At 35.6% G+C, this 132,840-nt stretch overlaps 1 protein-coding gene and 1 non-coding gene across 5 annotated transcripts; one reads left to right on the top strand and one right to left on the bottom strand.

The window, feature by feature from the left end:
* The first annotated feature begins 26,754 nt into the window (after window positions 1–26,754).
* On the top strand, window positions 26,755–129,005 carry RIC1 (RIC1 homolog, RAB6A GEF complex partner 1). 4 transcript variants are annotated; one of them, XM_031449756.2, is made up of 26 exons: window positions 26,755–27,165; window positions 54,970–55,077; window positions 64,452–64,531; window positions 80,231–80,338; window positions 84,411–84,553; window positions 84,890–85,026; window positions 90,191–90,282; window positions 96,160–96,248; window positions 99,762–99,906; window positions 100,564–100,612; window positions 102,226–102,378; window positions 104,018–104,221; window positions 108,821–108,859; window positions 109,156–109,266; window positions 110,113–110,202; window positions 110,815–110,975; window positions 112,079–112,214; window positions 116,618–116,734; window positions 117,312–118,040; window positions 119,572–119,730; window positions 119,818–119,954; window positions 121,554–121,840; window positions 122,757–122,891; window positions 125,113–125,290; window positions 125,440–125,628; window positions 126,432–129,005. In XM_031449756.2, the coding sequence occupies exons 1-26, from the start codon at window positions 27,022–27,024 to the stop codon at window positions 126,718–126,720; spliced, it is 4,209 nt and encodes a 1,402-aa protein (XP_031305616.1). In that variant the 5' UTR covers window positions 26,755–27,021; the 3' UTR covers window positions 126,721–129,005. The 4 variants fall into 4 exon arrangements, with proteins under 4 accessions (XP_031305616.1, XP_010991728.2, XP_010991727.1 ...); XM_010993426.3 differs by having other exon boundaries at window positions 26,756–27,165; window positions 84,893–85,026; window positions 122,700–122,891; XM_010993425.3 differs by having other exon boundaries at window positions 26,756–27,165; window positions 122,700–122,891.
* TRNAD-AUC (transfer RNA aspartic acid (anticodon AUC)) lies at window positions 111,594–111,666 on the bottom strand. Its single transcript has one exon. It is a non-coding gene; the product is annotated as a tRNA-Asp (tRNA).
* Window positions 129,006–132,840: the final 3,835 nt, after the last annotated feature.

Raw genomic sequence — 132,840 nt, 5'->3', positions numbered from 1 at the left:
TTGGATATTTTTCTCTTCTCCATTGTTCTTTTCTTTCTGTCATCCCCATTTCTCCTTCAGTGAAATTACGTTACAGTCTGTTCTCTGTCGTGAGGAGTTATGAGATGGGCTACCAGTGGGGCTCTGGGTGGTTGGCTAAAGTAAGCATTCCTTGGGAATTCCCAGAAATCTCTGGGGAGAAGTCAGAGACTGGCCTTCTTGCAGTTGCATGAGCAGGTGAATCTCAGAGTTATTAGGGCATTATTTAGAGGTGTGATTCTTTGAAGGCTGGACACCTCTGTTACACATTTGTCCTTGTGGGTGGCTTGAAGGAGCTTTACAAAGTGACTGGGCACAGTCCCATGATAGCAACCCACTGGGCACATTTTCCAAGAGCATCAAGCCAGAGCAGCTCACTCTCCCCTAACTCAAATAATATTAAGAATGCAAGTTACTTCACATACTGGGGTACCAATGTCCTGAATAGGGTAGAGATTGCCAATCCAAGGCTATATCCTTCTATTCCTCTCTTTTCCTTCCTCACCTACTATCCATGCTTCCCCCAAGTTCCCTCCTGGGTCCTGTTGTCCAAGGGAAAGCAAAGAAGAAATGAACAAGTATGGAAATCTGCTTTGCTAAACACCATATGGGCTGTTCTGCGTAAGTTATTTCACTTAACGTCTTACGACAGTTTGGCGAGATAGGTAAAATTATCCCCTTTTTCTGATAAGAAATGGAAGCCGAGTGTCCTTTGTTCAAAGTAACACAACCAGCAAGTAGGTAACAGTCTTGGGGTCCAAAGTCAGGTTTTTGTAACTACAAAATTCTTTACACCAACCACGAAGACAATGTATATTAGGAGCAAAACATAATTAAGAAGAAAAACATACTGGGAGAAATGCTTACTGTTTCCAAGCAAACATAAGTAATTGCCTATCAGTAGACGCTGACCTTGGGTTGTAACTGACACCCAGGCTGCAGAAGCCCAGGTTCAGACACTTCCTCTCCATTTAGAAAACCTCCACGAAGGATAATGAAAGATAAAAGTCAGTTTCAGGCAGATTGTGGCAAAACTGACCAAACTTTCTCAGGTATTAAGAGTAAAGGGGCCATTAAAAAAAAAAAAAAAAAAAGAGTAAAGGGGTCATATCTATCCGTCCTGGGGAAATCAAACAGTGGCTTAGAAAGTTAATATAAATCTGTTGTGTCAAACACAACTTGTTTTATACATCTGGCCCCAAAAGTTTAAGCTTAAAAAATATCCCCTACTCATACGAAATCATGATGGCCTATAAAGACGCATCTGTGGTCCACAGTTTGATCATTCACAGCCCTCTTGGAGAGCACTGGCCGCACAGGCCCTTGCAGACCAGTAACGGTTGGTGGGTGGGCACAGGTGCGCAGAGCACAGTGGCAAGCCGGATGCTGCTTCACTTTCAGTTACAACAGCCTTACCGTGCGTTGCTTCTAAGATGAATCTAACCATTTCAACCTCACGATGGTCTCCAGGAATCAAATAATTGCGAATTATTTCTTTCCTCTTTCTCTCTCTTTTTTATTTTTAACTCTAGCAACCTGTGGGCCTGCTTTAAAGCAATCTTTAGTTACCACAGACTTTCTGAAGGAAATGAGAGACATATTCTTTCTGATGATTGCTGTATGACTCTGAGTAAGACTGTTATTTTTAGCATTTCAAGGATTAAAGTTGCCTCTGGCAGCACAAGGGAAGAATTTTGATGTTTACATGTTTCTTCCCCTGCTTTTCCCCTTTTCTGATCCTGCACCCACACAAAGAGAGAACACATAAGCAGAGCCCCTTACTCATAGAAAGCATCTAAACTGGTGTTTTCATAGTCTTATTGTAGAATCTGATTTAAAAACCAAACCAGACACCACCGTACCACCCCCTATACCTTGCCTTTGTCATCCCTGTTTTGTGGTAACATGATTTTCTATACAGAATGATTACCCTATTACCCTAAGGGGTTTTATGATGAATTCCCAGAAAGAGTTTGGGAGAAAAGTGTTATTTCTCTCTTGCTTCCCCTCCCCCAAAGGTCCCTTTTGTGCCCCTCAAACTCTTCAACCTAATCTTTTTTTGCGGGGAAATTAGTCAGTGGCTCATAGGGATATACCCCAGCTCTGACCTCAGTGTCTTACCAAAACCAGAGCCAGTCCTTCACTCAGTCAAGTCCAATAATGATCTTCCATAGATGCTGAAGCCCCAATTGAACCTAGATGTTCTTCCCCCTTTGGATTCCCCTGGGAGAAAAAGAATCAGGGAAGCCACAGGCAGAGGGTTGAGTAGAGAAGAGAAACCCCAGAGCCTTCCAGCTTCAACTGTTTCTGCTCTCCTGTGAGCCACCTGGGGCTAGAGAGGGAGAAGATATAGCACTCCAAAGACAGTGGCTTTTGGAGACCTGGGGAAGGGATCTTTTGGGAGATCTAAGAGTGTGCAGAAAGCCCTGCAGTTACTAGGAAAATGTAGATATCAGTGCCCGACAAACAGTTTGTGCTCAGTATATACACTAAGTAATTGAATGAACAGGCAAAAGGGAAGAAGCAGAAGAGAAGAGTGGGGAGCAGAGCTGGGTACAGATGCCGTTCACCTTCCTTTCTTCCTGGGATCCTTTTTAGGATTGTTTTTGTTTTTTCCAGTGGCTCTGGGATGATGCCCCAACACCATGCAGGCTTCTTCATCATTGTATCTTTCCAACCATTCCAATTGCTAGACTGTTGGTTCTACACCTCCCAAGTGAAGGCTCAAGATAAGCCAGCCTGGATAGTAAGAAAAAAAAGAGAAAAGGTAAGGGCAAGCAGAGGAATCTGCCTTCTCCTCCTTCTGTTTTAATTTGCTGGTGGTTATGGGAAAGTCACTTTCCTCACACCTCTGTTTTCCTTAACTGTGGACTACAGTCATAGTCCCTGAGGCACCCTGAATGTAAATCTATTGATGGTAGATTTGTGAAAGCATAAGGAAAACTTATTATATTAGCTTATTATAATGCAGGTTCAGATTCAGTAGGTCTGGGACGGAGTCCAAGTTTCTACACTTCTAGCAAGTTGCCCAATAACGCCAAAGCTGCCCTATGGAGAAGTATAGTACCTTGAATAGCAAGGACCTAGACCATTGCTATAGTGTCTTCCAGCTTCAATTCTTGCCAAGTATCTCCCACCCTCATCCCCCCACTCGGCACTCCACCATCATCCATGACTCACAGAGCCTCAAGTGGGTTGCTTTTCAAATCTGTGTGGCTTTGTACGTCTTCCCTCTGCCCTTCACCCTCCCTCACTGGATGAGCTCCTTCATCTCTCAACTCACTTGTAACCTCTTCCATGAAACTTCCCCTGGATCTGGCCCTTTCTTCTCTGTGCTCATCACACTGTACTATACCATGCTGTTTCCATGTCCAGGGCTATTGTGTAGGGTTGCTCAGGTTATGCCCTACACAAGGGTCCCTGGTCAAGGAGGCAAGAGGGGGCTGAAATCCATCCTGTTCTCCACTTGCCACATTGGGGCCCTGGTGCAGAGCTGCCTCCACCAGGAGGAAGGGATGACTTTTACTAAATTACACAAAGATGCCATGTAGACTGACTTTCTGTCTTTTCTACCAGATGTGAGGTCCCTGAGGAAGGAATCAAGTCTCGTACATTTTTATGTTTTTATCTCTTAGCATGTTGCAAGTCTCAATTGTGTTCAATGAAATATTTGTTGAATGGACAAATGATGATAGAAAGGAGGGAAGAACTACTAGTGGAGCAATTTGCAGATAATAATTTCACTCAGTTTAAAGGTAAATCAATCTGAATTGTAAGCAGGAAGTCTGAGATTTGCTAATGTGCTATTAAAAAGGCAAGGTCTTCAGAGCCCATTTTACCAAAAGGATTATCATAGGTATTAGTGAAGAGAGATGTAAAGACTGCAGTCAGCACCTTTAGACAATTCATCAGAACCAGCAAAGAAAAAGGCTGCCCAGAATCAATACCAAACTGTCATGTTTTTTTCAGACACAAGGGAAGATGGAGGTTTTGAGGATATTATTTACTCATAAGATTTCAAGGCTACTGAAAACAGCAGCTTCTATTGCAAAAATGTCCTGAGAACAAGACGAGGTGATGACAAAGCCATGTATTTACCTAGAGGGGCTGAAGTCAGAAACAAAACAGAAAATATGTTGGACTGTGAAAATGAGGTTCTGACGACTGCTAAGGGCCTGGTCTTTGTTGAGAAAGGCACAGCCTAGATGAAGAAGTGTCTTGATGTAATCTTTTAAATGGGGTTCTTTTGATCTGCTTTGTAAGATTTCCTCACTTGTCCCCATGAGTGTCTCTTTGACAAGACTGCAAGTTCCCAGAAGTTGGGACAAAGACTTAGACACCTTTTATCTTTCTGGCAGTGTGTGATATTCCATGAAATGAAGTAGGTACTGGATTTGCAGGGAGTTTACAGCTGTCATTGATAAAATAAGGAAGTGCAAAGTGCTAATAACCCTCAGCCAAAATGTCTAGAATTTCACTTCAGGACTGAGAAAGAGATTCCTTTGATAAATATCCTGATACCTTGCAAAAGCCCTGGACTTTGCCTTCTTATATCATCTTGTTCTCATTAAAGCCAGTTTCTGAAGATGCAGCTGTGGTTCTGCAGTAAGGGGAACTGAGAATCTTGAATACTGTATGCTATCATGTGACTTCAGCATAAAATGTTATTCAAAACAAAACCTGAATTATACACACACACACACACACACGTACACACAAAGGAAAGCAGGTTACCCTTTTCCAAATTTTCATTCATATCTTACCAACATTTAATCCCAGATTTCCATCACCTCAGAGCCAGCGCAACAAACAACTGAAAAGCATTTTAGAGTGTTTGGGGTCAGGTCTTTTCATCTAAGGGACTTTCTGGTCTACTTACCGAGGAGCAGATTTGAAAATAAGGGTGATAAGGAGTCATTATCAAAAAGAATAGAGATGAGGTTTTTCTGATACATCACCATCATGAGACTTACCACTGATAACTGCCGGGAACTCGTGGACTATGCTAGAGTCAAGAATTTGGTAATTGCAAAGTTTCCTCTTTTTAAGGCCATGTAAAGTGCTGACTTTATATACTTATTCCCTGGGTCATTTCTAGAAGGAGGGCAGGCTAATTAATTTTTTAAATAAGAAAATAGGCCAAACAGCAAAAGTTAATTTTTAAAAGCATTCAGTTATTTTAAAATTCATTCTTATTCTAGAAAAATTTTGAAAGCAAAAGGAATGTCCAAAAAAAAAAAAAAAAAGATCCCTCCAAATGCCACCAACTAGCACAACCTTACTAGTGTCTTACTGTAGCCTTTCAAGTCATAGAGAAAATCAAAAACTGAGTCCATAAGTTTACTAGGTGAACCAAATGCAGGCTATGCTCTTACACTCTGAGGATCAGTGGAATCATGCAAGTAAATTAATCTGGAAATCTTATATGTCAAATTCTAAAATTAAGGAAATATGTGAATATTGATCATATCTTTCAATGGATGGTAGTGCAGATTTCCTGATCTGTCACATGATTTTTTTTTTTTTAACCAAACAGGAAAGGTTTTAACATCCTTCTTTGCTGTTTCTACATCTTGGAGAAAGACTAAAAGCACCTTCCTAGATACTGATTGGCACATACAGAAAAACTCCATCCAGGAAAGTTAGAGAAATCCCAGAATGTTATTTATCCAGCAATTCAGATGTATCCTTTGAAAAAGATTGACTCTGGAAATTTCATTACTTAGAATGTCACTTATAAGACATTTCTTCTGAGTGCCCGTAACATTTTTACTTCTTACATAGTTCTTTTTCTCTTGGCTTCTTTATGGGTTCTCAGAAGAAATCCTAACTGATCTAACTCCTTTTGATACTATAAAGTGGCTGCTAAATTTCTTACTCTGTGATATGGAATTGCTTTGAAGCTGAGTTCTGAAGCTTCAAACTTCAAACTGATTTAAGCGCCAAAAATGTCTGAGTCAATGTGCAGCTTGGCATGTAAAATAACAGCAACAGCAACAACCACAAAGTTCTGACTGGGTGTCGGGGACTGTTTTTTGTGCTTTACAACTGCTAACGCGTTTAAGCTTCATAATAAAATCCTCACAATCACCCTGTGAGCTAGATACTATTATTATCCCCATTTTACATATGAGGAACAGAAAGCAATTTGCCCAAAGTCACAGAGCCATTAAGTAGCAAAGCTGTGACAGGTACCCGCTGTCTGTCTCAGAGTCCATACCTCTAGTCACTATACTTGATTGTCTCATCGAGCAAATCTACTTTCCCCAGTTGACCAATTACATTCACTCTTTCTAGCCACTCTCCTCCAACATTATACCCATTTGAGTAACTGAATGCCAGTTCAACAAATCTGCATTCTCTAACAGCCCCTTTTCCCAAGGTCCCCAGGAGAGGCTGGCTATTTGCTGCTGAAGCCTGTTCACTCCCTATCCGAAGGGGCTTAGTGGAGACTCAACACTCTGTGTTACTGGGGGGAGGAAGGTAAGTTTTCTTGTTCATTTAGCATGAAGAGTCCCTTAAACTGAGAGGTTTCCCTCCCCCTCCCTCCGCTGCCGCCAGCTACAGGTGAGAAGGTCTCCTGGGTATCAGTGTCACATGATTAATAAAGACAGGCCATGTGCTCCCAAAGAAGGCAACGACTTCTTGCCTCAGCTTTTCTGCTAACTGCAGACTTCATCTACAGGAAGAGTTCAAGGAAATGAGCAGGAATTATACAAACTTTTGCTAGTCAGTGACTTACATAAACCTTACCAGCTTTCATGTTCTCAGCTGGAAGTGCAACCAACATGATTAAAGTAAAGAAAGAAACCCTCAAGTTATCATATTAACAATTCTGTTCTTTGGATGAGACAACACAAAACCTTGGGATGGTAGAGCTGGAACTTAGTTCAACATCATCCCCCACATTGTACAGATAAGGAAACTGAGATCTATAGGGGACTTGTGGCGTGCTCATGATAACACACTAATTAGTGACTTTAAAAAATATATATTTCCTTTTTGGTTTATTTTCTTAAAAAAAAAAAAGAAATTAATTAGCCAACCTGGCCTTCTAGAAATTGCTCATGGCACAAGGATTATGACGTAAATTCAGCATTTTATTGCCTTACACAGAGGAAACTGCGATTATTGCCCCTAATCTCAAAATGGGTCATTCTAGGCCCTAGGACTTAGGTATTGGTATGAAAATAGAGAAGTGCCTGGTCTTTGGTCTTTTAGCTTCTGTGCCTCTCACTATCCATGGCTGGCTGGTCCTTGAGCATCTATTGGGCCTTTTTGCTCTTGGCAGGATCCAGAGATAGTCCCACAGATGTCCTCTCTTTTGATCACAAGACTGCCCCAAGGGATTCTTGCCATTGCTCTTGGGGCCAGAGTGCTCAGGCCAGGCCACCACAGCATCCCCGCATGCCTCCCCCACCGGAGGTCTCATTCTCTTTGGGGTACTGTGCAGAAGTGCCATTGGATCCCCAACTCTAATAGAACCTAATGCAAATCTTTCTCCCAATTCCCTATCCATGCCAGTCTCATGGCATTCTCCCTTCTCCTTAGGGTCAGGCCACTTCCTTTCCCCTTCCCTCTAAAACTCCGTTTTTTGCCATACCAGAGACTTTCTGTAGCAAGGGTTATAATTCATCCCTGAGACTAGGAAGCCCTGACCTCTAAGACACAAAGCCTGGATTTATACTTTCTTTATTTCAGGAGGAGCCTAGAACAGAAAACAAGATCCCTGATATCCTAAACCAATTATTTTGTAACTGTACGTTTAATGCCTGACTCTCTTTCCAGATTATACATTTCATGAATGGAGGATGAGGGTTAGGTTCAGGTTAGAGTGAGATTTAGGGTCCTTCTGTCTTTTCACTTTTGCCTCCCGTGGGCCAGCTCAAGGCCTGGTAAATGATGGTCGTTCAATACATATCTTTAGAGGGAAGAAAGGGAGAGAGCAGGGAAGAGAGAGAGAGAAGAAGGAAGGAGAGAGGAAGGCTGACTGCCATGTCCATTGAAATAACAAGAGTCTGATTTAAGGTAGTTTCAGAGGAACTAGAGAGAAGGGGATGAGAGTGAGGAAACAATTTACAGGGTTTGATAACAAATTTCCCATGAAATATGTGAAAGATTGCCGTCAGGGATGATTCTGAGATTTTTTTAAATTGTCTTACCTAAATGTGAAGTGAGACTGTGAGAGAAAGATTTGGTTGGTTTCGTTGGTAAAGAGTGGAGGTTGGTGGCGGGCTTGTGAAAGGTGAGTCTACTTTGGAAACTGTAAGTTATCCCGGGACGGTGTCCAGCAGGCAGATAAATCTGTGGCCTCACTGTTTTTAAGTACATGTGAACAGGAAAACCAAAGGCAAATTGTGAGGTAGGCAGTTATCTCTAAAAAGTCCCTTCTCTTTTAGGACCCATTTCAGGCCCCCAGTGTCCAATTTTTTTTGCCTGTCTTTCTTTGTCTACATCTGTTCTTAAGAAACGATCTAATAATCTCAGTTTAAAAAATGAACTATTGACAAGACACAGTGAGCTCACTCTCTCAGGTCATATTAGAATGCTAATATGGGAGCACAGCCTCAAACCAAAGGAATAGTAATAACACCACCAATAAGAGCCAGTGCTCATGTGGCTCTTAGTATGAGTACCAAGCACTGTGTCCTCTTGGCAACACCATGAAGTAGGAATCATTTTGGAGATGAGAAAACTTGAGACACTGAGAGGCTAAATGACTTGTCCAAGGTCACACTTCTTATTAGTAATGAAGCAGGAAACTTACCCTGGTCTTGCAGCTCTAGAATCCATTCCTGTAACTACTACCCTGAGAATGAAAGTGTAAGGGTGGAAATTTAAGAAAAGTGGAAAGGCATTTTGTTGGGGAAGCTTAGCAAGATTCATATCCCATTGTGCAATCACTGCAGTTTCACCCTACAAACTGAGGACTCTCATGACATGGGTTCTGCCAAGAATTAACCTTAAGCAATGTACTTAGCCTCTTTCAATTTCATTTTCCTTGTAGATAAAATAAGGAGAAATGACTCATGTGAAATGTTATTCTTTATAGCTTCGTTTGTAATACCAGATAACTGGAAACAACCTAAATGTCTATGAGACATTGACAGGAGACTGGCTAAAAAGAAATGATTATATATTCTTAAAATGGACTATAATGCAGCCATGAAAAGGAGTAAGGTAGATCTCTATGTGCTGTGACAGAGTGATTTCTAGGATATATCGTTATAGAACTGGGTATATAGTGTGCTACAGTTTAAGAAAATAAGGGTGATAGGAATGTATCTATTCCTATATGCTTATATGTGCATACATACATGAAACCTACAGAATTGGCTGCTTCAGGAGAACTGGGTGGGTAGGAACTGAGATGTGAGGAGGAAGACTGAACTGGTTAGGATACCAGCAAAAATACATATCATACTCAAAATAAATAGATTTGACCACAAGGGGGTAAAAAAGGAGTAATTGAATAGTATTTAATGAAAGAATGACTTACACAGGTGTGGACAGAGCGAAGGCACCCAATAAAGGATGGGGATGTGTGCACCCTTGGGCTAGGTACAGAGGGGAATCATTACCATGCTAGGCCCTAAGGGACAAGAGGAGTAGGTGGTTACCTGACCCCAGAGAAAGAGTTGTAGGTGTAGAAGGAGCCACTGGACAGAAACCACAGCCTTCCCTAGATGAACCCACAGCCTGGCAGGGAGGGAGCTAGGGTTTAAATAAAGAACCCTGACTCCATTCTCCTCCTGCCCTCGGATCTCTTACCAGTGCTGCCTATGGGCAAACCTACCAGAAGCCTAAGAGCCGAGGACACTGTGAAAGCACTCTTAGAGGTGAGCCTCTGGGGGCCCAAGGCAGGGTGAATGGTAGGTCTGGAGGGCAGACAGAAGATCCACCACAGAAAGTGCATGTATGGGCTTTTTACCTTGTAAATTTTGTGAATTTACTATGTGAATACATAACTTATTTGAAAATTAATCCATTTTGCACACACAGAAAAGAAATTTAAAAATAAAACATAAAATGAGGGATTAGAGCAGTCTCTCCCCCCTTCAAATTCTAGCTATTTCTTTGACTCGTGACTTTATCACCTAATCACAATCCATGGCTCCACCTAGTGTCTTAGTGATGCTTCACAGTTATGTGCACAGTCTTATTCTAGGGGAATTCTGGGGCAGACATCAATGATCTCTGCCCCAAATCACCAGAGTGTGTAAGTAGTTTTCCTTGTGAATTGTACCTACGTGGTGAATGATCTTATCCCCTAAAAGTAGAAAATAATTATTCTGAGATACAGAACATTTATTTTTTCTCTTAAAGAGACAGTGAACATTTACCTAAATTTAATTTTGAACTAAATATTTCTTCCCCCATATTTCAAACTGTTAAATAAACTTAGAGGTAAACAGCATGTGACCTAAAACAGTAAATCTTCCAAAAGCCCACTTTTGAGCTTGTCACTCCACTGTTCGTATGACCTTGATGCAGCAATTTTCAACCCTGGCTACAAAATAATATCCCCTGGGGAGTTTTAGGAAGCTCCTACTGGAGATTCTAATTTGATTGGTCTGAGGTAGGACCAACGCATTGCTTTTGTCCAAGATCCCCAGTGGGTGTAGTGGGCTGCCGGTGCTGGGAGTCCCTGCTGTAACGATTCCTTGTTGCCTATGAGGTATGTTTCCGTTCCTATTCAGGATGTGCTCCTTTCACTTTAGACAAACTAGGTTATTTGTAAGACAATTTTCCACTCTCTGTGCCTATCTCATGCTACATCCTCTACACTGCTCACGCTTTAAATATTTTGTGCCCCCTGCCTCCATCTCTCCTGCCTTAGTTCTACCACTTATTCCAGATCCTGCTTCAGGACTCCATCCTCCAAAAATTCCCCTGCCCTTCATTCCCAGATGCTTCTTCCTCCTTTGAACTCCTGAATATTTTTAAAATAACTTTTATGATCTTTTTCCATAAGAAGAAAATTAATGCAATTGCAGAGTATTATTTTTATTCATCAAATTTACAACAATCAAAAAGTCTGATAGGGTTGTCCCCTCTTATCTGTGATTTCATTTTCCGTGCTTCCAGCCACCTGTGGTCAATCCCGGCCTGAAAATATTAAGTGGAAAATTCCAGAAATAAACAATTGATAAATTTTAAATTATGCACCCTTCTGAGTGGTGTGATGAAGTCTCACGCCACCTGCTCTATCCCGCGTGAAACGTGCATCATCCCTTCATCCAGCGTATCCCGTGTAGTTACCTAGTAACCATCTGGATTATCAGGACGACTGCCATGACATCGCAGATATGCCTGTGCTCAAGTCACCTACTTTACGTAATAATGGCCCCAAAGTGCAAGAGTAGTAATGCTGGCAATTCAGAGATGCCAGAGAGAAGCTGTAAAGTCCTACCTTTAAGTGAAAAGGTGAAAATTCTTGTTAGAGAATTAAGGAAAGAAAAAATTATATGCTGAGGTTGCTAAGATCTATGGGAAGAATGAATCTTCTATCTATGAAATTGTGAAGAAGGAAAAAAAGTTCATGCTAGTTTTGCTGTCACACCTCAAACTGCAAAAGTTATGGCTACTGCACGTAATAAGTACTTAATTTAGATGGAAAAGGCATCAAATCTGTACAATGAAAAATTTTGAGAGAGAGTGAGAGAGATCACATCCACCAAACTTTTATTTTTTATTTTATCTATTTATTTATTTATTTATTTATACTTGTCAAAGTGTTTTTTTTTTTTAATTGAAGTACAGTTGGTTACAATGTGTCCATTTCTGGTATACAGCACAATGTCCCAGTCACGTGTAGATATACATATATTCATTTTCATATTCTCACATAACTTATATTACAGTATATTCTTATAATTGATTTATTTTATAACTAGTTATTGTTGTTAATCCCTTGTTGTGCCTAATTTATAAATTAAACTTTATCATAGGTATGTATGTGTAGGGAAAAAAAGCATAGTATATACAGATTCCGTTACTGTCTTCAGTTTCAAGTTTCCATTGGGGCCCTTGGAACGTGTCCCCCATGGTTGAGGGGGGACTACTATAGTCCTGTGAGGAAAATGAACACTCCCTATATGATGAGAGTGTAAATTAGTGTAATGGCTTTAAGAACAATCTGCAATACGTATCAAAATGCATTGTCTGACCCAGCAATTCTACTCCTAGGAATTTATCCTATGTACATAATTACACATGTGAGTAAAAATGCCTATAAAGTAATACTCGTTGCAGCATTGTTCGTAATAGGAAAAGATGGGAAGTAACTGAAATGGCTCATTAATAGTGGACTGGTTAAGTAAGTTATGGTACATCTATACAATGGAATGCTGAGCAGTCGAAAAAATGAGGTATATCTATAGATGCAGATATAGAGCAATTCTAAGACACACTATTAAGAAGAGAAAAAAGATCCAATACAGTGTGATAGAATGCTTCCATTGTGTTTTTTTACAAAAGAATAAATATGTATTAATCTACCCTTGCAAATGCAGTGAATATCTTTGGAAGGATACACAAGAAACTGACAATAGTGAATGACTCTAGGAAAGCAAAGTACAGGTGACAAGTCTTGGGTGAGAAAATAACAAAAAATAAATTTATAAAATTCCCCATATATTGGAAAATATTGAAACACATTTATAAATAATTTATCTGTTAAGGAAAAATGATAGTGGAAATTTAAAAATAGTAAAAATTGAATGATGATGAAAATAATACCTACCATGTCCTATAGGATACAGTTAAAGTGGTTCTTTAAGGGAAATTTATTCATTTAAATGCTCATTTTGGACAAGAGGAAAGGTTGAAAATTAATAAACTGTTTGATCAACTTCAGAAATTTTAAAAAGGACAATTAAAAAACACAAGCAAAGGAAGTAGATAATAAAGATTAAAACAGAAGTTTATGAAAGTAAACAAAGATAGAGAGAATCCATAAAATTAAAAGTTCTTCTTTTATAGACAGAGAAATCTCTGCTGAGATTGAGCAAGAGGAAAAAAAATAAAGTACAAATATGCAATATTAGGAGTGATAGGGACATAATCAAAGATAAGGTAAAGATTTTTAAAAATGTATCAATTTGTCCAAACATTTGAAAACTTAAGTAGAAATGGAAAAAAATTTCTAGAAAAATAAGCTTATCAAAACTTACTCAAAAATAAAGAACCTGAATTGTCTTATAACTACCAAAGAGACATAGTCAATATTTTGAAGTTTTCTTACAAAGGAAATATTAAGCTCAGATATTTTCACAAATGCATTATACCAGGCTTCTTGGAAGAGATCATTCCAATCTTTAAAACTGTTTCGCAGAACAGAAAAAGACTATGATACAACTCATTCTATGAGATTAATATAACCTTGATATGAAAACCAAATAAGGATAGTACAATAAAGAAACATTATGAGCCAACCTTAATCAAAAACAAAGCTACAAAATTCAAATAAAAAGCTACTAAAACAAACCCAAAGGTTTATTTTAAAAAGGTAAAACATCATTAACAAGTTGGGTTTATCCAGAAATGCAAGGATAGTTAAACATAAGAAAATATACAGATATAACTTACTACATTAGAAAATTAAAAGGGAAACAACACATGATCATCTAACAGCTACAGCAAACAATATTCCTAGGGATGAAAAAATGAGAAGTAGACCCTAAAAAATCAGGGATGAGATAAAGAAGTCCATTTACTTCTATTCAGTATTATACTGGAGTTCCTAGCAAGTGCAGTGAGATGAGAAAAAGAAATAACAAAGCACAAAGATGAGGATGAGCCACAGAAGGTAGAAGTATTAGAATGGTCTTTACTCAGAAAGATGTAATATCTACCTAGAAATGATCTACATGCAAATGACTAGTAATAGTAATTACTGTTACAGAGCTCAGCAACATGGCTGAAGACTAACACACACAGTCACAACTAAATATATTTCTAAGCACTGGCAACGAAGTTAGGAAATATAACTTTGGGATAAAATGCTGTTTACCATAACAATAACAAAATATAAGCTACAGCTAATGAAAGTTATATAGGACCTGTATGGAATAAACTCTAAAACTCTACTTGAACATAAAAGAAGACCTATCACAGAAATAACATGGCGGAAGATGTCCCATAGGAAGATTCACTATTGTAAAGTTGCCAGTTCACCCCAGTTTGGCCTATAGATTCAATGCCATCTAATTTCAAATTCCAATGGAGTTTTCCTCCCCAAACTAATAAGTGGCTTCTAAAATGGGTACAGATGAACAAAGGTAAAAATTAACAAAGACTCTCTTGAAGAATAAGATTGGAGGACTTATCCTATCAGATTAGAAGGCTTTAATTATAAAGTTATAAAAATGAAGAGTGTGGTACTGATGCTGCAACAGATAAATGGATTAATGGAATAGTACAGATTTCAGAAACAGGTCCATACATTTGTGGACAAGGTATAAAAGCACCGTGGTATTGTATATACTGTGGAAAGGAAGGACTAAATAAGTGGTGCTTGGACAATGTAGAGGAGAAAAAAAACTGTATCAGATTCTAGCTCACAGGTACATAAGAAGTCAATTCTTGATGTATTAAAGACTTGGATATGAAAGCTGATATTTTTAAACATCTAAAGAAAACATAGACTAATACCTTTATGTCTTTGGGGTACAGAAGAATTTCTTAAACAAAACACACCAGAAAAGCCTATCCAAAATTGAAAACTGAAAAGATTGACAAATCTGACTATACTAAAATTAAGAATTTCTGTTCTTCAAAAGATCCCACAAAAGAATTTGTAGACAAGCCACAAACTTATAGTAGATATTTGCAACATATATAACTAGTGGTGTGCTGGTAAATGTTTTAAAACTAGCTTTCCAAAGGAAAAAAGCCATGATTTGTAGGGTTTGATGATTACTATGGAGGAAATAATCCCACCAAGACCTGTTTCAAGCTACCAGCATGGTGTCACTAAACCCAGAGTTGGGGAGAGATGCACAAAATTGCTCTTGTGAGACTGTGGAAGCCAGCTCCGGCACACCACTGCATACAACCCGAAAAGATCTGTTTCTAGAGTATATAAAGAACTCTTTCTGTATATCAATAATTAAACATTAAAAATACCATATAAAGATTGGTAAAAGACATAAATAGTTATTTTGTAGAAGAAGAAATGTGGAGAATAGAAATATTAAAAATTCTCCACCTTCATTAGTAATCATATAAATGTTAATTAAGATTACAGTAAGAAACCATATTATACTCTTCAGGTGGGCTAAAATGAAGAGGTGTTTGCTATACTAAGCAATTGCAAATACTTAGATCAAGGGGAACTCTTAAACAATGCTGGTATGGGTATACATTGACACAACTATTCAGGAATTGAATACCCTACACTCCAGAAATATGTACTCTTAGGTATACAAAGGAATTCCTGCACAAGTGCACCAGAAAACACAAACATAAATGTTCACAGTGGCACTTTATATAATAATAATTTAAAAATCCTTCCCAAATATATCAGTCAGGGTTTGTTCAAAGAAGCAGAACCACTGTGAGAAATAAACACAATAAGGGACTTATTACAGGGATTTGACTGTATATAATTGTGGAAGCTGGTGATACTGTCTGTGTGAGGCTGTTGTCCCTGCATCTGATACCAGAGCTAAAATCCATAGGACAGAAGTTAGAATGTGAAGTGGGGGAAACAAGGATATCCTGGAACCCACAAAGATGGACTGGAATCTGCATTAATCTCTCCCCAGAAAGCCTCCTCTGGTGCCTTTTGTCATGGAGTTTAACACACACCTGACCCAAGAGCTGGAGAAACTGAAGCAGAAGATGGGAAAGGAGTTGGAAGAGCTACATGTACGGAAATAGGGCCACTGCTTCACTGCCACCTTCTGTACTGGGTACAGAATGTCTTGTCTTTTCATGTAAGTCTGTGAGGCCCAGAGAGGTAAAGTGACTTGTAATCAAGAAGCTTATTTTTAACCAATATCCTTATGCATCTGAAAATTTCTCAAGAGAGTTGATGTCAATAGTCTGGATCTGGGTACACGCTACTCCTCCTCTCCAAAGGGCATTCCTGACGCATGTACTTGTGCCTGTTGCCTCTGATGATACCACATAAGCAGGCTTAGGTCGCTCTGCAATAATAGATCTGCTTATATTATTAGTCTCCAAAAGAAGTCCTCATTCCACAGTGAATAGATGTCATCTTAGGACTGATTTCCTCCTGAATTTTTATAACATAATCTTATCTAAATTTAAACACTGCATCCAAATGTTCATTTTATTTAAATGTGAATTGCTAGCTTTGAACTAGGCCATGTTCTCAATCCTCTATCCAAATGTAGTACCGAATTATTTATGGTTACTCTGTGACTACTAATCTGTGGGGGTGGGGGGGGCGGCAGTCTTTGACGGAAGAGGGTAAGTCCCCTAACTTCATTTCTCTATTCTTGGAGACATCCAGGATGATGTTTAAATCCATTACCAAAATACAGCATTAGAAATAAAATTATTTGAGGGCGAGGATGATAAGTCTTTGCCAATTCATTTATTTTGAGCAATAATAATAATACAATAAAGTTCCAGTACTGAGAAAGAATTTGGCTAATCAAGATCAGTATCACAATATGTACCTTGAAGTGACTTTTCCTCCCTCTGTATTCCTTCTGCTACTGACTTTAGAATATAACTTAATTCACCAAAATATGATTTATGGTCCAATTGTCAGGAATGTATTGTTTTTTTTACAAAGTGAGATATATCAGTACTTTTTTCATTCCTGTTTGTCACTCTCTTTATTCTTTTTTCTAATTTATTTGATTCTATTTCTAAGATAGTTTACAACAGAATGTCCTCATAACCCAAGTTTTTATAAATATTGTACTTATTGGGTTATATTCTGATAATGGTTATTATTTAGAGACCTCAAAAGAGAGACAGGCAAACTTCCTCCTGCAAGGGAGTGATCGATCATTAAAAACCACCACTAAGCTGAGGATGAGACAGTTCCACGTACAAACAATCACAGGCTGCTTTGACTTTTTCTTCCTTCACTCCTTTGGGTCTAGACTTGAGTTAAGGTGTCTAGGTACGTGCACTTGGCTGTGGGCACCTGTCACAATCGGGATTCTCAGGGAAGCAGGCTCCCAGACAGTTTGAGTAGAGAAAGTTTGCTAGAAAGTGCTTTTAGAATCAAACCAGTCTACTGCTCTGGCTTAGGCCAATATTAAAGGAGGAAACAGCGCCCTCCACCCCAGGCCAAGGGGAAGATGAATCCAGGGGGATATAAGATCCTGCTATTCTTTTCCACTTGGGGATTCTCCTTCCAGTGTTGATTTTGGAGGACATGTGTTTGTTTTAATTAAAGAAGGCAACATTTTTATCAAGGATCTGTAAATATTAGTGGCTAAACATTTTAAATTTTTGGAATTTCAACTACAACTTTCATTATCAGTGAGCGATTTAGAAAGATACAGCATTGTACTGAAACAAATTTACCGTGTATTTATTTCAAATACTATCTTAAGGATTGAAAAAATTAGTGCTTTTTTGCTTTTTGGAAAATATGATACATTTTCTTCTCAAAGTTTCCATTTGTTTTTGTCTTTATGTGGCCTCACAGTGCTCTCCATGCCCTCTGTGTCCCTTCCCAAAATCTGTTCTTGCTGTCAGTTAGGTAGAGATGTTTAGCAACAAAGAAAAATCTAAGCAGGACCCACCCAGCTTTTATATCCTGCATGGCTGAACTTTAATGAAAGTTTGAGTTTTTCCAAAAGTCTGGTCTTTACTGACTGGGGAGGAAAAACACTTGGGAAAAAAATGCTTTGAGCATGTGAACCATGTAATTTCATTTGAACTAAGGAATTCCAAAAATACTTGCCTATTGAAAGGGCAGTTATGTTTTTGTGTTGGAACTTGTTATGGAGAAGGATAAGTACTAGTTCTTTCCTCTCTTACTTTTTCTCATAAACATAAAAAAAAGTTAGACTGTCAGAGTGGCTGGGTAGAATAATAACATGGAGAGGGTAAGTTGGGCCACGAGGTGGGCCTGGCCTAGAACCTGTGCCTTCCTTGGGAGATCTATTTATTCTTCTGGGATCAATTGAGCCCCACTCAGCTTGGGATAACCCTCTCCCCTGCTGATGATAACTCAGGCCTCCATCTGGCCAGGTCTTCAAGACTAGTTGGACTGAGACCCAGAGGTCTCGCCAGTTCTGCTCACTGACGCCAGTATAAATGCTACGCCATTGGCAAGACTGGAACTTCTGGGTTCCTGCTGGGCAAACTGGTCAAGCAGAACATTTTTAGGTCTGTCCAGTTTTATGGGATCCAGTGTTAAGGGGATCAAAATAATATTAAGGAGGGGTGGTATAGCTCAAGTGGCAGAGCACAGGCTTAGCATGCATGGGGTCCTGGGTTCAATCCCCAGGTTCAATACCTCTTTTAAAAATAAATAAATAAACCTAATTACAACACCCCCCACAAAAAAAAACTTACTTTAAGAAAAAAAAAGAATAATATTAATAACTAGCATTTTGGGGAATATGTACTATGTGCCAGTCACAATACTGGGTACTTATCCATGAATTACATTATTCAATCCCCATGACAATCCTTTGTAGAATTTTGAAGCATAGAGAAGTTTAGAATCTGGATTATGAAACCAATCAGTCTGTCTCCAGAGATTTTGATCTTCTTCCCTATTCTGTGAGCCGTGGCTTTTGATAATGGGTCTTAGTACTAGATTGGAATCTCAGATGCCAGTGTAGCAGATGTTATTGGTGCCCTACCCAGGTCTCCTTGGGGCCTTATGAACTGCCAGCAGCTGCACCACCTTGCAATGGCTTCCTCCAGTGGCTAGAGGTCTGACTGTGAGCATGGAGTCTGGGTGTGTGGAGATTCAGTGCCTTCCAGAAGCAGCCCTTAACTAATCATTGATAAGAGTCGGTGTATAAATCTCCAGTTCCCTTGCTTCTCAGGTACAATAACTCAGAGGCACGGGTTCCACACTGGTCCCAGAATTCCACCTATGGACTAAGTACCTGTTACCCATAGTACTAATGTACTTGAAAACACTCCTCTTATTGGCTGTCTTCCCTTCCTTGTCTTAATTTCCCTGCTGGCATTTCCTGATACCACCACCCAAATTAACTGTTCGCATGCGTATACCTGTCAGCTTCTGGAGGAATCAAAACTAAGACAGAGTAAAAGAAAGGTGAGATTACGAAGGGGGAGAACCCAGGTGGAGGAGGTGCTGTGCTGCATTGCTGGAAGGAGAGCACAGGGTTGCTTCCATAGGAAGCAGCCTCATAGATGGTTCCGTGTTCTTGAAGGTGACAATGTCTTTGTGAGACAAGAGAGGAAAGCGTTGGAGGATTATTGAATATTGACACACTAGATGGTTCTTTTACTGCTTGGTTGGTGGAGCTTCTTTCAGAAGTTCTCTTTTGCTCCATTATTCTCTTTTTTATTTAGATTTGTATGAAGTTTAATAAGAAGTAGGAGAACCCAGGAACTGTAACCACGGTGGAATAGTAACACAAGTAGTTCCCAATAGAACATTGAGGAAGCAATCATAAGTAAATGAAAGACAAAAAGTACATGTATAATCTTGGAGAATTTATAGTTTATCCATGGCCTGAATGTAATAATGAGATGTTACCATGTTTCCCAGTAATATAAACTGAGTTAGGCTCTTTCACTGACTTTACTACACTTTAAGGATAGTTTCTCAACTTGTGACTCTGTGGCCTTTGTTGATTAACTGGACTTCCAGTGGTGCCTAATATACTTGGAGGGACTAACATGGACATTGGGAAACTTGCTTTATTAAGGTTAATGGCATTGTAAAGTGTTAAGTGTTGTGTTCACACATTTTAATTCCTTGACTGTCTTTTATTTCATATACTCAACTTCATGCCTGCATTAACTGAGTTTTGATGTTTTTAAAATTTATTATATGGTGACTATATCGGTCTGAATAAGTTTGTTTTGAAACTTTTGCTTGGGGGTATTGGTATTAGTGCTTTTAAGATGAACAAACTTAGAAATGCCCATAATTATTTTAAGATCTGTAGATTAAGAAAGGATGATACAAATTTAAGTAGTAATTTCTTCTACTGAATACTTTAACCACAAGAGGGAACTTTATGAGCAATAACAGGATATTTTGAGATGATCTGGAGGATCTCAGCATCCGGTCCCCATTCCTTGAGTCTTACAGCTTGCCGCATTTTAGCGAAACAAAATTTTCACCTGAGATCTGGGTCACAGAGCTGGATACCCACTTGCTGCTTTTTCACAGATGTTAACAGGCAAACTGGTTTTTATCTTCTGATCATGGAAGGATGTAGACTTAATAACAAAGTATATATAGGCAGTGGTCAACTTCCTTTTCTAATCTACACACCTGGCTGATATAAACCCATGTGTTTCCTTCCACCTGGTCAAGGTAAAAACCTGGAGGGAGCTCTTGCCATCCTTGTCAATTGTCTTGTCTTTTTTACAGAGGAATCCTGAGACAGCTTCTAAGAACAATGTTCTTGCTTGGGGTTAGGGAAGCTTAGTTGAAAGAAATTGGGACACTATGCTCCCTTCCCTGGGGTCCTACAGAAAATTCCTGTCTGATGGGAAGCAACAGGCATTGCAGCACAAGGCAAGAACACAATCAAATCCTAAGGACCTTCAGAGGAAAGCAAAAGCCTGTAGTGCATTTCATTAGGCATATTTAGGATGGGACCTGGGGATGGGGAGATTCTTCTTCTGGTGACTCATGTATTGAATGATGTGGGTAGGTTAATGTTGTTAACATACTATCCAATTTTTAAAAGATTAATTTTTGATTAACTTATTGCCTTCAACATCATACCTGGGTGATGTGATTCATTCTTCCCTCTCTTCCATCCACTGCTTATTTTCAAGAATTCACATGACCTTTTGAATAAAGTATTTTCATTTTTGTTTAAAATGCAAAGGCTGTTATTCTCTAGGTGAATGTGAAAATGTTGATTTTGTTCATTTTCTTGCAGAGCAATTTTTCTGCATTAAAGATTAAGAAAAAATATTCTTAGGAATTATAAAAAATAGTTAATACATCAGCCTGACATAAATTATTATGCATATTTAGTTGGTGAGAAAATAAGTTTGTAGAAGAAGACAGTATGGAAGTTGTTAAGTATTAGGTTCTGGATTCAAGTTTTGACTCCACTATTTCCTCTATGAACTCTATGAACCATGTGCCTTTCTGAGCCTCAGTTTCTTCATCTGTAAAATAAGGATAATAATATCTACCTTATATGATTGTTAAGAGGGTGAAAATTAAATCATGTAGAGTGCTTAGAGCAGTACCTAGCACATAATGAGGGCTAAATAATTCTCAGTTGTTGTTATTATTTATTATTATTATTATTTGTGTAAAGCACCTATAACTAAGAAGTTCTTGGTGTCTAAACCAAAATATACTGCTAAGGTCATGGATTACTCTGAGCTCTTGGTTTCCAGCATTTAAAAAAGAATCTGATACGACAAGTATTATTATCTCCACTCTACAGACAAGGAACAGTTAAGCGTAGCTTAGAGGGCTAGCAGGGCAACATGAAGATGATCAGTGTGGGCCAGGTAGCCCCTAAGCATGGGCTTAACTCACTCACGATGACTGCTAAAGTTACTGTAACCCCTGGGTCTCATCTGGTCTCTACAGCAGAGTTGTTATAACTTTCAGACAGCTCTTTTATCAGAAAATCAAGAAAACTCAGATTTGCTGGAGGAGGGATCATGCTCACACCTCCTTGGAACTTGGGGCACCTGGCTTTTGACTTGTTCGCATGCTGACAGAATTAGGAGATTTAGTACAGTGATTCTAGCCAACATATAAAGAGCATACAAACAGGGGGCATGGAGCTTTTTGACTCTAATCAACTCTTTATCAACCTTATTAACATGCTTCAGAATTATCGGGGTATTTGTTTAAAATGCTAATTCTTGGGCCACACCATCAAGGAATTCTGATTCAGGAAGCCTGGGACTTGGCCAAAGAATCTGCATTTTATTTTTTATTTTTTTGTGCATGGTGGATTCTCTTTTCTTTTTTAAATTGGAGTATTGCTATACACTATTATATTAGTTACACGTTTACAATAGAGTGATTCACTATTTTTAAAGGTTATACTCCATTTATAGTTATTATAAAATATTGGTTATATTCTGTGTTGTTAAATATACGATTGTAGCTTATTTTATACATAACAGTTTGTAGGAATTTGCATTTTAAATGTACCTCCAGACAATTCTGATAAAATTTTGATAAAAATTTTCACGTAAACTGTTAAGTTTCTAGAATTGTACTCGCTTGAGGTTTATGATTCTCAAAGTTATCAGATTAAACCTAGTGGAAAACCTAAGCATAATGAAGGAGAACAGGACAGAAGCCAAAACTATTATATACCAGGATGGTTTGTTACAATTGGGTACTAAACATGACTCTAAACTTACGATAAATACAGGAATAAAGGGATAAGACAATGAATATGAACTTTTCTCCAAATTAATAAAGGGATATTTGTTTGAATATAGAGGAAAAAGGAGGAGGAAGAGGAGGTGGAGGTACTGGAGAAGGAGATGGAGGAGAAGGAAAAGAAGTGGTGGGGGAGAGAGAGGTGTCTAGTTGAAATTATGGCGAACTCTCTATTGTCTCACATTATGGGGTTAAACAATTTCTCATTCCAACCCCTATTGCTATTTTAATAAAGAATACCTACAGAAAAATCAAATTGGCATTTTTTATACTGGAAAACTTTTGGAGACATGGTCAAACAGAACAATTGTTATTGTTTGCTAATTTGCGTGGAATCAGGTCTGTTTTCAGTGATTTTTTTAATTTCTAAAAAGATCAAAGTGAAGGGAAAGAATAGTGACTCTTTTCTTGTTTTGCTTGATTAGGAACAATATGCTTCCTCATTTTATTTTCTAGTTTGTGTTCACGCTACATCCCGGAGAGTCTCATTTGCATCCATTAAGGCTTATTCGTAATAAGCCATTCTGCCTTTCTGCTTAATTAAATAATTCCAAGTAATATTTAACACTGTTTACTGTGGGGAGAATTGTGGACACGGCTGATAGGTTAGTCACATATGACCAAGAGTTCCTGAGATTTTTTAAAAAATTTAAACGTTTATACTTTTTATTATTACCAAATTTCAACCGAATGGAGAGGGAAAGTGAATAGCATAATGAATTCCCAAGTACTCATTATTTAGCTTCAAAGATTGTCAAGTCTTGGCCAACCTTGTTTCATATGTATTTTCACCTTCTCCCCTCACCCCCAGATTATCTTGAAGCAAAACCCAGACATCATATCATTTCAGCTTAGATATTATCAACATTCAGGAGGGGATAAATGATAATCAAGAGTCTAGCTCAAAAGCAAATACTTCAGTTGCACATGACAAAAGTGTAATAAAGTTGAATGTTAAAAGCATATTAAGAGTCATAAACTAAAGCTGTATCATCTTCAGTGAATATTATCATGGGCTTTTATGGAGGTACCCCCAAATTGTGAGTGGTGTGTTCAGAGCCAAATTCCAGTCCAGCTGTGAATGTGTGAAGGACACAGGGCCTACTTTTAGTTTGGTGACTCAGGCTGATTTTTCTCCTAATCCTCCTCACACTAGTCTTGGGACAGTGCCTAAAGCCACACATTACTACATTCCTCCCTTTGATTTGCCAGCACTGTAGGCCCCACTTAAAGCAGGTAAGTGGGGCCTTATCAATCATTAGCAATTTAATTCTTTTCCATAACTTTTTTCTCACTACAAAAGTAATATGAGTTCACTTTAGACAATTTGGAAAGTTAAAAAAAAAATTCCAAAACAAAAAAGAACATAAAAAGATCCCATAATCAGGGGTATTTCAGTGCATTTATGCAATATTTTAGTGCATTTCTTCTGTTTTTTTTCTAGGCACTTCTACATTTTTTTTTCATGAACATAGGATATTGTACTTACTGCCTTTAATCTGCTTTCAGTACTTTGTTTTTATTTTTGCAAAATATCCCATTGTTAGGAAGAACTATAATTAATGTCTTTTGGAGGACATTTGGATCATTTCCTCTTAGCTACAGCTTTGTGGAGTACATTCTTAAAGATAAACTCTGTACATATTAGTGCTTATTTCCTCAGAAAACCATAGGAGAGAAATAGTTGGGGCCAAGGGTATGCATATTTTAAAGATCTCTCTCTTCTTTAATGTAAAGCCAACTACCCTTTAGAAAAATTGCACCAAATTACGCTTCTACCAACAGGTCATAAATGTACCTTTGTTTCTGTATACCAACATTATGTCTTGTAATTTAAAAAAAAAAAAGCCTGTTAGTTTGATAGATGAAAACATGTAGCTATTAACTTTCACTTACAGCTTAGTCTTAGTCAGGATAGAGTTCAGTAAGTCAGACTTCAGAGTGACGGTCGTGGTATAGGGAAAGGGAGAGAAGGAAGGTCCAGGGCATAGGAATTGCTAGTGTACTTTACAAAGTAAAGCTAAACTATAATATTTGAAAGTTGGAAACTCCAGTCCATAAGGTTTCAGTCACAATGGGGGAACTCTTAAATAACGGGTTGCTGAGAGTCCGATCAGATATTTCACTTTTCCCCTCCACAGGAGAAAGGCCCAACAGGTCTCACTGCCTGGAGCAGGTACCACAGTTCAGTTCAATCCAGTCTAAAGGCCACTGGATCTGTAGATCCAGCTCTTTTCAGGTCATGTGACTCTAGGCATGTTCACCTCCCTGGTCCTGTTTTCTCATTAGGAAAGTGAGAATAACATCACACCAATATTTCCTGCCTTGAAGATTTACTGTGGAACTAAATCAAGTCATGCATTTGAAAATATTTAGTAAACCTTAAATGCTACAAAAGAGTGTGGCAGGGAAATCAGATTCTAAAGTCAGCAAGTAAAGTTAAAACTGAGTGTAATAAAAATTACTTGAAAGTTCCTTAAACTGTGCTTGGATGCAGTAAGATGCTCACATTTAGGAAGAACGTGAGTACAAAGACCCTTTGAAGGAGAGCTGGGACAAACACACTCTCAGTAAATTTGCCAGTGGAATTGGTGCAGTGTAACTTATTTTCATTTCCTCTCTTTCTGCCAAGTGCATAACTGCATCTGAGAATGTTAGATGAAAGTATGATGCAACTGTGTTATTCTACAATTTTGTATTGGCAAGTCAAGAAACCTCTCCCGGACTCTTTATTTGTCTAATGGTGCAGTTCAGCAGGATTAGGGTTTCATCCAATGTTTCCTTTGACGAATATTTTCAGAGTTCACTATTCTTACCATGTTCCAGGCTGATATGCTGTTTGTTGGTTAAAAACAAACAACAAAAAAACCCGAGGAAGGAGACACCGCCTGACCACAAGAGGCTGGTGAGTGGTGAGGCAGTTTCAACTTTGATTAAAGGAATCCTGGTTCTTTGATCACCTCCTGGGGAATGCAGTGAATGTTTAGGAAAACTACCGAGAGCTACACATTTTGTTATGAATACCAGCTACAATACTACATCTGATATGGATTAAGTTACTTTGTTCCCCTTTTTGCTGTTTATGTTGCTTTTTTATGTGAGCTAATACTTACTCAAAACCTAGGCTAACACTTAAAAAATCTTTTAATTGAAACTATAAACACGTGGGAAAACAGCGCAAAAAAAGTAGATAATGAGAAGCAACTCTTTTAATCCAGATCCCCCGTTTCCCTACTTTACACTCCATCCCTACTCCTGCCTCCGCCTATTTAGAGGTAATCTTATTCAAAGGTAATCAATGGGTCAACACTCAAAAAACGTAATTGTTAAAGGGATTCCCTAGGGTCCAAAAAGTTAAACATCGAACTACAGAATCTCTAAAGTTCATTCCAACTCTAAAATTAAGTCACTTACCCTACTGAGGGTGCAAAAGAGATAGCCTAGCCTTGTCTAACGTTACATTGGTAAAGGAGCAGATGAATGCAAACTGAATTCAGAAATATACACCACGTTTACAATTACTGAAGGACAGAAGGCAGGATTCACGAGTTTTCACTGTAGGTAGTTTATTTACGAATTGAATAAAAGCCCCACTACCACCCCCAAGGATGTAAACTCTATGAGGGCAGGAACTTCACTACTCGCTTTCGCTGCAGCCCCTTGGCACACAACAGGGGCTCAGTGTGCTAAGGACCCGACAGCCCAGCAAGGAGGCCAAGGCCTGGAGGCCAGGATGGGAACCAGAGCACGGAGCATCACGTGACTCGCCTCCCCCACACACCACCCACACCCGGCGATGCAAAGCGGAGGCCTGCCCCAGCAGAGGCCCCACCAATCCGCGAGGGAAGTCAAATTTGGCTACGCTAGGCAAGGGGCGTGTCCCACGGCCGACTTGCCTCGAAGCTGCGTCTCGCCGGCTCGGCCTACTTGCCTCCGAGTCTCAGGCGATTATCCCGCCTCCAGCAGTGACTATACGCTCTACATTGCAAGTGGGAGGTGTAGAGAAGCCTGAGCGAGGCAAAGACGCATGCGTATTGAAGTGAAGACTAAGGCGGAGCTTCAGAAAGCAGAGGGAGGGGGAGAGGAGAAGTCTCCAGTACGCGCGCGCGGGGCAGCCCTGCCCGGCCAGACCCACGCGGCGCGGCGTGGTGACGCCAGTGCGGCTCGAGGAAGGGGCGGGGCCGGGGCGGGCCTTCGCGCTCCTCCCGCCCCATCTCCGTCCCGACTTTCTCTCCCCCTCCCTCCCCCACATTAGGCCCCGTCAGCTCGGGGGTGCCTTCGTCGCTTAGTGTAGCGTCGGCCCGGCCCGGCCCGGCCCGGCCAGCAGGCAGATGCCCCGAGCTGCCGCCGCCGCCGCCGCCGACTCGGCTGGTGGCGGTGTGGGAGACCGGCGTCCGGCCCCGGGTCGCTGAGTGTGACGGACCGGGCCGGGGGCCGCCGGGCGCCGCGGCGTCGGCGGCTCGGCGCGGGCCATGTATTTCCTGAGCGGCTGGCCCAAGAGGCTGCTCTGCCCTCTGGGGAGCCCGGCCGAGGCGCCTTTCCACGTTCAGTCCGACCCCCAGAGGACTTTCTTCGCCGTGCTGGCCCGGGCCCGCCTCAGCATCTGGTACAGCCGAGTAAGTAGAGCCGCCCGCCGCCTCTCGTGGCTCCCTCCCCGGCGTCCTGGCACCGTCCCGCCCCCAACTTCCATCCTGAGTCCGGGACCCCTGCCCCTTCGCGCCAGACCCACTCGTTTTCGCCGTCGGCGTCCTCGTTGCACCTACTCGGCCGCACGAACGCCCGGGTCGGGGAACGTCCTCCGGCCAGGGCTCTGGGGTGGATGCAGTCGCTACTGTCCCAAATCCCTGCGCCTCCCTGCGTTGGACCGACGGCCGCGCACAGTGCGAACCCCGCGCGCTCCCTCGGTAGAGCCCAGACTTTCCCTCCTCGCCCTTCCCCCATTCTCTGAGGAACAAATTTGTTTAAACTTTCCACAATTAGGCATCTGGCCGCTGTTGTATTCCTAACCCTCCCTTGCTTCAAAGGCCGTTGTTTTGGTGTTGGGGAAAGCCTTTTGGGCTTTACCCAGTGGCAGACTTTACAGGTTGTAATAACTTATTTCTAACAACTACAGCCAGAGTTATTTTTTTTTTTACTAAACGTCTGATAATCCAGCTTCTCGCTTCACCCTAACATCTCTCCTCTAGAGAAAGAACTCCGCTAGTTCTTTCCTCTGCTGCAGTTGGACTCTTCTATAGAGAATTGTACGGGGGTTAGTAGGAGCGGAAGTAGAACTCAAATCTGTCCGGTCTGCTCCTGGTATTTATTAACACCTGGAAGTAATAATAAGATCTGGGAAGAGAGTGATCCTGAGTTCTGTTTTTGCTTTCTGTGAATTCTGGTTTTTTCCTTTCTTGTATCTAATTACTGAGTAGATAAAACTTCACAAGTAAGTGATGGATAGATACTTCTTATTTTCCGCGAACACTGCTTTAGGTGTGTATATAAAAGCAACAAAATATAGTGTAAAAATGCCCCCCCCCCAGGCAGCACTAATCGATGTCAGAGCGAAGTTTTTCTCAAAGTTAATTTAACCATGTGGGAAAATAGGTTGTGACCTTAGCGTTATTAGATCTATGTGAAACACCTGGCTTTAGTTAAATTAGTTACAGCTGTCAAATCTCTGTCTGACCATTTGAATGCCTGTAAGGTCCTTAGCTGTCCTCACAGCCCTGGTAAAAGTGATGGTGAGATTTAGGCGTTTCTGATATCTTCTTTATATGACTATCATAGTTAGATTTTAAGTCAGACTATTTGCTATTAGGTTTTGGCTGGTTTAATTTTTAAATATATAGCAAAATGAAATAGGGTATTATAAAAGCCAACCATGTGACTATTCTGTGTGGTGCTTGGTTGCATTTTTGACTGTGTGTTGTATATCATTTGGTTCTTAAATGAGATACTAATTTGTTTACTTTGTTTATACTGATTGAATAATCATTTGTTTGGGTGTATATAACTATTTAAGGCATATACGGAAAGAAAAATTAGAACTTGAATTTTAAATTGAACTCAGAATTTAGTACGCAGTTTCACCCTAATTTAACAAATTGTAAAGCCTGAAATTTAACTTTCCTTATCTCTATAAAGGGCACACCTAACTAAATTTTAGGTAAAACTAAACTTAATATGAGGGAAGAATAGACCAGGAGCCTGTAGGCTACTTTATTCCTCTATAAAAGAAACAAAAATATGCCTTGACTTTCTGAGGGATATTGTGAATATTAAGAATATTAGTTTTTTGCTTTTGGACTTAGATACTAAATAAATCTAAGGTACTACTGGAATGTAAAACTGCTTGTACTCTGTTCCTTGAAACTGCCACCCTGCACACAGATAGCTGCTTTCTACAGAAGTCCTGGGGCCACTTCTATTAAGATCCGGTGTGCAGAAAGTTAGATTGTATAGTATCTCTGGGTTAAGTATGTGAAGTGAAATGCGGGAATGCCTTAGAGGAGGCCCCATGGTACTGTAGGTTTAGGAATGGTTAACTTTAATCTCTGACATCACTTTGTTGCTTTAAAAATCAGGTATTGGACTAGATGGTTTTAAGGTCAATAAACTGGGTTAATGGGGAAATAGGTGCCAGATTCCAGTTTTTATTTTGATATTTTAACTTCTAAACTTACTGAAACTATGTAAGTTAAAATAGATTTAGGTCAACGCGCTTCTTTTAGAAGTGAAAACCTCTGGCTATATTGAGTAGCTATCAATTATTCCTCCATAATTTAGAGTGAATTGGTTTAAAATGTTTGCATGAGAACATGAAAGCTTTGATTTTGGAGACATTGTATATGCAAGTAATTTTATAGAATAAAGTGAATTTTAAAGATCTAAAGAAAGATTTTATGGAATTTGAGGTCTGAAAAGCAGCTTGAGGGCATTTGGAGATAAGGAGAAACATGCTCAAAGAAATGAGAGAAGATAACATATTTGCTTACTTTAAATTTTGTTAGGACTCTTAGTTAAACTCGCACAGGTGGAATGCATTTTTAAAAAGAAAAACTGTCCTTATGAGAGGAACATGCATTTAATAGTCTAAGCTTTTTTCCCTAAGATCTGAAAGAATTGCTGCCTGAAAATGTTGATGAGACATGAGACTGGAAACATTAAAATATGATTTCTAAGAATAACTTGTATACATTTTATGGGTCTTCTGGTGAGCTTTTATGTACCTCTTATAGCTACTATTATATACCCTAGGTAGCTGTTTGGAATCCCAGTGTTATAGAGTCATTTCTCTTCAGAATTCTTTCCTGACTTCAAGTTTGAGAAATGTAGTATAGTGCTGTTCAGATGTGTTTATGAACAAAAGAGTTTCTGTAGATACTCATTTTGCTTTTTGGTTTTATTTTTAATGTGAGGGTGCGACTTGTTTTCATTGTAACATGTTGATATAAATTTGTTTTCTCTACTTTGTGGATCTACTTAGGAGCTTTAAAAACTGCTTGAGTTTACAACAGGGATCATCCGTATATTTTGGAACTCAAAAAAGGGGACTCAGAAAAGATTGGGCATATATATGCTAGATTGGGGTGGCAGAGGTGCAGCTTACCCAGTGGAATAATTGATGATGTATTTCTGCCAAAGGTGTTGTAAAAGGATGAGTTTCAGCTTTGAGGATGAAGCTGCTGTTTAAAGCATGTTATGATTTATGATTGACATGGGTGTTGGATGAGATGAATTGTGTTTGTTACTGTACCAGAGAGCCTAGAATTATTCCTTCAATATACTGCTTAACTGTGAATACAGAAGTCTACATATGTGAACCACAGAATGATACTTTAGAATGCTGTAATACTAAATTAGTCTTACTCCAATTTTCAGGTCATTGATTATTTCAAATATATAAAATACCCTCGAAAGTATTTTTGAACACCTCCTGTGAAAGGATAGTATAAATAGGCAGTATATGGAAGGGATTTAAAGGGCATATTATATGTAAAAAAATTCTATCCAAAGATGTTAGTGTGTTAATATAAATGAAAATTTTGTGAGTTACCACTGCTAATAAAAAGCTGAAATAGACAAGTAGTTACTAGGCTTATGAAATAAATTGTCGAGTAACCTTGAGTCGAAACTTATGCTCTTGTTGCTGTATACTAATAATAGAAAACTGAGATAGATGTTCAAAGAATCGAGTATATGGTTAACTGTGTGACTCCAGGAAAGTAATTTAATTTGTACCTGTATGTTTCAAATGCTCCCATTTCTCACTCTTTCAGCTGTGTTCTATTAGTGCCTCCAGAGAGCCTTCCTTATAAACTCACTGCTTGGAAGTCATTTAGGGTTCACTGTTAAAAGAATGAAGTTCATACTCCGTAGTTTGATATCAGAGACACTCCCCTCTTGGAATGCTCTCTTGCCCCATCTCTGCCTATCAGAATAGTATCCAAACTTTAGCTACTGTTGAGATCCTGCTCTGTGAGTCATTCTTTATTTACCATAAGCAGAAGTATTCATTCTTTGGATGAACTACTTTTTGTATTGTAGTTTTGCACCCAAGCTTTATTTCTCCATGAGTGTAAGTTTCTGGAGGACAGAAGTTGATTTATTTATTTTTAATGAAGTGTAATTGATTTACAATTTTGTGTTAGTCTGGAAGTGATCTTATTTTGTATTATCCATAATTCTTTGCCGAAAGCAGATGCTTACTAAAGTACTTTAAAAATAAATTAATGAATTTAGTATATCTGTCCTATGCATAGCACAGAATTTTTTCAAGTTTTAATAACTGGAAGATTTCTAAATGTTGACATGCAACTAAAAAAATATGGTAGTACTAAAATACAACTTCAAATCAGAAAAACTTGTGTTGGAGAGGGTTATATAAATGAAGATAAATTAAATACTCTTATTATACACAGTCCAAATTATATTAGAATAGTAGTATATGTTATTTACAATAGCCAAGATATGGAAGTAATTAAGTATCTTTCAGTGGATGAATGGATAAAGATGATACAGTATACGTACATAATGAAATATTCAGGCACTAGAAAGGACATCTTACCATTTGCAGCAGTGTGGATGGACCTTGAGGGCATTATGCTAAGTGAAATAAGTCAGACAAAAACAATGTATGATATCACGTACATATATGGAATCTAAAAAAGTTGAATGCATAGAAACAGAAACACATAGATATGAGGGACTGGAGGATGGTGAACAAGGGGAGAAGTTGGTCAAAGAGCATAACCTTCCAGCTATTAAGTTGAATAAATTGTGTACAGCATGGTAATTGTAGTTGATAGTCCTATATTATATACTTGAAAGTTGCTGAGATGAGAGTAGATGTTTTCACTGCAAAAGAGAAATGGTAATTATGTGACATGATGCAGGTGTTAGCTAAGACTGTGGTGGTAATTATTTTACAATATATAAGTATCAAATCAACATGTGGGTCAAACTTAGACGATGTTAAATGTCAGTCATATCTCAGTAAAGCTGGGGATTGGAACACTTAATACTGTTAAGATGCCAGTGCTACTGAAAGCGATCTACAGATTCAGTGCAGTCTTAACAGTATTTTTTACAGAAATATAAATATCCGTTACAAATTGGTATGGAATCTCAATGGACTCCCCTCATCAGTCTAGGTAATTTTCTTTTTTTAAGTGAACCACCTTTTGGTTTTACTGATCTTAGTCTATTAATTTTCCGTTTTCTATTTTACCAATTTCTGCATTGATTTTTTAAAAATTACTTTCTTCAGCTTGTTTGGGTTTAATTTGCTTTAGTTCTGTTAGATTGAAAGCTTAGATTATTAATTTGAGATATTTCTTTTTTTAATATAGGCATTTTAAACTCTTAAGTTTTTTCTTTTTTTTTTTTTTCTTTGAGCAGTTTCAGGTTTACAGTAAAATTGAGAGGCAAGTACATAGATTTCCCACATACCCCCTCTCCTCACACATGCATAGCCTCCTACACTGTCAACATCAGTCATCAGAATGACACCTTTTTTCTTCCCCCAAGGATGAACCTACATTGACACATCGTAATTATGCACAGTTCATAGTTTAGTTAAGAGTTCACTCATAGTATGTATGTTCAGTGGGTTTGGGCAAATGTATAATGACATATATTCATCATTGTAATACCATACAGCATATTTTTCCTGCCCTAAAAATCCTCTGTTCTGCCCATTGATCTCCTGCCCCCTATAACTTTTGATATGTTCCAATTTTGTTTTCATTTAGTTTTTAAAATTTAACCATTTATTTGAATCATAGGTTATTTAGAAGTGTGTGGTTGGGGGAGGGTATAGCTCAAGTGGTAGAGCACATACTTAGCATGCATGACGTCCTGGGTTCAATCCCCAGTACCCCCGTTAAAATGAATAAATAAACCCAACTACCCACCCCCTAAACAAACAAACAAACAAAAATTTTTTAAAAGGTATGTAGTTTAATTTCCAAATACTTGAGTGTTTCCCAAATTCTTTGTTATTGATTTCTAACTTAATTCTTTTGTGGTTGGGGAATATACTTTGAATGGTTTTATTTTTTTAAGGTTATTAAGACCTTTTTGGGGGGTTAGCACATTGTGTAAGAGAATATTCATTTTGTACTTGTAAAGCAGATATATTCTGCAGTTTGCAGAGTTCTTTAAATGTTAAATTGGTTGGCATGATTGTTCAAGGTTTCTGTATTCTTGTTAATGTTAAGTCTAGTTCTATCAGTTATTGAAAGTAGAGATGGAAATCTCCAACTCTGTTGTTGAATTGGTTTTTTCTTTGTTTTGCCAGTTTATGCTTCATTAATTTTGGGGCTGCATTGTTAGGTTTATATACTTTTATTACTTTAAGACTACTTATGTCTTTCAATCTGAAATGTGTCTTGTATAGATAGCCTGTATTTAGATCTTGCTTTTTTGTTTTGTTGTTCAAAAATCCAGTCTGATAATTCCTGCCTTTTGATTGGAGTATTTAGTTCATTCACACGTAAATGTAATTATTGATGTGGTTGGATTTATGTTAGCTATTTTGCTATTTCTTTTCTATACCTCTCATTTTTTGAAAGTTTACCTGTTATTCCTTTAATTGCTTTGATTTCTTAATCATACTTTTTTGAGTTATTTTACTAATGGTTGCTCTAGCAATTACAAAATGCATCTTATTACAGTATACTTCAGGTTAATAACTGAATTAATTCCAGTAAAATACAGGAAATTTTTCATCCTCCTCCTTTTTACTTTCATGTTTCTAAAGTGGTGAAATATATATACATAACATAAAATCTACCACTTTAATAATTTTTAAATGTTCAATTCTGTGGCATTTGAGTATATTTGCATTTGTGCAGCCATCACCATCATCCATTTCCAAAACTTTGTTCATCTTCCCAGACTGAAGCACCATAACCCAGTAAACAGTAATTCCCCATTCCCCTTTCCTCCCAGCCCCTGTCAACCACTGTTTTACTTTCTGTCCCTATGAATTTGATTATTGTGGAAACGCAATATTTACCCTTTAGTGATATGCTTAATTCACTTAGCATGTCTTCAGGGTTCTCCATGTTATATATAGTGTGTACCAAAATTTGCTTCCTTTTTAAGGCTGAATAATATTTCGTTGTAAGTATATATTATAGTTTATCCATTCATATGTTGATGGACATGGGTTACATTCACTTTTGGGGTTGCTTTCACTTATTGTGAATAATCCTGCTGTGAACATTAGTGTGCAATTATCTATTTGAGTCTCTACTTTTGATTCTTTTGTATATATACCCCAAAGTAGAATTGCTGGATTGTATATATGGTAATTCTATGTTTAATTTTGTGAGAAATTGCTTTTTTTATTTTTGATTGCCATCGCATTCATTTTTCACAGTGGCTGCACCATTTTTCATTTCGACCAGCAATACACAAGGATTCCAGTTTTCCCACATCTTTGCCAACACTTGCTGTTTTCTGTTTTTTCCAGTGATAGCCATCCTGATAACCCTAATAACAAGTGACATTGAGTATCTTTTAATATACTTATTGGCCATTTATATATCTTCTTTGGAGAAATGTCTGTTCATATTCTTTGCCCATTTAAAAATTGAGTGATTTCTTTTTTTGTTGTTGAGTTGTGGGAGTTCTTTATATAGTATTGACCCTTGAACAACATGGGTTTGAACTGCATGGATTTACTTACGGTGGATGTTTTTTGATAGTAAATACTATAGTACTGCACTATCTGCATTTGGCTGAGAATTCTCGAATGTGGCACTGCAAATACGGAGGTCTGACTGTTAAGTTATACTCAGATTTTTGACTGTCCAGAGGTTTGGTGCCCCAATCCTTGCATTGCAAGCGTCAACTGTATTCTAAATATCAATTACTTATCATATATATGATTTGTAAATATTTTCTCCCTTTCTGTGGATTGCCATTTTACTCTGTTGATAAGTGTCCTTTGATGTCCAAAAGCTTCTAATTTTGATGAAGTCCAACTTAACTATTTTTGTTGTTGTTGTTGCCATTGCTTTTGGTGTCATGTGCAAGAAATTATTGCTAAATCCAAAGTTATGAAGTTTTTGCCCTCTTTCTTAAAGGAATTTTATAGTTTTAGCTCTTATGTTTAAGTCTGTAATCAATTTAGAGCTAATTTTTGTGTATGATGGGAGATAAGGATCAAATTTTATTTTTTCCATGGAGATACTCAGTTTTCCTGGTGTAGTTTGTTAAAGACTATCCTTTTCCTCCATTGAATGGTCTTGGCGCCCTTGTTGAAAATCATTTAGCCACATGTATTTATTCCTGGGCTTTCTGTTATATTCTGTTGTTGTATTTGTCAGTCTTTCTGCCATTGTGGTACTGTTTTGATTGCCATAGCTTTGTAATAAGTTTTGAAGTTAGAAAGTGTGAGACCTACAACTTTACTCTTTTTCAAGACTATTTTGGCTATTTGGGGTCCACATATTAATTTATATTTTTACAAAGAATGGTGTTGGAATTTTGATAGGAGTTGCATTGAATCTCTAAATTGCTTTGGGTAATATTGACACCTTATCATTGTTTTCTAAGCCATGAACACAAAATATCTTTTCATTTATAGGCATCTTTTTAATTTCAGCAACATTTTGTAGTTTTCAGCATACAAGTATTTCACTTCCTTGGTTAAGCCTGATCTTAAGAATTTTATTCCTGTGATGGTACTATATATATGGAGTGACTTTCTTAATTTTATTTTTAGATGTTTATTATTATATAGAAATGTACCAATTTTTGTGTGGTGATACTGCATCTCTCAACTGTGCTAAATCATTTATTACTTTTAACCATTTTATGTGAAATCTATAGGGTTTTCTACATAAAGCATCATATTTTCAGAGAACAGAGATAATTCTCCTTTTCCAATCTGGGTGCCTTTTTTTTAGTTTTCTTGCTAATTGCTCTGGCCTAGGACTTTCAGTACTATTTTGAATGAAGTTGTGAAAGTGAGCAAATCTTGTCTTGTTTCTGCCCTTGAGAAAAAGCTTTTCAGTTTTTCACCACTGAGTATGTTACTGACTAAGTTTTTTGTATATGGCTTTTATTACATTGAGGTAGTTTCACTCTGTTCCTAATTTACTGAATGTCTTCGGCACGAAAGGATGTTGAGTTTTGTCTCATGCTTTTTTCTGAATCAACTGAGATGGTCATGTAGTGTTTTCTTCTATTAATGTGGTGTATTACATTGATTTTTCTTGTATTGAACCATCCTTACATTCCAGGAATAAATCGCACTGGTTTATAATCTGTTTAATATGCTGCCGAATTTGGTTTGCTAGTATTTTATTGAGGATTTTTGCATATGTATTCTTCAGGGATATTGACCTGTAGTCTTTTTTCTCTTGTAGAATCTTTGTCTAGCTTTAGTATCAGGGTGATGCTAGCCTCATAGAATGAGTTAGTAAGTGATCCCTCTTCAGTTTTTTGGAAGAGTTGAGGATTGGTGTTTATTTCAAATGTTTGATAGAATTCATTTGTGAAACTGTATGGGCTTTTCTTTGTTAGGAGGTTTTTGATTACTGATTTAAACTTCTTACTAGTTATAAGTTTATTTAGATTTTTTATTTCTTCAATATTCAGTCTTGGAATTTGTCCATTTTATCTAGGTTGTCTGATTTGTTAGGACACAATTGTTCAGAGTACTCACATATAATTCTTTTTATTTTTGTGAAATCAGTACTAATGGTCCCTCTTTCATTTCTAAGTTTAGTTATTTGAGTCTTTTTTTTTTCCCTCATCTGGCTAAAGGTTCCGCAGTTTTGTTGATATTTTAGAGGAGCCAACTCTTGATTTCTTTGATTTACTCTGTTTTTTTATTCACCTTATTTCTCTCTGCTCTAATCTTTATTATTTCCTTCTTTCTTCTAACTTTGGGTTAATTTATTCTTTTTGTACTTTGGTAAGATGTGAAGTAAGATTGATTTGAGGCCTTTTTTAATGTAAGCACTTAGTTGTAAATTACCCACTTTGCACTGTTTTTGTTGCATCCTTTGTGTTTTAGTATGTTGTGTTTTTATTTTCATTTGTCTCAGGATATTTTCTGATTTCCCTTGTGTTGTTGTTTTCCATGAGTTATTTAAGAATGTGTTATTTGATTTCCATGTATTAGTGAGTTTTCTGTTTTTCCTCTTGCTGTTGATCTTTCATCACATTGTGATCAGAAAAAATATTTGGGATTGTTTCGTTCTTTTAAAGTTAATTAAAGCTTGTTTTGTGTCCTACCTCATAGTCTGTCTTGGAGAATATTCCACGTGTACTTGACAGAAATATGTATTTTTCTGTTGTGTGGAATGATTTGTGTATTTCTGTTAGGTTCAGCTAGTCTGCAGTGTCATTCAAATTCTCTACTTTTTAATTTATCTTACATCTAGTTGTTCTGTTCTCTGACACCTCCTTTGAGGTATTATTGTCATATATGTTACGTCTTTTTATGTTATGAACCCAATAGTATCGTGTATTGTATTTTTAAAAGTTCCTGTTTTATAAAGCCTGATATCTTTTACGGAAATTAGGAGGAAAGATGAAAATACATTTATTCAGTCTTTTACATTTATCCATTTTCTGTTTCTTGTGCTCTGTGTTTCTTCCTTTGGATTTGAGTTACCATTTTTGTCAGTAGTTCCCAAAAGTAAAACTACCCCCTGGTTCAGTGATTTACTAGGAAGACTCACAGTGCTCAACATATGGCCATAGTTATGACTGTGATTTATTACAACAAAAGCATATAAAGAAAATTTGCCACAGGGAAAAGGCTCATTGGGTGTATTCTGGAAGGGCCAGCTACAAGCTTCAGATAATCCTGTTGCAGTGTAGTCATATAAGATGTACCTGTTTTTTTCCCACAGATTGTGACAACATATGTGCAATGTTGTATACCAGGGAAGCTCATTATAGACCTAGTCCCCAAGATTTTTATTGGAGGCTCTCTGCCCAGCACATACCAAATTTCTCATTCTCTGAAGGAAAATAGTTGTTTCAACATTAGCCATTTGATTTGTATAAACAGTTTAGGCTAGTCAGCCACTCTAATCAGTTAAGGAATGGTGGGAACCCTCCCAAATTCAAGTTCCCAGATGCCAGCTTAGAACCAACCTTGCAGGCAGGCATTTTTTAGTACAGCAGTCTTAGACCTGTTTTGTTAACTCTTTTATGTATACCATTTAATGTCATTTCCTGTTTTTTTTCTGAGGGATTTCTCTTAGTACTTCTCATAGAACAGATTTGCTAATAACAGATTCTTTTAATCTCTTTATCTGGGAATGTCTTTACTTTGTAATTTTGAAGGATAATTTTACTGGATATAGAATTCATAGTTGATGGTTTTTCTGTTTCAGCATTTAAGTAAGTCCCTTTATTTCCTTCTTGTCTTCATTGTTTCTGACGAGAAGTTAACCATTAGTGGGGAGGATATAGCTCAAGTGACAGAGCACATTCTTAGCATGCAGAAGATCCTGGGTTCAGTTCCCAGGACCTCTAAAATAAACAGACAAATAAAACCTAATTACCACCTCCCGAAAATAGATAAAAAATTTAAGAATATATTTTAAAAAGTCAACCATTAATTGTATTTTTCTTCTCTTGTGTGTTCTTCTCTTGTCCACTTGTTTAACTCAGCTATTTTAACATCTTGTTGGTGTTACGTAGTTTGTGTTATGGGTATGTGTGTGTGTTTATCCAGCTAGGGATTTGTCAAGCATTTTGAATCTGAGGCTTAATGTCTTTCACCATACTTGCAACATTTGCACTCATTATTTCTTCAAATGTTTTTTAATCCCCTGTGCCATCTCCTGGAACTCCCCATTATACATATATTGGTGTATTTTGTGTTCTATAGATCTCTGAAGCTCTCTTCAGTCTTTTTTCTCTTTTTCTTTGATTGCTTAATTTTATTGAACTATTTTCTTGTTTTTTGATTCTTCTGCCATCTCAAATCTGTTGAGTCTATGTAATGAAGCTTTCATTTCAATTTTGTACTTTAAAACTGTAGAATTTCTAGAATTGGTCCTTTTTTTTTCATTGCTTTTACTTTTTTGAGATTCCCTGCTTGTTTAGGTATTATCATTTTCCTTTGATTATTTAAGCATGCTTTCCTTTATTCCATTTATATATATATCTCATGACTGATTTGAATTACTTGTCTGCTCTACTGGGCCCACTCACACTAAAGATAGTTTCTTTTTCCTTTAGTCTGGGTCACTGATTATATGTCTTCTATTTTTTTGATAATTGTACATTTTGGATAATTTATTGTAACAACTAGAGTTTCTAATTTTGTTTTCTGAGGGTTATTGTTGCTGATTTTTTGTTTTAGTATTGTTTTTAGTAAGTTACCTGGACTTAATCTACATATTTATCTCTCCTACAACATGCAGCCACTGACTAAGGTATTTGCTTATTTTTTTTTTATTTTTGTTTTTACCATGGCTTCCTAGGGGTTGTCTCTATGTCTGCATAGTGAGTGGTTAGATGTTTAAACATCTTGAGCCAGTAAGGCATCCATTTTTGGTTGATATGTGGGTTGGAGAGTGCAGGCAAAGTTCAGGACGTTTTAATGTCTGTTCCAGCTTTTACTTCCTGCCACACCCTTCTGGAACTTCCTTGGGAACAACCTCCCAGTGAGCTAGTGATGTATGGGGAGCTTGGCCTTTCATTGCTCTTGTCTATTCATGTTCACAGCCTCTGGAATACAGGGATGAGTGGAGAGCTTGGAACCTTCAGGTTTTTTCCTGTTTTTAAGTTCTGCCTCCCATTGAGCCAACGTTGTGTGGCAAGCTTATCTATTCCCGCTTTGACTATCTGATTTCCAGGGTTTTCTTGTTAAATTTCAGGCTTGTTGAGGGATGTGCTACTTACCCAAAGCAGGTCTGAAACTTCTGGCTAGCAGTGCCATCAGCTTTCTCTGTTTGCTTTCTAAGATATGCTCCTTTTACCAACAGTGCTTCAGGCTGTATTGCACTCTGCTCCATATCAAGACAGCATGCCTTTAGCAGCAAAGCTGCTGGTTTTTAACCAACAGCCCACGCTGGTGACGCTACTGCCTACCAGGCTTTGGTGAGGGGTTGGGTACAGTCCTGGCAAGAACATCATTTATAGCCACTTTTCTTATCTGAAATTCAGCAGGTTTTCATGAATGAAATTTTCTTAATTTGTATGCCTTTGGTGAGTTTCCAAATATAACACTTGTCCCTTGAACAACACAAGGATTAGGGGTGTCAACCTTCCATGTGGTTGAAAATCTGTGTATAATTTTAGAGTCAGCCCTCTGTATCCACGTTTCCACTGTCCGCGGGTTCAGAGAACAACAAGTCGAGACGTACTGTAGTACATATTTATTGAATAAAATCTGCGTATAAGTGGACCCATGCAGTTCAAACCTGTGGTGTTCAGGGGTCAACTGTGAAATGTTTCTTTTGACAGTTCAGTTTTACGGTGGTTTTTTGAGGGAGAGGATTTGCCAATCTCTTCACTCTGCCATTCTTGGAAGTCCTTGTGATTTAACTTTTGCTAAGCAATTTTATGTTCCCGTAAGTCTTAATGGGGTAAAATTGGTCAAATGAGCTGTTTGTGTCATAAAAGTCAGTTATAGGACATTTAGAAGAAATAATTCTTTGGTTTTTCTCTTCAAGCGCGTATAGTTGTTGATGTAATTGCTGTTTTCTTACTATTGTGAGATGGAGCTGTTTGGTTCTGTGTGTGTTTGAAGTGCTAGGAAGAGAATATATTTAAAGCCTGGTTACTTACAGTACTGTATTCAATAGTTTTTAGGTCTCATTGTCTAACATTATCACGATTGTTATCACTTCCTTTAAAAACCAGATTGATTACCATCACCTCTACTGCCATTATCAATATCAGTTGTTTTTGAAGCACAAGGATGATAAAATTTTTGTTCATTTTTGTTCACTGTCAGTCACATGCAATTTAAACCCCATCAATTTTAAAAATAAAAACCTAAAAGAACACCTACAAGCTAACAGTTATTAAGTGCGAATTGTATGTCAATCTCTAATGTTTTTTATGTACATTATTTCGTGCAATCCTTGCAGTAACTTTGGGAGATTGGTCCCTATATTCCAAATAGGAAAAGTGAGTCTCAAATAAAGTAATCGTGTGACCTAGAGGAAATTATTTAGTTAATGGCAGAGCTGAGATTCATACCCACACTTAATGCCAAAGCTGGTTTTGTGGAGATTGTCCCATGCTGTTTCTTATATAAAGTAAGAATAATAAAATATGAAACAATCAGTTTGAAAGATATATTGGTAACAACTCACTTAAATAAAACTGTATTCAAACAGTTGTATTCAGACTATTCAGATTGTTTAATAAATGCCCAGTAAATTTCAAGTATAGTGCCTAGAACCTTTTAGTACATTATATTGTTTAAGTTAAATGATACTGTTAAGTAAATTTTTGTTTTTGCATTTTAGCCATATCCTTTTTATTTTACAAATGAGGAAACTGAGGCTGAAGGGCAGATGATTGATAAGCTTGGATTTATCCACCCATTCTAATGTTGAACTGAGGGAAGATTTATGAAACTGAATTGGAAAGATGGTATATAGGAACAAGAAAAGTCTTGAAATATGGATGTATATTTCAAACTAGAAAAATGTGTATTGTTTAGTGTATGAATGTATATTTCAAACTAGAAAAATGTGTATTGTTTAGTGTATTTAAAAATGTTTACTATTTTTCTGGAATAGGAGAATTACCTAGTCTTCCTGAGTATCTTTCAGTTAACTAATTTCTATTTCTCCGAGTCCAACTTAAAAAAAAATTTAACCAATTTAAAAAAACATCTTTCTGAAGCCCTATTAGGTGGTTTTCTTTATATGGTATATAATAGTACGTAATAGTGAAGACTCCAAGCCAAATAGTACTTAAGATGAGTCTTCACTATGATACCATAATGGGCTGCTGTTGAGGTTTGTTGGTCTTCTGACCCAGAGTTGGCACTTAACTATATGCTAGGAAATGGAGGTAAATTATAGAGATTGCTTACCTTCAGCTCTATATAGAATTTGTATATAGAAATTTCCACTCTAATTTTGTCCAATTGTGTACACATATAAGACTTAACTGGAATGCTTCTCTAGAGGGACCAGTACTGGTTTTCTTAATTCATGAGATTTAAGTATTGCTTCACAATGTAAGAATACAACCAACCCCTTATTTTCCATATAAAATCTAATAAAATTTTTTTAAATGTACAGAACACCTGGATACTCACCACCTAGAATCAAGTTGTCAACATTTTCTTTATCATTTATTTGCTTGGGTGTATATGTATATATATGTGTGTGTATATTTATGGGAACTCTTTGAAAATCGTAGACATCAAGATACTTCTCTGGTACCTAACTACTTAGTGTGCATCTTCTAAAAATGACTTTCATATATATAGCCATAATATGAAAATTAGTAATTCCCTAATATCTTCTGTTAAGGAGTTTGATTTTAAAATTTCCTCAGTATTCCCCAAATTATTTACATAGCTTTTTTTCTTATTTTAAAACAGATCTACTTGAGGTTCATGCATTCCATTGGATTGTTAGATCTTAACTAGAGATTATTACCTTTTAACCTTTGATAGTCTTCCCTCCCTCTCTCACTTTCATTACATAGATTTATTTTGTTTTTAGTAGATTAGGCCACTTTTCTTGAAGACCACCCTCACACTCTGGATTTGTCTAGTTGGTAATGTTTTCCTGAATCCTCTGTATTTCTTGTAAACTAAAAGTTATGTTTAAAGGCTTGATTAGATTAAAGCTAAGCATATGAATACTCTGAATGATTTTTTATTTGCGAAATTAATTTTAAGTATGTTTCCATTTGTTAATGTAATATTGCACAGGATAAGGAATAGTAACATGGTAGGAGAGAAACAGCCTGGTTTCAAGAACTTGCAAGTGAGAATCAGATATTTCTCAAATATTAACTCATTTCACATAGGAGAGACAGAAAATAACCAAAGTTAATTGACTGTCCTCTTCCTGTACATGAAGTTGATTATCTCAGTTTAATGCCAAGAGCATTGGTGTTGAGATTGAATTATCAATCCCAATCATTAGCTTCTACCTTTAAGAAAAATTGCACTTTGGAATTCGAGGAATGTTTGAAGCATAAAGTTAATTACTCATCACTACTGACGTGGTATCAGTAGAAAAAACTGCGTGTTACCAATAGGAGTGCCCTGTGTCTGCTTTGAAAAATATCTAACAGATTGTCAACAATTAACCAGAAAACCTTTTTTGAAAATCATCTAAAACATATTAGTAATTTTTCTTTCCTTTGTAAATAGCATTCAGTATACTTAAGTGATGGCTTATTTATTAATTTACTTTTGAATTTTTTTTTTAATGCATAGTGAAGTGTTGATCTTAAGTGGATTTTGGCAGGTGTGTATACTGATATAATGACTACTCCAGTCAAGATTCAGAACATTTTTATTTACTGCACAAAGTTCCCTGAGCCCACTTCTAGTCAGTCTGCCGTTCTTCCCCTTCAGTTATTTGGTGGTTCAAGCCCTAAACTGCCAGAGTGTTGGACTGATCTTGTCATTATTGCCTTAACTGTAGCAAGAAGTGATATGTTACTAGTATCTTAAGTAGGAATTTTGAATAAATTGTCTTAGGGAGGCTGTTGGGAGTTTTGTTTTGTAGTATTTTTAATAATGTGATCCTGAGACATTAAGACAGCAATAATAATTATAGTGCTTATTGAGTGCTAAAGCACTTTGCCAAGTGCTATATTATTTATTTCATCTTTGCAGAACCTACCAGTGAAGTAGGTTCTATTATTGTGTTTATTTTAAAGATGCAGAAACTGGAGCATAGGAGAAGTTACTTTTTTCAAGCTCTCAAAGCTAGTAAATGCCAGAGCCAGTATTTGAATCTTACATTCAGACTTCAGAACCTGTATTTTTAGCCATTATATTAAATTCTCTATTAGTATTTGTGGGCTGAATAGACTTTTTTGAGCTTGCCCAGGAACCTAATCACCATTTTTAGTGAATTTTCGTACAGGAACAAAAGAACTCCAGTAATCAACTTAGAAAGTCGGGTATTGGAACAGTACTTGTTTAAAAGTTGGTGACTCCAGTTAAAAAAGTAGGCAATGAGTTTGAATAGATATTTCTCTGAAGATGATATAATATAGCCAATAAGCACATGAAAAGATGCTCAGTATGATTTAGTCATTAGGGAAATGTAAATCAACCCCAAGACACCGCTTGACATACATTGGAATAGCTACAATTAAAAGACAGTAACAAGCGTGTTGGCAAGGATGTGGAGAAATTAGAACCCTTATGGACTGCTGGTAGAAATGTAAAATAGTGCAGCCACTATGGAAAACAGTTTGGCAGTTCCTCGAAAAGTTAAACATAGTTATCATATGACATTAGCAATTCTGTTCCTAGATATATATCCCAAAGGATTGATAGCAGATGTTATAAAAGAAACTTGTGCACGAACATTTAATAGCAGCACTTTTCGAAGTACCCAAAAGGTAGAAATAACCTAAACATCCATCAACAGACGAATGGATAAACACAATCTATACAAGGGAATATTACTTAGTCATAAAAGGATCGAAGTACCGAGACATGCCACAACATGGATGAACCTTAAAAGATTATGCTAAATGAAAGAAGCCAGACATGAAAGACCATATATCATATGATTCTTTTTATATGAAATCTCCAGAATAGGCAAATCCATAGAGTCAAAAAGTAGATTATTGGTTGCTAGGAGTTGAGGGGAGGAGGGAAAGGAGACTGACTGCTAATAGGTACAGAATGTCTTGTTGGAATGATTTAAAAATGCTCTGAAATTATATAGTGGTGATGATTGCACAACTCTGTTAATACACTAAAAACCAGTGAATTAGACAATTTAAAAAGTAAAAAAATTGACTTTAAAAGTCGGTGACATTTAGTTTATCAGACTTAATATACATGTATAGCTACTTGAAAAGTGTAGAGTAGAATTTCCTGAAGGCTGGTATAAGGAACTCTTGATACTTTGTGATAATCTAGGGGAAAGATGAGTTGTTTAATCAGGTAAGCTTGGGAAATATACATAATTTATTTTTATTAAGATTTACAATGTACATCAGCCTACTAATGGTATGCTAAAGCTCTATGGTAAAGAAACCTGTTCTGCTTTTAACACAGCATTTTTGTAACTGGATTGGTCTCCACCCTTTATTTAAGTAAACAATCACCAGTTCTACAGAACCTGTATTCTACAGGTATATTTGGTGCATCCAGCATGGAAACCACTGGCCACATGTTATTAAAATTTTTAATTTATTAAGAATTAAGTAAAATAAAATCAGTTCCTTACAGTACCCACATTTCAATGCTCAGTACTCACATGTGACTAGTACGTACTGTATTGATTGCATAGTGCAGATATAAAACATTTCTCTTTTTGCAGAAAGTTTGATTAGATAGCCTTAATATAGACATACAGTAAGACATACAGTCACAGCATATTTTTATTTATTCTTGGTATCTCACTTCTCAATTATTATGGAGCATTACAAAGAGATAATGTTATAGGTTGAATCATATCCCCCCCACCAAAAGATAAGCTGAAGTCCTAACCTCCCAGTACCAGAAAGTACTTTTTATACAGAAAGATTCATGCATAACTTGAATCTGTGTTGCCATGTGTTACAAGGAGATAGGTGATGGACTTCTTTGAATGAACGTGTATTTAGAAACTTAGAGACAGGCAGCGCTGAAAGGAGTAAAATTGCCTACTGGGAAGGATTTTTTTCATAGAGTCAACAATTAATTGAGGGGCTTTAAACATGTTGATTTTTGTTATTTACAGAGTCAGAGTAGTACTTATTGACATCTGTGCAACGTGTGTGTGTGTATGTAAAACATCACTATGCTGTACACCAGAAACTAACACAACATATAAGTCAACTGTACTTCAATTAAAAAAAAAAATCTATGCAGAGTGTAAGTCACTAGAAAAGAGGTGAGACTGAAGACTGCTGGTTGTCTGCTTTACATAAAAACTTAGCAATTTCAAAAGCCTGCGTTATTGTACATTATTCTTTTGTTTCAGTATGAGTACAAGCAGAGTGTACTAGAGCAAAAACATCAGGTTTGTTATGCTTTCTGACTCCCAAATTAGAAAAGTTAATCATTTTGAGAAGTGAAAAGTTTATGAAATAAATATTGAAAAAATTAAAAATAAAAAATTAGTAAATACTAAAAAATACTATGATTTTAAATTAGGGATTAAATATTGTCACTCTGATTGACTCTTTACCTTTATTAATCCAGTAGGCAAATTATCATCATTGCTTATTGTAACAACAGAAACCTTTCTGATAAAGTCATTTTACCGATTGAATAGGTTAATGTTTCCTTTCTCATCAACATTAAAAAAACAATCTTTCAAATAAACAGGTCATATAGATCAAAGATGTCTAAATCATCAAAATTAAATATAAAGATACAGTTTACTCTAACTTGTGTCTTATATGTATGTATTTTAAGGTACTAAGCAAATTATAACCAGTTTTTGTTTTTTTCTTCTTTTTGTCCCTCCTTCTGTCATAGTTCTGGTTACTCCTTTAGGCTTTTGCAACAGATTCTGAGTAGGTCTCCCTAAGCATGTTTTTTTCCTCCCTTTAATTAGTTCTTCAAAACACTATCTAAGATAACTTGTTTTTAACTTTTAAACAGCTTTTTTGAGCTATAATTGATATAATGTAACTTGCATGTATTTATGGTGTCAATTTGATTAAGTTTGACATGTATACACTCAAACCATCACCATAATCATGATAATGAACATATCCAAGACCCCCCCAGGTGTTTCCACTTGTCTCTTTATGGTTGCTTCTCTCTCCCCTCCATCTCCAGGCAATCACTCTTTTGCTTTTTCTCACTATAGATTAGTTTGCATTTTCTCGAATTTTATATATATGAAATCATGCAGTACATAGTTGTTTTTGGTTGTGCACTTTCACTTAGCATAATTATAAAGAGGAAATTAACATTGGTACAGTATTATTAACTAAAGTACAGATGTCATTGAAATATTCCCCAGTTTTTCTATTGATGTTCCTTTTCTGTTCTAGACTACTTTCCACAATGCATATAGTTATTTCTTTTCCATTCTGTAACTACTGCTTAATTTTTTCTTGTCCTTTATGACCTTGATCCTTTTGAGGAGTACTGGTCAGTTCATTTTATAGAATCTGTCAGCCTGAGAGTATTTGATTTTCTCATGAGCAGAATGAGCTTATGTATTTTTGGCAGAAATACCACAAAAATGTTCTCAGTATCATATCAAAGAATTCATGATGTTCATATATCTTACCATTGGTGGTATTTACCTTGATCACTTGGTGTCTGCCAGCTTTCTCTACAGTAAAGTTACTGTTTTTCCCTTTGTAGTTAAAAGTAACTTGAGGAAGATACTGTGCATATCCTGCACTTTTGCTCCCTGAGTTTAGCATCCATCACTGGAACTTGTCTGCAGCTGTTATGTGGTGTTTATCTGATAATGATTCTCTTCATCCCTTTTTCCTTCAACATTTATTAATTGGAATTCCGATGTAAGAAAAAGCTGTCCTTATGCTTCCCTTTTCCTTTCAGTTACTTATGTCAGTATGTTTTTCAAATTTTGTGTTAAAATCTGATACTGTAGTATATTATTTGAATTTTTTGCCTATTTAAAAAAATTGCATTGTTTGTTTTCTTAGATTAAAAAATTCTTCATTCGTTCTGGATACAAGTCATTGATGCAGATATGTGATTTGTAAATTTTTTTTTCTAGTTTGTAGCATGTCCTTTTTTTTTATTGAAGTATAGTTGATTTATAGTGTTGTGCTTTTTTTTTAGTAGTGTCTTTTAAAGAGTAATATTTAATTTTTATAAGGACCAGTATGTCAGCTTTAATAATATTTCTTTTGTGAGCCATGATTTTATGTCTTATCTAAGAAATCTTTGCATAACTTAGGACCATGAAAGATTTTCTCCTATATTCCTGAACTTTGATGGATTAGGTTTTATATATAGGTTTGTAATGGGTGAATAAGTTAATTAAAATAGGTGAGTTAATATTTCTATATGGTGCAAAGTATAGATTGAAGTACTTTTTTCTTCATATGGCTGTCCTATTGTTCAGCACCATTTATTGAAAAGATGATCATCCCTCCGTTGAATTGACTTTGTACCTCCCACTTAACTTGTCTATTTCTGGTCTCTGTTCTGTTTCATTGATCTGTTTGTCTGTCTTGATGTCAGTACCACACTGTCTTGATTACTATAACTTCATAATAGATTTCAAAGTCAGGTAACATAAGTCCTTCAACTATATCCTTTTTAAAGGTTGTTTTGCTTTTCTAATTTCCCTTTCAGATTCAGGTTTCTCTTCTAGTTTATTAAAATAAATTCCTAACGATCTCCCCAATTATATTTTCTTCTCTTCATCCATTACAAATGCTATCCAAGGTACTTTTGTTTTGGAAACAGTAGAAGAATTTTATAGATAAGGATTCAGATTTTACATTACTACTAATTTTTAAGAAAATAACCCTATCAAGTTTCAATGTAGTATTGAAGAATATTTACCATTATTTTAAAAGTCCACCTGTGTAAGTGGATTTTCTTCATATACTTCAATTAAAACTACATGTCACAACAGACTGAATGTAAAAGTAAATCTATGAATCTGGTCATGGTCTATTTTACCACACTTTGAACAGATTTGTAAAATAGTCCACTGACTCACTATTTTCTTTTTGTTTTAGAAATACAATTACTTAACAGCATAAATAACATATTGTTAAGTAATTGTATTTCTAAAACATGAAAGGGTTTTTTCTATATTTTATTGTGATGCAAACACTTAACATGGGATCTGCCCTCTTAAATTTTTAAACATGCAATATAATATTGTTAACTATAGATACTGCCTTGTACAGCAGATCTCTAAAACTATTCATCTTGCTTCACTGAAACTTTATGCCCATTGATTGATTAGCAACTCCCCATTACCCTCCCTATCCCCAGCTCCTGGTAACCACCATTGCATGCTTTGCTTAATATGAATGAGACCATTTTAGGTACCTTATATAAGTGGAATCATATATCATTTGTCTTTTTGTGACTGACTTATTTCACTTAGTAAATGTCTTCAGGGTTTACCTATATTGATTCATATTGCAGAATTTCCTTCTTTTTTTAAAGCTGAATAATATTCTATTGTATGGATATACACACATTTTGTTTATTCATTCATCTGACAGTGGCCACTTGGGTTGTTTCCATATTTTGGTGGTTGTGAATAGTTGTGTAATGAATATGGAAGTACCAGTATATCGTCCAGATTTTTATTTCAATTCTTTGGATAAATACTCAAAGGTAGGATTGCTGGATCATGTGATAGTTCTATTTTTAATTTTTTGAGGAACCTCTTTTTTCCATATTGGGTATTCTGTATTGTATTTCCAGTGACAGTGCAGGGGTTCCAGTTTCTCCACATCTTCACCAACATTTGTCTTTTGTTTCTTTGATAATGGCCATTGTAATAGCTGTGAGGCGATATCTCATATCATGGTTTTGATTTGCATTTCCCTGATAATTAGTGACATTTAGCATTTTTCTCATACCTGTCAGCCATTTGTTTGTCTTTGGAGAAATGTCTGTTGAAGTCTTTAGCCTATTTAAAAAATCAGGGGGGTGGGAGGGATAGACTGGGAGTTCAAAATTTGTAGATATTGACAGGCATATGTAGAGTAGGTAAAAAAGATTATACTGTATAGGACAGGGAAATACAAACAAGATCTTGTGGTAGCTCACAGCGAAAAAAAATGTGACAATGAATATATGTATGTTCATATATAACTGAAAAATTATGCTATACGCTGGATTTTGACACAACATTGTAAAATTACTATAGCTCAATAAAAAATGTTTTAAAAAATCAGGTTATTGAGTTTTTCGCTATTGAGTTATAGGAGTTCCTTATATATTTTAGAAATTAACTCCTTACCAGATAATATGGTTTGCAAATATTTTCTCCCATTCTGTAGGTTGCGTTTTCACTCTATTGATTGTTTCCTTTGTTGTATAGAAGGTTTTTAATTTGATGTGGTTCCACTTGTCTATTTTTGTTTTTGTTGTATGTGCTTTTGGTGCTATTAATGAAATCATTGCTAAGACCAATGTCATATTTTCCATATGATTTCTTTTAGAAATTTCACAGTATCAGGACATACCTTTAAGTCTTCAGTTCATTTTGAATTGATTTTTGTGTATGGTGTTAGATAAAGATCCACTTTTATTCTTGTGCATTCTGGTTTTCCCAGCACAGTTTGTTAAAGCGACTATACTTTTTCCATTGTTTATACTTGGAGCCTCTGTTGAAAATCAGTTGACCATGTATGTGTGGGATTACCATGGGGCTCACAAAAATGTAGTTATAACAGTGTATTTTAAGCTAAAAACAACTTCAGTTAAATTGCATACAAATATTCAACACTTTTACTTCCCCTCCCCCATACTTTGTTACTATTGTCATAACTTATGCATATTTATGTTTTGAATCTTAATATATTTTTTAGATGTAGTTATTTTAATTCATACTTTTGCCTTTTAACTTTTACAGTAGGATAAAAAAGGGTTTACCCACCACCATTATAGTATTACAGTATTCTGTATTTGTCTATATATTTACCCTTACCAGCTAATTTTATACCTTTTTATGCTATTGTGTTGCTGCTTAGTGACCTTTCAACTTGAAGAGCTTCCTTTAGTATTTCTGGTAAGTAGGCTAGTAGTGATGAACTCCTTCAGCTTTTTGTTATTTTGGGAAAGACTTTATCTTTCTTTCCTTCTTGAAGGACAACTTGGCATTTACAGTATTCTTGGTTGGAAACTTTTTTTTTTCTTTCAGCACTTTGAATATATCATTCTACTCTCTTCTGGCCTGCAAGGTTCTGCTAAGAAATTTGCTTAAAGTCCTGTGGAGATTCCTTTATACATGACAAGTTGCTTTTCTCTTGTACTTTCAGAATTCTCTCTTTGCTTTGACTTTGGACAATTTGATTGTAATTTGTCTCATTGTGGATTTCTGAGATTCTTTTCTTTTGGGTTCTTTGGGCTTCTTGGATCTGGATATCCATTTCCTTCCCCAGATTTGGGAAATTTTTAGCCATTATGTCTTTGAATAAGGTTACTAGTCATTTCTCTTTCTCTTCTTCCATGCATATATTGGTCTACTTGTTGGTGTCTCACAGTTCCTTAGGCTTTTTTTTACTTTTTTTTTTTTTCATTTTTCTTTTGTGATTGAATGATTGCCAATGATTGTTAGACCTTTTTTTCCTTCTTTCTGCTTGATCTAGTCTTCTGTTGAACCGCTCTAGTGAATTTTTTATTTCAATTATATTCTTCACCTGCATGATTTCTGTTTTGTAGTCTGTCTACAGACACACACACACACATATTAAATATTTTCTATGTCATTGAAATTCTCACTTTGTTCATGCATTGTTCTCCTAATCTCAGTGAACAGATTTTTTTTAATGTCTTTATGATAGTTATTTTGAATTATCTGTCTAGTAAATCATATAGCTGTTTTTGTTTGGGTCTCTTTCTGGAGATATATCTTGTTTCCTTTGCAGTGTGTTTGCCTGTTTCTTCATCTTCCTTGACTCTTTGTTGGTGACTGCATTGGACAAAACAGCCTCCTCTCCAGTCCTCATGAACTGGCCTCAAATAGTAGAAGATCCCTACCAATCAACTCAGCCAGGGATTCTAATGGCCTGTGAAAACTTCGTACTAGTACATCATGCTTACTTTTTTCTTTGCAAATCCCCCTCCAGGGAGAAGCTGGAGGCTGGGTTTTTTTGTTCACTTACTCTGTGTTTAGCGAAGGGGAGGGGCTTTGGCAACTGCCTTCCCAAACCTCTGTCTCTGTTCTCACAGCTAGAATTTTCCAGGTCCTATCAGCACTGTGAGACAGGGAAGACAGAAGCCATTCTTTGAGTAGCCCCCATGAAAATCGGGGTTTTGGACACGTGGACCAACTTTTTCTTTTTCCAGGGAGGAATTGAGAGCTGGAATTTTGTTGTTCTTGTTGTTGTTGCCTCTGTGCTAAACTTCGACGAGGAGCTGTGGTGACTCCCAGTCCAAGCCACTGTCTCTGTTCTCCATCAGGTAGCTAGATTATGCTGGTTCAGACAGTGCTTTGAGACTGGCGAGATACTCGCAAGCTTGTCCTCTAGGGAGCCCATGTGAAAAGACTGGGCACTGGAAGCACAGACCACCTCTTTTCCTCTGCAGAGATTAGCTGGAGGGTTTCATCTTGAGTGTATGGCACTGTGTTGGTGGTAGGAATTTTGGCGAGAGGGTGTTCTAAATTTCCCTACCAGCTTTAATGAGTCTGATCTCGCATTCCTAGCACTTAAGTGCATTTCAGTTCACTTCTGTATTTCTCACAAAAGGGAATCTTTCTGTGAATTATTGTGAGGGAAAGAGGATCCAGGACTACTTATTCTGACATGTTGCTGATGTCAGTCCCCCCAAGGTATTTGTTTTTAACTTTTAATTGTTATTTCAAGTACAGACAACTAATGCCTAGCAGTTTTAATGTGTCTGGAGCTTTATTAGCTTCTTAGGAACTTTTGTATTTCACTTTTAGAGATTTAAAAAACCCTTTATGGGGATGACCTATGTAACTTTGGAAAATGGCATTGTAACTGGTTATTTTAAGGCTAAAGAAAAAGGAGTTGTCCATAAAAAACTATTCTATTTGATAAGTTTGTTTTATAGGGATATAGGTAGAAATTCCAAAATATACGCATATAGTAAGGTTGAACAAAGAACTAAAGTAGTTATATGATATGATAGCCAGGTTTCTCACGGTCAAGAAAAAGTTCCAAGTAAGTTCATTCTAGCCTTCCAAGGCAGAAGGCTAGAATGAACCACTTGTGCTTGATTGTAGTCACGTATGTTTCTTTTTATAAGTATATGCATAAATTGAAACAAGTATGTAGAGATACGTGTGTATATGTGGGTTACTATAGTATCATATATTTCCTATCGTGTTTGCTGAGAGGACCTAGAAGCAATGACACTCCACTAGCAATAAGCATCCTTTCAGATCTTGTTTTCTAAATACTCTTTCTAATAAAAGAGACAGGAGTCCCTGAAAAAAAAAAACAAATCACTGATTCTAGGGCAAGGGCAGGCAGAGTACGAGATGATCTTGTGGAGCTTCTTGTAGTGCCAGAAAGTGGATGCCTAGTTGTTTCAGCATCATTCGTTGAAAAGACTATCTGTTCTGCATTGTGTTGCCTTTGCTCCTTTGTTGAAGGTCAGTTAACTAGGTTTATGTGTGTCTGTTCTTAGGCTCTATTCTGTTTCACTGATCTATTTTCTATTCTTTTGCTAATACCACACTATCTTCATTACTGTATCTTTATAGTAAGTCTTGAAGTTGGACAGTACTAGTCTTTCGACTTCATTTCCTTCAATATTGAGTTGGCCATTTTGAGTCTTTCACCTCTTCATGTAAATTTTAGAATCATTTTGTCAATATCTATAAAACAATTTGCTGTGATTTTGACTGGGATTGTATTGACTCTGTAGATCAAGTTGGGAAGCATTGAACGCCTTGACAGTTTGAGTCTTTCTATCCATGAACTTGGACTGTCTCTCCACTTATTTATTCTTATTTGATTTTGTTTTTTAAAATTTGTAGTTTTCCTCACGTAGATCTTATACATATTTTGAATTTATACCTAGATATTTTTTGTTGCTATTTCCACTTGTTCTTTGCTGATTTATAGGAAAGCTATTTACTTTTGTATGTTAACGTTATATGCTGCAATCTTGCTATAATCACTTATTTCCACAAGATTTTTTGCTCATACTTTGATTTTTTTATATAGGCAATCATGTCATCTAACAACAAAGGCAGTTGTATGTCTTTCTTTTCAATCTGTATATCTTTTATTTCCTTCCCTTGTGTTATTGCATTAACTAAAATTCCCAATATGATTTTGAAAAGAAATGGCAAGAGAGCATGTCCTTACCTTTTTCCTGATTTTTATCAGGAAAGCTTCTAGTTTCTTCCAGTGAGTATGATATTAGCTATAGGTTTTTGTAGATGTCTTTGTCAGGTTGAAGAAGTTCCCATATGTTCCTAGTTTTCTGAGAGTTTTTGTCATGAATGGATGGGTGTTGGATGTTGTCATATTCTTTTTTTGCATCTGTTGATATGATTGGGTTTTTTTTTTTCCCCTTTCACCTGTTGATGCTGGATTAAATTAATTGATTTTCAAATGTTGAACCAATTTTGCAGATCTGTAATAAATCCCACATGATTGTAGTATATAATTCTTTTTATACATTGTTGGATTTGATTTGTTAATCTTTTGTTGAGAATTTTTGCATCTATGTGCATGAGAGAGATTGGTCTGCCATTTTATTTCTTACAATGCCTTTGCTGGTTTTAGTACTAGGGTGATGCTGGTCTCATAGAAAGAATTAGAAAGTATTCTCTGCTTTTATCTTCTGGAATAGACTGCAGAAAAATTTGTAATTTCTTCCTTAGGTGTTTGGTAGAATACACTGGTGAACCCATCTGGGCCTGGTACTTTCTGTTTTTGAAGGCGATTAATTATTGATTTAATTTCTTTAATAGATACAGGCTTATTCACATTGTCTTTTTTATGGTTTTTATTGTCTTTTTTATTGGACTATTTAAGCTCATGATTTAATATTGGATTGTGTTACCTTTTATTACACTTACAGAATTATTAAACTACTTTTAGAGTATTCTATGATGTTACCTTAAATTTTACTTGTATATATTTTTATGAGATATTAATAAAATAAAACTGTTTCCTTTCAGCCTAGTGTGTTAATCGTAACCTACAAGGAACCTGAAAAATCATCTTCTCAGTTTGGATCCTACAAGCAAGCTGAATGGAGGCCAGATAGTACCATGATAGCTGTGTCAGTAAGTAGATTTTCCAACTTTAATTTTTTCTTGTGAAATCATTACACTTTAAATTTGATTCTTGCAGATGAATTCCTTTCACCCTTTCACACCCATTATTATTTACCTTCTGTGATAGAAATTGCTGTACTGATTCTTCTCTTCAGGTTTCTCCTGCTGTATCTTCTTTCTTGATTCTTCTACTTCCCCCATCCCTAAATGGTGCCCATACCCTTTTCTGTTTATTCTTCGCACTTTACTGTTTTGTCCTTGAAATCTAGTCCAGATTTTTAAATCTTCCATTTATATTCACATGGTTCTCCCAGATTTATATTTTAAATTCTACTTTTTATTCCCAAGGATGTTTCACAAAAATGATAAACTTTATGTGTTTATGTCATACTAAATTCTCAAATTCATTTGGATCTGTTTGTACATTTTTCCTCTGTTCTATTAATGGGCTTAGATCTAGTTAATTTCACCTTCTCAGTTTCTATTTTGTCATTATTAACTCTTGGGCTGTCATTATCACCTAATTTGAGTTAGCAATAACGCATGGTTAACATTGAGAACCTTCTGTGTAAGTACTGTTATAACCAGATTATGTGGATCATCTCTCTCAATCTTTAAATCAACACTTTAAAGTGGATACTATTTTCCTTCATAGTAGATAAGTATACTGAGGATCTGAGAAGTTGTGTTGTCCAAGGTTGCACAGATACTGTATACTGGAGAGAAGGGCTTTAAACTAAGGTCCTTAGATTCCATTTACTGTCCTCTTAACTACTACAGTAATTTCTCTTTCTACTTTCAGTCCTCTTCCTGTTCATGCTATGTTATGTTGACTGGGTTAATCATCTGAAAATGGCTCCATAAGGTCAGAAATACTGAGTAGTTCCTCACTTCTGCAGCAGTGATTTGTGGACTGCCAACTACATACAGTATCTACTCTGCTGCCTGTTTGTGGATCATGAACTAAGAATAGTTTTATGTATTTAAATAATTGAAAAAAATCAAAGAGGAATAATATTTTTGACACTTGAAAATTATATGAAATTTAAATTTTTATTGTCCGTAAATAATGTATTCTTAGAGCATGAAAATGTAATTTACATGTCTATGGCTGCTTTCAAGCTCTGACTACGTTGAGTAGTCCTGACCATGACCATATGTGGTGCCTTATCTCTTCACTCTCCTGCTCAATGCACTGTAAATTGTAGTAAAGCATTTATAAATTCAGTGTTTCAAGCGCCATGCATATCAGTATACTGTGACATTTTGTATTATATTATTACTAGTGCAGACTGATCATGTCAAAGGAATAAAAGAAGAGAAAAATAGACTTTGAATGCCATGCTTTTAAAGCACCAAGGAGTATGGATTATTTTATTATTGAATTAGATGGCAAAATATTGTGTTTATTATGCAATGACACTATAGTGATGCCAAAAGAATCCAGTATAAGTTGGCATTACCCCACTAAGTACTCATCACAGTATTCCCAACTCACTGAAATTAATAGTCAAGAAAAATTAGAAAATTTAAAATGGGATATCTCATCCCATTAGAATATTTTCATAAAAATAAAAAATTATATGAAGGTGCAATCATTGTGAATTTACGTGGCTCTTGTGATGAATTGACAAATGTTAATACATGAGCAGTCAAGGCAGAGTGTGAAATGACCAAGAATTACTCCTCCTGAATAGCGTGTAACAACTTCAGGTGAAAGACTTTTCAAAGAAGTTGAGAAAACACTAATTCTAATTCAGTACAGCCTGGAGTAGAATTTATTGAGGTGTTTTAATTGATGGTGGTAAAAATATGGAGCAGAAAAAGGCTTAGTTGGACAAGTTTACAAAGGTTGTGCACAGGTAAGCATTTAAAACCTATGATTATTTTAAGTTTTTGTCAGAAATAAAACCTGAGTGTACTGACTTGCCCAAGTCCACAGCCATTTGCTGGCTTAGCAGTCAGTGGTAAAGATTTTTTGTGGATTTTTTGAGCACAGGTCTGAGATTGAAATTTTTTGAACTTTAAAAACCACCCTCAACCACTTATGAGACATTGAACGACTTTGGAAAATAGCTTTGCTACAGAGTTGATAGTATTTCCTAATGGATACAGTCTAAAACAATAAGCAAAACAGTACTTTTATGTGAAATTTATATGTGGTTAAGCCATTTTGATGACAAAGTTTGAATTACAAGTAATGTCAGGCTACTTTTTATACTTCAACTGCTGTCAAAAGTTAAGGAGAAGTAAGATCTCTAGTTCCAACAAAAACTAGCAATAGATATATTTTCTGAGCTCAAACCACGGCTCTAATAGCGTTTTTCGGACCTTGATGTAATTGCAGAGGAAATTTCCATATTTCAAAGTCCACTTAATTGTTCAAATGAAGAGTGCTTCCACCTAACCTTCAACTGAAAGTGATTACCATATAATGACATATTAAAAGGCACAAATAGGAGAAATCTAGTAGACTTTGTAATTGCCTACCAAGTGATGAATATATTCATTTAAAAATCATATGCTTATAGACTGATACCAGTATTTGGCAGTATTTGTCTGAAAAGACATTTTAAAATATAAAATATGTAAAATAACAAAACAGAATAGCATTGAGAGGAAGCTTTGCAATCGATTTTCATGATAGGGAATACTAACTATAAACCGCAATTAAGCAGAAAATATTATCCCCATAAAAAGAATTTCATTCTCTTTACTGGATGTGTATTGCAAAGAAAAACTACTAATTCTTAGTACTATTATATTTAGAACTTTGTAACAAGAAAATTAATGAAAGTTTTCGCTCTGTATTAATCTTTTTGTTAGTGTTGTTTTTCTGTATTATGCTTTGGCATCTTGGGGTCTTGCTGACCCTGGAGAGACTGCCCCTCCCAGGGGTAGCCAATTCCTTGAGGTATTAAAGAATTACCCACTTAAGTTCCTTTCATACGCAAACGAAGCACTTCTTAGCCTACACCCCCAACCACGTCCTTTGTGGAACTCTTTAACTCAGGCCGCTGTTCTTTTGCCCTGATTCCCCAGAACCAGATACCAGATAACTAGAAACAACCTCTACACCCCAGTAAAGTGGAAACAGTCCATTAGCTTTATTTTTAGAGCAGATGCAATTTCATATTAATTTATTAACCTTTTGCATGCACTAAATATTAGGAAAACAAAAAATTAGAAGTTATTCCTGTTCTTAAGTTGGGGAGATAAAATGCATACATACGAGAGGATAACAAAGAATTGACTATTTTGACTACTGAATATCCAGTTTTTATTTTACCTAGTTATTGCCTATAGTCTTTCTCTAGAAGTTTATGGAAATGTCATGATGAGTATAAGTTTAGCTTTTGTATTCTGGTTTATATTAAACATATTAAGTAAATGCTGACCTGATTCAGGTGATTTAAGTTAATTAATCTCTGTATGATTTAAAACATGAATTAACATTTCAGCTTACATGAATTTTAATATGATGTTATAAGTAGACGTCATGAAAAATAGACTTTGTTTTTTAGAGCAATTCTAAGTTAATAGCAAAATTGAGGGGACGATATTAATATTTCTTTTATAATCCGTGCCCCAGCACATGCTTGGCCTCCCCCATTATCAACATCCCCCATCAGAGTGATACATTTGTTACAGCTGATGAATCTGTTCTCACCATCTTTATGGTACCTTGTTGGTGTTGTATCTTGTAGGTTTGAACAAATTTATGGTGCCATATATCCACCATTATGGTATATATAGCGTAGTTTCACTGCCCCCCAAACCTTTTGTGCTTTACTTATTCATCCCTTCATTTTCCATTATAACCCCTGGCAATCACTCATCTTTTTTATTGTCCTCATAGTTTTGCTTTTTCTGGAACATCACATAGTTGGAATCATACAGTATGTAGTCTTTTCAGATTGGCTTCTTTCACTTAGTAATATACATTTAAAGTTCCTCCTTGTCTATTCATGGCTTGATAGCTTATTTCTTTTTAGCACTGAGTAATAATTCATTGTTTCGATGTACTCTAGTTTATATTCACATTCACCAACTAAAGAACATCTTGGTTGTTTCCAAATTTTAAGTTATGAATAAAGCTGGTATAAACATCCATGTGCAGATTTCATGTGGACATAAGTTTTCAGTTCTTTTGAGTAGATATTAAGAAGTATGATTGTTGGGTTATGTGGTAAGACTGTGTTTAGTTTTGTAAGAAACCACCAAACTGTCTTCCAAAGTGGCTGCACCATTTTGTATTCCCATCAGCAATGAGTAAGAGTTCCTGTTGCTTCACATCTTTAATAGTGTCATTGTTTTGAATTTTGGCCATTCTGGAAGGTGTATAGTGCTATCTCGTTTTAATTTGCATTTTCCTGATGACAGAATAATGAAACATCTTTTCATAGGTTTATTTGATATCTGTCATATCTTTGGTGAGAGGTGTCTGTTGAGGTCTTTGGCCATTTTTTAGTTGGGTTGTTTGTCTTCTTATTTTTGAGTTTTAAGAATTCTTAGTTTATTTTGGATGAAAGTCCTTATTAGATATGTCTTTTGCAAATGTTTTCTGCCAGTCTGTGGCTTGCCTTTTCATTCTTTTGACATATTTTTTTGTAGAGCAGAAGTTTTTAATTTTAATAAAGTCCAGCTTACCAGTTTAGTATTTCATTGATTGTGCTTTCAGTGTTATATCTGAAAGTCATCATCAAACCCAAGTCATGTACATTTTCTGTTACGTTATCTTCTAGAGTTTTGTAGTTTTGAAAATTGGATTTTTCAGAAGTTTTAATTTTTAAGTTACAAGGTTGATTTATGTCTGATGAAGAAAACCTGAGAAATGCAGAGAGTAACAAGAAAAAAATCAGTAATTTGACCACTCACAGATAATCAGTTTTTATTTGTGCTTATATCTTTTTCATGGATATTTGCAGATGTGCTTATACATAATAGCATGTAAATTTTGAAAGGCTACTGAAGTCTATTTGTTTTTAAATCCAAAGTGATATTAATATAAATGACTGCTAATGTCACTTGTTCATGGGGAGCACATTTGATAAATATGTGAGTTTAATACATAGTTGATTATTTAAAACATGACATTTTTTCTTTACAGGTGGCTATTACATAGCTTTTTTGACATATGAAAATTATCTCACTTCAACACTTTTTGTAACTTGATTTTGAATGTTTGCATAAGATTCTGATACAGATGAGTGGATTTTTAAGTTGATAAATACAGAAATTTTCATTATTTGCACACAAAATTAGGATCTTAATTTACACATTACTTGGCAATTTGATTTTTTTCCATTTAGTATATTATGACTATCCTTAGAGATTAATATATATACTTGTAACTTACTAATTTTAATATTTGTGCAATATTCCATAGTATGGAAGTTTCTTACTTTCTTTGCTATTCTTAATGGATGTTTGGCAACTACAAACATTGCTATAATAAACATTAATTGTATCAGTTCCTAAAGTCATTCCTAAGTGTTCTTAATATTCCTGTGTCCCTACATTTATGCCTGCATTAAATTGATGAAAAATCTTGTCATTTTAATCTCCATTTGTTTAATTTCTATTGCTGGTGAGGTTCAGCGTCTTATCATATATTTATCGGCCCTTTGCAGTTCCTCTTCTGCAGATTGCCTGTGTTTGTTCTTCTGCCTATCTGCATGTGTGGTAATGTTTGGGTGCCAGACATAATGATTTTACTTTGTTGTGTGCTGGATATTTTTCAGGCCCTGTAAGTCTTGAGCTTTATTCTTGGAAGCAGTTTTGATTTGTTCAGGTGGTGTTTTATGGTTTGTATTGCAGGTTTGGGATAGTGCTCAATCTAGAGCTAATTATTCCCACTTCTGAGATACTGCCTTTCTAGAATTATCACAGCCATGCCTGAGGACTGCCTTCCTGAGCATTCTAATCAATGCCCTTTGTGTTATGAGTCTTGCTGGTGGGACAGGCACTGTTTTCAGGGCTGTTTGAGCACCATGCACTGTTAGCTTTACTAACCCTTTTGGTGTCTTTTCTGCCTTGGTAGTGTATTCACATGCGTGTGCTTACTGGTGCTCTTCAATTCTTTCTCTGTGCAGCTCTCTTGTCACTGGCACTGTCATGTAAATTGTAACTGCCTTGTTCTTTCTGGACTCTATGCTTCATCTGCTCAACTCAGGGAGTCTGCCAGGCTCTAATTTCTCAAAAGAGTAATATCTCACCTCATTTCAATCATAGAACCTACCTCAGTTATTTCCCATATCTCAGGGATCACTGGTCTACATTGTTTGGTCAGTGTTTAGAAAACCATTGCTTCATATATTGTTTGGTTTTTGGTTTTTTGTTTCAGATGGGAGCATAAATTGACTTCAGCTTAATCTACCTTGGTGGGAAGCAGAAGTTTATCTTTGTTTTTTGTTTTTTTGGTTTTGGTTTTTTTTTTTTTTGGTGTTCTGGTAAACAATGTGATAATACTAGGAATAATAATTTTTGAAGACTACTCATGTCAAGAGATACTCATCACCTACCTATCTTCGAAAGAATGTGTTATTTGAAACTATTTCTGTCATCTCGCATTTAAATGTATTCATGTATGTGAATGTACAAAGTCTGAAAGATTACAAAAAAATGTTAGATCATTATTTCACTGGTATGATTAGGAGTGATTGATTTTATGTACTTGAACATGCATAATAAAGAAGTAAAGCTAAAATGTAAAACACCACTTACAAACTAGGGTAAAGAATTAGAAAGTGATAGTCTGTTATTTCAGCCTTATTTGAAACCTAATATGGCAGTGTATTGGGATAGAAGATACCTCTCTGGATCTTCAAATCTTTCTTAAGTTATTATAGAAAACTTTGTTATGTGTCATTGAGGTCAGTTAGATTTAATACAGTTAGATTTAAATTTCCTCCTGTTTATAGAGAATTACTGTTCTTAGTGTGTATGTCACACATCAATCATAAAATAATTTTTAAAAATTATTTTGGGGTAGCAAGTGAAAACTTCTCAAGTGCCCAAAGCAAAATACAAACAAGCAATTAATAAGAATGACAACAACATCAACTGCCACCACCACATCTAGGTCTTAACCTCTTCTTTCTAAAATACGCAATTAGCTGAGGTAGTTTACATGGTTTTCAAATCTCTGTTACTAGATTTGCAATTGAAAAAATGGTGTTAAACGTTAATATTCACAGCTCTCTGAGTATTTGTTGCATTATTAATATCCTTTTACGTTATTGTTTCTAGTTCTTTTTCATCTAAGTGGCATTAACAGAGACAAGTCTTTTCTCTGCCATCCTCTACTTAAGTAGTAGTTTCCTTCTTTTATCCTCTTAATAACCCCTATCCTTATGACCTTATAGCCCTAACCCATAGATATACAAAAGAGAGAGACATAAAAAGACTTGTCATATAAGTTGCCTACACATTGTTGGGCCTTAGTAATTAAAGCCGCATAATCCAGTAGTATGCCTTGGAGAGTGAAAAAAATATATTTAAAATATGGGATAATAACAGGAAAGAGAACTTGGAGGTTCTTTATCTTTTGGAGGTCCTTTGTCTTTTCATTAACTTAGAAAAATTAGTTTTGAGGTGTGTATGTATGTATGCCAGGAGAAGTTATTGGGATTGTTGCCTAAAGATAAAGCAATAGTTATACACTTATTTGCAGTATCTGGGGGGTAAAAAACAAAAGGCCAGCATTGCATAATAACAGATTTGATATAGTTAAATAACAGTGCTACTTTTTAAGGATGATCATTTTACTACCAAAACTTTTTAAAGTTATTCAAGGGCAGGACTGTTTATGAAATTATCAGTGATGGGTATCATTGAGCTCTGGAAATATATAGCATTTAATGTACATACAAAGCCATAGATACTTGGTAAAGATGATTGATACAGAGGTAAAGATGATTGACACAGAATACCATGATAGTAAATTGAGCCACTATTTGTAATTTCATCTAATATATTGTATATATAAAATTTCTAAATACTGGTGCAAAGTGATGCTATATTTTCACTGGAATTATAGTCTATAAGCAAAATTCAGGATATATGATTAGCATTTGATATTCTGAAATGTTAAACTTTTCACCTTAGTGACTAATATTCTAGACATTGTATGTTATTATTCTAAGTACTACACCAAATTATTTTACTTTTCTAGCCCATATAACAGTAAAGTTTACAAGTTTTAAACTATAATCTATATAGGAGTCATGAAACTGTAACTTTTGATGTGGTTTGATTTGGATCCATTTTGTTTTTGATTCCATCTTCAGATTAGAATATAAAATTGCGCATAAAGAAAAAGATGATTTTATCTGAAGAGTTTTAGCCTCTTTTCTTTTGTATCCCAATATGTTGCACTAGAATTTTGGAATACATTATGAAATATTAACATTTGTAGCTAAAATATGTAAAACCTGGCTTTGCTGAAGAAATTGAGTGTTTCCTCTGGCATTCCTTTATATGAAAAACAGAAAGCCATTACTGGAAAGAAATTTGAAACTTGGAGTAATTCTTTCAGGTTTTTTTAGTTTTACTTTGGGTAAAAGCCCTCCTGCCTCTAAAATGATAACAATTCAGTATGAATATAAAGTAGCATTGGTAAAACATTGCCATTTCACTGTTATGCATGAAAATGTTTGTTTACAAAAAGCTAAATGTAGTATTTTCTGTATTTATATAAATGTAAAGTGGTTGTTTGAGCTTCAAAGATCACAGATATGTGCCATATGTACAATGGCACTGTTTGTTTTAATACAATTTATATTTTTACAACATTTTGTTAACTTAGAGCAGACCTTCAGTTTCCAAAATTTTAACATCAACTAGTTTATTTTTGGTTTTTTCTACTGTCTCAGTGTATATTTTGTAGTAAATCAGGCTCATTAATTTTGAAATGTATAAATGTGTTATTCTGAAGTTACACTATATAAACGGTGTAGAGTCAAGATTTCCATCATACTATTACTATTTGGTGACATTTTTGCTTCAAAAACTTGGAAAAATTATTTGGCATATTATTCCAGAGTTCAAAATGTTCTGTATAGTTTTCAAAATAATAATCTATTATTAAATAATAAAATTATTTTAGAATATTAATGTTTATAATATATTATGAACTATTGATTTCAATACATATCTGTGAAGTATTTCAAATCTATAAAAACTCTTCCTCATGAGTTTATTAAACAAGATGGATTATATTAAAACAAAGTGATTTTTATTCACATAATTCAACTATAACTCTTCAAAAGAGAGTTCTTGAGAGTGAAGTGCTTTCAAAGTAAGAATATATGAAATTAAAATTTAAGGTTACAGTCATAGCTTTACCCTTTAATTCATGGTAAATAAAATTTATCTTTCAGACGGCAAATGGCTACATCTTGTTTTTTCACATTACATTGTCAAGAGGGGACAAGTACCTTTATGAACCAGTGTATCCCAAGTAAGTTTGTTTTCTTTCATGTTTTTAATGTTTGATTTGCATACTTTGTTTTCACAAAAATGTTACAGTTTGGGGTTGTCTGAAGTGCTAAGCCAGCATTTCCAAAACAGTATTTCAAAAATTACCAGGTCTTCAAACTGTTATTACTTGAATAAAGAGTTCTATAATTAAGTAAGTCTGGGAATCTTAGGTAGATACACTATATCCTTTCTTGAACACTTAGAATTACTATTTTTGTGTGTATGTATGTATATATATATATATTGATTTTGTGTGTATGTATCTATATATATATATATATAGAAGTATAGTCAGTTTACAATGTTCTGTCAGTTTCTAGTGTACAGCACAGTGTTTCAGTCATACATGAACATACATATATTCGTTTTCAAAATCTTTTTCATCATAAATTACTATAAGATATTGAATATGGTTCCCTGTGCTCTACAGCATGAACTTGTTTATCTATTCTATGTATATCAGTTAGTATCTGTAAATCTCTAAGTCCCAGTTTATCCCCTCCCACCCTCTTCCCCTCCAGTAACCACTAGTTTGTTCTCTATGTCCAGGACTCTGTTTCTGTCTTGCAAATAAGTTCATTTGTCTTCCTAAATTTTTAAGATTCCACATATAAGTGATATCATACAGTATTTTTCTTTCTCTTTCTGGCTTATTTCGCTTAGAATGACAATCTCCAGGTCCATCCATATTACTGCAAATGGCATTATTTTATTATTTTTATGGCTGAGTAGTATTACATTGTATAAATATACCACAACTTCTTTATCCAGTCATCTGTCAATGGACATTTAGGTTGTTTCCATGTCTTAGCTATTGTAAATAGTGCTGCTATGAAGACTGGGATGCATTTATCTTTTTGAATTAAGGTTTCCTCTAGATATGCACCCAGAAGTGGGATTGTTGGATCATATGGTAAGTCTATTTTTAGTCTTTTGAGGACTCTCCATACTGTTTTCCATAATGGCTGCACCGAACTACATTCCCACCAGCAGTGTAGGAGGATTCCCTTTTCTCCACAGCCTCTCCAGCATTTATCATTTGTGGACTTTTGAATGATGGCCATTTTGACAGGTGTGAGGTGATACCTCATTGTAGTTTTGATTTGCATTTGTCTGATAATTAGTGATATTGAGCATTTGTTCATGTGCCTATTGGCCATTTGTATGTCTTCCTTGGAGAATTGCTTGTTTAGGTCTTCTGCCCAGTTTTTGATGGGGTTGTTTGTTTTTTTTTTTATTATTATTAAGTCGTATGAGCTGTTCATATATTCTGGAGATTGGGTCATTGTTGGTCCCATCTTTTGCAGATATTTTCTCTCATTCCGTAGATTGTCTTTTTGTTTTGCATATGATTTCCCTTGCTGTGCAAAAGCTTATAAGTTTAATTAGGTCCCGTCTATTTATTTTTTCTATTTCTATTGCTTGGGTAGACTGCCCTAGGAGAACATTGCTGAGATTTATGTCGGATAATGTTTTGCCTATGTTTTCTTCTAACAGGTTTATAGTGTCTTGTCTTATGTTTAAGTCTTTAAGCCAGTTTGAGTTTATTTTTGTGTATGGTGTGAGGGAGTGTTCTAAATTCATTGATTTACATGCAACTGTCATTTTCCCAGCACCATTTGCTGAAGAGACTGTCTTTACTTCATTGTATGTTCTTGCCTCCTTTGTCAAAGATAAATTGACCAAAAGTTTGTGGATATATTTCTGGGCTGTCTGTTCTGTTTCCATGATTCATATGTCTGTTTTTGTACCAATATCATGCTGTTTTGATTACTGTAGCTTTGTAGTATTGTCTGAAATCTGGGGGGTTATTCTTCCAGCCTCTTTCTTTTTCTTCAGTAATGCTTTTGCAATTCTGGGTCTTCTGTGATTCCATGTATATTTTAGGATTATTTGTTCTAGTCCTGTGAAAAATGTCCTGGGTAATTTGATAGGGATGGCATAAATCTGTAGATTGCTTTGGGTAGTCTGGCCATTTTAACAATATTAATTCTTCCAATCCAAAAACATGGGATAATGAGGGGAAGGAAGAGATGAATGTCAGTAAGTTACAGGAACTTTTTCCTCTATATTTTAGTATATGCATGGAAAAAAACATGTATTCTAAACACTGGGTTACCTCTTGGTTAGAATTTGAGGGAACATGGACTTTTGGTCTTTATGTTCTGTACGTTTTGTGGGGTTTTTTGTTTTTTGTTTTCTTTTTTTTGCCTTACTTTTGAACTAAGAACATTTTATTGAAAGAACTTTTGAAATAAAGGAATATGTAATTTTAAAGCATAGTATCTTTTTAAAGAAATATCAAGCCATTTAAAGCTGGATGAAAATATAAGTGAATTATCACATTTCTAGATAGTAGGAAATAGACAAAGTTTATTAGGTATACAAGAAATTGAAGGGAAAATAGATTTCATTATACAAAAGTTTAAATTTCTGAAAATTAACAGGAGAAAAAACAACAGTAAAAGGACCAAGTAACAAACTGGAGGAAAGTTTTGCAATAAATAGGGCCACGGCTTACTGTTTTTTTATATGAAGGTGTCATAAGTTGCTGAGAAACACAAAGATTTCACAAGGTATATAGGTAAAAGCAATCTCATAAGATGAAATATAATCCATTTTAATTCTTGATTTAGACATGCTCCTGTAAATAGACAGCAATAAACAGAACCACCTGCACTTAAATTATTTTTTTATACTATTATAGGTGGATAGGGGAGGGAGGTAACATCTCTTAAAACAGTGAAGAATACTATTTTCTTTACTTCAGCTCCCTAACATGATTTACATATATTTACAGGGCTTTGGAATAGTATTTTGAAACTCACTTTTTGTTTTCCAGAGGTTTTAAAAAGTTTCTTGCCTTCTAAGACTCTGGGGACATCACTTAACTAAGTTAGTAGTCCTGACAGTTCATGAGCTTTGCTGTGTTTGACTGTGTATGTTAAGCTAGAGAACAAATAAAGAGCATTATTTTTTTGTTTTGTTATTAACTCGAATGTTCTTCTACTGTAGTGAAGATTTTGGGTTTCAGTACATGAGCTCAATAAAATGTGTATTGCCTTAGAGCAGCATGTATAGTGGTTAAAGGGGATATAGGCTTTCTTGTCAGACAGACCGGGAATTGAATATCAGTTCTGCTGCTTTTCAGCTGTATGACTTCTGTCAAGTTAATACTTCTAAAACCTCAGTGTCCTTATTTGTAGAATGAAATAACAATAGTAATTATTTAATAGGATTAAATGAGATCATGCATATTAATTGTTTAGATTAGTGCCTAGCTCATGGGAAATTTAATAATGGACAGCTGATATTATTATTAATGTATTTTTTCTTCACCTTCATTTCTAACATTTTAAGTGATTATATATAGAGAGTGATTTTATGTATTACATAAATTATGTATGTTTTGTATATATTTTATTTTTGACTTGATAATGTAGTTCTTTCAGAGTTTAACATCTAATAACTGCTGCATAAAATCAGACAAAATCTCTTATGGAAACAGCTTTGCAGAGTAGATTAGAGTCAGCCTATTATGTATTTTTGTGCTAGACTATTTTCTAGTTGAGTTCTTTAGTAAGTTTCTTACTCTGTAGAATTGTAAAATGGGAATAAAAGTATTTTCTTATTAGGTTGTTTGGAGGATTATATGAGTTCAAGCTATTAAAACTTGGAAATGATGATTCATATAAGGGTTTGACAAAGGTTTTTTAAAAATACTTAGCTTTGACATGTATCATCATCATCTGTACCATTGTAAACACTTAACGCAGTTTAAAACACGATTCTGAGAACTTTAAAACTCACTTAATCCCTGTAGCAACCCTGTTGAGGTAGTTATGTTACAATTACTATACAAACTGTAGCACAGGTAGGCCAAGTAACTCACCCACAGTCACACACTAATAAGTGGCAGAGCCAGGATCCAGATGTAAGTGTTGTAACTTCAAAAATCTGTGTATTTAACCACCAGTACTATACTGCCTCAACCGTCTTCATGCCCATCTGTGAACATCTACTATTTTGGGATTTATTTGGGGAGTTAGGGAATCAGAAAAAGGATAAATGACCTGGAGTGGTTTATAATAGTCTTGGAAGTATAGAGGCAGCATAATTGAGGCCTGTAGTTAGTCATCCTCTTCTCAGTTATTCAAACCCTATTATCTCTTGCTTCTCTAAAGCTTATGCGTTCATCACATGAATTTTTCAAGAGTATCTCAACTTCCGTATGTAATATGACAGCCTCTTAACCTCAGACTGCATATTGTTTTCCATTATGCTCCATCTTAGAACAGATCAGGTGCCCCCATAACCTTTCATAGTTTCCACATGGTATTGTTTCCAGCATCCATCGTATTGATGATGGAAGTCAGGCTTCAACAGTGGTGGCAGTCTTATTAAATGACTATTCTTGATTAATGAATTTTTCATTTCTTTCATTTTTTGTATCTTTATAAATTCCATTCTATGTTAAAATGTTCCTTCAGATTAGTTACGCAGGCTGGTGGACAGACTCATCCATTGAAAGTCATTTTGATGGCCTTTTCTTTCATGTCTTGGAACTTACAGTGAAATTAATGAAGGAAATTCTGCCAGGTATAAATCAGAAATAATTTGTGTTAAGCTTTAGAATGTGTTTGTTTATGTTTAAATATGAGTTTAGTAGATCTTGAAACTTCAAATCATATTTAATTTCATAATGAAAATAATTTCATAAACATCATTAAAAATACTTAAGAGGCCTTAAGGCCAAAGTTCTTTTTAAAGAAAAGTTATACTAAAATTCAGTCTATTTAATTATCAAATATTAAAGACATAGATATTTTCTTCTTTTATACTATAAGACATTGATGAAAGAAACTAACGACAATACAAACAGATGGAAAGATACACTGTGTTTTTGGATTGAAAGAATCAAGATTGTTAAAATGACCATACTACCCAAGGCAACCTCCAGAGTCAGTGCCATCCCTATCAAATTTCCAATGGCAGTTTTCACAGAAGTAGAACAAATAATTTTAAAATTTGTATGAAAATACAAAAGACCCCATATAGCCAAAACAATCTTGAGAAAGAAGAACAGAGCTGGAGGAATCATGCACCCTGTCTTCAGACTATACTACAAAGCTACAGTAATCCAAACAGTATGGTACTGGCACAAAACAAACACATAGATCAATGGAACAGTATGGAAAGCCCAGAAATAAACCCATAAAGTTATGGTTAATTAATCTGTGACAAAAGAAGCAAGAACATACAGTGGAGAAAAGACAGTCTCTTCAATAAGTGATGCTGGGAAAACTGGACAGCTACATCAAATTTGAACATTCTCTAACACCATATTCAAAAATAAACTCAGAATGGATTAAAGACCTAAATGTAATACCAGATACTCTAGATACTGCCTAGAGGAAAACATAGGCAGAGTACTCTTTGGCATAAATCACAGCAATATTTTTTTGGATCTGTCTCTAAGAGTGAAGGAAATAAAAGCAAACATAAGCAAATGGGAACTAATTAAACTTAAAAGTTTATGCACAGCAGAAGAAACCGTTGACAAAATGAAGACAACTTACTGAATGGGAGAAAATATTGGCAAACAATGAGATTGACAAGGAATTAATATTCAGCATATATAAAAGCAGCTCATACAACTCAACATCAAAAACACAAACAACCTGAATAAAAGATGGGCACAAGGACTGAATAGATGTTTTTCCAAAGAAGACATGCTGGTGGCCAACAGGCATATGTAAAGATTCTTAACAGCACCAATCATTAGGAAAATGCAAATCAAAACCACAGTGAGGTATCACCTCACACCTGTCAGAATGGCTCTCATCAAAAATAACACAAATAACAAATGTTGGTGAGAATGTGGTGAAAGGGGACCCTCATTTACTCTTGGTGGAATTGTAAATTGGTGCAGCTACTGTAGAAAACAGTATCGAAGTTTCTCAGAAAACTAAAAATAGAGTTACCATATGACCCAGCAATTCCATTCCTGGATATATATCTGGAAAAAAATTCAGAAACACTAATTAGGAAAGATACATGCACCCCAGTGTTCATAGCAACATTATTTACAATTGCCAAAGTATGGAAGTACCCTAAGTGTATCAACAGATGAATGAATAAAGAAGATGTGGGCACACACACAATGAAATACTACTCAGCCATAAAGAAGAATGAAAGTTTGCCATTTGTAGCAATATAGGTGGACTTGGAAGTCATCATGGTAAGTAAAATAAGTCAGAGACAAATACTGTATGATATCACTTATATATGGAATCTAAAAAGTATTAAAAAAAAATAGTGTAACAGAAAAGCAGACTCACAGATGTGGAGAACAAACTAGTGGTTACCAGTAGGGATGGGGGAGGGGCAACTAAGGAGTGGAGGAGTGGGAGATACAAACTATTGGGTGTAAGATAGGCTGCAAGGACAAGGATGTATTGTACAACATGGAGAATATATCCAATATTTTTTAATAAATGTAAATGGAATATAACTTTTAAAAATTGTGTAAAAACGAAAGTATATAAAGAGTAAAAAGGTAAATTGTGGACCTTGTCTGCTTTTTCAGATTCCAGTCTCATTTTACTCTCTAGTTAGCTTTATATCTCTTGGGTAAGTAAATACCTAGGAGTTGAATTGCTGAGTCATATCACATGTCTAGTGATTTTAGATTGGATGATGGACATTGTATTACATTGTTGAGCATCTTATTTTTATTCTTTTTCTTTAAACAATATTGAGGTTTGTTTTGGGTGGCAGTTATGTTGGAGATCTTGATCCTTTTAAAGCTTGTTTATGTGTTTTTAGGGTGTGTTCAGCCTTTACTCTAGGCTGGCTTAGCCCTTCTGAGCACTCTATTAATGTCCTGGGTCTTTAATGAGGTCTCTTTACTCTGGTCAGAACAGGACTGTCTCCCAGCCCTATATGAGCTGTACAGCTTTAAACTCTGGTAGTTATTCTTTGGTTGACGTTGTGGGGTTTCACCATATATATGCATAGCTTGGCATTCCGCAAGACCTAAGGAGAACCTCTGTAGCTTACTGAGTCTCTGTATCTCCCACCTCTCTGGTACTCTGTTCCACAAATAGCTGCTTCTGCTTCCCTGAACTTTAATTTTTTTCTTGTCAGCTTAATGAGACTGCCCTACATGGTAGTCTGGAAAGTGACTTCTACCAGAAAACCTTGTTTGTCTCCCTTCACTCAGGATTACAGTCCTGTGCTGCCTATTGTGCAGTGTCTGAATATGGTTGTTTCATATATTTTGTCTTGTTTTTTTTTGTTGTTTCTGGAAGGCTCACTTGGTACCAGTTACTCTGTTAGTATAATAATAGTGACCAACCATCTATGTGCCCATCAGTCAGCTTGAATAATTTTCAGTCTCTTTTCACTAGGGTGGTTTAGCACTTCCAAGATACTATTATTTGATCCAAAATATTTTCAATATTGAATTCTAATAAATAGTTAGGTTCACTGAAAATGGTGAAATATGAGGCATGGTGTTTTAGGAAAGAAACCATCTGAGCCTTTCCAGAACTATGAAGAATCAAAGCCTTTTGGTCCCAGAATTCACCTTGGACTGCCAGAACTTCCTGGATCAAACCTAACACATCCCAGAATCTTTTTTAAAATTTGAAAATTTGAGTTGTAAGAGAGTGGTTCTTAAAAGTTCTCATCACAAGGGAAAAAAAATTGTAACTATGAGGTGTTGATGTTAACTAATCTTACTGTGGTAATCATTTTACAATGTGTATATATATATATAAAGTCATTATGTTGTGCACCTTAAACGCATACAGTGTTCTATGTTAATTATACCTCAATACACTGGAAGGAAAAGATGTAAAAATCTGGAATGCAATTTTCTTCATTATCATTTTCAAACATTTATTGTATGCCTACAGTCATTTGTAAAATAATAGCTATCCTGGTGCTAAAAGGTATAAGATCCTAATGAAGAGAGGAATACTTAGTGTTAACGGCAGGATACAGTGGCAAATGCCAAGTGAGTGACATCCCTGAAAGTGGTAATAGCATTTCAAGGGAGAGTGCTGAGTTGTCAGAGGAAGTTTAATAGATACGGAGATTTGATCTGTACTTGGAAGGAAAGATAGGCCTTAGATAAGTTATGTGGCTAGGAAAACACTATAATTAGCCATACTTTTGAAGTTCCTGTCCTGTGTCCTTGTGCCCTCTCCCTCACTGCCAGCCCTCCTGCCCCACCAAATCCGTCAGGTTATCTGCCACATTATTATTATTTTTTTAGCTGGCACTTAAAATATTTGAGATTTCCTGCACAATAGACTTTGTTGAAATAAATGCCTGTTGAATTTAATTTCACAGATAGTTTATCACTTTGTTTAGCCCTCCAAAACGTACTTGATATAAATTAAAGACAGTTTTTTCTTTAAAGACTTCTCTGTAATTTTTATGATATGTCTTTGAGTACTGTAACTTGCTTTTATTTTTATCAACTTAATGGGAAAATACTTCATCCTGAAGGCTGTGGGAAGGGGAAGCTTAACTAGTAGCTGACCTACCCCAGAGAAGAATTCCATTTTTCATTGCCCTTCAGGAGCCTCTCATTGACATGAATGCCTTGCATTCATTAGAACGGAAGGGTAGGAAAACTTTTATAATTCATGAAAATACGTAAGTAAAACAAAAATCTTAAACTGGCTTAATTTTATTTTTCCTACTTTCTTATGATATTGGAATTGATATTACTACCTCTAATAAATATATAGCAGTTTAGAGATGTGAAGAAGAAAATGGCATTTGAAATTAGAGACACCTCAGTGTTCCATTCTGGGTTCTGTTTTTTATTGACCATGACTTTGGAAAAGCTGCTTGTTTAGCTACTTTCTATGCTTTTGTATATCTATAAAAAGAGAAAAATGAGTTAGTAGGTGAATAGTAAGTTGCAGTTGTAACTGTTGTTCGGATTGCCTTTTGAATTATCAAGCATAATCTGCTTCCTCTGGATATTTAAGTATTTATATGTATCCATAAAAGAAAGGAATTCAGGTTCACTAAATGTGGATTCACTAAATATTTAAATTCTCTTATAATCTGTTTATTTCCCTAAGGTCAGTAGTAATGTCCCCTCTTTCATTTCTGATTTTAATTAAGTTGAGTCTTCTCTCTTTTTTTCCCCTTAGGTTTTTCAATTTTATTGGTGTTTTAAAGGAACTACCTTTGCTTTACTTGATTTTCTCTGTAGTTTCTTTATTCTCTGTTTTTTGTTCATATCCACTCCAACTATTATATTATATATTACACCTTCCTTCTGCTAGTTTTGATTAAGTTTGCTCTTTTTCTAGTTCCTTTTAAAGTGTAACATTAAGTTTTGGATTTGAAATTTTTTTTTTTAATGTAATTATAAATTTTCTTCTGAGCACTGCATTCACTGCCTCCTATGATGTTATGTTTTCATCTTAGTCTCAAAGTATTTTCTAATTTCCTTTTTGTTTTTTTCTTTGACCTATTGGTTATCTAAGAGGTGGTGTTTAATTTTCATGTATTTGTGAATTTTTTAGTTTTCCCTGTTACCGATGTATTGTTTCATTCCATTGTGGTCAGAGAAGATACTTTATATGATTTCAAACTTTTTAATTTATTGAGGTATTTTTGTGGCCTAACATATGTATCCTGGAGAATGTTTCATGTACATTTGCGAAAGAGTATATTCTGCTGTTACTGGGTAGAGTATTTAATATATGTCTTAGGTCTGATTGTTTATAATGTTCAGATTCTCTCTTTCCTTACTGATCTTCTGTCTAGTTTTTCTATCCATTATTGGAACTGGGATATTGAAATACCCAACCATTACTTTTAGAACTGCTTCTCCCTTCAGTTGCCTCAGTATTTGCCTCATATATTTTGGGGCTCTATTGTTAGATGTGTACCTTTTTATAATTGTTATAACTTCTTGCTGGATTGATCCTTTTTTATCACTATATAATGTCCTTTATCTCTTGTAACAATTTTTAATTTAAAGTATTTGGTCAGATATTACTATATCTATCCAGCTCTGTCTGAGTTACTATTTGCATGGAATATCTTTATCCATCCTTTCATTTTCAAGTTACTTGTTTCTTTTGAGGTAAACTGAGTCTCTTCTAGAAAGCTTAGAAATGGAATCATATGTTTTTCAAATCTGTTCTGACAGTGTGTCTTTTAATTGGAGCGTTTAATCTATTTACATTTAAAGTAACCACTGATAAGGAGGGACTTCTGCCATTTTGCTCTTTGTTTGATCTGTGTCATCTTTCTTTGTTCCCCAGTTCCTCTGTTACTGCCTCCTTTTGTGTTTAATTTTGATTCCCTTTTCATTTCCTTTTTGTGTATATTTTAGTGATTACTTAGTGGTTACCTTGGAGATTACTTAGCATTTTACACTTACAACAACCTAGATTGAATTAATAACAACTTAGTTTAAATACCAAAATTATATATCTCCATCCTCCCCTTTCATGTTCTTATTGTCACACATTACACATTGTGTGTCCGTAATGTAGATTTATAATTATCTTTCTATGCATTAGTCTTTTAAATCATATAGTTTAAATGGTAAATATACTACTTCTGGCTCTTTATTTATCTGTGTAGTTAACCTTTACTGGTCTTTATTTTTTTGTATGGCTTTGGATTATTGTCTAGTGTTCTTTCATTTCAGCCTAACGATTCCCGTTAGTGTTTCTTGTTGTTCAGATCTACTTGTGACAAAACCCCTGAACTTTTGTTCGTCTGAAAATACCTTAACTGCTCCTTTATTTTCAGGATAGTTTTTCTGGATATCGAATTCTTAGTTCACTTTTTTTCTTTAAGCATTTGCAATGTCATTCCACTGCCACAGCCTCCACGGTTTCTGATGAGAAATTGGCTGCTAATGTTATTGAGGGTCCCTTGTATATTATGAATCACTTCTTGCAGTTTTCAATATTCTCTCTTTGTCTTTCAGTAGTTTAAATATGATGTATCTTGGTATGGGTCTTTTTTAATTTATCCTTTTGGAATTGGCTAAGCTTTCTTGGATGGTTAGATTCATGTCTTTATTAGATTTGGGACATTATTTCTTCAGATATTCTTCCTGCCCTTCTCTTGCCTTTGGGATTCCCAATATGTGTATGTTGCTGTGCATGATGGTACATCACAGTCTCTTAAGGTGTGTTCATTTTTCTTCATTCTTTTCTCTTTCTGCTCCTTAAACTATGTAGTTAGTAAAATCACTCATGAACAGTAATCACAAACTATTAATTTATTGGGTTTTACTGGGCCACAGTCTAACAACTGTCAGTTATTTGATATAGTATACAATTCACCCTTGAATAACACAGGTTTGAACTGTGCTGGTCCAATTATACACAGATTTTTTTCGGTGACACAAATAGTACTACATGACCCATGGTTGGTTGAATATGTGGATACAGAACTGGATTCGGAGGGCTGGCTATGGGACTTGAGCATCAGTGGATTTTGATATCTGTGGTGGGTCCTGGAACCAGTCCCCTCCAGATACCAAAGGACAACTGTATTATGTAAGTCAGCATAGGCTAAGTCCCTGTGGTAGAGGATAAAAACAGCACTGTGAACCAAGTGCTGGCTCTTAAAGCTTCTGCCCAGAAATGACACAAAATCACTTCCCTTTGTGTTTTATAAGCCAAAGTTACATGGCCATACTTAATTTTAACTGGTCAAGAAAGCACAGTTCTTTTATGTTCCCAAGAGTAAAGAATATAGTATTTGTCACTAGCATGAATGACAACCAGGTATGCATGTAATGTGATTGTATCTGTCTGGCTCTGAGAAGCCTCTATTGCTAAACAGAAACTATACTTCTCAATATGCTTTTATTATCTCCCTTCAGAAAGGATATGATAAAGTTGTCTGAAAAGACATTCTACTGCCAGTAGAGGCTCTTGTGCACCCTCATTAATAGTCTCCTACTTATCTGCAGACTACTCCTGCCCCTACTTCATTCCCAGTCCGTTCTTTAGTATTCGTTGTAATATTTCTTTGTGTACACAAAGGTTATTGTTAGTCTCTTGAACACTATTAGTTTTCAGTTTCTCAGCACCTGGAATTGAAGCCACGGGCTCACATGTCAGCTCCTTCACTTACTAGCTCTGTGACCATAAACAAAATTCTTAATAATAAACTGAAGCTTTAGTTTCTTTTTTTGAATAATAATGCATGTCTCAAAGGATTATAATCAGTTAGTTGAGATAGTGTGTGCAGAACATTTTGTACAAGCATACTTAGTAAATGCTCAATTTATTTCTTTTTTTCCCCCCAGGCATCTAGTTCTCTTTATAATATGGCTTTAATTTATCCTTCCAGCCTCATCTTCCATGACTCCCTTCCAAAAATCTGATGCAATACTCTCAAATTATTGTTGGCCTATAAGTAGGAATTTTTTTTATCAGAAAGTTAGATTTTTTTGTTAAATTAATTTTTTAATAGTTTACTGCATTTTAGTGTGTTTGGAGGGAGGGATGGAAACTGCTTTGAAATTTATCTATAATTGTTTAATGGAAGTCATTGAGAAGTCAGCATTTACTTAAATTTGCTATAAAATTCTTATCGTAATATTTAGCTCTAATAAATGAGAGTATTTATATAAAGGAAAATAGTTTCCAGTTTTAAGAGGTTTCCACCTTTGTCTTGAAAATCACCTACAGATCAGAAAGTTGAAATACTGTTTTCATCTTTAATAAAAGATAGAGGTATCTCTAACTCATGACCTAAAAATTGGATGAGAAAGAATAAATGACTTAGGAAGAATAGCAAGCCTGAGAGCCTAAGGTTATCTACGTGTTATTGATGAAAATCAGCTTGTTTAATCTGCAAAACCCTAGATGGCTCAGGAATTAGATGCACTATTACCACAGAAATATAGGAGTGAGCTAGGCGCCATAAACAGGGCAATTGTTTGAAAAATCTAAATAAAGAATAAGATTTCTATGTTCTCACCTCAGAGGAGATAGGAAATGTATTGTCTGATTAAACCAAAGGGATGCCAGACACACAGTAGGGCAAGGATGAGATGCTAAACTAAAGATGGGGATTAAATGAAAGTTGTTGTTGAGCAATAGGACACAGACAAGCTTTCTTCCCCTGCTTGGCTGCAGACTTCTGGCTTCCATACTTAGATATCCCAGGCAGGATTGAGGGATCTTTACTGGGGAAATTAAGCCATTCCAGATGAATGACCCACCAGGCCCTTATATTGTAAGACCTCAACAAAAATGCCAACTGACCACTACCCTGAGGTCCACCAGTTGCCAACCCAACCTGAACACAGAGTTTGTAATTCATTTTTTTCTTATTAACCTGTTAAACATGAACAAATGTTGGTAGTCAAGGATTAGCAGCCATGTTTCCAATGTAAAAGAGACACACACCATAAAAAAGGAAATTCAAAGGAAATAGACAATGCAGGGAGCAAAAACACTTTGGGGAAATGATAATTAACAATCTGAGTCAGGTATTAACTAATTATAAAAAAATAGGTGCTGTAATAAAAAGGGGAGTTGGGTGAAAATGTTCCTGGAATGAAAACTGTAGTAGCAGAAATTAAAAATTCAGTGAATGCATCGAGGGACCCTCCCAGGATATAGAACAATGGCAGAAGAAACGTCTTTTCAGATAACTATATCATAGTCTTTTTTTTTTTTTTGAAGGGACAGGTATTCAAGTGTCAAAATGAAATACAGACATTTTTGACTTGAGAGTTCTAAGTTTACTTCTCATGTACCTTTCCAGGAAGCCCCAAGAATATGTGAACCGAGGAAGAGATGGGATCTATAAAATAAAGAATTCAGCATAGGAAAGAAGCAAAGAAATCATAAAAGGATGATGACAAAGTAAATATCAGGTTGATAGCTGTGCATTAGACTTAGATAGTAGGGCAGTGGGCATAAAGAGGGATGTCTGGGTGGGGGGCAGGATGGAAATAGTAAGTTATGTAACAAGTTTGACCACACAGATTATATTAATAGTTGTTTGAGCTATTAAGGAGTATGAGAAGACTTAGGTATACATTTAAAGAAAACCAAGCAAATGAAAATATGTGGTAAAGTTAACTTTGGGAAAATTAAGAAGTTACATAAGGAAATAAATATAATTATTGAACACTACTTGACCTAGGAGTGAAAAATATTTATATATTTATCATAATGAAAATATTTTGGTATAATTAAATTGGGAGGAAAGGGGAAAAGGGAAGAAATGAGGGTATAAATTTAATAGATGATATCTAAAATTAATGATGTCAAAGCAGTGTAAACACATGGTCTACAAAATATGCAGGTAAATAGAAGATAATAGCTAAAAGAATTCAAACTGGTTGCCTTCTCACTAAACACTACTTTTGTAGTTATTTTCCTTTATCATGAGCTTTCTAGCATTATTTGACTAATTTATGTGTGTATTACTTTGAAAAATAATTTTACATTAGATATAGTGGAGAACATCTCAGGAAATTCATCACAATGCTTTGTGTGATTAGCAGTTCAGATATTCTAATAATTCTGTAAACTGATTCATGGTGTCCTTTTAAGGGCTGTCACATCAGGCAAGTGTACTAATTGAACACGAACATGTGTGGTTAAACATTAGCCAATTTAGCCATTCAGACACGTAGAAGGAATCCAGTTATTCCAGGTCATGGCAGTAGCAGAGCAGATTAGTAATAAAACAGCACCAACCTTCTATATGGTAAATAATCTAAAACTGAAAAGAAGACTTCCAAATAATTTTCTGGGCATCTAAATAATTTTCACAAAGCTAGGAACCTTGAAAGCTGTCGAACTTGTTAGACTCTTTGCATATAATTTTAATAGTGTAGACAAATTGATTTCTAGGATTGTAGGTAACTGGAAACGGAAGGATGATGTAGGCAAGCTAAATATTGCCTAGAGTAAGTGAGAGCTAATAGAGAAGAGACAGAGCTATTAAATTGCAGCACAGGCATTGAGAAACAATGGTCCAATGCCATATGGGTATAAAGATTGCAAAGCAGTTTTGTAGTCTTTTTGAGGGGCTATATGTGACAGCTTAGTTACTTTGAAATTGACCCAGCCACTCTAATGCAACCTTTTAATGCCAAGGAGTTTACAAATTTAGCCATTTTACTATTTATTACCAATATGTAAAACATCTCCTAATTCCATCCCTGAAACTGACCTTAATTCTCATACATACCTTAAGGATAGGACTCAGGAATAGGGTGTGGAATAAGTTAAGATGAGGTGAGGATTTGAATCACTTTGAACTTGCACTGTGCAATAGAATGATATATAAGTTCCATAGTTGCCCAACTCAGAAAGGGCTATCAGTCATTTTAAATAAGATGTCTGTTGCTTCCATTGAGAATTCATTTTTATTGTTACTATTTCCCCCCAGATCCTTTGCTCTTCTCCCTCTTCCCCTGCACTCCCACCTCCCCAACACAAATTACATTGGTCAAATTTATTTCTAATTGATAGATACATCTGCTGTAATGGAATTTAAGTCTGTTTTTCATTTGAGAACCTAAAGGATGAACAGCTGGTTTGTAAATTTGATTACATTACTTTATTGATTGGATACTAATCACAAAGTGAAGGAGAATTCATTGTCTGTCTCCTTAATCTTTTGTATTTGCTATTTTTTTTAGAGGAAGTCCACAAATGAAGGGGATACCCCATTTTAAGGAAGAACAGTGTGCTCCAGCATTAAATTTAGAGATGAGAAAAATACTGGATTTGCAAGCACCCATCATGAGGTACAGTACTTTGGTTAAATTAAGCATTTTATGATGACAGTGTGCAGTGTAGTTGGTTAATTACATGACCAATAAAAAAGTTGATTTTATTTCTTTTCATTGAGTTTACTAGTTTTTAGTCCTAGAAATTCTTGATTAGCCTTTATAAAAAGTGTAAAATTTTACAAGTGGTACATTATTATATTTAAATCATTATAATAAAAGCCCATAATTTGGATATATTTTTATTTGAAATTTATTTGATTTCAATAATTTTATTTCAAATTTATGTTTTTGGTAAGATCTCGACTTGTTGAGTATATAGTCTATGTTACTTAAAAAGATACTCATGTTTTTGTAAAAAAACAGTGAGGGTACTTACTCATTACTGAAAAAACTTCCTAAGTATGTTGTTGAGTAAAAAAGGAAGGTATATTCTATATAATAATTTTACTTTTTTTTTTTTAAGGGAGCTAGTCATAGTAACATATGTATTATTCTAGAAGAATGTGTAAGAAACTAGACATGAGACCCGAGTGGCTAGGGGGATGGGTTTGGGAAAAAGACTTTTTACTGGGTACTCTTATTAAATACAGATGAGGTACATAAATATATTGAATGTAATACCTATGTTTTTTAAATCTTTCTGATTCACAGTTCTTATGATAGGCTTCTTTCATCATTTCTCTTGTTGGAATACAGTACTGATACTGGAACATATTAAATCGAATTGTATGGAAGTGGCTGGCTCTTGCCTTGTTTAATCTTTTACTTCTCAGAAAAAAAAGTGCTTTTTTTGTTGCTGCTATTTGTTTAAACGTGATCATGGTTACAAAAGATTGAGTTTCAGGTTACGCTTCACTTCAGATTTTATTTGAGCACGGAGATCCTTTTTAAGAATGTAACATTTGTAAGGAATTTTGAATGTCTGGGTACAAGCATGGCTTTCTGCCTCCACCTGGTGGCAAAAACTGTATAGTTCTCAGAAATGGGATAGAAAAGGAACCTTTAAAAAAAGAATTCTTGCCATCTTGTACTAGTTTAACTTGACAGGTGCTAGTTTTTAATCTACAAATTTAGGTGATTGGAAATATCTAATGTTTCTCTCAAAACTTCAGTAAAATAATTGCATTTCAGAGCACTGTTATTATTAGCACCTGTAACACGTACCTCCTGGAAGTTTGATTGGAGAATTACTATATAATTTTAGTTGAGGGAGTAGATATGGAACTTGGGCTATTAACCAACTTCCACTATTGAAAATAAGTCAAATAAAGTTAGGGACAATTTCCCCTGCTCATATCACCTTAGAAGACACACTGCATGTGACAATTATGCTTTTGGTTATAGGTGTAAGATGGCAAGAGTACTGCCATCTTTTAATTTTTGATTGAAGAATAGGATTACTATTATGCATCTACCCTTTGTTATTAATTGAGGATAGATAATGTTTAGAAAGTAAAAAGCACTACTATAATTTATAATTAAAACTCTTAGTCTTTATTTCTGATACCACGTAATAAATACTACAGTTTATCCTCCATCCCAGCACTTAGGAAAGCCCCTTGTAACTAATACCTAATATTAGTTAGGTATTAAATGTTTTTACATATTTGAGAATTGGTCATTATATATTTCCTATTAAGAATGGTTAATCAGAAACACTGTTCTACTTTTAAGATCCTAAATTCAACAACAACAATAATAACAAACACCTCTGGGATACCAGATGGGTGTTATAAAGTCCATAGAAGTCAGTTATTGTAGATGCTCTCTAAGGATACAACTTAGGGTATATTTATGTTTACTTACACCCAGGGGTAGTTTTCAAAATACTTAAAAACCAGTATGGCATTTAAAGACATAGGGTGTCAATTATTGGCATAGGGTCCAGACATCTCCCAGGTGCCAAGAATGAATCCTTTAATTCTTAGATCTTTGTGAGAATGGGAATCCCTGGTGGGCAGGCACTTGGGTGGCTTGGAACAAGGCCTATTTACCAACCTTTATGGAAGTATTCAGTACTTTAACATTTAACATCAACCTTTATTTTAATGTTTGTTTATTTTTAATTAAATGAGGAGGATACAATGTCTTTTTGTATAGATTATCATGTTTGTCACAGTTATTTTAAAGTCATTGTTAATTCCAACATCAAGATTGTCAATGAATCTATTTACATTGGTGGATTTTTCTCTTGACTCTGGGTCACATTTTCCTGTTTATTCAAACGCCTGGTCATTTTTTATCACAGCATTGCGCATTATAATGTTGTAGAGATTCTGAATTCTGTTAAGAGGAGTGTTGAGTTTTGCCTAGCAGGCAGTTAAATTCCTGGAGGGTAACCTTGATCTTGTTCCTAACTGTCACATGCGGTGTGTCTTCTAAGGTGATATGAGCAGGGGAAATTGAGAATATAATTTGAAAAAACCTAGACTGACTACTGCTGAATGAAAATCACTAGTAAACCAATGACTACTTCACTATATTGTCTCTTGACATGTAGTAGCAGGTCTAAAGCAAAGTTTTTGTATTCTAGCCACTACATACTACACATGTATTTTATCACTAAAATATAAATTTGAAATGAAAGAGTATGTAATATTTTAAAAGGTGAACTTTTATAAACTGGGAATTTTAATTGACCAAATGTGCTCTGAAGTTCAAGACATGGAGCTGGGTAAGGACATGTTATTCTACTCTTTGTCAATATTTTTATAGTTGGAAAGAAAATACAGTTATTTCTTCATTATCTGAAATCTTTGGGGAGTCAGTCATTGAACTCAGCTTTCCAAACAAAGTTTAAGTATTAAAACATTGAAAGTGTTTTTTTTTTTCACCATTATGGATTAAAATATTTCTGAAACAGACTCTTTAACTTCTAGAGTGTGAAAGGATATTTAATAATATATAATAGAGTGTATATTATAGACACAACATTTTTTATTGTTTCTTATACTTAAATTTTTTTTTCATCCTTGGATACTCCTGAGTACTTTCTTAAATCCTTCTTACTCCCTTGGCTTTCTTGATAGCAGTTTCCACTGGTTCTCTCTTTTTTCTCTCTGTGAATATCTTTGTAGCCTCATGTATGGATTCTTTTTTCCTCTTGCCCTTCCTCTCCTTTTTTCTTTCTTCCGCTGCTCTAGGAGCTTGGCATTATTGGAGTAAGCAAAGTAAACATTTCTTGCTATTAGGTACATAATTATCAAATCTCTTTGTAAGTATCAGTAGGTGCTGAGGTCATACTACATTATTACTTTCCATTTCTTAGTCAGCTGAGAGGTCTTCTGAAAGGAGAAACTATATTTTATTCACCTTTGAATCTCCCAGAGCCCAGGCTTAAAAATTGTTTGTTGATGGATGAGCAATGTGAGACGACTCAGTGATGCCCTAGAAATACTGTAGCCTAGAACTGTGGCGTCCACTGCAGGAGCCACTAGTTAAGTGAAATGATTTAATGTAGATTATAGTTGACAGTAAATAAAATTAAAAATTTATTTCTTCTGTCACACTAGACATATTTCAGGTGGACAGTCACCACATGTGACTAGTTGCTAGTGTGTTGGGTAGTACAGATAGAGAACATTTTCATTCCTCATGAAAGTTCTGTTAGACAAGGCTGAAGGATTGTCACCTCTATATTCCATGGCTCCAGATTGTCATCCTGTCATTAGTTCTTTTTATGGTTTCTCTGCCTCTTACCTTTTTTAAAAAAATATTCATCTAATGAGTATATTTTCTTAAAATTGAAGTATAGTCAGTTTACAGTATTGTGTCAGTTTCTTGTCAGCTGTCACTTATCCTTCCATCGTCTGATTTGCTGTTTCACTATGTCTAATTTTTAAACCTAGTTCATGAAGTTTGTGACTAGATCAGACTGCAGTCTTTCATTTCTTTAAGAATTTCTGATTCTAGATTGAATTATACATAGATAAAGATACTTAATAGCTAAATTGTAGATAAATGGCAATTTTGTTAGTGGTTTCGTGATCTCTGCATTTTCTCCAGAGCAATTATACTCATATTCTTTGCTTTCCCAATACGCTGTCTTAAAAAGATTATTGATTCTAAATTGTTTACTTCCCTATAGTTTGCAGTCTGTGCTGGAAGATCTCCTAGTTGCTACTTCTGATGGACTTCTTCATCTTATTCACTGGGAAGGAATGACAAATGGAAGGAAAGCTATTAATCTTTGTACAGTACCCTTTTCAGTAGACCTGCAGTCATCCAGAGGTAGTTGCACTTTTTGCATAAGATAGAACCAGGTGTTTAATATGTGATATAATCTAGTTATATATTTTCTATGGATGAACTTTGGTTTTTCTACTTTGGAAATAATTGTGCATGGAGGGGAGGGAGGGAGGGAGGGAGAGTGAGTGTGTATGTGTGTGTGTGTGTGAGAGAGAGAGGGAGAGAGAGAAAGAGTAGGAAGTAGTAGTTTAATTGCTTAATGTTGTTAGGTCATTATTTTTGCCCTTTTAATTATCTTTACAAGATTTGCAAGCGGAAATGTGAGAGAATTTTTTACTGTGTTTATATTCATATTTCATGTACTTATTTTTTCATCAGCAGGTTCATTCCTGGGCTTTGCAGATGTGCACATTAGAGACATGGAATACTGTGCCACACTTGATGGTTTTGCTGTTGTGTTTAATGATGGTAAAGTTGGATTTATTACACCAGTATCAAGTAGATTTACTGCAGAGGTATGACTTATTTACTTTGAATGTTTATTTTTAAATTTTGCATTTATTAATTTTGGTCTTTATTAAATCTCTCCCCCACTATCCTTATTTGAGATTTTAGAAGTAGTTGTTAATAAATGTTTTAATTAAAACTTTACATATAAGTAGTATAAATAGGCAGATAATTCTGTTGACATCTTAATGAAAGATGGTAGTTCCTTTCCTTCTGCCTGCTCTCTTCATGCCCAGTTTCCATTGTCAGGCAACTACTAGTTTTGCCGTTGGTCTCCACTGCTCTGAGTGTTTCCTGTAATTTTTAGTTTTTAGGCTGTGTTTATTGACTTCCTGTTGTAGGAAGTGAACATTTACTTTGTTCTTCCCTATTCCTACCACATTCATTCGTTCTTCCCATCTTTCCAGTGTAGTATTATGGTTTAGGTTAGATTACTATTCATTGTTTATATTGTCATTGCTATGTAAACACTACTACTTTCTGAGCCATGTAGTATGTTATTATTTTTCCTTTCCTGCAGATTTTTCCTCCCACTGGGAATTTATCATTGTTTGTTCTTTACCTTTGCTTAGTTTTTATGTATTTACCACTGACTCAAGCCCAAACTATCCACTGCTGTATAAATAACTTCTCAGTTCTTTTAAACACATTTAAGTATTCTCTCTGTTTCTTGAAGAAATTTCTCTTGGAGCCTTCTGACCTGCTCTAAACTGGACTGGTTGCTGTCTATACATACCTTTAACGCTGTTGCATTTTGGGGCTGTCCATTATCATCCTGTGGGTTCCCTTTATTCCTTTATTTGTATGAGATCCTTTCAGAGTTAATGGTTACTTAATATTTGGTTAATTAATATATGAATTTGGTTGCCATAACAAAGACCCAAAATAAAAATGTGGATTCAGTGGAGGCTCTGTGGGTTTTGGTGGGTTTGACTGTCATTTTCATCTTAGGGTGAGCTAACTGGATTATTTCTTCCTTCTCTGTATCCAGTGTTTGTTGGAAAAGAGTCCTGCAGTTTTTTCTAGTTTTGTTTTTTTCCATACCTGGCTGGCAAAGTAGTCTGGAATTTGAGTTACGAAAGAGACTAAGAGGTCCAAATTCAGGATGTAAACTCCCACTTATCACTATTTTCAATGTAATCTAGAGACCGACTGGAATTTTTTCTTGTGTTTTTCTCCAAAGAAAAATGTCAGTTTTTCTGTTGAGGTGAAGGTGGGCTATTTCTTCGCTGCTGAGACTGCAGAGGTACCTGAGGCAGCCCCAGCTGCTGCTTAAACAGGTTTTGAACCAGTCCTACTGCTTTTAGGTCAGATTTTGAGAAACACTTAAATACTGAAGCCTTTTTTGTAAATTTAGCTGTTTCTCAATATCTTTACTACTAGGTGAGGATTCTCCTCTTCCATATGCTTCCCTGCTTCCAAAATTTTCTGATAGTACCTCCTCTCCCATTCTTTGTCCTTGCCAATTTATGCATTTTGAAAAAAAATCTTTTCCATTATAAAAGTTGGGATTTAAAGAGTCAGAGAAGGTAAATACTCATGTGCAGTCTGCTCTCTTTAACTAGAAAGTTCTGATTTTAATTTTTTAAGGACACATTTTTTCTACGTGGTATCAGCTTTCGTTTGACTTATTTCATGTAGCATAATTTAGCCCTCAGAGTCCATCCATGTTGTTGCAAAAGGCAAGATTTCATTCTTTTTTACGGCTGAATGATATAGTTGACCCTTGAACAACATGGATTTAAACTGCACAGGTCCACTTACACCTGGATTTTTTTTTTCCAATAAATACATACTACAGTACTCTACCATATGTGATTGGTTAAATCCACAGATGTAGAACCAAGGATATGGAGGGCAGACCATAAAGTTATACGTGGATTTTCAACTGTGCAGGGAATAGGTGCCCCTACCCTACACATTTTTCAAGGGTCAACTGTATCCTATTCTATGAATATATATGTATATATACACCACATTTTCTTTATCCATTCATCCATCAGTGGATACTAAAGTGTTTCCATATCTTGGCTATTGTAAATAATGCTGCAGTGATCCTGGAGGTGCAGATATCTTTTCAAGTTAGTATTTTCTTTCTTTTCTTTTTTTTGATAAATAACTAGAAGTGGAATTGCTAGATCATATGGTAGTTTTATTTTTACTTTTTTGAGAAACTTCTATACTGTTTTGCAACGTGGCTGCATCAATTTCCGTTCCCACCAACAGTGCACAAGTGTTCCCTTTTCTCCACATCCTTGCCAACACTTATATTGTCTTTTTGTTAATAGCCACACTTGACAGGTGTGAGGTGCTACCTCGTGGTTTTGATTTGCATTTCCCTGATGTTGAGTGATGTTGAGCATCTTTTCATCTACATTTTGGCCATGTTTGTCTTCTTTAGAGAAATGTTTATTTGGATTATCTGCCGATTTTTTCAATCAGATTTTTTTTTGCCATTAAATGTAGGAGTTCTTTATATATCTTGGATATAACCTTTTACCAGATACATGATTTGCAAATATTTTCTCCTATTTAGTAGGTTGCCTTTTCATTTTGTTGATGTATGTTTGGGATTTAAATATTTTTACTGAAAAGAAAAATATTAGAGTTGAAAGGTGATTGACTTATTTCTGAGTAGCAGCTTTTGTTAGTATTTGGTTAAAGAAAATTTTCCAGTAGATTAAGTATTTAAAAAATATTGAAAAGTTGATAGACATTATTAAATAAATTTTAAGTAGAAAATATAAATTACATAAAAACAACATATATGTATTACTATAATTGGGAAATACAGTAATTATGGCATATTTATGTTAGACACTTAAGTGCTTTATAAAAATCCTGTGTGATATTGTGTAATGCATTTAACAGATGTATTAAAATATGTCAGCTTATGCTGCTCCTCTGCTCAGAACTCTTCAGTAGGACTAGATATTTAGGACAAAACCTGCTAAGGACAACTAGAAAAGCTGGAGAAAGAAAAATTCTTAGAATATGCTTAAAGGCTTTGGAGAGCTAACAAGACAGTAAAGAATTACCAGGCTAGGGGAGACCAGAGGCCCAGTGGGCTAAAAGCCCAGTATTTGAGGTGACAGTGAGCATGAACAAACAAGACTGTATGCAGCAACACAGATGAATCTCACAGATACGTTGAGTGAAAGCAACTAGACACAAAGGAGTACATGCTGGAATTCAATTTTACACAAAATTAAAGGAAAGCTGAAAACATAGGCAGCTCTGAATTAGAGTTTGTATGGATGTGTGTGTAAATGATAATGGCGTAAAGAAAAAGAAGTGATTACCATGTAAGTCTGGATATTGGTTACTCTTGTGGTAGTGGTGAGGGTATATTGATCAGGAAGGACACTGTTGGGGGACTTTGAGGTATTGATGATTTCTGGCCTGAGTGGTAATTTCACAAGTGTTCACTTTGTGATATTATTGAGAGGTACATTTTTGGTTCAGGTATTTTTCTCTAATGTATTATAATTCATAATAGAAAGGGTTAAAAAAGACACTCCAGTGACTCCCCATATATAAATTAGAGGAAAAAAACCCCAAGTTCTTACAGTGAGTTTCGAAGCCCTATAAATATGGCTTCCTTTTTCATCTGTTACCTCATTTACTGCTTCTCCTTTCCCCATTCAACTCCACTCCATCTACACAGATCTTTTTGATGTTCTTTGAACTCGCCAGAAATGCTTCTACAATAGGGCCTTTCTACTTGCTGTATCTCCCTCAGTACTTTCCTCAGGAAGCACATCATAGGGAAAAACTGTTTAATATTACATCCTTCCCCCTATACTCTCTTCTCCATAATTGCTTTATTATTTTTTCCATAGCATTTACCAACCTCCAGTATAGACTGTACAATATATTTTTTGTACAATTTTTTAAACTTGTCAGTCTCTTAATAAAGGTAAGGCAGGAATGTGGCTAGGGATTTTGGTATGTTTGAATATATGCCATATCCTCGGCATCTAAAGCAGTGCTTAGTGAATAGTGGGCATCTGGGGAATATTTGTTATGAGGTGAATGAATGAATTTCAGTCTAGGCAATAGTCTAGAGAAGTAATGTTCAGTGTTATCTTTGCCATTTTTTATCTAAAGCAATGCCTAGTTTTATTATTAAAATAGAATAAGTAAAATTCCTACAAACCCCCAAATATTCCATGTTTAGATAGTAGATTATATAATTTACCTAGGAATTAAATAAAATTTGTAGTGTTATATTTCAAACAGTTTAATTATATTGGATCATCTAACGTTTGTTAGTATAATAACCCAAAAAGTAAAGTGCTGTATTATTGTGTGCTTTTTTGGTGTGCTTACTGAACTAGCAGTCCTGATGACCTTTGCCTTAGAATTTATAACCTAAGATGCTCTTGATTTGGCAAATAAAAACAGACAGTGGAGTGAAGTCTATTCTGTGTTTATATTCAGAATTAAGTAGCATATAAAGCTTAATAATAATGTCATTCATTTATTGAATCTTAATTTGTTGAATTCTAAGCATCATATTAAATGTGTTACATGTATATACACTTCTTATTTATCTTCAAAGCACTCTTAGTGATAAATAATTAACAGATAAGAAAACTGAAGGTTAGAAAGGTCATATAATCAGTTTAGCAAGTGAATGGTAGACCTGAGATACTATGTCAGCCTGCCAGATACCAAGCTATTAACTATTATACTATAAAGCAAAGGAATAATGGAGAATTGTAAGCAATTGACAAATCATTAATCACTTCTAAAGGATAGAGCAAATAAAATTGACTATTTTCCATTGATTAGGAAGTTGAACTCTGTGTGTTAGGTGACAATAATAATAATAGTGAGCAAGTTAAATGCAGTTTCTACCATCAAGAGGTTTACATTCTAATAGGAAAGTCATCTTCATTTCATTTGAATTTGGAGATCAAATACCCATTTTTTTTAAATGTTTTATAGATTAGCACTGGACTGAGCTCATTTGGGAATATTTGTTTAACCAATTAATGACATTGAGGTTTTAAATGAGAATATCCAGATGGTAGTCCTCATGGGAAGTTTTCCTATCCAGGTGAAACAACATAAAGCCTTATGAAATCTTGTTTATTGAAGAATTATATTGATTAGAATATACTTTGGAGAATGCATTTCAACCTTAACTATTTTTCTTAATTACAGCAGCTTCATGGAGTTTGGCCCCAAGATGTTGTTGATGGAACTTGTGTGGCAGTGAATAACAAGTATCGACTAATGGCATTTGGTTGTGCAAGGTAATTGATACAGACATCTGCATTTTAAGATTTATTGCCCAAAATAATATTTTTTAACTTAATATGTTAACACACTTGTAAACTTTGTCATGCCTTTCATAATTTATGAATCAGCCTTAGTATAAAATATAAAAGTATTTTAATTGAAGCAAAAAAATCTAAAGGGCAGATTTTGGAGATTGAGTGTATTAATTTGTAAAAGGGAGCTTTTCTTCATTTTCTTTAGGAAATTAAATCACAAGTTAAGATTAAATCCGTTAAATTTATGTTCTTTATTGTTTAAAGGAGAATCAGAAAGATACTTTTCTTTTTCTAAAATAATCCTTTTTTAAAAAAGACATCAGTGTTGCTAATTCCTTTGAATTAGTGAGTATGCCTTAGTTAACAAGCAAATTTAAAGCTCACACATAAAATCAGTTTCTTGCTTTAATTCAAATACTGCAGGTTTTATAAGTAAAATTGAATATAAGTCACTCATTCAACAAATATCTGTGTGTTTGCAGTGTGCCAGGAATAATTCTAAGCACTTGGAATACACTAGAAAACAACAAAGATGCCTGACTTTGTCAAGCTTATATTTGAGCTCAAATAAAAAGATTGTATCAGGTACTTACAGTAATGCCTTACAGTGAGTATAGTGCATTTTAGTCTTCAAAACACCTTCTTTTTTTTTTCACATTTTTTAATTGAGTTATAGTCATTTTACAATTTTACAATAGTCATTTTATAATCAAATTCCAGTGTAGAGCACAATTTTTCAGTTACACATGAACATACATATATTCATTGTCACATTTTTTTTTTTTGCTGTGAGCTACCACAAGATCTTGTATATATTTCCCTGTGCTATACAGTATGATCTTGTTTATCTATTCTACATTTTGAAATCCCAGTCTATCCCTTCCCACCCCACCACCCCCTTGGCAACAACAAGTTTGTATTCTGTGTCTATGAGTCTGTTTCTGTTTTGTATTTATGTTTTTTGTTTTTGTTTTTGTTTTTGTTTTTGTTTTCTTTTTAGATTCCACATATGAGCGATCTCATATGGTATTTTTCTTTCTTTTTCTGGCTTACTTCACTTAGAATGACATTCTCTAGGGACATCCATGTTGCTGCAAATGGCGTTATGTTGTCAGTTTCTATGACTGAATAGTATTCCATTGTATAAATATACCGCATCTTCTTTATCCAGTCATATGTTGATGGACATTTAGGCTGTTTCCATGTCTTGGCTATTATAAATAGTGCTGCTATGAACATTGGGGTGCAAGTATCTTTTTGAAGTAGGGTTCCTTCTGGACATACGCCCAGGAGCAGGTTTCCTGGGTCGTATGGTAAATCTATTCCTAGTCTTTTGAGGAATCTCCATACTGTTTATCACAGTGGCTGCACCAAACTGCCTTCCCACCAGCAGTGCAGGAGGATTCCCTTTTCTCCACAGCCTCTCCAGCATTTGTCATTTGTGAACTTTTGATGGCCATTCTGACTGGTGTGAGGTGATACCTCATTGTAGTTTTGATTTGTATTTCTCTGATAGTTAGTGATATTGAGCATTTTTCATGTGCCTATTGATCATTTGCATTTCTTCCTTGGAGAATTGCTTGTTTAGATCTTCTGCCCATTTTTGGATTGGGTTGTTTGTTTTTTTTATTAAGTCATATGAGCTCAAAACCCCTTCTTAAATATCAAATTCCATTTTGACCTTTGTGACTTAGTCGTTCTATAGAACATACATCTTGTATTGTCTCCAGCTACATCAAATTAAGTATCAAGAGTGTTTTTATTAGTATAAGTAATACACATGTTATAAGTCACTGCCCTCACTACACTGTCAATAATCTTTTTGTAAAGTGAGAAATCCTTGTCCTTAACACTGCTTCTCATGGAGGGTATAAACGTAGAAATACAAGTAAATTTAACTTAGTGTGAGAAAAAAAGGAAAGCGTAAATTGTTTTTTCATTATCATGAGTTTGATTTGGTCACTTACTGTTTTAGACAAATACTGTTTTACTATTATATGGTTAGATTTATATGAATTTCGAAAACAGACTGACTAATCGCTCATGATCAAAGATCAGAATAATAGTTGCCATGCAGGGGTTAGGGTATGTGATTTGGTCATATCTTGCTTAGAATTTTTAAATCTGTGTTCATGAGTACGTTTTGCGAATAGTTTTTCTTTGTTTTGCTCTTCTGGTTAACTGAGGTTATGCTTGTCTCATAAAACAAGTTGAGGAAGGGTTTCTTTTTCCCTTCTTTATTCATCTTTGAATGTGTGGTTGAATTTGCCGTTGAAGCTATCTGAGCCTAGAATTTTCTTTGTGGGAATTTTTTGGATTACTGATTGAATTCAGTTTTACAATAGATTTAAGATTTAGATTTTCTGTCTCTTCCTAAGTGACTTTATCTAGTTTTTTTTTCTAGGAATTGCTGTCTTTCAGATACACTGTCAAATTTTTGGCATAAAGTTTATAATACCCTTTTTAACTTTCATGTTGTAAAATAAAAACAAACAGTTTTACAAATAATTACAATACAGACACCCATGTTTCCATAACTGGGTCAAGAAATAGAGCATTGCTATCCAGTATCAGTTTTACCCCTGGTACCTTCTATCCCTGCTCACTAACTCATTTACAGGTAACCAATTTTCTGTTTTTTTTGTGATAATCATTTTTTTCTTTATAGTTTTACCACACTCACTTATGCATTCCCAAAGAGCATAATTTAGTTTACCTAATCTTGAACTCTTTATGAATAGAATCATGTTTTATGTTTTGTATCTTGATACTTTCAGACAACATTGTTTATTAATTCACCCATCTCTTTTGCCAATAGCTAAAATCACTTATTTGGGATTTATTTATAGTGTTTCAGTATATGAATACATTGTAATTTATCTGATTTGCTGTTAATGGATATTTACAATATTTTTTGGTTTCCAAAAGAGACATCCTCTTATATACACAGATCTTTATCATACATTAGAAAATTAACTGATAAATCCCTCAAAAGATCTAATACTCAGTTTATATTCAGACTAACTCAGTTGTCACCAGATTTCCTTTATATCTCCTTTATTTCAGTCAGACTCCGTCAAAATTCATGAATTATATTTGGTTATCATTTCCGTTTACTGTTTTTCTTTAATAATCCTTATACCTCTTCTTATTTTTATGACATTAACTTATTTAAGACTCTAGATCAGTTGTTTATAGAATGTCCTGCATTCTAAATTTGTCTCATTGTTCCTCATAATAACATTTGATTAGTTTCTCTTAACACCTGTTAGAACCTTTGACGGTGGTTCTTGAGCCAGTGTGGTCAAATGACTCACATACCAGCAGTTAGAGGAAGCTCACAAGAGACAGGCACTGGTGGGTATGCATTTCCACATCACCTACATTCAGGGCCAGCACCCAGGGATCTAGCAAGGCCAGATGTTAGAATCCAGGAGAGGAGCTCTAGCCCTTCCTCTGGGATAATGAAGGTGAAATCTTGGCCTTCAGTCTTGTAGTCACCTCAGTTTTCATGGATTAGGAGAGTGTCAGGCCTTCTCATGACATGATCTTGAGTTGGGGTAAAAGTTTTGTGATTGTAGCTGTGTGACATAACAGACTAGTGGCTTCTAGCCCTGATTTGCCAGCCCTCACCAGGGTTAATTGTCTTGAGCACTAGGCTGTAGCTGGTGTCGTTACAGTTCTCTAAAAGCCAGCTTTCTTTTAGGATGTCAGTTTGCAGGGAATCAGTCTTACAATCTAATTCTTACCCTTATGTTTAAATGTTTGATTAGATTCTGGTTAAACATTTTTGTCATAGGTGATTTTTTTTTTTTTTACTTCCTATGACATCATGTGGCAATACTATTGAGTTGTCTCAGTATTAATGATGCTAAATTTGATTACTTACAGTAATAATAGCCATATATATATATATATATATATCTCTTTACAGGGATATGGTTTTTGCTTTGCTATTAGCAAGTAATGTGTTCTTAATGAAAAAATACTTTTATAATGGGGCTGATGAGAAATGGAAAGAAAAATAATTTAAAGAATACAGGCACTGTAAATACTTAAAAGGTTAATCATCAGTCTTTTGTAAGTATTGACTTAGCACCTACTTCTTACATTAGAAATATTGGGACTCCTCACAAATACTAGACTCAGCAACCCAGAGTTTTCACTCGACAGTTGTCCCCAAGTAAATATCTGCTAGCCATTTAGTGCTGTCTTTCAGCAAGGTGTCTAATTGGGCAGGTAGTCTGGAAAGAGAGCTATTCCACACTTTGGGCTTCTGCCTAAAATGAAATAACACATCAGATTTTCTCTCCTACCTGAAACAGCCAAGAAAATGGACAAAAGTACGAAACAGGTGTTTTGAATTCAAGACACAGTACATTAAGCAACAAAGGACAGTGATCCCTGAAAGATAAGAAACTAAGTGAGAAAACTCTTTGACTGCCCCAGTTTTTGAGAGAGTTTCCAGCACAAGGATAGGAGACAGGGCCTGGCAGATTCCCTGGGTTGAGTGTGTGGAAATCAGAATCTGGGCAACCAGAGCAGCTGGGGCTCACAGGACAGGCAACAAAGAGAAGAGAGTGGCTCAAAGGGAGAACTCCAAAGAGCTACAGAGGGTTCCTTTTGAGTATTAAACTGAAACATGGAAGATACAGAAAAGACCCAAATTAAACATTACAGAAGAAAAGATTAATAAACTTGAAGGACATAGCAAGAGAAATGATGCAAGATGAAATATAGAGAGAAAAAAAGAATTAAAAACAGCATCACTGAGCTGTGAGATAACTTCAAGTGGCCTATCACTGCAGGTATTTTAGTTAGTCCCAGTTCTAATCCTTGAGAAGAGTGGGGCCTGGCTAGAACCTGCTTAGAGCTGCTGTGAGGAAACCACATATGACTTCTCCTACCTTGAAAGAGCACATAAAACTGCCAGAACATTCTGGAAGTCATAAGCCAGTGTTCAGAAGCAGCCTTGGATTTAAATTATTTTAAAAGCAATAATTATGTTAAATTTTTGATCTGAGAATAGCTCTATAAGCGGGAATGGTATTTATTTTATGATCATTAGAGTTCAGTTTTGAAATTTAGCTTAGAAGTAATATACAGATTTTTAGTTTCGGTTTTGGCCTTATGTAAGTTGGACCCTTGTAAAAAAAATTTTACAAAAATAATGATGTATACCATATACATAAAAGAGCATATATCATGTGTATGATACAAAAAATAATATACAAAATAATAAAATGAGACTCTGTAAATTACCATTCATCATGAGAAACAGTGCACTGCCAGTACTGAATTGGTGAAGCCCCTGCTTGCCCCTGTTCTTTAATAGTCCCCTTTCTCCACCTGGGCAGTTACTAACCTGGAATTTGTGTACATTAGCTCTTTGTATTTTTACCACAAATGTATTTAATGACTATGTTTTGAGTATTTTTCACAGTATAGAAACAGAATTATGCTATTTATATAGATATATAGGTAGACAGATGGATAGATATGCTGTCCGTTTTACTGCATGTGACAAAAATTCATTTTCAGTGCTGTATACCAGTTTCTTTTTCCTTTCTCTTTTTGTTGGACAGATTATTTCCATTTCTTTGCACTTATAGATGATACTATAATGAACATTATACATGTCTCAAAGACAAAGATATTTCTAGGGTACATTTATAGGTAAACTTGCTAGATTATAGAAAATGCATTTATTTAAATTTATGAGATGACTGCAAATTATTTGCAAAATGGTTTTGTTCTAGTTTACACTCCTACCAGCAGAATGCAGTATTTCCCTTAATTATGTTTTTTATATTTGTATTCGTCTTTTTGCACTAAAAGTCTCTTTGTTTCTCACAGTGGTTCTGTGCAGGTTTATACAATAGATAACACAACTGGAGCCATGCTGTTGTCTCATAAACTAGAGTTAACAGCAAAACAATATCCTGGTGAGTCCTCTTCTTTTTTTTTTTTATTTTTCTTATTTTAACATTTTTAATTACAGGTACTGATATGTATAATGACTGTTGATTTTAAATTAAATGATACATGCCAAAGGACAAATATTGTTAAACATGTAATATTCTCTGTGACCCAAGGATTTACGTGTAACTAGAGAGGCTCCCAAGATCTCTCTTTTATCCTTTCATTAAGTCTTCTCTACCCTCACTTAGTTTTAGCCTGTAGTCCCTGTCTAGGCTTTGCTTTAATTTAGACTCTTACCTGATTTCATTGACTCTGTTATTTTATGCCTTCCAGTTCCATTTATTTGTTCAACAAATAATTTTTGAGTACCTACTATAAGCCAGACACTGTTTGAAATGCTGGATATACAGCAGTAAACAAAAATTTCTTTCTGAACTTCATTAATCCTGTCCACAGGAATAAATCTAAATTCTGTGTCACTGGAAATACTTTTGACTGAAACTAATAGAAAACCCAACTTACTATTGCTTAAACAAATAGAATTTATTTTCTCTACGAGCAGGAAATCCAAAGGTAAGCTGCTCCTGGCATTCATTTGGTCTTTTTTTTTTTCCACAATCGCAAGGTAGCTTCTGAGCTCCAAGCATTAATTCTGCTTGAGTCAAGAAGAAAGGAGGAAAGAAGGCATATCTGTTTTTCGATCAGAAAAGCAAAAATGCTAGATAGAATTTGAATTCTTCCTGAAAGGGTTTGTGTTTGTTTCTGCCAGTCACCTGGAAAACTACATTAGTCTGGAACCCTTTGCATTATATTCTCTGTAGGAGGTTTTTGAATCATACAAGTTGCACAAATTACAAATCAGAGTGAGGACTGGCTTGTGGTTGCAGATTCTCAGGGGAGCGTCTTTATTTTCCATTCAGTACCATGGGCAAAAACAGAAAAGTTTTGCTATTTTACCACCTTCCACATGATAAGAGTTTATTTCTGACTGTCCCTTGTACCATGGATGTCTTTCTATTCAATTCCTTGCCTTGGCCAAGCTCTGACTTTAGCTCGTGACCATCACGTGGTGTGAGTCATCAGAGGTGAAAGTCAGGTCTCCAGGGTTTGACAGAAAAACTCAGGGCAAAAGCACTTTGTACACTCAATAAACTCCCAGTATTTTTGGATGTTTTGAGGTGTTTAAGTTTTCTTGTCAACATTTTGGTTGTTTCAGTATGGAGAGTCATTCAAGGTGTCTAATGTTTAGGTATACTGCCAGAAATAGAAATTTGCTCCTTAAGTTTTTGTCATTCTTGCTGCAAAGCCTTTAGAGGGTCTGCATATATTTTTCTGTAAGGACAGTTTTTGCTGCAACCTACAAAAATAGAGTGCTGTGTATTTTGGTTGTGGTTTCTAGTCCTTTTATCTGTTTATTTTCTTATCCATACTAATATTGTCATGTCCAATATGGTAGCTGCTGGCCATATGTAGCTATTTAAATGAAACTGAATTGAAATTAAAGATGAAAACTTCTTCAGTTGCATAGTCACATCTAAATGTTGAATAACCACATTTAGCTAGTGGCTCTATTAGACCCTGCAAATATAGAACATTTACATCATTGCAGGAAGTTCTACTGATTGCTTCTGTTGACTGTTGGACAGCACTGTATTGAGTTTTTCAGACTGTTCCCTTTTCTCAGGTTCTTGGAATGCCAGTTCTCCCTTTGGTTTTCTACTGACTCTCACTCTTATGGTCTGTTATGGGAGAATTCTCCCTCCTTGAGTTATAACTTCAGGCTATAAACCTGCTTAAAATGTTGGGAGACTTGTATTGTCCTACATCTTGAACAGACACAAGCTTCCATGTTTTCTTCTGGCTCCCCTGGCTGATTTTTACAGGTTGCAACACTTCAGGAGTCCTTAGATGATTCAGCAGCTTCCATCCTGATTATTCAACTCATGATGGCCTGAAATCCTTTTTATAATCTTCTTTTGGAACAGGAAAACCCCTGCTCTCTCATCTTTGCTAGGTCCCATCCTAACTGTCTATCCCTATATTTCCAGTCTTTTTTGCTTCCCTCCCACCCCTGGCTGCCTTAGTTCAAGCACTAACCAATCTCCCTTTCAGTTATCTCTCTTCTTTTGGCTCTTGGAGACCTTCGTTTCTTTCTTAGAAGTTCATCTCTGTAACAGAAAGTCTTTGGATTACTTTGTAACATTTTTTTCATTATGCAGATTATCATAATCCATGTTCATTGTAGGTTACCAGGCAGATAAATTTCTCATATCCTTGCCACTTGAAAATTATTAACTTTTGTTAATATTTTTGTTGTATATCTTTGCAACTATATTTTAATGTGTGTATAATGCTTGGAAAATATGTATATTATGTACATTTGTATATCTTTTTTATATGGGATAATAGGAATACTATTTATAACCTGTCCTTTCCAGTGAACATTAATATCTTTTTGTGACAGTGAATACACATCTAAGCTTTACTTTTTTTTCTAACACATGGAATTGCTTTCATTTTGTAAACTTTAATTTGGTTTTGTATGTTTCTTTGCGGTTTGGTTTTAAATTTCTCTCCTGTACGTGTAAAGTATACTAACAAGATAACGATGTTTCTTATGCATGTTCCCATTTATTTTCTATCTACATAAATAACACAATTATTCACATACATGAATTATGGGGAGAAATGCTAATGTGAAGATTCAAACATAGAGGAAAAAAGTTCTTACCCTGTTAACCAAGCCTGTCTTCTATAGGCCAAAACTTATGTACCTCCCCTTTGTGGTAAATGTACTGATAACAAAAATTTATTAGTACTGCATATAGAAAGAATTTTAATTTTGAAGAAAGTGATACAGTAGATCTTTTTGAATTGCTGATGGGAAATGCTGGTATGTTTCATTTAACTCTGCAATAAAGGAACTTGAATTTTACTACAAGAAAATTAAATTTTCTCCTTTGGTAATTATATATGAGGTTAAAAGAACTATTTTTGTTAAAAAAAAGATGTAAGCACCTATAGTACTCAAGCTGGAGCTTACTACTTAATCCTAATGTAAGGTTAAACTTCAATTTATTTTCACTTGGATCCCTCTGATACTGCTGATGGAGCATGAAGATGGTGGTGAAATACTGTTATACATTTTAAAACTCCTCGTATTTTGCTAAGTACTTTGACATTGTGTTGAATTATTCAAGGCAGTTATTCCTCCCATTTTACAGAAACTGATTTGCCCAAAGCCAGAGACTTTTAAGACTACATACTTATAGTTATTCAAGCTAATAGTGGCCAAAAACGGCTTTCATGTCTTATGAGTCACTTGGGTACTGAGTTTGTTCTGCTTAGATCAGGTCAAGGCTAATGATCATACTGATTTTAAATAGCTCTAAGTGAGCAGAATTTATCTCATTGTTTGAAGCCAACATGCCTTTCTCCCTGTTTCAACTTGAAGATACCAGCTGTTTAAAAAAAAAAGAACTAAGTATTTCTGAAGCAATCGTTTATTTTTAACCCTTCTCTTAATTTTTTAACAGACATTTGGAACAAAACAGGAGCTGTTAAATTGGTCAGGTGGTCTCCTGACAATAGTGTTGTAATAGTGACCTGGGAATATGGAGGCCTCTCTTTATGGAGTGTATTTGGAGCCCAGCTGATTTGTACACTTGGAGGAGATTTTGCGTGAGTCAATAAAGATAAATTTTAGATAAAATAACTCCATTATCTCCCGGACAATACACAAACACAGAAACTTGATATCATACATCTATCATTTTGGCTTGTTTGACTCTTAACCCGAAACAGTTTGTAAGGTTCGGAGTTAATTTATTCAGAATGTATTGAGTCCTCATACATCCATCCTCTTTAAACTGTTCATTCAATAAAAATGCTTTTATTTATTGAACCCATATTGTATACATGATAATATGTTAGATTCAAGGCTAAATCAGACATGATTCTGCCTTCAAGTAGCTTGTTATCTAATAACAGTGGTAAGCAATACACATAAATGAGTATAGCAAATGAAAAATTGCATTATCTCATTGGTTTAATGTGGGTTAATTCAGTGGGTTGATAGAACTTGGTTGATATCTCTGCCCACTTCCTATACTGCTCTGAATCTCAGTCCTGACGTAATCAACACACCTTCCCAAACTGCATGACTCTGTCAAGAATTTACTTGGGACCTGGAAGACTGTGTCTCAGTGATATACCTAGGCGTATTAACCAGGAGTCTCATTTTATTCATTATTAGGAACAAAATCCATTTTAAAAAATTAAAGCTAAATATTATATGCAATTAAAAGACTTTTTAAGTAAGTTTCTATTCTGTTTCAGTTACAGGTCTGATGGTACCAAAAAAGACCCCCTTAAGATTAACTCTATGGTAAGTACTTTCTATAAAATACTGATGCAGTGTGAAAAACTTCAGTTTTTCTTCTTCCTTTTTTTTCTCATGTTGGCCTGATAAAATCATAAAGCTATTTTAGTCTCAGCAAACTCTTATACTGTTCTTACTTTGATAAAAGTATGTTTTTTAAAATTAGGAGGCTGCCCAATTTTCAGTATTTGACTTTTGTTTTGCATAGATGTGTCCAGCAAGCCCCTGTCATCTTTGTGAACATAGTGACTGTTCCAGTCAGGCCTTTGTTTTTCTAAAGCATACCTACGTTTCTTATGTGACTCAACAGCACCTGCTTCTCATGGCCTCCTCTCTTTTAACATAACATGAAATTCTCTGGGTGTTTTTCCTGGAGGACATGCGCTTGTACATTATTTAAGCATATTTTTAAAAATTTCCATAGATGTATGTCAAGAGAACTGTAGTCCTTGTTGTAACAATATTTTTACTAATTTTCAAAAGTTTCTGTGGAAAGCAGTGAGGTGTAACCCCTGTCTTTACATAAAAACATTTTCTTACTATAGCCCTTTGTGTGCCATCTTTGTGAAATTAGTGGCTGTGAGGCTTATCACTACCTTTCTCTCCTGTTCCATAGAGGAAAACATTTTTCTGATCATGGGTTTCTCAAAGAATTAAAATCACCGTGGTTTCCTTGAATAGTGGTTCCCCACATTTCACCACCAAGGATCCCATTTGATGTCTCTCCTCACTTCCACATTTTAAAATACGTTTTCAAACACCATTTCTGTGACTGCCAATCAGTGCTTCTGGATGGTACGCAACAACCAGTGTTACCAGCCTAAGTTGGCATTTCAATCACAAACTAAGAACCTAAGCATTTTAGTTAGCTTGTGCAACTTTTATCATGGAAAAGTAAAACTTCTATTAAGCTTTTGAAATTTTGCAATAATTCATGGCCCTTGCCTCCCCACAGTTACTATTTTGTTGACCTTTTAGATTAGGAATCAATAACCTCAAAGAATAGAAATTTTTTTTTTAACTGTCATGGAATCTAGTTGTAGAATATTCAAATTGACTGGGCCTGGGGAATTTATTTGAACTTTCTCATTTTACAGAGGAAGAAACTTGTACCTCAAGAGACCAAATAGCTTGATTGAGGTGGTACAACATAAGGGTAGCCAAACTGGAGTAGAAGCCCTAGGCTCATAGCTTCTAATCCAATGTTCTTTGTTCTATACAACACTGCATCTGTTTGGGTGCCTTTCAGGCTTCAGTTAGGTAACATGGATCTTCTCTCTTTAAGGTATTTCTTTGTATTTGAGAGACCGTTAAATTAATGTAGAAGTTACAGAGAGCAGTATACATTTCTTAGGATTTGGAGCTAAGATTGGTGTGTAGTGTTTTCATTATTCTACTTGAAGAGCATCTACTAGAGATCTAAGATGTAGCAGATGTAGGTATGATTCTTGTCTTTGTTACTTGTCATGGTTTCTCCAACCTTCAAAAGTCATTAATAATGCTATTGTTGGTTATTTCAGAATTTGAATATTTGAAACTAGGAAAAAATAACAAGAAGCTTTTTATTGCTTTGATTTTTTTCCCCACTCTTCTCCATCTCTTTTCCCCTCTTCTCCAAGAGCTGGGGTGCGGAAGGCTATCACCTGTGGGTAATCAGTGGATTTGCTTCTCAAAATACTGAAAATGAGTGTGACTCCAAGAGTATAGTTAAACAGCCTGGCATTCTACTGTTTCAGTTTATCAAGAGTGTACTCACTGTAAACCCATGTATGGTAAGTTTAATTAAAATTCTGGGTTTTTTTCAGTGGTTTTTGTATTAGGATATCAGACTTCCTTATGACACAGATAGGTTGAGTTTATTACTAAAGTTGGCATATTATCTTCTTTTGTACATTTTCTATTTGTATGTTTGTTTTTAATTTATATTAAATTTATCCCCAAATTTTATTTCTGAGCAGTTTTTTTTTAATAGGGTCACAAGGAACTTGAGGGAAAGCAGTGTTTACAGATTTACTTGAATAACTTGAATAAAATTTGATCTTTGTATGAAAAGCATTTCCCAAAGTATGTTCTGCCAGGCACTACTTTTGAGAAATATCAATTACAATTACATAGGGTAAGAAAAAGTTCTCTTATCTTGTGTGAAATTAAAGAGTTAAACAAAGCTCTAGAGATTTCTTTTTCACAGGACTCCAGTCTTTAGTATGCTCATTTGCATCATGAAAATCCAGGAGCTGGAATATAAAAAGCAGTGTTTCCCAAACTTCCTTAACTATGAATTTTTAGGGAATACTGTGAAGAAAATTAGCCTAAGATCCTTTGGGAAACACTGCCCCAAATTATAAACTTCTCATGTTTTATCAATCCAAAATAACATATATTGTTGATATATAATAATAGTATATGTTACATGTTAGGATCGTGTCTTAATATATACTACCAACGGGTTTTGAAATGTTTGGTGCAGCCAGTTTCTAATTAAAATTTACAACACATTAAGAAAGAATGAAAATACCCTGGATCTCAGACCTTATTACTGTAGTGGAAGAATAAGAAAAACAAGAGTAGAGTATTTCTTCCTCCCCTTCCTCATCCCAAATAATAATTTAAAAGCACCCTTGAGTTTTATATCAAGACAGCATTTGGAATGCAATGGAAATGTGAGGGGCTGATCTAATTTGAATAGTCAGGAATAATAATATGCCCGCATTTGAAAACAATGGCCTTCTAATTGAAAATCAGGACATAATCACAAAGAGTAGAAACTATCTTTTTATCTAAATATCCTCAGAACCTGATACATTCCTTGGTACTAACCAAGCGTTCACCAAGTGATTATTGAATCGGTCTGAACCAGGACCACAGATATAGGCTACTTTTCTTCCTCCCCATGGTTTAAAAGGTCCTCCAGCATTCAGTTATCCCTGTTCTTAATCCACTCCTTCTTCCTGCCATGTGGGCATATGGATGAGCAAACACACAAACTAGCCAGACATATTTTCATACAATCATTCATGAGATATTTTATGTGAAACTAGTTTGTAAACTGTAGACAATGAGTAGTTTTCTTCAGTTTTCAGATGAAAATCTCTAATAGCTTTGCCATTTTGGAGTAGTAACAGGATACTACTATAGCAGTTGTAAGCCTGGGAGTGTTTTGGATTTATATGATAAAACAGAATTTAACAAAGAATCTGTTTACACTGGGAAGTGATCATTAAAATGTTGCCTGTTACTTTAACAGTGTATGAGATCATCATGTAGTCTTGTCCTCTGTCAACAATGTTGACATGTATGGTACGTTTCCTACAGTAAAACTAAATCAGTGTATTATTTCCTTTTCCTTACCTAATATTGAGTTATTTTATTTGCTTTCCTCCCCACCTCTGTTTCCTTTTTCCTCCCATCTAGAGTAACCAAGAGCAAGTGTTGCTTCAGGGGGAGGATCGCTTATACTTGAACTGTGGTGAGGCCTCTCAAACCCAGAATCCCAGAAGTTCTTCAGCACACTCTGAGCATAGGCCCAGTCGGGAAAAGAGCCTGTTTGCAGAAGGCAGTTTAGAGACTCAGGGTTTAAGCACTTTACTTGGTCATCGGCATTGGCACGTGGTACAGGTAAGTCTTCAGATGCTGTTGGCTATTGACTTAGTCCTTGGTAAGATAGCACCTGGAGCAGATTTTGAAGTATTTCATATTTTGCTTTAGAAAACTGAGAAACTTTTTAACCTTTTGACTGTCACGTCTCTCTCTTCTGCTTTTCTGTGCTCTTGTCCTCTTGTCTTCTTTCCTTCTTTCCACTTGATGTAGATTGTATTCCCACCTGCTTTAAGTCCATTAGTAGTTAACAGTTTAAAAAACTGGAAGTTTATGCCTTGCCCTGTTATTGTGCAAAACTGTTTTACTTCTAGCTTTTTTTTTTTTTTTTGTATAAATTTAACTCTGTAGACTTGAGTAAGCGAAAGTGTAGTAATTTCATGGAAAGTGTATTGATTGGCACTTTGTCCAGCTGACTTTGTAGTTCTGATGGGGACACACAGAGGTTAATTGCCTGACTTCGGACCCAAATTGCAGGCTTATGATTAGTCTAGAACCCTGTTGTTAATAATTTTATTATTCTTGTTCCAGATTATTTACTCAGTCTGATACAACTTTTAAATTAGTAGTTTCTTTTAGTAATTCTGGTAAATTGGTATTTAACATGGAAATTAATTCTTTGATATCAAATAAATTTGGGTAAATTAGTTAGTTGAACTTTCTTGAAAGATATTTTCATAACAGTTTCAAAGTCCTGAGTGTTTTCTTTCCCCTCTTGTTGCCAAAGAGTCTTAGGTACATCAGAGCCAATTTCCTGGGTTAGTTTCTTTTAGGCAGTTTCTATTTCCACAATTCTTTGCCTCACTTCTGCCTTCCGTACTTTTGCCTTACTAGCTTACTTCAGCTCCCATGTTATTTTCAGTTGACTTTGGAGATAACGAGAGATAGAAGAATGGTCATTGTGTGAAAAATAAAAGGAGGAATATCTCCTACATTGACATGTGGTATACACTAAAATAAAATGGGTATAACTTACATTAATAAATTCATAAAATTCAAACAATGTACATACCATTTTATAATTAGTAACAGTTATTAAATAAAACTGCATCAGCTACTTCCTTGACTAAAATTTTCCACTGCTCCCTTCTCTCCTATAGCCATTTCTCTGCTATTTTCATTTCCCCATACTTTGAACTATTCATTCTACACTGACCTAGCATCAATGCCAGTTCTGCCTAGCCAGGTCTGTGTTGCCAGAGAGCCAAGTAGAGCAGAGGATCACAGAAGGTAGGTCTGGAACTCAAAAATCCATCAGGCAATAACAAAAATTGAATTTCCTTCCAGCTCAAAAATTCAGTGATTCTGTGATTTGTAGGCATCTATGAAGTATCCCATATTAGAAGCATGTAACACTGATTTTTATGACTTCAGGCAAAACAGGTTCTAGCAAGATTCTTCTGTCATTCTGCTATTTAGATATATGAAATACTCAGAAAGATAAACTTGTTTAACTCTAGCTTTACCTAATAGTTTCAATTTCCTTAAAACTAATCAAAATAATACCAGAGTTATACTCCCCAAAATTAAGCTATAATAGACTCATAGAATTTTTAGAGCTGAAAGGACCTTAACAATCATGTAGTCCAATTAGACTTTATAAATGAGGTAATTGAGGTTCAGGGAAGTTAGGTGACTTCCCCAAAGTCACACAGCAGAGTAGTGACAGACTATCCTTACCATGATATAAATTAAAGTAACAGCCAAACCTATTTTAAAACCTAGATACTAAATGTTGAATTATATAATACATTGCTGACCGTGAGCTAAAACCTAGAATGTGCCTGTTTGGCACATTTGGCAGTGTTTTTACTTGGAGTTGCCCTCTGCTTTGTTTGCTGGCACTCCAGCCACATGGGTCAATGCAGTGTTGTCGTGGTGTTTGGTAGGGTGGTTTGCACTGTCCATATAATACTAATGCTTTACCTTCCAGACTTTTTAGCCAATTAGTAAATATTCCCTGAAGGAACATGGATGCCTGTTTAATTCCCCCTTCAACATATGCTCTTGTCTGGGATAAGTGCCCACATCCTCCATCAAAGTGGCTTTGTTTGTATGATTTATACTTTATATGCTTCTTGTGCAGCTTATAGTTCATCAAATGAGCTCCAGCTAATTCTACTGCTCTGTTTGTTCTTCATCTAGACTACTGGACTTTTTGGTTTGTTTGTTTAAGCTTTCTACCTTATACATTGGTTTCCTGATCAGAAGATTCTGTGTTAATTGTGCTTTTCCCTTTTAAAATAACACAAATACATACTTGTCAGAAGCAAGGTTAATGTATCAGGCATTATGTTAGGGAGGTCAACAAAGAGGATTGTAAGAGCTATTTCATTTATAAATGATTTGCTCTCATTCCTACAACATGTATCAAACGTTCCAGGCGTGGTATTTGACACAGATCAGATCTGCTAGGGTGGTGGCTCTCACAGTCTCACCAGTTAGAGACAAAAGTAGTCTAGGTAGGAAACAGGGTTTTAGCAGAGTAACTTTAAGGGGGAAAAAGGTAAATTTAGGTTTTTCAAGAAACTGAAAAATCCTAAGATGTTAAAAGTAGAGATTCTCTACCATAGCACTCAGTTTCCCAGTGGTGTGGCAAGACTCTTGTGCCCTGAGTATGCAGTCTTGACCTGAGTTTCTTCACTATTTATTAGTTGCCTCTTTTCTTACTTCTGCTATTTCCTATTCTCAGTACTAGAAGTAGAACTCAAAGTTTAGGTGACAGATCGGTAATGGTTACCTCCTGGTGAAAATCATAGTTTTTGTTCTCATTTCATAGCATCTTCAGGCACAAAACTACGTGAGAAATAAAGCTTCATTTTAAACTTACAGTTTGAGTTTTGAAAGTAAACTGTTTACCATTTCTGGCACCTTTTGGAGATTAAAAGAATAAATTGTTTTCTCATAGAGATACTTATCAGAGTGTGTTGTTTGGTAAGATTTAACCATGGTTCCCATGATTAGAAACTCTTCATGTTGGAGTCCACTCTGGCAGTGATACCTCGCTTCCCGCTTTACCCACCTACACATTTCATAAATAATCAGGAAACACCAAGGTTTGTGGGAAGTGAGGGTTCTTTTTATCATGGCTGGCTAGCTCAGTTGTACTCCAGGTACATTCTTCTTCAAGTGACTTTTTCTTCATCCAAAAAAAGAATTTCACTCACAGCCTCCTAGAAAACTGCTTTCAAGTTTTATTTTGCCACCTTATCATTACCTCAGATTACCATCATTCTGAATTTCACCCATCATAGTGAATTTTACTAGTTGGCCTGAATGATACACTGTATCTGCTAAGGTACAAGATAAGCATTCTTCAAGCATATGTATCATGACACTGCTATTTTTAATTCTGTAAGGTAGGCTTCCACAAACCAGCAGTAGGGTTAAGAACTTCCTAATGTACTAAAAACTATTAAATTTACTTAGATTTTAGGTTGACTTACTGGATAATAAGTGAAATCTTAAAAATAGTTTTATGAATAAATTTTATCAGGGTTAATAGGGATGTTTTCAGCATATTATTTTTACTTGATTTTTGTTTTGTCTTCACATTACACACAGACTCTTACTGGACTTGATTGCATTTTCTTTAACTTGGCTTTCCTTTTTTACATATGTAATAATTTTTCTTTGAGTAAAATGAAAATAAATTTGAATAAGTTGAAGATTCTCTTATTTTAGAAACAGAAGATTCTTACCTTGTTCTGTCATTCTGTGAATTTTCACCCTGCATTTACCACATGCTCATGAAAACTACTTAACCAGCAGGCTAATAGATCACAGTCTCAATAAAGCTAGACTTGACTTAATCTACACTGATATCTCACAGGGGATTTTTTTAAGTTTAAAATTCTCATTAGAGTGATACAAAGACACCATGTGCAAAGATGTAAGACAGATGACATGGCAAGATATATTTACTACTTATTGTTTCAGATAAAGAGTTAGTATCTGTTATATATTAAAATTACTTGTAGATGAGTAAGTTGAATACCCCAAGAAAAAGTCATAGCTTATACACACCCTTACATGCGTATGGATGTTTGTTTAGAAACAGAATGAAAACTAACCAGTGGTTATCCTTGAGCAATGAAAAATGATACAACAGAAGAATTTCAATTTATACACTTTTATGTTGCTTAAATTTTATAAGTGTGCATTTCTTTTTTTAATCAGAAAAATGTAAAAATAATAAGGATATTTCCATAAAAAAACAAAAACAAAATTCTTGCTGAGGCTCTGATTTTATTAGATAAGGTTGTTTTGGGATGGTTCAGAACAGCAAACCCAAACTGTGTTCATCTACACAATTCTTGGCTGCCCTTGTGGGTGCTGCTCTAAAAATCTTTCGTTATTCTGTATTTATTGAGTGTTGAGTATTTTAAACAAACAAACAAAAACAGTATAGAGAAAAAAGAGGAAAGTCTGTCTAGAAACATGTAATGAAATGGTTAAAACAGGAGATGTGAAATATTGGCTGCTAGTAATACCCATTATTTGGGACTGCTTCAAACATTACAGGAAAATTAACCTCATATTATGATGTTAATGCTTTAAGTGCTTTATGTTTAAATACATTTCAGAAGACTTACCAAACTAATGTGTTATTTTCTATAGATTTCCAGTACCTATCTAGAGAGCAATTGGCCTATACGGGTGAGTTGTTACTGTGTTGGTGTTAACTTTCATTGGATAGCATTTGCTGCAAGAGGTATTCTGGGAATTGAGCCTCTCAGTGGGTGCATTGATAATAAAATTTCAGTGCTTGATCACTTGTACATCTTTAGTGTAAATCTATAATTTGATCAAATGTAACTTGTGTGTTCATACTCAGATTATTGAATTTAGCAATTTACACTTAATTCATTTAGCAAACACTTACTGTCTACTTGCCTGACACAATCCTCAGTTCTTTATGCCTAATAACAACTTAATTTTTACTTTTTAATCAGTTTTCAGCTATTGATAAGCTTGGACAGAATATTGCTGTGGTTGGCAAGTTTGGTTTTGCACATTACTCTTTACTCACCAAAAAATGGAAGCTTTTCGGAAATATTACCCAGGTTAGTCTTTTTAAAATTAAAAACCTGTTTCTCAAAGTATAAGAGAACTACAATATGAAATAAGCATAAAGTAAACGGCTGTTTACTTATGAAAAAATAGAATCAAATATTTAAAAAAAAGACATTGGATTATGTCTAAGTGTTAGTTCTGATAAAGTACTTGATATTTGATAAAGGATTTTGTATTGAGACAGTTAGTTTGTTAATTCTTACTAAAATCAGACACTATAATTCTTTAACTTGAGGACTTACTCTTAAATTCCAGGCAGAATTCATCATGTAAGATCAGAAAATAGATTTCCACAAAATTTGAAATCATTCTCTGCCTCTCTGTGTCCAACATAAATATTTGGGTAGCATATAAACATACACAGTTGGATTTTGCAAGAATCAGATAGGAGGAAGAGTGAAGGAAGTTAACATTTAATACGAGCCTACTGTGTACCAGGCACTTTAAGGTGCTTTCATATATGTTGTTTGTAATAGTCCAATGAGGACACTATTGTTACTTGGCCTTTTAAAAAAGAGAAAACTAGGATTCACAGTCAATCAGCTGATAAATAAAGATAAAGCCAGAATTTAAACCAAGGTCTGTGGAATGTGGAATGATGATGCTACGTGGTACCCAGTTATTTTGAATGATGTATTTTCTGTCTTACAGATGTTTGTTTTTTCAAAATAGGATATGAATCATTAATAAAGTCCCTAGAGTAATACTTAATGGGGGCGGGAGGAGGATAGAGAGTAGAGCGGAAATAGAGCTTTCATTGTCTCATTAAAAATATTTTACAGGTATTACTGGCAGGAATAATAAAGGTAAATATGTTTTTTAAATTTTCTTTTAAGGAGCAAAATATGATTGTGACAGGTGGCTTAGCCTGGTGGAATGACTTTATTGTCCTTGCGTGTTACAACATAAGTGATCGTCAAGAAGAGGTAAGTTTTTGTTCTCTCAGAAATAACAGATTTTTATATTATGAAGATATTAAGCACTATTTGTTTTTATATAAAAATAATTATTGAAAATGAACAAAACATTTTTTAATCAAGAATTTGGCACTTGTAGCTAATGGGATTTCATTTCAGGTTACTACTTTAGAAAAATTTAAAGGGATAATCAGGACTTCTATGATAACTTTTTCTAAGGATTTTAGTTGTTAGGCATTCTCTATAATAAACTTTGTGCATAGTAAATAGTTAAAAGTAGGAAAGTTTATAAGGATGGCTGTCCTTAAAGATTTATTAATTTATTGGTTTATGTATTTATTTTTTGAGATATCTACTAATCTTCCTATATCAGTCTAAATATGCAGGCCTAAAAGGAGGAATTCGGTACATTCACAGTTTTGATCACTTCACCTTTTGGTTATTTATAGAATGAGCCTACTTTGTCAAAATATAAACATACATTTGTTATTAAAGCTCAGGTTTGTCTTTTAACTGCTTTTACTTGAGAAAAGTCAGTAGATAAAAAACATGTCTAAAGTATTTAGTCATCTGTGGTAGATATCTCGTTTTTACAGCTTTCTTCATTTTTGTTTTCTAAAGCTCAGAGTTTACTTGCGAACGTCAAATCTGGACAATGCTTTTGCTCACGTCACCAAAGCACAAGCAGAAACATTACTGCTTAGTGTCTTCCGGGACATGGTAATAGTATTTAGAGCAGACTGTTCAATATGCCTTTACAGTATTGAAAGAAAATCTGATGGGTAAGCATATGACAAATCATGTTTCGCTCCTATTTATCATGTTTCCTCTGTAGTTTTAATTTCATTTCAAAACAGTTTTTATTCTAATTTTGTATTTAGTTTCCTTTGTTTAGGAGTTGAAAAAGCAAGAAATTTTAATTAGTGGTATTCATAGAGTATTTAACTACCAAAATAAATAGACGAACCTGCACTAACTTCTTCAGCTAATCTTCCTGGAGTCATTTGAAAAAAATCTGGTTTGGGATGGGTTTAAACCTTTAAATACTAATTTTTTTCACTGTCTTGAAAAAAATGGTTACTGACTATCCTAGTGTTCTAAAAACTTGAGAAAATCTGTAGAAGTTCTACAGCTTTAAGGCCTTAGGAAGCGTGAGCGTAGTGGACTCATTTGTATTTTCACTGAGCTAGATGGCTGTAGTCTGGGACAGGAAAAACTAGCAGTCCTGTTGCTGCTATGTATTGCCTGTGTTCTTCCTGTCGTCTGGTTGGCTTGCAGCATTTAGACCTAACATACCTCTTAAGTTTTATTTTGTTCTCAGATGTATTTTGTTTGTTTCTCTTTTTTTAATTTTGTTTTGGTGGGGGGAGGTAACTAGGTTTATTTATATATTTTTCTGATGGAGATACTGGGGATTGAACCCAGAACCTCACGCATGATAGGCACATACTCTACCACTAAGCTATACCCTCCTCCCTTCTTTTTTTTTTTTTAAATAGCCATGAAGTGCATATTTGCTGAAGTAGCTTTTAATAATTGAGTAATTTAAAGATAAAAATTAACAAATCTTACTAGCCGCCGATAGAACCCATATCCTTTCTCAACCATTTCTTAACCAACTAAGCCATTCCTATAGCTTCTTGCCAGTTTTTATATGTCTTTCTACATCTTATCCCCTTCCTTTCTCCCTTATCTCTATGTGTCCTTAATGTCTCAGCCTTGTCAGTCTGCTATTTGAAGGATACTTAGGGAGGAGGAATGATAGATAGAAGGCATTTGGGGCCTCCAAAGGATAAAATCCCATACTACTAGCAGTGAAAAGGGAAAAAAAAATCACATTAGCATTGTTGTTGAGATGTATGGGTTTCTTTCTCTTTTTTTGCAGTTCAAATACTGCAGGTATTCAGGTTCTCCAGGAAGTCTCCATGTCGCGCTACATTCCTCACCCTTTCCTGGTAGTATCTGTCACTCTGACATCAGTGAGTACGGAGAACGGAATCACCTTGAAAATGCCACAGCAGGTACCATTCTATTATGAGAGCTCTTTAGAGTTTTCATTTCAGTTTTTTGTGTTTTAAATTGATATCAGGGGCTATTTATTTAGCAAATAAATACTAAGTGTATAGAATTTGCCTTGTATGAGGTCCTGAGTTACAGTGGCAAACTAAACAAATGTGGTTTCTGCTCAGACTGTAAAGAAATAATTACGCACATAGTTAATTACAATTGTGGTGTGTGTACCAAAAAGTAATGTAGGTTACTGTGTATAACAAAAACCTGGAGTAGTAGTCTAAGCAGTCAGAGATTTCTGTACCACTTAAATTAAAACCTGAAGAGTGAGTGGCAGTGTAAAGAAGGGGAATTTCAGGCAGAGGGAACAGTAGTACAAAGGCCCATAGATGGGAGAGAACATGACACAGTCAAGGAATTGGAAGAATTTCAGAGTGACTGGAACATAGAATGTGCCTTACTGATCGTATGGACTTTTAGACTTTGTCTTTAAGTATTTTAACCTGTATATTATTAGATCTAAACTGCATAATGCTTACTCTAAGGAGGAAGATGAACCAGAGAGGGACAAAACTGGATGTAGAGAGAGTAGCTGAGAGACCATTGTAATGATCTAGGTGAATGGTGTTGGCAGCCCAAACTTGGGCAGTGTAAAAGAAGATAGAAGTGGAATGAATATGGCGTATAGAGGACTCATTAGTTAATTATGAGGAAGGAGAAAGGATAAACCCATAGCTTCTGGTTAAAGTAACTGTATAGGTAGTGGTATCACCAGGACCCAGGTTGCATAACTTTCTTTTCCAAGCCTCCTTCCATTTCACCAGTGGTTTCCAAAGTTCATGTCAATGTGGAACCCATTTTCAAAGGAAAATTCTGTATGAGTTTATCTGTCATCCCTGTCCGCTCAGTCTGTCTTTTACTTCCTATTAAGGCACTTCTACTGATTGCCTTTAAAATATCTGTCCCATTTTTCTCTGCAAACTGTATTTCATGGTAACCAGATAGTCACAGTTGATAAGGAAATCTTATGTCTTACAGAAGAATTCTAGCTAAAAAGATGTGGAAGGAATGTAAGAATTAAAGAATCCCTGTTTTACAGCCCTTAAATGACTGATTTGGGTGGTGAGCACTGGGCGAAACCAATGAAAGGCTGATGGGGAACTTTACAATGAAGGTATCAAGTTGTCATGCCCACACCTTACTAATCAATCTTAGCAGTACTAAAAGTGGGAGAACCAGATGTGACATAAACCTGAAGTTCACAGGAAGAATTACTGGTGAAAACATTGACCCTGAATTGAATCAAGTTTCTGGAGTCAATCTTCCATTCACAGAAAACACAGGGATGGAGGTTTAGTTTAATAACATTCTGTAGGAAAGCTACAAGGCAGTAGTGTGGGGTGGTGGGTATAAAAGATTCTTCTAATTAGACTTTAGAGCCATAGTAACAATGAAATGCATAAATTCATTTGTATCCTGATTTAAATAGGCTATAAAAAATACTGTTACAAAACAGTTAGCCATATTGGGGAGGGTATAGCTCAAGGGGTGGAGCATGCTTAGCATGCATGAGGTGCTGGGTTCAGTCCCCAGTACGTCCTCTAAAAATAAATAAATAAACCTAATCCCCCTCACACGCACAAAAATAAATAAAAGAGTTAGTGATATTAAATAGGGACGCTAAGGGATAAATTTTATGAGATTTAGATTTTATGTAAATTTTATGAAAAAGACTGGCATGTAGTTATATAAGCAAATATCTGTATATTTTAGAAATGCCTGTTAAGTTTATAGGGGTAAAATGGCATATCTTCCCTTTAAATACTTTGGCAAAATAAGTGAAAAGAAAAAAGGGATAGATGGAGCAAATCTTGGTAATTGTGAATCTGAGTTATGGGAATACTGGGGGGAGGGAAGTTTCATTATACATTTTTTGTACTTTTGATCATGTTTGAAGTCTCCACATTAGGACAAAAAAGGAGGGAGACTCTTTATGTACCCTAGATATAACAGGCAGTCAGTGGCATCAATAGCACCTGGTGCTCCCTTTTTAGAGGACCTTTCAAAGAGAAGAGAGAAGACCAAGATTTAAAAAGCAAAGCAAGTCTTGATTTAATATTAAAAGTTAACAACAACAACAATAACAACAACAAAACAGCAGTGAGAACTGTTCAACTGTAAGATGACCTCCCTCATGGGAGAGGTGAGCTCCTTGTCTCTGAAACTCCCAAAGAGAATCATCTGCCAGGGGTTTTTGGGTAAGAGATGGCATGTTGGGTTCCTTCAAATTTAGAATTTTGAGGATACATATAGTCCCCGCTTTTATGTTAGTCAGTTTCTGAAAAGTTCATTAGAGTTGAACTTGAGAGGGCTGTCGCGGTCACCTGTCCTTACATATTATATTATCGGTAGAAAATGTTGACTGCATGGATATAGCTAAAGGAAGAAGTAGTATTTTGCTTTTTTTTTTTTAAATAAGGCAGTGTAAAATGTAGTGAAATTTACCATCTTAAAACTTGAAAGTAGTCATTATGAACATTAGTCATATTTTAGTGAATTGCAGGAAATTCTCTTAAGGTCTTTTGAAGTGTTTGACGCATTTGTCCCTATGCCAGTCCTCAGACTCTCGTTCTGTTTGGATTCTTGTGATTGCATGTTTGTTTTTCTTTTTCCTCTGTGGTTTAGCTCTTATAATTCCCACACACCTTTTAAATTCCATTTTTCCTTCTCCTGTCTCCACGTTATTCACTGTTTCTCGTGTGCAATGGACAGATGTTAAGCTTTTTACTTTCATGTCATTCTGTACTGTATAGGGAACTGGAGACTTCTTTCCAAGTAAAGTTCTTAAGCTTTGTGACAGTTGCTTGGAGATTTTGTGGGGTTTATTTTTTTTAATTTCTACTTCGTAAATTAACAACAGTTCATGTCATGCTTACTACCTGGCTGGATATGGTCTAAAGCAAAAATGAAAGACAAAGTCTGTGAATCTTCTAAACCCTTTTGCCATTTCTTTATGCACAATCCCTTGTGTCTGAAAGCAGTATGAAAGAGTATTTTGTATATCTGAGTATTTTTTGCAAGTAGAATACATACATAGTGTGGTGGTGGTTTTCCTGACTGAACCCTAAATAATATTGGCAGCTTAAATTTATCCAGCCAGCAAGAGTCAAAGCTGGGACACAATCCCATGTCTTCTGAATAATCATCCTTTCCTTCCTGAAATTTTTTTGTTCTTTGGTTTGTATGACATTGTGCTCTCCTGTTTCTCATCTTGACTTCAGAAGCTTAGACAGCGGCCCTCTGCTCTTTCGCTCATATGTACCTTGCTTCAGAAAACTCATCTGTTTCTTTCAGTTTACCAACCTCGCCTTTATAGTTATGGTTCTGGCATATTTATCTGAGGTTTAGTCATATCTCACAACATTTTTACTTGAAATTTTTTAAGATTGTTTCAAATTTAATGGGACGTAAAATGAAATTCTTCAGTTTTCCCTTCCCTAAACTAATTTCTCCTCCTGACTTCTATCAGTGATAACCTCGGTTTCTCTAGCACTTCACCTAGATTCGGTACCCTGAAATCATCTTTGATTCAGCTTTATTTTTCTATCCCTCATGTCTAGAATATAAGTAAGCTTTTGTTTTGTTTTAATCAAAATGCTCTTCCTCTTTACAAGTGAAAATGACTTGATAGCTGAGATTCACTTTAAAACAGTGCTTCTCAAACTTTAAGCTGGGTTCAAAGGGAAATCATTATCCTAGGTTCTCTGCTTTGGAGTTCGATTGAAATTTTCCTTAATAAAAAGGCAGACTATTTTCTTCATTCCTAAATTCACAACTAACTCCCTTAATCAAGAACCATAGGTAGTGGCTTATTTCCTATTTTTTCCTCTACTTTCCAAGCCCTTCTTGAAGGTCTATTACCATCCAGCATTTTTCTCACAATTTCTAGAGGGCATCTAGCCAGATTGTTCTTAACTTTCCTGAAAGAACTGTTCTATCCCTGTTCTGTCCTGTGTCCATGTCCTTTATATTGCATTCTTCAACTAAAGTACCAACCCTTTTGCTGCAACTCATGTGTGACTTCCCCATCCTTCAAGTCCTACCTCATCCTTTAAGCTGGGTCAGTGAAGTGATCTCTCATTTTTCTGAACTTCTGAAGTTCTCTTACTTTTCCAAGAAAACTCAGCTCTGCCCTGAATTTTATGTTCACTTGCATTGTTCATTAATTGCACTGTGTTAAGCTTGATCTACCCTAGCCAGAAGGCTCCTTGTACTCCTACAGAGCTTAACAGAATGGCTGTACATAGTACACACTCATTATTGCTGTTTGTTTAACCTGAAAACCTTATGGATTGAGGGGAATGCTGAAAACATACCTACAAATCAGCATGAATCCAATTTATTTTTCTTTCAGGCTCGTGATGCAGAGAGCATTATGTTAAATCTTGCAGGACAGCTCATCATGATGCAGAGGGACAGATCAGGCCCTCAGATCCGGGAGAAGGACAGTAACCCTAACCAAAGGAAACTTGTGAGTAAAACACAGGTCATTTAGAACATTAAGAATGTATGGGAAGGCAAGGAGGGAAACAGCTCAGTGGTAGAGCGCATGCTTAGCATGCATGATGTCCTGGGTTCAACCCCAGTACTTCCACCAAAAAAAAAAAAAAAAAAAGTATGAGACGTGGATGAAGGAATAGAAGAATTTAAGTGGAGAGTGTTGTGATTTGAAAACTGAGAAAATACATAAAATTAGCCTTAACTCTCTGGGTGTAAAACTATAAAGGGTGAAGGATAAGTTCCTAAAATGATAATAAGATGTTCTCAGTAAGCCAGATGGTACTGCTTACCTGTTATTATTTGCAAATTCTAATAGAAAAACAGGATAAATTGGTGAAGTTTGTCAAGGATGAGGGGTTATTTTGATTTTAGATTTAAATAGACATACTTTGAGAGGTGGGGTACTATTAGTAACTCTAAATAGATTCCCCTAATTTTCCCCCAAATTTATGCTATCTTTTTGAAAGACTTAGGAAACCGCTGCCTAGGAACTTAAGAATCTACAAGTTTAATGAGAAAAAAACTGATTTCTGTCTTTCCTCCTCCAGCTGCCGTTCTGCCCTCCTGTTGTACTAGCCCAGTCTGTTGAAAATGTCTGGACCACATGTCGAGCAAATAAACAAAAGCGTCACCTTCTGGAGGCCCTCTGGCTGAGCTGTGGGGGTGCAGGAATGAAAGTTTGGCTCCCTCTCTTCCCTAGGGATCACCGGAAGCCCCATTCCTTCTTGTCCCAGCGGATCATGCTGCCTTTCCACATAAATATTTATCCCCTGGCTGTTCTGTTTGAAGATGCATTAGTCCTTGGTGCTGTCAATGACACTTTACTCTATGATTGTTTGTATGCTCGGAACAGTGCTAAGGAACAGCTGGAGGTGCTCTTCCCTTTCTGTGTTGTGGAGAGAACCTCTCAGATCTACCTCCACCACATTCTGCGTCAGCTGCTGGTGAGGAACCTTGGGGAGCAAGCCTTGCTGTTAGCCCAGTCCTGTGCCGCATTACCTTACTTTCCTCATGTGCTGGAGCTCATGCTCCATGAAGTGCTGGAAGAAGAAGCTACCTCACGGGAGCCCATTCCCGACCCTCTGCTTCCCACTGTGGCAAAATTTATCACCGAGTTCCCCCTCTTCCTGCAGACAGTTGTTCATTGTGCCAGGAAGACTGAATATGCCCTGTGGAATTACCTTTTTGCAGCTGTGGGAAACCCCAAGGACTTGTTTGAGGAATGTTTGATGGCTCAGGATTTGGACACTGCTGCCTCTTATCTTATTATCTTACAGGTAACAATTCTCTTATAAAGGTACAAGGACTACCGAGCTTAACTAGAGGGGAAAAAAAATGTCCTGTGCTGGCACTGTGATTGTGTTTAAAGAATTAATTCAGCCAAGTTTTCTGTTCAGTTTTTATCTTTCCTTTTGAAGAATTCAGTCTTATCAAATGATGGCAGAAAATTTCTTTACTATCATAAAGTAACATTGCAGGGATTTTTTTTTTCATCCTGTTTGTTCATATATAGGTCTAAAGCAAATTGAGTTTACAGTATTGTTTTGAAGAAGAAATGTCATATGTAATACATATAGTATATGCATATGCATATAATGAATGTATTATAATGCATATAATAACTTGCACATATTTCATAAGATTATTGAAATGTTACATAAGAAAGATAATAATACAGAATTATTTTGAGTATTAGTGGGTTCATCTGAGCCCTCCACAATAACCTCTTTCCTTATAGTGTGGAATTGGTGAGGCAAGTGATTAAAACGTGGGTAAATATTCTTGTAGCAATTTTTCTCAAAATAATGAGTACTTTGAGACTCATGAAAATTTGTTTCATTATATATTTGACAGAAGTCTTGAGGGTTGTTCTGTCAGTCAGATATGGATTTGATAGGTTGTCCTTAAAAGTTCTTTCAAATTACTGCACAGTTGTTTTCACTGATAAAAGAAGCTAGCCATAAACATGGGTAAAACTCTGCCTGAAGCAGTTTTCCTTTCAGCTTATTTGCTTCATGACACCTAATTGAAACTAGAGGAGATACTCAGGCAGAAGCTGGATGGCCCCGAGATTCTATGATCCCTTGGCTATTCGTAAAGTCTATAGAATCATAAAAACAGAAACAAAATAAATGCAGTCTTTTTTTGTTTTAGGTCACTCCTTAGACTTTCAGTGGTCTCCCAAGCAATAGAATTAGAAACTTTTTCTCTCTCAGAATTCTTAAGTTGCTATGTATTGTCAGATAAAAATTACAGTTAAACTTGTTTATAAGGCACCTTTCCAAGAAGGCCGCTGCAAGCAGCAAGGTTAAATTTGTGAGAGAATCACCGAGGATGCTCATTGTGTGGTAGTACATACTGTTGCCCAAAGCCAAGATTTTTTTAGTCACATCTTCAAAAAACACTGTCATAGGAGATTACCTGAGCCTTTTTGGAGTCAAGAGGGCAGATTTATATCTTTGGTTTTCTGCTAATCTTCAAGTTATTTAACTCCCATTTCCTTATCTGTAAAATGGGAATGGTATACCTATTCTGCAAAGTCACTAGGAAAAATGAAAGAAAGAATGTAAGATATCTGAGTTCAGTAAATCATAATGCATATTACACCAGCATAGTATTTGCCTCACTTTTCCTTGCATGATGTTTCTTTATGCTTCTTTTAATCTTACTATTAAACTATCCCCTTCAGTGTTGTGGCTGCACTACTTCTCTGTGTTTAGGGAACCAGGGAGATAAAGAACTGTTCAAGTCTTCCCAAAGCATTTGCAGTATAAAAGGAATTCTTGTCTTCCTTGGTGGTTTTTTTAGAACATGGAAGTCCCAGCAGTAAGTAGGCAACATGCCACCCTTCTGTTCAGCACAGCCCTGGAACAAGGCAAGTGGGACCTGTGTCGACACATGATTCGGTTTCTTAAAGCCATTGGCTCTGGAGAATCTGAGACACCTCCATCCACACCTACAGCTCAGGTTAGTTGCAAAATTGCAATTTCTCTAGGCCGTACATCCACAGGGCATCTTCCTCTAACTGTGTGTATACCTTGTGTGTAACCACAGGAACCCAGTTCAAGTGGTGGATTTGAGTTCTTCAGGAATCGAAGCATCAGTTTATCCCAGTCAGCTGAAAATGTTCCTGCTAGTAAATTCAGCTTACAGAAAACACTGAGTATGCCATCTGGCCCTTCTGGAAAAAGGTAATAGAAGGAAGAGCTGTTACTGCTTTAGGACATTCTGTGACACATTGCATTTCAGGTTATTTGTAAAATTCCATCTTAGGAAAACAACTATTTGATCCCAATTGCAGTACCTTTTTACATTGCCGAAAGGCTTAGAGACCACACAAAAGGCTTCTCTTTTTCCTTCCTCCAAAGTTCACTTCTTTACTCTCTGTACAGTTTCTGCCCTTGTGTGCCCGGTTCTAAATGCAACCACCTTTAAATTACTTGTGATAATGGAGGGTCAGAATAAAAGGAAGATAGATAAATCTGCAGATAAATCCAAAAGCCTTCTTAGAGTCAACAATTTTATCCTTCTTTGTAACTGTACCTCTTGACAAAAAATAAAATTTAGTCATGTACTTGACTCTCCTGTGACTCTTTTGAGTGGAGAAGTCATTACACAGTGGGAGAGCCAAAAGGAAGTGTGTCCTGGAGACTGAAGCCTACGTTACTTGTAGATGGGTTATGGTCTCCTGAGAGGGAACTGTGAACTTACACAATATGAAATAGTTAGAATTTCCTCTGTTTTGTGAGGTTTTTATATTCCTCCCCGTGTTGTTATGTGTTTTTGGCTCTTGTTTTTTCTCTTCCCTGATCCTTTTATATTCTGTGTGTATTCTTACTTCAGTGCCTTCAGTGAGAGCTTACTGGACATTTTTTATTGTTATGTTTTACTGCTTTTTCTTATCACAGCCATTAATACCACCCCCATTCCCAAAGCACACACACACATACAATCTTGGCCTATATACAAGTAAAATGCAAACCGTAGAGGACTGTTAACAATTGCCAGGCAAACAGTAGCTTCTCAGCAATACCCAGAATTTAAATGCTGGCTAATACATTCCAAGGACTCACCATGTGACAGGCAAGATTCTAAGCATTTACTTGTGTAGGTCTTTTAATCCTCACAAAACTCTGTTGGGGTAGATACTGTTATTATCCGTGTTGTACAGGTGAAAAACAGATGCTCAGAAAAATAAACTTGCTCTGTGTTCACACAACTGATGTGTGGCAGAGCCAAGATCTGAATCCAGGCAGTCCTGCTCCGATACTGCCTCTCACTGAAAGCACCCCCACTACCCAGTTATACCCCATCAGTTCATATGGGTAAGAAATAATAGACTATATTTAGTCATCATTAATTTTTAAAAATCAGTTTTATTTTTATGTGTCTGTATAACCCACATTAAGAGTCTTCATTTCACTCTGCTTCTTTCTCCTTAATTTCTTATCTGTTCTCCTTCCCTGTTTTCACTGGTCTTTTCAAATATTGCATTTATGTGCTCCCTTCTTTGCTTCACTCTCTTCCTGGTTTGGCTTTGTCTGCCTCCTGTTTTTTCCTGTTCTGTGTATTCATTCTGCAGATATGTTTTAAGAGCCTGCTGTGTTCCAAGTACTGTTTAACACGTTGTGGTATCACATGGAGAAGCCCTGATACTTTATCTTTCTCTTCACTCAGAATTAGAGCTTAGATCTCTCACCTCCTTGTCATCGTTACCATTGCTACTTCATAAAAGTAGGTGAAGTCCTCTGGTGAAGACTTCTGTAGCTTTTGTATGTTTCCACTTATAGGTGGAGCAAAGATAGTGACTGTGCTGAGAACATGTATATTGATATGATGCTCTGGAGACATGCTCGGCGTCTCTTAGAAGAAGTTCGGCTAAAGGACCTCGGCTGCTTTGCAGCCCAGCTGGGCTTTGAACTAATTAGTTGGTTGTGCAAGGAACGTACCCGGGCTGCCCGAGTAGACAACTTTGTGTTAGCCCTGAAGAGACTCCACAAAGACTTCCTGTGGCCACTTCCCATCATCCCTGCTGCTTCTGTCAGTTCTCCTTTCAAGAATGGAAAATATCGAACAGGTAATGTAGGCGTTGTGTCACTTGTACAGGGAGAATTGTATTTTGCTTCAACAAGTATTTTGCTGTTAGTAGATATTCAAGGAAGTCTCTTCCTTCCAAGTTCAGGAAAAGATAAAAGCCAACTTTTTGTACACCATTTGGAACATCCACCATTCAACTAAGGATGTAAATAAAGTAGCGCATATGTCTTAGGACCTTGAAGTCTAATTTATAAATCCAACCGGTTGTTATCTCAAATTTTCAGCAAGTTGAACATTGGCTGAATATAGAAGGTTCCACACTTAATTTGTAGGAAGGAGTTTTGGAATTGATTAGTCATGGAACTCAAAATAAGCTAAATTATGACTTGTCTAACAGGACTCATTCCAGAGAAGTGTTGAAAATGCAACTTCTGAGAGCTTGGACCATCATCTAAATTAGGAAAGGACAAAGTAAAACTGTATTTTGATAAAAGAAAAAAGGGAAAGTGTTTTAGTTCGGGTCTTTTAAAGAAAACTGTTCTAATTATTATTACTTATGAACATTCAAAGATTTTTTCATTATGACATTTGGAAACTTCATGTCATTTTAAGAACCAAGGAAAATTACTTATAAGATGAACAGAATAGAGTTTTGCCTAATTGTAGTAAGATATGTAATGATATAAGATGACTGTTAGGTGGCATTGTATAGTCAGTCCATTATGTTACAGTCCTGTGTCCCTGGCTTGTGGGTGGATGGTGCAATGTTGGGACAGTAATTGGCCTTGAACTTTTAGTATCTGGGGTTGGTGGGGGAAGAGAAGCTGAAAGAACTGAATTGGAAGTGGCAGTATGTGCATCTTGAATTCTCATTTTTTGTTTTCGGACCCACCTTACAGTGGGAGAGCAGCTGTTAAAGTCTCAATCAGCTGACCCTTTTTTAAACCTTGAGATAGATGCTGGCATCTCTAATGTCCAGCGAAGTCAGAGCTGGCTCGGCAACATTGGCCCCACCCATCATGAGATAGACACAGCCTCATCCCATGGACCACAAATGCAAGATGCCTTCTTGTCACCTTTATCTAATAAAGGTAAATATTTTAAATCCTAGCTCTTCTTCAGTTCCTTTGGAGGAAAGTTTATATGCTAAAGCACTTCAGAGAGAGAAGTCCACTCTTTTGAGATTAGATAGATTAAGTAGCCATTACTGTCGGCTGGAGAGGTGGGTAGTTACTAGGACAAGGCCAAGTTTGGCCTTGACTATACTTTGCCATGTTTATTTTAGATAAATGATTTAGGTAAAATCTCATTACAGCTCAGTACTGACAAATGAACCTTTGCAATCAGTACTGATGGTATATAGAAAGGCTAACTTTTTACCTCAAATAAGCAAAGTGTTATCCCCATATTAAGAATTCCATTCTGCTTGTAAGTAGACCTGTATCTACATTAAAAAAAACATACCTAATTATCTTCTGTTTTTTTGTTTCATTGATAAAAATGTGTGGAAATTTTTTTCCCTTTAGTAGATTCCTACATAATATCCTTAGTTTTGCCTCTTAGCCTTCAAAGCTTAAAGTACTTACTGTCCAGCCTGTTACCAAAAAATGTGTGTCAACTTCTGGGATTACAGTCATGGGTAAATTACTAACTGAAGAAGTTTTAAAATTGATTTATGTTGTTCAGGTTTATGTAATTATAAGAACTTACATAGCAGTTGGTCTGATTTTCTGCAGTTTTCTCAATGGCTAGGCATTCATCTGATGTTTGATTTTCAGTGTGTCATCACTGTTACCTGAACTTCTGCTATGTGGGGAGGTATATAGCTGCAATTACTTTTTTTTTAAATTTAACAAGTAAAATTTACCATTTAACCGTTTTTAAGTGGACAGTTCAGTAGTGTTAACTCATTCACATTGTTGTGCAACTAACCTGCAGAACTCTTTCCATCTTGCAAAACCAAAACTCCATACCCATTAAGTAACCACTCTCCCTCCCCCAACTGCTGGCAGCCATCATTCTATTCTCTGTGTCTATGTGTTAGACTTTTTGTGACTAGCTTATTTCACTTGTGTAATATTCTCAAAGTTCATCCCTCTTGCAGCATGCATGGGAATTTCCTTCTGTTTTAAGACTGAATGGTAGTCCATTGTGTGTTTATACCACCTTTTGTTGATCATCAGTGGACACTTGCACTGCTGCCTTTTGGTTATTGTGAATAAGGCTGCAGTGAACGTAGGAGTACAGTGAACATGAGAAGTCTCTTTGAGACCCTGCTTTCAGTTGGACATATACCGAAAAGTAGGATTGCCAGGTCATAGGGTAATTCAATTTTTAATATTTTGAGGGCCTACCATAGCAGCTGTACCATTAGCATTCCCACCACATTGGCAAAGGTTCCAGTTTCACCACATCCTCACCAACATTTATTTGCTGGTTTTGTTGACAGTAGCATCCTAATGGGCATGACATAGTATCACTGCTTTTTTTAGAAAACTTTTTAAAGAGATCATTTCAAACATTTAAAAAGAAGTAATCATAGTATAAAGGGCCCTTCCCCTCCCTGCTTCAGTTATTACCAACTCATGACCAGATTTGTTTCATCTGCTTCCCCCTTCCTGTATTATTGAACTAAATCCAAGACATGATATATTATGTATTCCTAAAAGGACTCTCTTTTGCAGGGGAAGGGGAACCATAATACCATTAACATCACTCTAAAAATTTAGCAATAATTTCTTAATACCATCAGATATCCAGTAAGAATTCAAATTCCAATTGTTTCAGAATGTCATAATTTTTTTATGGTTTGAATCAAGACCCAAATAAGATTTACACATCGTGATTATCATGTTTTTATTTCTTAGTGATTGTTCCCCCTCCCCATCTCTTGCAGTTTACTCACTGAAGAACCTTGCTTCTGTAATTTTTTCATAATGTGGATTTTAGGTGATTGCATCTTCATGGTTTAGTTGAACAGTTTCCTCTGTATTTCTTATAAACTGATAATCAAATCTGAACATTTGGTCAGATTACAGCTAGGGGTTTTTTTTTTTGGAGGCAGGTAAGACTGCCTCGTAGGTACTAGTGGTGTTTTCTGTCTGAAGGTACATAATGCTTGGTCACCTCTCTAATGATTTTTTTAAATATCTACTATTAATATGATATGAGAATTTTACTACTGGATTTAATGTTTTGGTCTTAAAATCCTGAAGAGAAATCAACCTCTGCAAAATAGTTAATATATAAAATTGAAGGAAAACCTATTTTCTACATGAAACCAGTTTATAACTTTTGGCAATTCTTCATCAGGTGATGAATGCAGTATTGGTTCAGCCACAGACTTGACTGAAAGTAGCTCCGTGGTGGATGGGGACTGGACAATGGTGGATGAAAATTTCTCCACACTCAGTTTAACCCAGTCAGAGCTAGAGCACATCTCCATGGAGTTGGCGAGTAAGGGGCCACATAAATCCCAGGTCCAGCTTCGGTGAGTTTCTATTTTGGAAGCACAGAATGCCTGCTCAGGCTGTCTGGGCCAATAGAGTACCGAGGCTGCTTTCCTGATAGTGACTGCTTTTCTGTGTATCTGTAGATCCCTCATACCATCAGTCATTTTGTTTCTGCTTATATATATAGGTACTTGCTACACATCTTCATGGAGGCAGGATGTCTGGACTGGTGCATTGTCATAGGCCTGATTCTTAGAGAATCCTCAGTAATCAACCAGATTTTGGTTATTATACAGTCTTCGGAAGTAGATGGAGAGATGTTACAGAACATAAAGGCAGGGCTACAAGCAGTGGACCGATGGGCCGCTACAGATTGGTAAGTGCTGGTTTCCTTAGGTTTGTTACCCTGACTGTCCTTTGGTGGAAACTGGCCTTTCACTTTAAGGCTTAATTCTGGTTCATTTATTTGGAGACTCTTAGGTTGGTAGAAATAAAAAATAGTTTCATATATTCATTTTAAAGGCTGTTTTCTTTAGTTACCATTCTATACCTGTCTATTTAGATGAGCAGTGTCCATTGAGATAGTGTTGGTCAGTGAATGCATGTCACTGACTCAAGATTGATACAGTACAAATGACCTTAGAGTTAGGGTGGAACTTGAGATTTTTCATTTTGTGGAATTGAAGGTAATAATCTAAAAACATCTACTTGAGAAGATAACATTTTAGGGTCTATGTGAATTTACCATTCCATGGCAAGCCCAAATAAGGAGTATTAAATGGGAGTTCAAAGAATCTGGGATTCTAGCCCCTTGTCACCAGTTATGTGTGGATCCAGGGCTTCTCCTACTTGAATCTGGTTTTCCTTAATTGACAGATTCATTCAGGTTAAGTGTTGAAGGTCCTTTTTCAAGTCTGAAATCCTGTTGCTCCTTAGACTGGAGAATATTTTTAATGGTAATACTGGATAAGGATTGTGTTCACACTTATGCTATGTGCAGCTCCCGCTGTGCTGGCCAGGGCATCAGAGACACCTTTCCTCCCGACGTCTCCATGCCTCCTTCCCTCCCCCCAGTCACTGACGCTGCTCAATCAGAGTTTACTAGGAATTTGTCCGTAACACGCTGTGAGCCTTTTGAATGTGACAGACAAGAGCTAATTTCCTTTTTCCTCTACTTAGTCCTGGATATAAGCCATTTTTAAACATCATTAAGCCACAACTACAGAAGCTCAGTGAGATAACAGAAGAGCAGGTCCAGCCTGAAGCCTTCCAACCAGTAGCTGTGGGTAAGACTCCTGAACAGACTAGCCCCCGGGCAGAGGAGAGCAGGGGCTCCTCAGGCCATGGAAGTATCCCCCAGGGTGAGGTTGGAGGTAGCAGTTTGGTCAGCCGGAAAGAAGAGGACACAGCCCAAGCGGAGGAGGAGGAACCTTTTCAAGATGGTACTTATGACTGTTCCGTGTCCTAACAACGGTGGGTACCATCCCCACAGGCAGTATTAATTAGCAGCAGCGTACAGCTGAGGACACTGTGACCTAGTTGGATAACTTAACCAGGGAGAGAACTCAGCTCAGAGACTCTGGTAAGGTATTATTAAATTTTAACTCTTTCTCCTCTAAGAAATCTCTTTGAGTCCGTAAAAATGTGATATCGAAAAATCTTCTTTCATAAAACAATTTTTTAAGCTACAGTGGAAAGTAATAATACTGTACAGATGCACATGAGAATATTTTGGTTTTATCCTTAAAGTTTGGTAGCTCTTGAACCACAGGGATTGTTTTGCCCTAGACGAGCTTACTTTTTCACTACTTACAGCTTCCTGTATGTTTTCTGGCTCAGCGTGTGTCCAGACTGCTTTTTAAAAGTAAATGCTAAGGTGCTTGCTGTAGCTCATCAAGTACTTGAGCTACCTGTGTGCCCCCTGGATCAAGAGCACGGGCCTCCTGAAGAGACGCCTGTCCTGGCAGAACAGGTGCCAGTGTAATTAAAAGACCTCCTCCTTTTCTAGCCTGTTAAATCCCAGTCCCAAGTTGATGGAAGCTATTGACCAGTGAGTCAGTGCCTGCTTTAGCAAGCTTGAGTCCTGCTAGATCAGAGTGGGCAGGGGTCTGAGGAGTTCTTATCAATTATGCTATTAGATACCACTGAACTATTTTGTATCAAAGAATTGTATCTTTTTGTGAATACTCTTGTGTAAATATACTCAAAGGCACTGTTCATATTTTTAGGGCTTATAATTTGTAAGGTTTTACGCTGGATTCTGCATGGCTATAGATACTCTTGGAATAAAGACGGGGCTTGCTCTTTTCAAATATGAGCAGTCTAGAGGAAGACAGGTTTATTGGCTTGGTCATAAAGTAACAGAAATGGTCACACTGATCATGAAATGAACAGGTTTTGTGCAAATTAATGTAGTTTATTATTTATTGCTTTTGTAAATTGAATAAAAATGGACAAATGTACATAGACTGATGAATCCTATATTATCACGGCTACTAAAAATTAGTATGTAAAGAATGCATTATTTGTTGTAACTTTTAAAGTATTATGTATTTCTAGATTTGAGTTAAATTTTAGTTTTCATACATTATGAAAACATAATTGCATTACTCTTTAATTGCTTCATACTAAACACATATCCACTGTATGTACATCAATTACCTTATAACAGTATTAATTTAGATAGCTTGTTTGTACTGTGCAATTTGAACAAAGGAATGCAATGTTATTTTTTACAAAACAAACTTATTTTTATAACAATGTATTTGATGTGGACCAAATTCATACCACTATGTAAAACAGCCTCTCTTCTCATAGTGCAATTACAGTTTAGAAATAAAACTTGGTCCTCTATCCTTGCTTTTTTAAAGTAAATGGCTAGATTTAGTTGTCCTAGCCAGGTTTCCTTTGAAGGGAAACTCAAAACCATTTTGAAAATGCTTAATTCAAAACTCATCAAACTGTTTTAAATTATTGAGTTTGGTAATTTACTATCACTTTTCACATTACAAGTGCAATAATGTCACACACTAAAACTCCTGAATGGGTGGAATATGTGATTGGTTATTGGTACCTTGTCCTTCTGGTGCTACTTTTATTTAAGCCTTTGTTTTAAATCACCTTTCTCTGAATCTTAAGATAGAAAATAATGTTTCCCATGTGAGTACATGCAGCCCAGCAAGAAACTAAACAAATTTCTTCTCCTGTCCTAGTCCATTAGGAGAAGAACTAGCATTACTTTTGTGTTTGGTGTGAATATTTAGTCAATAAAAGTGACTTACCATTGCAAACAGCTGTGATCTTTTCAAGTATCCTAATGTGCTGCTGGGTTCATCTTGCACTCTTAAAAGCAGGGCACCAATAAGTTAACTGTATTCCTGTGGTTCACACCATGAACAAAACTTTTCTATAAAATATTTGCTTTTCAATGAACAGATGTGGATGCTCCCAAGGCAAAAAATTTTGGCAAGTTTACAGAAAATTTCTCTTTGGTAGTTTGTTATAATGCTTTAATTTTTAATTCATATTTTAATTTTGCCTTGTTTGGATCACATATCAAATATCTAAGCCATAATTTTAACCAATGAATTTAAATATTCAGTATAACTATTTGAAGTTTAAATTATTTGCTGATACCAAAACAAGGAGTCATTTGGGGGGTTCAGTTAACCTTTGCTTGTAATTAAAGTTGCTGCTACTTCTGTAATGTGTATATTTTTAACTTGGTAAAGGGCAATAAAACCGTTACGTGAACTTTTGTTTATTCATCATCTCAAGTTAACAGCAAAAGGTGTATGTATTACAAGTCACAAAAATATTCTTTTCATTATATAATTATACCTCTTAGGATTTTCCTTATGAAATAGAGATTTAGATTTAAGATGTATATGCAGAATTACTTAGAATAGGAGCCTCAAGAGTTGGCAGCATCCTAGATGGCCTGACAATAGATGATAAGAACAGACAATCCATGTTGATGACATGGAAAATACTCAAAATACAGTGAAAAAATGATATAAAATTATACATAGCACAGGAGACTAGGCATCATCTCTAATAGGTGGGATTAAAATAATACCTGGAATTTTTATTTTCCTATATTTATAAATTTGCTTGTCTCTGAATTTGCATATTCTGGACATTTCATATATATGGACTCATGTGTTGGCTTTTTCTGTCTGGCTTCTTTGACTTAGTATGATGTTTTCAAGGTTCATCTTCGTGTATCAGTACTTTATTCCTTTTTTTAAAAAAAAAAAAATATATATATATATATTGAAGTATAATCAATTTACAATGTCAGTTTCCAGTGTTTAGCACAGTGCTTCAGCCATACATGAACATACATATATTTATTTTCATATTCTTTTTCACCATAAGTTACTATAAGATATTGAATATAGTGCCCTGTGCTATACAGTATAAACTAGTTTATTTTATATATATTAGTATCTGCAAATCTCAAACTCACAATTTATTCCTTCCCATCCCCTTCCCCCACCATCACAAGTTTGTTTTCTGTGTCTGTGAGTCTTCTGTAAATAAACTTTTTTTTAATTTTTGTTAAGATTCCACATATCAGTGATATATGGTATTTTTCTTTCTTTCTGGCATAATTCACTCAGAATGACATTCTCCAGGTCCATCCATGTTACTGCAAATGGCATTATTTTATTATTTTTTGTGGCTGAATAGTATTCCATTGTATAACTATACCACAACTTCTTTATCCATTTACCTGTTAGTGGACATTTAGGTTGTTTCCATGTCTTGGCTATTGTAAGTAGTGCTGCTATGAACTTTGGGTTGCATGTATCTTTTTGAATTAAGGTTCCCTCTGGATATATGCCCAGGAGTGGGATTGCTGGATGATACGGTAAGTCTATTTTTAGTCTTTTGAGGAATCTCCATACTGTTTCCATAATGGCTGCACCGAACTACATTCCCACCAGCAGTTTTCTCCACATCCTCTCCAGTATTTATTGTTCGTGGACTTCTGAATGATGGCCATTCTGACTGGTAGGTGATACCTCATTGTAGTTTTGATTTGCATTTCTCTGATAATTAGCGATACTGAGCATTTTTTCATGTGCCCATTTGGCCATTTGTATGTCTTCACTGGAGAATTGCTTATTTAGGTCTTCTGCCCATTTTTGGATTGGTTTTGTTTTTTTCTAATTTTTATGAGCTGTTTATATATCCTGGAAGTTAAACCCTTGTCAGTTGTGTCTTTGGCAAATATTTTCTCCCATTCTGTAGGTTGTCTTTTTGTTTAGCGTATGGTTTCCCTTGCTGTGCAAAAGCTTGTAAGTTTAATTAGGTCCCATTTGTCTGTCTTTGGTCTTACTTCTATTGCTTGGGTAGAGTGCCCTAGGAGAACATTGCTGAGATTTATCATTCCTTTTTAAGCATGAATAATATTCTACATTTGTTTATCTGTTTACCAGTTGAGGGATATTTGGGTGGTTTCCACTTTTTGACTGTCATGAATAACATTACTATGAAAATTAATTAATGTGTAAATATCTGTGTGGACATATGTTTTCAGTTCTCTATAATAGTGGGAATGGTGGGTAGTATAGTATGATAACTGGTTAATTTTTTGAGGAAATGCCTATAGAGTACACGTGTTTTGTTTGTTCGTTTTAATTTTCACTAGCTGTGGAGGAGGGTTCCAATTTGTACTGTCAACACTTGTTACTGTATTTTTACTTATAGCCACCTGAATTATGTATGAAGTGATACCTCATTATGGCTTAGATTTACATTTCCCTGATGGCTAATGTCTTTTCATATGATTTTTAACCATTTGTATCTCTTCAGAGAAAAGTGTGCATTCACATTCCTTGGGTCATTTATCTTTGTATTTGTTGACTTGCAAGTGTTCTTTGCATATTTTGGATAGTAGGCCTTTGTCAGATATATGATTGGCAAATATTTTCTCATTCTGAGGTCTTTTCACTCTCATGATACTGTCTTAAGGTGTAAAATTTCATTTTGGGGAAATCCAGCTTTTCCTTTGGTTGCTTATACTTTTGGATGTCAACTAAAACAATGCAAAATGAATCTTATGAAGATTTATGTCTATATGTTTTCTTCTGAGTTTTATAGTTTTAGCACCTACATTTAGGTCTTTGATCCATCTTGAGTTAATTTTTGTATATGGTATGAAATGAGGAGTCTTAACTTTTTTTGTATGTGAATATTCAGTTGTCCCAGCACTTTTTACTGAAGTTTTTTGTCCCCAACAAATTTTAAAAAAAATCAGTTGACTGTATATGTATGGGTTTGTTTCTGGACTGTCAGTTGTATTTCAGTGATCATTATGTCTTTCGTTAATGCCAGTACTGCACTGTCTTGATTACTGTTGCTGCTTTGTAAGAAGTTTTGAGAAGGTGAGTCTGAAGTTTTTTTCAGGACCATTTTGGCTATTCTGAGTCCCTTGCATTTCCACATGAATTTTAGGATCAGCTTGTCAGTTTCCGTACACACACACAAAAGGCAGCTGGGATTTTGATAGGGATTCTAATATCCACTTGGAGAATATTGCCATCTTAATATGCCTTCCTGTCCATGAATGTGGGGTGCCTTCCAGATACTCACGTCTTCAGTTTCTTTAAGTATTTGATTCTTCTTGGTAACTGTTACAAATAGATTGTTTATTTTTGGATTGTTCCGTGTTAGTATATAGAAATACAATTGATTACTGGGTCCTACAACACTGCTGAATTCATTTATTTACTACCGTAGTAGTATTGTGTGGATTCCTTAGGATTTTCTATATAGAAGACCATGTTGTCTACAACATTACATTTATTGAAACTAATAATATCTTAAAAAGGTGTTAGACTTTGTCAGCTTCTGCATCTGTTTGAGATTATTATCCTTTATTCTAGTAATATGTATTGTGTCTGACAATGATTGTTTTTTTAGTTGTTAAACCAACATTGCATTCCTGGGTTAAACCCCATTTGGTCATGGTGTAGGGCCAAACTTGGAAAAAATAATTTATCAACATGTTTGTTACATTTTTAACAATCAAAGAAGCAGTAGTATCAAAAAATGCACTGATTCACTTCAAAAATGCCTAAAAAACTTTTTTCAAATAAAAACAGACATGCATTTTGGCTTTATTGGCCCTAAAAGAAGGCAAAGTGTATTAGAAGTAAAAGTTGTTCAGCTGCTTCACTTGGACTGAAGTGTCCAGAGGGAATTTGCTCAGAAAGGTAAGTAACTGGCACAGAGCTCTTGGAGCTCACAGGTGAGTACTCTGTTTTAGGCAGTGGTGTGGCCCTTCCCTTGTGTGGAGACTGGAATGAGCACTGGGTCACTCTCTGGCTGAAAGACAGTTTTTTCTTCCTCCTTCCTATCCCCCAGTAAAAGAACATCCTCCTTTTTTTAGCCCTTCAGTGATTTTCCTTGCCATTGGAGATGATAAAATTGCAAATATGCGGAAGCTTAACATTTTACCAAGTGAGTAGGCCATTAATTTCAGTGAAGTTCAAATACACAATTACATTCCACAGTAAAATAGACTCCAGTTGAGCCATGCGGAGTTCTCTGCTCACATGACCCATTAAAATAGCTG

This window comes from Camelus dromedarius, chromosome 10 (assembly GCF_036321535.1).
Source record: "Camelus dromedarius isolate mCamDro1 chromosome 10, mCamDro1.pat, whole genome shotgun sequence".
Taxonomy (NCBI): Eukaryota; Metazoa; Chordata; class Mammalia; order Artiodactyla; family Camelidae; genus Camelus; species Camelus dromedarius.
Note: the sequence above shows the minus strand (reverse complement) of the source record. Positions and strands in the feature narration are given on the sequence as shown.

Bases quoted from the DNA above. Each gene is read 5' to 3' on its own strand.
- RIC1 (XM_010993425.3), top strand. From the start codon at position 27,022: ATGTATTTCCTGAGCGGCTGGCCCAAGAGGCTGCTCTGCCCTCTGGGG. The intron at 100,613-102,225 runs GTAAGTACTTTC...CTCTTCTCCAAG, and splicing joins CCCTTAAGATTAACTCTATG to AGCTGGGGTGCGGAAGGCTA. The intron at 102,379-104,017 runs GTAAGTTTAATT...CCTCCCATCTAG, and splicing joins TCACTGTAAACCCATGTATG to AGTAACCAAGAGCAAGTGTT.